The sequence below is a fragment of the Channa argus genome, chromosome 17 (genome assembly GCF_033026475.1).
Source record: "Channa argus isolate prfri chromosome 17, Channa argus male v1.0, whole genome shotgun sequence".
NCBI lineage: Eukaryota > Metazoa > Chordata > Actinopteri > Anabantiformes > Channidae > Channa > Channa argus.
In genome coordinates this window covers 556,635-685,632 of record NC_090213.1, presented here as the reverse complement: position 1 = coordinate 685,632, position 128,998 = coordinate 556,635, and the positions used below count along the sequence as shown (strand labels likewise).

The 128,998-nt window shown below is 41.1% G+C and overlaps 7 protein-coding genes across 29 annotated transcripts; 4 read left to right on the top strand and 3 right to left on the bottom strand.

Moving 5' to 3' along the window:
* Positions 1–30,865: 30,865 nt before the first annotated feature.
* sox11b (SRY-box transcription factor 11b) lies at positions 30,866–32,972 on the top strand. The gene has a single exon (XM_067481267.1). It carries the CDS (start codon positions 31,048–31,050, stop codon positions 32,182–32,184), a length of 1,137 nt encoding a protein of 378 aa, XP_067337368.1. The 5' UTR covers positions 30,866–31,047; the 3' UTR covers positions 32,185–32,972.
* A 14,880-nt stretch (positions 32,973–47,852) lies between these two features.
* Positions 47,853–50,370, top strand: id2b (inhibitor of DNA binding 2b). Of its 2 annotated transcripts, none has more exons than XR_010911194.1 (3): positions 47,853–48,337; positions 48,488–48,727; positions 49,060–50,370. XR_010911194.1 is itself a non-coding variant. In XM_067481281.1 (3 exons), exons 1-2 carry the CDS (start codon positions 48,032–48,034, stop codon positions 48,722–48,724), a joined length of 366 nt encoding a protein of 121 aa, XP_067337382.1. In that variant the 5' UTR covers positions 47,859–48,031; the 3' UTR covers positions 48,725–48,727; positions 49,060–50,370. The 2 variants fall into 2 exon arrangements, 1 of the variants encoding a protein (XP_067337382.1); XM_067481281.1 differs by having other exon boundaries at positions 47,859–48,337; positions 48,665–48,727.
* Positions 50,371–50,830: 460 nt separating this feature from the next.
* On the bottom strand, positions 50,831–71,807 carry kidins220b (kinase D-interacting substrate 220b). 10 transcript variants are annotated; one of them, XM_067481172.1, is made up of 30 exons: positions 71,591–71,806; positions 69,500–69,658; positions 68,843–68,941; positions 68,575–68,673; positions 68,014–68,112; positions 67,191–67,292; positions 66,981–67,079; positions 66,677–66,874; positions 66,360–66,458; positions 65,386–65,484; positions 65,208–65,306; positions 63,447–63,624; positions 62,971–63,135; positions 62,707–62,886; positions 62,464–62,629; positions 61,812–61,963; positions 61,435–61,724; positions 60,893–61,033; positions 60,159–60,396; positions 59,456–59,547; positions 58,895–59,039; positions 58,260–58,422; positions 57,710–57,888; positions 56,964–57,199; positions 55,943–56,065; positions 55,078–55,107; positions 54,379–54,516; positions 54,182–54,280; positions 53,469–53,699; positions 50,831–53,333 (listed from the first exon to the last, which is right to left on the bottom strand). In XM_067481172.1, exons 2-30 carry the CDS (start codon positions 69,629–69,631, stop codon positions 52,140–52,142), a joined length of 5,265 nt encoding a protein of 1,754 aa, XP_067337273.1. In that variant the 5' UTR covers positions 69,632–69,658; positions 71,591–71,806; the 3' UTR covers positions 50,831–52,139. The 10 variants fall into 10 exon arrangements, with proteins under 10 accessions (XP_067337273.1, XP_067337281.1, XP_067337272.1 ...); XM_067481180.1 differs by having other exon boundaries at positions 59,456–59,544; XM_067481171.1 differs by lacking the exon at positions 55,078–55,107 and having other exon boundaries at positions 55,892–56,065; positions 59,456–59,544; positions 71,591–71,807.
* Positions 71,808–73,161: 1,354 nt separating this feature from the next.
* mboat2b (membrane bound O-acyltransferase domain containing 2b) lies at positions 73,162–87,718 on the bottom strand. Of its 4 annotated transcripts, none has more exons than XM_067481250.1 (13): positions 87,493–87,718; positions 82,337–82,482; positions 82,076–82,153; positions 81,430–81,525; positions 81,238–81,293; positions 81,103–81,157; positions 78,267–78,450; positions 77,970–78,162; positions 77,673–77,776; positions 77,484–77,548; positions 77,172–77,304; positions 76,902–77,053; positions 73,162–76,173 (listed from the first exon to the last, which is right to left on the bottom strand). In XM_067481250.1, the coding sequence occupies exons 1-13, from the start codon at positions 87,580–87,582 to the stop codon at positions 76,002–76,004; spliced, it is 1,524 nt and encodes a 507-aa protein (XP_067337351.1). In that variant the 5' UTR covers positions 87,583–87,718; the 3' UTR covers positions 73,162–76,001. The 4 variants fall into 4 exon arrangements, 3 of the variants coding, with proteins under 3 accessions (XP_067337351.1, XP_067337350.1, XP_067337353.1); XM_067481249.1 differs by lacking the exon at positions 87,493–87,718 and adding an exon at positions 87,164–87,434; XR_010911175.1 differs by lacking the exon at positions 87,493–87,718 and adding an exon at positions 87,164–87,436 and having other exon boundaries at positions 76,035–76,173; positions 76,902–77,006.
* A 24-nt stretch (positions 87,719–87,742) lies between these two features.
* cep43 (centrosomal protein 43) lies at positions 87,743–111,065 on the top strand. Of its 10 annotated transcripts, XM_067481238.1 has the most exons (22): positions 87,743–87,963; positions 88,053–88,749; positions 91,354–91,407; positions 91,500–91,554; positions 92,663–92,751; positions 93,000–93,137; positions 93,387–93,413; positions 95,546–95,602; positions 95,692–95,762; positions 96,362–96,423; positions 96,552–96,652; positions 97,080–97,157; positions 98,399–98,452; positions 101,299–101,483; positions 103,213–103,269; positions 104,565–104,639; positions 105,779–105,856; positions 106,328–106,443; positions 106,818–106,892; positions 107,401–107,434; positions 108,980–109,067; positions 109,158–111,065. In XM_067481238.1, the coding sequence occupies exons 2-22, from the start codon at positions 88,666–88,668 to the stop codon at positions 109,236–109,238; spliced, it is 1,659 nt and encodes a 552-aa protein (XP_067337339.1). In that variant the 5' UTR covers positions 87,743–87,963; positions 88,053–88,665; the 3' UTR covers positions 109,239–111,065. The 10 variants fall into 10 exon arrangements, with proteins under 10 accessions (XP_067337339.1, XP_067337341.1, XP_067337340.1 ...); XM_067481240.1 differs by having other exon boundaries at positions 87,743–88,749; positions 96,591–96,652; XM_067481239.1 differs by having other exon boundaries at positions 87,743–88,749; positions 104,580–104,639.
* ccr6a (chemokine (C-C motif) receptor 6a) lies at positions 110,006–118,172 on the top strand. The gene is made up of 2 exons (XM_067481269.1): positions 110,006–110,145; positions 115,636–118,172. The coding sequence occupies exon 2, from the start codon at positions 115,648–115,650 to the stop codon at positions 116,779–116,781; it is 1,134 nt and encodes a 377-aa protein (XP_067337370.1). The 5' UTR covers positions 110,006–110,145; positions 115,636–115,647; the 3' UTR covers positions 116,782–118,172.
* Positions 118,173–123,725: 5,553 nt separating this feature from the next.
* LOC137102102 (kelch repeat and BTB domain-containing protein 11-like) lies at positions 123,726–125,948 on the bottom strand. The gene has a single exon (XM_067481264.1). The coding sequence runs from the start codon at positions 125,614–125,616 to the stop codon at positions 124,423–124,425; it is 1,194 nt and encodes a 397-aa protein (XP_067337365.1). The 5' UTR covers positions 125,617–125,948; the 3' UTR covers positions 123,726–124,422.
* Positions 125,949–128,998: the final 3,050 nt, after the last annotated feature.

Genomic DNA, 128,998 nt, shown 5'->3' with positions numbered 1-128,998 from the left:
CAGCCCATGCTCGGTGAATCACAGAGGAGACCACCCACAGAAAAATCAAAGTTTGTCTTTAAATTGGTTGTGGTTGCAGTGCTGCATGTTTAGGAGGAGTAAATCCAGAACCTCAGTCCATCAGGTGAAACTGCTTCACTCATCTCCACCTGCAAAGACACGATTAAAGTGTTTCCATTGGTCTGTTTCAGTGTGGATCAGAGAAAAACCTGAGGAGAAAGGCAGAAATTAAAAAAGTTTTCATTTGTAAAACTAAACAAACAGAGCTCTGTGACTCTAAACACTATTAATCTGATCGGTTTAGCCTGAGCTTGATTTATGGCCTTGAGTTAAAGAATTCAGTCTCTGGTGTGGCTGAGTCTTGATCACTTCACTATTTCCATGTTTGCTGCTGGTCAAGATCGATGGCAGACACAGAAACAAATAAACTGATTTGTCTTGGACAAATATTCTGCTTTAAACATCCAACGGCATCTGAAAACATTTGTCTCCTTTCAGCTTGTTTGTCTTCACTAATTAGAGCTTGTCGGCCGATCGCTGCTTCGTTTAATCAGCTGCTGAGGAGTGAAAGGAAGACCTCCGTCTGCACGCTGAAACCTTTTGGGAACTCAATGTCTGAGCTGGAGAGATATGGATCCACCTGCTTCAGCTAATTGACGTCTGACTGCCCATGTGTCCATGCACCTGGAGGTTTACCTGGAGACTTTAAAGCAGAATAAATGAAGCTTGAATTTCTTCTTCTGTGCTGGAACAACAAAGCAGAAGAGTCAACAAATCTGAAGTTTAGGCCACATGATTATGAGGAGATAAGTCATTTCGATGTTTTTTTTACGCTTAGCAGTGCAGCACTTAGAGCTTTGTGTCCTGCCAAAGGAGACTTCAATTTGGAGACCACAGGAGCAGGGAACAGCTGAGCCTGTTGTTACTAAAGGAGTCGGCTCAACACACGATCATTATCAACCACTTCAAGAGAGGTCCTTCCCTTCTAGACATGACTTAAGGTTCCTTGTGACCTCTGGCCTTCTTCAGTAAGATGTTTGTCTATGTGTGTGTGCATGCGTGTGTGTGTGTGAAGAGTAAAGTGGAGTTTGGGCCACACAGCGACTGTCATTCAGCTGGCTTTTATTTTGAAATGCCCCAGACAGACAAACTAAACTGCTGTCAGGTTTTAAGCCTCCACCATTTCTTCTTTCTGCTCTCAAACTTGTTTCACCTTCCCAGGCTCCCCCGGTGGCCTTGAACTCCTCCCAGCTCCTCATTGACCTTTGACCACGCGCTGCTGTGAAGCAGAAAGTGAAAACAAACAGAAATGTGATCTGGATTCAGCAGGAACTCTTTTCTGACAAAGAACCAATTTGGTTCATACACAGAAGCTGCTGCCTGCTAGTTCATACATAACTTTTACATTTTTCTTTTCTCATCCTTTCTTTTGTACCACTGAAATCACGGACACACACAATGGAAACTCTGGATGGTAGCAACAATGTGTTGTGCTTATGTTTGACTGAACAATGTGAAAAAGTAGAAGAAATAAATCAGTATGTGAAGTGCTTCATGCAAAGAGTGGAATTACATGTTACATAGGTTCAATGTAAGAAATGATGGTTTACTTTTTTGGCACTTGTGCCCTTTGTGAATAGGACAGTCCACAACAGCACAAATTATAGGCCCACGCAATGGTGTTTGCAGTCGGTCTGTCAGGACCCTATTGGACTCATCAGTGAAGAAATTTACGATGTGGACACGGACATTGGGTTGCAGAGAATATGATTTGGCAAAACACGTGTCATTTTATACTACGAGGAACGATGAGACTCCTTTGTTTTGATGCAACCATTTTAGAAACTTTTAGAAACTGGGAATTGAACCCAGGCTGCCTGGAATCCTAACCACTAGAAACTTAATGTTCTTTTTTATTAATATCATTACATGTTTCTCTGTTTGTATGTTAGTATGGAGAAACTGTTTAAGTCTAATGTTACACTAGGAAGAGTGTTAGAGAGAACAGGAACAGGACTCAGAAAACCGTGAAAGCCAACTCCATTTCATGCGTATTTCAGGCATTTGTTTTCATCATTTCCATCGCCGGAGCAGTAATTTCAAGGGACTGAACAACAGATCAGTGGGACACAAGCCAGCTGAAGAGACTGGTCTTTGTGTGTCAGTAAGTTAAACTATATAAGGTTTGATAGTTTACTGTCCAAACAGTTTTAATTTACTGGTATCTTGATAGTTTCCGACTATTTTCTGTTTTAAATAAAATTTTGATTTTTTTATGCCTCTGCTCTAATGTTTACAACAAAGTCCATTTGGACTTAAGGATGAACAGATTAGAATATGAGTATGGACACACATGTAAAGTGCATCTGTAAAAAACAAGTTCATCCGTGACCCCAGATACCAACATGTTTTACAGTTAACTGCTGCTTTCATGCTCTTGCGGATGTCTCAGCCTCCTAACACCCACAAATTACAGCAGGGCTGGGCAGGCAAACAGTCAGTGTCAGAACTAAAGACGTTATCCACATGCTCTGCTAGTCCTTATTACACCCCGGCTGTATTCTAACATGTGTGTGAGGAGATAGACAGAGAAAATGTGGATCAAATGTCGATCAGAGGGATGTGAGCAGGTCTTCAATGAAACATGTTTTCACTTGTTTTCAGTTTTTAGTATAGAAAAAAGCTGAACATCAATATGTCAGTGAGGACACATAACAGGCTTTCACAAATAAAGAATTAATGGGAGATACTGTGGAGAGTGACGACTGTAGGTGTCGTCTGACTGAAACAGTTCTTAACAATTAATGTAGGTTTTGAACTGTTTGCCATCTTGCAAAAATGGTGCTCTAGATAATTTCCTAGTTCACCATTAGTTTCCTGCCTGCCATAATACCAGGAATCAGGCATCTCTTAATGTCATAATTGGACATGTCATTTGTCTTTGTGCGCAGGTTTCACTGTAAGAAACTTAAACCAAATTCCAAAGTTCTCATCAGCTGCTGTGAGGCTTATATTTATGCAAACGTTTCACAGAATTCACAGCAGTTTGTTGACTTTGTGTTAATTGTTCAATCCATGAAGAGGCCAACAAGTTGATGTGTGTGTGTGTGTAAACTAAAACCTCCAAAAAGCTCCAAATCCAACAAGAAATAAAATCAAACAACTTTATCAAATGAGTTCCTGTTATTCGTTTCCACTGTTGCAGCAGAACTGACTTTTAAAGAATGAGGGTGGGGGGCTGCAGTTGGGCTGGTTTGAAGAAAGCCTGCTAATGAGACGGGTTTTCGTGTTTCAGGACTTTAATGGACTTCATTAGATTTGGCATTTTCCTGTCCTAAGGTCACACATTAGTAAAATAATTGATCTTGTTGGAAACAGAGACCATAGTCTGAAAATTACACGATTCAATCCTTCACCGCTCTGCAACTGAATATTAAACAGTGGTTCAGACTTTAGTAAATATAAGGTCCTGGTGTCTGTCGAACATTTGTCCTGATCAAAGCTTCTTTTTTCTTATGTTCAGATAAAAACTTTTATTAACTTTTAAAGTTTTATTAATGAACAATCCCATTTAACAGAAAATTTAAAAATAGACTAACTTTTTCAAAGTTGTGTCCTGCTGTGTCCTGATGAGTCCCACCCACCTCAGGCCCTTTCATTTCATTTCACCAGTCCATCATATCACACTCATGCTCCATCCAGAGGACCAGAGCCATTTTGTTCACTCTGAAATAGAATAAAGGATACATTATTCATGTCGTGGCCCTTGAGGAGCTCATTAAACTCCACTCCATGAACACTGAAGACAGCATCCTATTAAACGCATCTCTGTTCACTGAGACGAGTCAGCCTGACTTTGATGTGGTGAAGCTGAGAGAATCAGACTGTTCCAAGCTCAGTTTGCGGCAGAGGTTCCTCTCAAAGAAGCACTTCGAGCTGTTTGGATGGAGGACCAAACGTGACCAAGGACGATGTTCAAAAATGAGCAAACTGTGGTATGAAGTAATTCTTTAAAATACTCTGCAAAGCTATTATACAAATGATCTCTGCTAACACAATAAGCTAAAAACAAATAAAGTAATGTAGAATATAGAATTACCAATAAGTAGTTTACAATCAAACATCTGGATTTTCCATTTCTAAATGTTGCATTTAATCAACTGCTGCAGGATAAGTGTATTTTAAATATAATATGTGTAAATTATAGTTGTATTAATTAATTAATGTATATTCTATCAGTTTTTTATGTTTTTTCACCTTTGGTTTACATTTGTTGTATCTGTTCCTTTAAATGTCTTATATCTATAATTCTTTTATGTGTTTTTTGTACTCATGTTTGTGTGTAACTAAGCCAAGGTGAACATAACTCTTAACTGGCTAGTTAGCAACCCTCAATCTGCGTTGTGATAGTTTTGATCTGAGAAATGATGGACACGAGGCTCATATCAATTGCCGTGCTGCCGTTTATTATCTGGATAGAAACGACATATATACTGGTCATTCAGGAGACTCACCTCAGGAACACAGTGCAATACAAGAGGACGAGTTATGTTGGCGCATTAGCATCTAGCTTAGCGAGCGTACAGTCCCTTATTATATCTTTTATTTAGCGCTTCAACAATGTGCCATAACCACTTGTAGCATTTCTTGGTCGTATTTCCACTTAAACCACTGCAGGTATCAGACGTAAAATAAACACACTGATATTAATACCGATAATCGTATGCAGTGCTGCAGCAACCAAATCACCTGGGGCTTGACTCTCATGAACTGAAAAGTTACAGTTTGCCAGTAGCATTTACCCCCTACGAGAGGGCCCCACCTGATTTCAGTGAAACCATGAATCTATACCACTTATGATAATAATAGCAAGTGTAATCACATACTTCACAAACACTGTTACATGTGTACAGGACTTTTGTCAACTGTTTGGTTTATAAAGTTTTTTATAAATGTGTCTCCTCAATGTTACCATTGAGGAGACACAGAAAAGTTAGTAAGGAAAAAGTAAACATTGTTGGATAAATGTTTAATTATGATGTTATATGTAAAATATGTTAGCTAGAGATTTGAGGAATAGGCATTAAAAGATTAAAAGCCTTTCTACTCTTCGATAGTTTTTACTGATGTGTTTTCTTTGTCGTCACTGTTGATTCCTTTATCTGTTTGTTGCGTCATGTTTTTTCCTCCGTAATTCACAGGTGAGTTCGTAATGATTCGGTTTTCCCACGGTGCTGAGTCGAGAATCTCCTGTCACTTCAACCTCTGTTCACCGGGGGAAACAGGAAACTGTAGGAGCAGGGAGGAAACATCAGATGATGACCTGCCGGTGAACTTGCTGAACTCAGCCGCCTCAGCGGGGGATCCGCACGCGTCCCGGGGCCCCGTGGCTGCAGAGCGTTTGAAGTGCTGCTGCTGTGATGCTGAATGTCATGTGTTTGAGGCGGGAAGATGATGATAAGGAGAGAAAGCTGCTAACGAGACACACGGCTCTGTGGGTGGAAAGACTATGAGTCTGTGAAGATAAGACACGTCGGGTCATTGTGGGTCTCAGTGAGAACCAGAAACGTATTTAAAACCACATTTAACTAAGTCCATCATGGCTGGATTCTGTAACAGGTTCTTATTTTGCTGACTTGATGAGACCTGTCCCTGTCACCTCTAATCCGTGATTCGGTGACAAAACATCAGTGAATCCGGTGCTGAACACTTGTTGGTTCTGCACTGTTTCTGATGTCTGTCAGCCTGACTGCAGACGGGGGCCACGACATGTGAAACCAGCCATTTAGCAAATGTTCAAGTCAACCCAATCATGTGAACAAAAGTCTTTATCATTATCAGAACAGAAAGTGAAATGTCACTTCAGAGCAGAGGAACGACCATGTTCACGGTTTCAGCTAATTTCAGCTGCATTTGATCTTTTGGCTCATAAAAAGATTTTCTTACTCTTTGTCGACACTGAGAACATTTCAGCCATATTGTTTCAATGCATTGTACTGGCTTTAGCACCGCTGAGGGTGGGAGTCGTAGGGCAGGTATACAGCTTGACTTGTAGAAATCTTTACGCCCCAGAATAAACTCTTCATAAATAAAAGTCCACCGATTAGCTCAGACCTCAGCTTGTGTCCCTGCAGGACTCTGGCAGGACGATCTTTTCCTATGTGGTTAGAGATGCCGGTGTCGACGGGCCGTTCATCTTCAGGAGCACACATCTCACCTTGGTGGGTGGGCTTCGCTGTGGGCACCAGGCCCCGCTATATTATCCACCACCACAGCAGGAAAGGACCACTGCTGCCCTCCCATGGGGTCTCAGCTGAGGCAGAATCCATCACTTTATCCCAGCTGACCTTTCCACAGCCATTTCATGCCACCCCAACCCAGAGGAAACTCCAGTTTATTCTGAATCAGGTGAAGACAGTGAATGAAGAGGTCATCTTTGTTTATCACCGATCACTTACCACAGCTCATCAGGATGTCTGCAGGGGTTTTATGGATCAGGACCACCTTTTGGGTTCATCAGGGCCTTTAAAAATCATGAGTACTAACAAAAACCTAATTGAGACGGTGCACACTGAGCATTCTTTGTGGTCTGTTTGCACCAAACATCTGCTGGTTCCACCAAATGCTCTGAATGTTCTCTGGTTTTCTGCCAAAAATCGCCCTCTGAAGTCAAGCTGAGCAGCATTTGGTCGACTGATGGTGCTGATTTCCCACTGCTCTGCCCTGTCTTTGCGTTTGGCAGAAATCCGGCTGTAATGAACCCACCCTGACCAGGCTCAGCTGCTGAGCAGCAGACCGGCCACAGGGGCCCCTGCAATCAATGAGCCAATCAATAAACCGGCAGTAGGTGTGGTTCACATGGTTTCACATTTTAAGCAGAGTTTGATGGAGCAGCTGAACCTCCTGCTCCGACAACGTTATCGATCAAGTTCATCAGTAATTACAAACTGAGCTTTTACTGCTGAGGGAAACCTGTGTGTCCGGTTTTCACATTATCCAGAACGCAACAAAACGTGTTTAGATTTTTGTAGTTTACATAGGATTCACAAATTCACACCTATTTATTTGTTTCTCTCAGTTCAATTGAGAAACGTTGTAAACGGGCGAAATTAATCACTTTCGAGAGGTTTTTCCCAAGGTTGCTGATTTGCTCAGAAACAGCGAAGCAGCTTTGACTGAGCACAGCCATAAACGCAGATAATACGAGAAAATAAAACCAGGAAACTACGACGGTTTTCATGCAGATGATAACAAACACAACCTCAGTGAAATTCTTTAGATGACTCCATTTAAAAAGGCCAGAACTCTTTTTCTATTTACTTTTGAATTTCTGTCATTCATCTTCTCACATTTTTATTTGTTCTAGTCTCTAAATCAAGTTTTTTTAAAATGTACTGTGTATATGAAGTGTAGTGAGCTTAACTCCCATTGATTATGTGAAAATACTTTTACTTAATTCTGGTGGAGATTAATAATCCACCCACGGACACAATTTCTCCAGAAATAATACATCTTAAGATCACGTTACACACAGACAGAACGTCTCTAAACAATTGCAGGAAACGTGATCACAGAGGAAAAAACCCTAATAAATGTGTCAGACCTGTGCGTGTCTCTGAGGGGGCTCCTCAGTTTAACCATGCAAATGTTCTCCTGGACTCATCTGAAGAGGTAATGCATCACAGCGACAGGACAATCAGCCGCCGAGCCGCTCTTCATCCAACACGATTAACTGTAATTAATCAGGTTAGTGTGTGAAGTGTGCCGAGCCCCGTCGTTTGTCTTCGTTATGTAACTGCAGGAAGTGGAGAGCTGCCGTCCCGCTGCTCCATCAGCCTCCACCATCTGAAAGCAGCTGCTTCAGTATCGAGTTTAATGTCTTCCTGTTTATGTGGGACGAGCACAGAGAGAGTGGAGGAGCTTCGGCCTCAGCACATCAGTTAGATGATCTGTTGTGTCCAAACCCACACAGTCAGATGGATTGTGTATCGCAGTTCTACAGAGGCTCTGACTCCTGAATAAACAATGCAAACATGAAGATTTAGCGCTGGCTGCTCCTGTTTGCAGCGTGTCCTGCAGCTTTCGGTGGAAAACTGTGATCCAGGTGAAAGAGTGAAGTTGTGCAGCGTCTGTTTGCTTTGGAGGTTTGTTGTGTGAGTCACTCGTAGTAACAGCTGGTTTACAGATACAGTATTTGCAGGTTGTTTTCCTCATTCAGGAAAATGATATCAGTGAAACGAGCTAAGCTCCCACGGTGCACCTGTGCAGACACCATGATGAGCATGAAGAGGCCGGGGTCACACAGGAGGTCAAAGGTCAGGACATCAATCCTGCAGGCTGCTTTCCTTAAACAACAAGCAGCTGAGTTCAGATCGACGTTTCACTGAGAAAATAACAACCTGCAAATACCTGACGCTGAAAATTCACTTTTGTCTTTTTTTGTCAGTAATTTCTTTAGAGCCGTTCAATAACTTTCTCATCAGTTATTGAATCAAATCAATCAAAACTTTATTTACATAGGACTTTTCATACAAATTAATGCTTATTATGGTGAGTGAAAGTTGTTGCCAGCAAAGACAATAAAAGATAAAAACAGTCAAAACTGTCATAAAAGTGGCTCCGTCTGTCTGTACCCTTGGTAAAACACTGTACCTTATAGGATGGGTGGGTTGATGGCAGCCATCTTCCTCTGTGTGAGTGTAAGTGTGTGTTGATGGGAGAAGGAGAAGCAGCACTAGAAAGTGCTTGGGATAAAACCCATTTACCCATAAAAAAAATGTTTTGTTCATTTTGAATCTGGTGCCAGCAATATATAGCAAATGGGACAGGGGCATGTTTACCACTTATTTCAACACTGATGAGACCCCCTGCTTTCATTTTAAAGGTTATGTTTACATATCCTTTTAGCTGATTTTGCATTTGTCCTCCTTTGTCATGTATCTTTCCCGTCTTAATACTCCAAATGTTTCAGTAGGTGACAGGTCAGTTCATCACATGGATACTTTTACTAGGGAGCCATGCTGTTGTACAAACCTGCACATTGTGGTTTGACATTGTGTTACTGAAGAAAACAAGACCTTCCCTGAAAAAAGACGCAGTATGGATGGCAGCTCCAATCATCAGTAAGCAGGGTGCAATGTGAGACCTTACAGACAGGAAGTGACATGTTAGTGCTGAGATCAATGTCCTCTCAGTCTGGTCTCAGTTAAACGTGGTCTAACCTTCCTCTCGTCAGGTCTGCAGCTCAGCTCAAAATCAATCAGGTCACTGCTGGACTCTGCAGCACAACGGGTCGATGTGGAAGCTGTGGGGATCACTGATCATCTCGTCATTTTTCGGACAGTTCAGTGAGAAATGTTTCAGAGGCAGAGCTGCAGACGAGATGATTTCACCACAGCCTGAGCTGAGATAAATGCAGCTGAATCCTTCTGTGACATGGACGCTGAATTAATCTTTTGATCAATGGTTCAAATCCTGCAGGCAGCAGGAATGAATAAACAGGAACACAGCTCCGGCTCGTTAATGAAGGAAACAACAGTAGCTCCTTCAGATCGATGGGATGCTTTACATCCGATGCTGAGGAGACTGTCGATTTTAACAAGCACTAAACTGAACCGCAGATTCAGAGAGTGCGTAAAGGTCTCAGCTCCCCTGATATACTGGACAAAGAGAGAGACATTAATGTAGACTGGGCAAAGATTCACAGAAGTGTTCCAATAGATGCACATCCCTTTTCGTCCCTCAGAGCAGCATTGCGTCATTCAGGTGATGGCAGCTTCACGACGGAGCAGATGGAGCAGGTTGTTAAAACTAGCAGGTCACGCTCTGTGTTGTTAGATAAAACCATCAGTGGCTGAGAGGAAAGATGTTTGTGCTGTTCATCCAATCCATCCTTTATCACGTGAACTACCTTATTAAACCTGCTGCCGGGCATCCGTCCAGGATACAGCCGACGTTTGGTCCCAGTTGTTTCTCTGAGCGTCAATAAACTGAGCAGCAGATACAGCATCAAATTTCTGTCTTTAATGTGTGTGGTTATGTTCGGGCAGCACTTCAGTGTTAACCAGGATGATGAAGATACAAAAAAGTGCCATAAAGAGTAGTCAGTTACTTTAGTCAGTCATAAAGTGTGTAAATATGCTCAGCAGTTACTGAAAGACCCACGTTTTACCGTTACTTTGCAATTCAATGTGCACTCTGACAGTTAATATCCCCATAAACGTAGTTTGCAACAATTGGAGTGTGATGGTGATACTGGCTGTCAGCCTCCTTATGTACATCAATTCGTTCTATCCTCAGCATAGATCCACCGACAAAGCGCTGATGTGATCAGTGAAAGGCAGCATTTCGATTTATCACCACGACATGTGTTGTACTAAAACTGCTGTGGACTAAATCGTGATGGATTATTTCCCCGTGTGCAGTTTTTCATGGACCTAAAGTAGAGCTACAGTCCCTCTGTAGAGTCTGAAATCAGTCTGCAGCGGAGGCCGATCCAGTCCTGTCCAGCAGGTCCTGCTCAGTGAGTGCTGCAGTGCAGCGCTGTGTTTACTGACCTCAGCTCCTGGACTCGTTCAAGCTGCACTGGACTCTCTCTTTTTCCACATGTACACACACATCTTGGTTTTCGCAGGTGATGACCTGCTCTATTTGGGGGTTCTGCTGGTTCTGCTCCCTCTGGTTCTATCTAAATAAATCAGCCTGTGTGTCATTCACGCCTCATCAGGATCTCAATCCTCGCTCCATTTCACCAATGAGACTGGTTTTTACTCTTTAGACAGAGATTCGCAATCCTTCCTCAACTTTTTGTGTCTCAGTCTCAAAAGGTTGGACATTCACAAACGTGAAGGATTCCTAACACTGGTCCATCTGAGTTCCAACAACAAACAGAATTCACCACGTGAAGAAATGGAATTTTCTACAACGCCTGTCTGAACAAAGTGGGGATGTTCTGTAAAGTGCTGTGTTTAAGTAAAATGGTACAAATATATCTATATATTATGGATATGAAAAGAGCATCTTAAAAAAGCTGATTCTGAAACTGTCTTTCATAATATCAGTAAAACATTCAGAGCATTCACAGCATGGGCTCAGGAAGACCTCTGAAAAGCATCATTTAGCTCTTTGCATCCACAAATGATATAAACAAGATCCAGAAAAGTGATTTAAAATGGACTGATGAGAAGCGGGCGTTTCGAAAGCATGGACACTGTTAGTGCACAGAGAAAAATTCATCTCATATTAATGCACACAGCATGGGTAATGTTACACAGCTGTAAATGCTCCATTATTCAATGCCTCCAGGATTTAGTTGAATTAATTACTGTGATTGCAACATCATGACTGTGAAGAGAGACTGTTTAATGCTTATACAGCTTTTGCAGCAACATCTGCTGACATCCAGACGTCTTTGTCAGGGAAGGTCTTGTTTATGTCAGCAACACAATGTCAAACCACATTGTGCAGCTTTTACAACAGCATGGCTCAGTAGTAAAAGAGCCGAGATGAAGCTGCTGTTAAGCTTTGAACAGTAGCATGGTCATAAGCAGCACTGTAAGTAGTAACAGCGATGTTGTCAAAGTAATTTACTGAGGTTACAAACCACAGTCGAGCTGCAGACCTGCTCTGGAAATGACTGAAGAACGAGGAAGAATGCAGCAGCTACTTAAAGTGCTGACGTGCTTGTACAGAACCATGTGATCCATCACCCTGCTCCTGGAAACTCATAGAACCAGATCATCATCAGCTGACCTCCTCAGACGCCTCATAAATAATCATTACAGCCATAATAAAAGCAACATTTATTTTCTGTATGGGGGAGGGGCGGGGTCACCAGGATGGTTTATACCTGCAGAGAGGAAGCAGCCTGCAACTGATGCAATGTTTCAGTTAAGTGACGATACTATAAATCTGCTTTATTAAAAGCACATTTGCACTTTTTCTAGACATTTTTTCCTTTTATTTCATCTTTTATGACTGTGGCTCCAAACTTAAAGAAAACCTTCACACACACTGTGATTATGTATACTAATTTCTTATTTAAAATATTTTCCACACACAACGCAGCGACCGCTCTTCATAAACTTAATCAGCACCAAAAGAGTCAGTATAATGGTAAATGTTCTGCACTTATATTGCACTTTTCTAGCTATTGGTACTTAAAGCACTTTACACTGCTTCTCATTCACCCATTCCCACTCACAATCACACACACTCACATACACCGATTGGGGAGCTGCCTTGCAGCTGGCCAACACTCATTGGGAGCAACTAAGTTGGGATTCAGTGTCTTGCTCAAGGGCACTTTGACATCCGGAAGAGCCAGGGATCGACCCAACAACTGTGAGATTGGTGGACGACTGCTCTACCTTCCTGCACCACAGTCGCTCCTGTATAATCCACAGGAGAACTTCAAACAGGTTTATGTCTGAGAAAATGAAATAAAAAATCTCATTAAGCCACTGCACAGTGGCTCAGTTGGGCTCAAGACTCCATCTGTAGGTCATTTATATTTACGGTTGACTTTATTTGTCTCTGCTCGTCCTTTGTCATCACTGCTGACACTTTAAAATGTCCACGATGAAAAGCAGCTTGAGTTAGAAAACCTATTTTCCTAAAAACAACAGAACATTTGTCTTGTTTAACACAAACTGAGTCGACTAATAAATTGCATAAATCCATGGATTAAATTAGAACATTTTGGATTAATAATCAAAGATTATTAGATATTCACTATGTGGATTAATCCTCTTTTTGAAAACCACTGGTTTTGGATGTTTTTATTCTTTTTTCTTTTGCCTATACTGCATCAGATACTTAGTTTCTAATTCTATTCTCTCTGCTCCAGCCTTTTCTTCATCCCCCCATTGATCCAATCCATGCACACGTCTCTTCTCGTTTATAAATGGTCCATTTCCTCCTTGTCCTCCTTGGTTCCAGACGCCTTCCTGCACAGCGTTCTGCCAACATTCGAACCCGTCGCACTGTCAGTGGAGTTAAAACGTTATCATTCAGGCATGTTGTTCTCATGTCTCTTGTAGATAAACTTTGAATTTGAATCATGCCATAAATGTGCAAAACTAGTACATCAGTACTTGGTTCATCAGACATTCTTGCTAAGTGTTATCCAAAAAACCCAAAGAGGAAACTTTAAGTTTTAATGACACCAGCCTGACTTTGCTTGGTGGGACTGTTGAAGTCTATGAGTTCAGTGGAACATTGGAGCATTTTCAGCTCAGTCATGTTCAGCTTGAGCTGTGTGAAATCATCTTCAGTCTTGTGGGTTTTTGTCGCTCTTCTCGTCTTTCTCATGTTAATCTCTGTTGTGTCGTCAGACGGCAGCTGCTTGCTGCTTTATCACCTCTCCTCTTTGATGAATCTCTTCTGTTTACCAGCAGCCGTCGGCTCCATAATCAGGTTAAAGGGCCCAGGACCTCTGGGGGGCCCCCCGAGTCCAACCCTGCTCCTGCTGAAAGGAGGCGTCGGGAGCCAGAATACATTTTCACGGACTGAAACAGACAAGGTTTCCCCGAGAACTGCAGCTGTGCTTTTTTTTCAGTCCTTCATTGTCATATGTTACAAATTGTAAAGCCCTTTGAGGAAAATGTGTGAGTTTATAATCCCAGGCTATAAGCAAAAATAATACTGTCAAACTAATGCGTTCATTCGTATTAATAAATCACATAATAAATAACCCAACCCTCCAATTTTTATCCAGGCTCAGGACTGGCACCAAGCCAGTCCTTGGTGGCTGGGCGGGGCCCGATCTGGTGGGGTGGGATTTGAGCCTGCAGCTTTCTGTATCCCAAACTAGTTTTCTATCCACTGAGCCACCATATTACTATTAGTGCATATACTATTAAAAATATATTTGAATTTATTTTTCTTGAATTGATTTATTCAATTATTTGTTAATTAAGTAGTTTAATAAATCACAAACCATATCATTAAATAAATAATGTTTTCAAATCACTTGACAGCCCTGTAGCCCAAGACACTTTAAAAGTGATTGGACCAGCATTGCTGTGTTTTCTCTGAACTGAAGTTAAAATAGGACAGAAAACCATTTTCTGTTTTCCTGGTCTTGTTTCTTCTAAATTGCACTAGCACTATATCTGTGCAAATATTAAGTATCTTTTATGAATATTTTCCAATATTTTCTCACTGCCAACCAAAAGATATTAATCATTCCAATTTAAGCATAAATGCTAATTTGTAAACCTTTAATCTATGTGGAATTCAAGCTCTATGAATTGAATTTCTCTGCGGAACTCGCAAACTCTTAAACCTTATGACTGTACAGAGCTCGGATGACATCTGTCATGATGAGCGACTTTACTCCTGATGAACTCTGCAGCACAAAGCACCTCTCTGTCATAAATAACTCTCTGAATGTACAATTACAGTAAACCTGGGCCGAGGGTCAGTAAGCTAACACACTAGACCAGTATACAGCAGTATGTGACACATGGTATTATTTTACAATTACTTCATTAATTTTTATTGTTATAGAGAGTATAATGTTAAATAATGACGCACTCTCTGTGTGTGTGTGTGTGTGTGTGTGTGGGGGGGGGGGGGGGGGGGGGGGGGGGGGGGGGGGGGGGGGCTCACAATAGTCAAGATAATGAACACTGATCTTCTCCTGAATGGGCTCTTAATTAATTCAATGAGAATCCTTAGTGTGTCCGAATGTGTATCTCAGAGATAAAGGAACTGAATATTCGACCAAATGAACTTAATTAATGGTGTTTAATGAGCAGCACAGAGGTTCAGCACTGAGTTTACTGCAGTGACAAATCTAAACAAGTAGAAATTACCCATCCTCATTCACAGGGGGTATTTTGAATTCAAGTGTAATCTATTATTCTTCATTGTTCTTACTGTCAACAAATCTCATATCCAGCCTCATATCAGCCATATGTTTATGGCTGAATGCATTTCCTCAACTTTTCTACTCTGTAAATCTCATCTCCAATCTGGTTTCTAATGAAGACCAACACCATTAAAAACAATAGCAATACTGCATATAGTTTTGTTGTTGAACTAAACTTGAAAGCAACTGTAGTTTTACCTTCATGTTATTTTGAAGTGTAATGCTGAGCATGTGCACATAAAAGCTCATGAAAAGCAAAGTAATTTTCTATATTAGACTGATCTGATCACCTTCTGTCACAGAGGTTATTTCCATTAACTGTACCTTACTTTCCGCTGTAGTGCAGGAGGTCAAATGGCAGCAATCTCTGGCCCCACCTCTTCTATCTGTAACTTTATCTGTATCTGTATGGGCCATTACAGCTACAATGACTTATCCCCATTTGGTGGCATTCAGTGTGGGTTTTAGTTTGATAACAAGTAGAAGTTTTTGTAGATTTGTTGCGTCAGTAGACAGAGTGCCTGTAGTGGTTTGTAGCTGTTAATTGATTTAATTGCACTTGACTGGACAGATTAAGTTTCTGTTTAATTACAGCCTTGGGTTTGTTTCATTAGTTGAGTTACAAGACAGAAATCCATCAACGTCACAGCTCCAGACCCTGTTAGACCTTCTGCTCACAAACATTTATCTACCAGGCTCAACACACGCAGAGGAAACTGCCTCATGGACTTAATTTGTCCTTTTTTCATATTACGAGCAGAAACTGACTTAGAAAAACACTTATTCAAAACTGTCACAAGCAAACAGTAGATTTAACTTTGGGGGAAAAAGTTAAGCAGGGCTTGCTGTCAAATATCTGGTCAGTGATTTAGCAAAGGACTGAAGAAGAAAAGGAAATAAAGTGGATGATGATGAAGCTGGCGTCACGGCTCACAGCAGCCTGGCAGTTTTACTAATAGCTATTATTGGAAACAGTGACCTTTGACCCTGAGTAGTGGCCCTCGACACAGCAGATGGAGTCCCTCCACCTCCACCCCCACCTCCCAAGTTAAATACTTAAACCTGAATCAAAGAAATATGGAGCAGGAAGGGAGGGGCAGAGAGAACTTGCAGACACAGGAGGAGCAGGAGACCAAGGAGAGGAGGAGGAGGAGGTGTGGCTTCAACACAATGGATCGGACTGTGAGGGCAGCAGCTTTAATCAGGGGCTTCTATTCAGCCCATTTAAACCAGCACACAACCACTGAAATCCTCAGAGGTTCGTTTTATTTTATCAGAAGAGTCTAAAGGTATTGAATCTTCAACATAAACATTTTTCTAATCATGTCGTAGTTTAACTGGTCTTTCCCTGGCGAGTTTGGCTCAAGCTCACATTATGTGTGTTCGATGCAAACACTAATGGACTAACAGGACTCAACAGTCAGCTTCTAGATGGATCCATATCCAGGTTTAATCCTCTTGGCTACTCATTGATCCCATGTTTCCCTGCTGAAGACTCACACCCAGTCTGAGGTGTAGAAGGATTGTCATAAAAAAGACGTGTTAGTCCATTAACTTTAGGTTAAAATATGATTTCAAAATAAGATAAACTCAAAACAACTCTGCCTAACTTTCAACTAAGACAAAAACTGTGTGAAGTTTTAGAAAATTTGTCCTTCAGGACTTGTTTGTTTGTTTGCTTGTTTCAGTACAAATTAAGTAGCTGCAATTTTAATAAAATGAAATAGGAGCATTTAGTTCAGAATTTTGCAGGTTTTTATCTGGGTCACACAGGATAAAAACTGTATGTCTTCATCTTTTTTGGTCCGGGCTGATGAGTGACAGCAGAAATGCCAAACTGTCAAGCAGGAGACAGATGTTTGTTCCTGTTTTAAACCAATAGTCAGTAGCTCTTATTTTAACCCAAACTACAATCTTTCCCCAAACCTGACTTCATATGGCCCATGTTTACCATTGTAACCATCAATGATAACACCTTGCTGAACAAACCAAAGCTTTTTTCTTTTTTTTTTTTTACACTGGAACACTGAAATTCTCCTGAATTTATCCGGATGTATGTCAGAACATTAATGTCATATTATCTGGACTTTATCCTGCGAGGCCACAAGTACAAAGTCAGTAGTGTGGAGCACAGCGCTTTGTGAATTGTTGAGAAGATTTAAAGTTAGCGAATGGCCACAGCATTTGTTTTCTTTAGATGCACAGCTCTGATCCTGCTGTGTGCCTCGTGTTTGTACTGACCCCTCACCAAAATCAAGCAGAGTTCATTTAACCTGATATTGTCCACAGTTTATGCGTGAAGGAGGCTCAAGAGGTGGAGTCAGGCCTACTAACACAACTAACTATTATATTATGGTGTATTATGTTTTTTAAAATTACATTTTATCATATATTTTCGGCATTGCCTTTTACACACCCCTGTTTATTATCAACGTTAGGCCCATGTTGGTTGTACATATCTTTGATCAATTAAATAAATAAATCCACCGATATGTTTATCAATTGATATCTGAGTTTAGACAGTGTGTTTACACATGTAAATTTGACTATTTCATCAATTTCATTTTTTCTATTTGAAATAATTTCTTTCAGGTCTTCTTCTGAACGCAGATCTACATCCCACAATTTCCGTAGTTAAGTCGATGACGATGTGCGACGTCATCTGTGAGTTGATTTGGTATTTGCAACATTTTTTTGAGTGAAAGTAGCTAATAACCGATTTCATATTTTATAGGTGTGAAAACTTCGCTTCAGTGTGTAGTTTTCTTTTTCTAACAGATCATTATAGTTTACGATGTTGGTGATTTCGTTTTTAGTGTGGGACTTTAAACTTTAAACCACCGGGCTGTAAATGTTGAATAGTGAGTAGATGAGTGTCCATGTTCATCATGATGACATTTATTGTTCGTAAAGACCTCTGTAGTTTTTTTCTTGTGTTTTATAAAACACAAAAAAGCTTTAAGAAAATCACAAGAGCGTTTAAACAGATGAACTCAACAATGCTGGGTTAACCACAGAGCTTATTTAAGGCGTTTAACTAAAAACCCATTAAACACCCATTGACAGTAGGACACCCAGTGAGACAGAAAGAAGACGCCACTGTTCACATCTCACACCAGTTTAACCCAATAACACATTTGAAAACACTAGATGAATCTGTGAATTTAAAAAAACTGAATTCTACATGAAAATCTGAGAAATCACAACATGATGCAGTTAAGTATTGACAGGAAGCCCCCTCTGCCCTCCCACCCTCTCTGTCTCTCTCTCTCTGTGGACTCTCGCCATCTGCCACAGCTGTCGCTCGCCCCAACTGCCGCTCTAATTGACAATGAACCCAAAGGCGCGGCGATAATTACAGTTGGCCGCTTGGCAACTTCTCAGAGTTTCAATTCCTTCTTTTCAGGATTCATCAGGCCCCATCTGCCGGGGCCCGAGTATGGCATCTGCCTCCCCCTCCTCCCTCCTCCTCGAGCTTGGCCTGCTGAGTTTTTTTGGTGCTTATTAGTGAGCTGGGCTGTAACCCTCAGAGGTGAAGTGGCCTCGAGCAGAAAGACTTGCTCTGTTTGTTCAGTGAGAGAAAGTCAGAGATGAAGAAAAGGCTCCTTCTCCTTTTGTGTCTCCTCCTTCTTTTCTTTTATTCCATCCTTCATCTTTTCAGAACAGCTTTCTTTGCATGGTGCCACCAACAAAGAACTGTAGGAGATTTGATAGAATCCAGTACAGCTGCAAAAACATCTGCCAGCTGAGATGAGAGGGCTGCACACAATTCAACTTTTCCAACAGAACTTAAAATAATCACATTTACCCAGTTTTTCAGCAATTAATCAAATTGTGTTAATGTTTTGAACAGTTCCTGAATATTGTCACAGAACCTGAACCCAGGAAGAAGCCGAATTGGATCTTCAGCATCTTCCACAAAATCTAAATGTTTCCTGGCAGAAAATCTTTCCCAATCATTCTCTCCCTCTTATTATTGTATTTCAGCCTGAACTAGAAGAGACTAAGAAAAGTGTGTCGTGTGTCGTGGTGGGGGGGTTGGGGGGTTGGAAGAAGGAGGGTGTTTTGTTTCCTAAAGCCTCTTTTCTTTCCTGCTCCAGGCTGCTTTTTGTGTGGTAGAAGCTGCCTGCTGTTTGTGAGGCTGCACTCGCTGAGCTGCTGCTTCTACACTGAATCAGTTTAAAACTCAAATCAGGATTGTTTCTGATAGTTGATTTAGTTTGTATCAAGTCCTCTTGATTCACATTTCTCCTAACCAGGAGATGGAAGGAGTTTAATGAATCCCAATTTTTTGAAGCAAACACACTGATTTCATAACCTCTTGAAACATGTGATGTCATCATTTAACATGGCCTGTATTTACATGTAACTCTATATGTTTCTTTCGTTGGCAGTGAAAACAGGAAGTTGTTTTGGTTTTAAATGTTACAATATCCATGATCCTCAGCTTCTGCTGTTGCTGTCCACATGTCACATCAGACCTTCAGTCTATTTTGGCCAGCAGCCACTCAATGCAATACAACTGCAATCTAAAAAAAACCCTTAGGCTCAAACACCATTTTCTCTTTTGACTAAAGTGATAAAAGAGACATCTGTAAAACTGTTCACAGAACACCTCCAAGTACAAATCAGGTTTTACTCTTTTAATACTGGATTTTTCATCTCTGTAAAATGTTCCCACAGCCCATCATTGAGAGAGACACTGTGATTGTTCAGCTTAGCGAATCAGTACAGGAGACCATACTATTAAGAACTGCAGTACATTTTGGATCAGGTGTAGTTATAATCTGTCTGTGGTGTGGAAATGCTAAGCTAACTCAGCTTTGTGCATACGTGGTCTGAAAGGGTGAGAAAGACGGACGGAGAGTCCACATCTGCAACCACAAGCTTTATTAGTCCTTGTTGATTGTTGTAGTTGCTGTTGATGATTAAAATCCAGTTTAAGTTGTTTCGCCATTGAAGGTCTACAGCCATCCTCCACATCAGCAGAGGGCTCAACTCCACCAGCTTGAACTTGTTGTGTTACCTTATTAAATGTTTTAGGAGGTTTGAAGTTGTGTTTTTCACAGTGGAAAGAATCTCACCACTAGCAGCACATAGGTGACAGGATCCCATTAATGTTCTTATTACCGGACAATGTTTCTAGCTGCTCAATTTAGCCACTTTCATCCTTCATGCTATTACTGCTGATGGGGTTTGACAATGTAATGAGCTGTTTGTGGACGGAGCAACTGTAACAGTGTGACAGAAATTGTATATGTAACTTTTTACTGTACTTGTTACTGGGAAAAGATTATTATAGTAACACATTAATAGTAATGTATAATGGCCCAACACTGGTCCTTCTTAGTGCCGGTTCTACATCAGCTCATGTGCCACTTCCTTAATTCCAGTATCCAGCCGTTATAATACATCCATCTGTATGAACTCAGTGATAAAACAGTTTCAGTCTTGTCCCCCTGGTGTTTCAGTTACCTGCATCTAAAATCAAATAATACTAATAACAAATTTTATATTTTACAGGTGTGAAAAACCTCATTCTGGAGCTGCAGAATTTGGAATTTTCTAGACAGGAAAGCAGTTTGGACATCCTGCTTTTATGTATTTTTTGTTTACAAATCAACTAGCATTAGCCTAATTTAACAAGCACTTTACAAGCTTTAGTCCTGTCTTGGGTGCAAAATTCAGCTTTTTCTCTTAATTTATATTCAGAGTCACAGCAGTCCTGCACACTTTAAAAGAAATGTGTCGTGGCAGAATAAATCTTTGGATGCTAAAAGCTAGCTATAGCTAGCTTTCTACCTAATTCCCAAAACAACTCCATATAATGTTAGATCCACTTTTGGTAATGCTGTCTTAAATTGTGCTGCATTCACGCCAGGTTGGTAGAATGGGAAGAATGGCAATCGTTGCGTTTAAAGCAGACTCAAAGATGGCGGTTGGCTGTTATGTAGCGGTCACACTGTTGCTGCTACCTTAGTAGCCTAGAGTAGCAACTAGTTTGGCTAAGTTAGGGTATGATTGCATTAGGGAACCTCCTGATCTCTGACTTTGAATTACAACTTCCCACTCAGCTCGGGTAATAAAACATGACAAAAAACAGGAAAAGGGGTTTTTATTGTCTTTCTTTTTCAGGTCAAAGTTTTGTAGGACATTCAGAAAGTTCATCTTATTTTGTCAGAATCCTGGATTCAGTATTTTTAGAAATAATTATTTGTTGATGTTTTTTCCTTGTATCAAAGTCTGAGTTTAACCTCAATTGAACCCACACTGATCCTGATCCTGAGGAGGAGGGTGAGGACCAGCCTCTTTCGTCTCCCCATCCTCCCTCCATCACTCCCTCTTTTCCATAATGGAGAGTCCCACGGTGGGAAAGCAGAACGAGGGGGGGTCTGACAGCTTGGTCTCTGTGTCTTTAGAAAAACCAGCTGCTCTGCTCTCAGGCTGCAGCCGGACATTTAAACAAAAACCAGAATCCAGAAACAGCACAGCTGCTGAACATTTGTCCTGAAGGAGGCGCTGCAGGAAATCTCCTTACCACAGTGAACTCACCTGGAACCAAATTAGTAGAAAGCTCATTACTTTCACAGCCTGTTGTTCTTCCCTGACAACAGGCTGGACTGTTGTGGGATGGTCCGGGTTTTGTCTCTCCTGGTTTGACTCAGTTTAAGCTCTAAAACACTTTAACATCCACTTTATTACTGACTTCAAAATAAATGTCACCAAATTTATTCATTCATTTCAGTTTTCCTCATTTAATTTCTCTGGACAGAAACCACCATATTTACAATGAATGAGGTGGCCAAAACATTAGAACCACCTCTTATCATATTTTACTCCAGTATGACTCCACTACCCACTATAACCATAATAATAAACATATAGTAGAATTGTCACCTTTTTGACAGTTTCAACCTAAAAACTGAGAAACTATAACATTGTAAAAGTACAATTGGATTGTGTGTATATAATGTACAATCTGGGCTGCTCCCTTTCAGGTGTCTCCACAGCGAATCATGTGCCTCCATCTAACTCTGTCCTCTGCATCCTCTTCTCTCACACCAACTAACGTCATGTCCCCCCTCACTACATCCATAAATCTCCTCTTTGCTCTTCCTCTAGACCTCCTGCCTGGCTGCTCCAACCTCAGCATCTTCTTACTGGTATATTCACAGTTTCTCCTCTGAACATGTCCAAACCACCTCAATCTGGCCTCTCTGACTTTATCTCCTAAACATCTAACATGAGCTGTCCCTCTGATGTCCTCATTCCTGATCCTGTCCATCCTTGTCACTCCCAAAGAGAACCTCAACATCTTAAGCTCTGCTACCTCCAGCTCTGCCTCCTGTCTTTTCTTCATTGCCACTGTCTCTAAGCTGAACAACATAACTGGTCTCACCACCGTCTTGAACATCTTTCCTTTCATTCTCGCTGATACTCTTTTGTCACACAACACACCTGACACTTTTCTCCACCTGTTCCATCCTGCCTGCACTCGCCTCTTCACCTCTTTTCCACACTCACCGTTGCTCTGAACCGTTGACCCTAAGTACTTAATGTCCTGCAAGATCTTCACCTCTGCTCCCTGTAACCTCACTGTTCCACCTGGGTCCCTCTCATTCACACATATGTATTCTGTCTTACTGCGGCTAAGCTTCATTCCTCTGTTTTCCAGAGCAAACCTCCACCTCTCTAGGTTTTCCTTCCCCTGCATTCTCTCACACTCCAAGATCTTGTTAAACAAACTAGTCAGAAACTCTACTGCCACCTCTCCTAGACACTTCCATACCTCCACAGGTCTGTATGTCATCAGGACCAACTGCCTTTCCACTCTTCGTCGTCTTCAATGTCCTCCTCACTTAACTCTTACTAATCTTTGCTACTTCCTGCTCCACACCAGTCACCTCTTCTACTCTTTGTTCCCTTTCATTTTCCTCATTCATCCACTCTTCAAAGTTCTCCTTCCATCTTTCCATCACACTCCTGGCACCTGTCAATACATTTCCATCCTTATCTTTAATCACACTAACCTGCTGCACATCCTTCCCATCTCTATCTCTCTGCCTCACCAACCTCTACAAATCCACCTCTCCCTCTTTAGTGTCCAACCTAACATACAAGTCCTCATATGCTGTTTGTTTGGCCTTTGCCACCTCTACCTTCACCTTTCGCTGCATCTCCCCATACTCCTGTCTACTCTCTTCAGTCCTCTCAGCGTCCCACTTCTTCATTGCTAACTTCTTTCTCTGTGTGTCGGGAAGTTTCTCAGTGATTTAGTTTAGGGTATCAAAATATTGAATCATATTAACTGGATGTTTTGCTACTTATCTAAGCAGCTTCTTCAGTCTAAATAAAGTGGTTGGCGAACCTAGTCATATCCTCAAGAGTAGCCTTCGTTCCACCCTGGCCTGAATAGGCTCGTTAAAGTGAGAGGTTGGAACAGGGTGGAGTCATCAAGATGTAACGATTACGACCATAACTCCCTAAACCCTGAGATGGGGGTCGTTAGATGACCTCCTGGTGGATGTGTGAAGTGGTCATAATCTTCCTGGGGATGGCTGAAAGGGCAGCATGAAAAATCGGAGACAGGTTGAGACTGAGGCCTCCTCCTCTGTTGAGAGAATGCTTCTCCATGTGAACATAAATGGCTTCACGTACTCCTCTCATACTTTCTGTCTTCTCTGTCCAAATGTGTACATCCTCATACAAGTGTCCTTTGTCCTTCAGGTGTAGGTGCACTGCTGATTCTGGTCCTTAGCTGTTGATTCTCCTGTGCTGGTCCATCCTCTTGTGTAGAGGGTGTTTGGTTTCTCCATTGTAGATCTCTGAGCACTTCACTGCACTGGACCCATCATCCCCCAGAGCAACACAAAGCTGCCCAGTGGTCATTTGTCAGACTGTGTGTTGGTTCATCTTTACGTCAGTAATGCCATAAACACATCAATATATTCAGAGTGTTTCCATGGCAATGCAAATCCAGCATTAGCCCCTCTTTCTGATAATTAGTTGTCCAGTTTCTGGGTAGTTAGATATCCCTCCACAAGCTGTCGTTGTGTTTCCACAGTAAACACACAAACCACAGAGTCCCTCCACACTGCAGCCCCCACCAGACAGCCCCACCTCACCCACCCACTTCACCTGCCTCCCAGTCTGTTTACCTTGAGGAGACAGACACTGACTCAGCAGCCCCTGTGTGAACCATAAATAAAAGAGAAGACAATCACTGTCCACTTGTAAATACAACAAAATATCGACAAAATATCAAATGTTAAACTAACAACTTGGATTTGTTTCCCCTGATTTTCACATTTTGCTTAAGCTGCTCAACGTATCAGTGTCTCATTTTCCATATTTTTTCTTGATGATGCTCCAGATGTTTTCAGGCAGGCCTGGACAGCAGACAGCAAATTACTACTGAGCTGTGCTACTGTAACATTGTGTAAAATAGCAAAAAGTTTTATTAACTTACAAACTTCAGTCATTTGATGTTCGTTTTGAGACAAAATTTGGCACTGTTGACTTTTTATATTTACACCTTCTTGGTTACCATAGTTAAGGTTGGATTCTCTCACATTTGGACTAAGTCTGTGCACTGATCGTAGGACATGTTGACATTAAACCAGGAACTTCCTTTTGACAGTGACATGAGTTCAGACTGAATGTTCACGGTAAATGATCTTTGTGCTGCAGCATTTTAATTTTGTCTCACCTTAGTTTTTGTGTTTTTTTGTCCAACACTCTGTGCTACTGTATTGTAGTGTCTTGTATGTGTGAGTTTTATCTTTCACCTGCAGATCGGGTGTATTGTTCTGTTAGGGATGAGTTGGAGCTTCATGTCCCGACCTGTCCCCTCACTCCTGTCTGACCTCCTGCAGAGGTTGAGGCCCCGTTAGTTCCTCAGTAAACAGACCTGAGGCCAGTTGACCGTTAGAGCCCTCCAGGTGTTTCAGAATAGGAGGAAGCAGGAGCCCAGCTGACACCTGAGTCAGTATTTTACCTGCAGTAAAGAAGTGTTTGACTCTGTATTGATTAAGCTGCAGAAATCTTACTTTACTTTTTCTTATTTCTTTAAGTTGAGTCATGAAAAGATTAACATATGTTCACATGGTCACAGCAGAGTCAGTGAAGCTGTGACTGATTCAAAGTGTTGTTTTATATTAGTACAGTTTGTCCACCTCCTCTCTGGGTAAACTTAACCTATGAGGATCACTAGTATTTTTAAAGAAGAACTGACTTGATACCATAAGTTGATGTTCTTCAAAGCCTCCAGGTGACCCACAAGTGTAAGAGTTCACCAGTGTTTGTCAGACATGACACAGACATACGACCATTCACAGCCATGAGCAGCACCAGCTAATCTACCCGCATGCCTTTGGACACACCGCCGAGGACATGCAGACCGCACAGGCTAAGGTTTAAACTGGGGACCTCCAAGCTGTGAGGCAGCAGTGCCAACCCCTCCACCACCACATTTCCCCTCCCTAAATATGTAATAATAAAACATATGATCCAATGTTCCAGGGTGGACATGACAAACAAAGTTTAATGTTATAGTAAGTAATAACAGCTCCAAGTAGACCTGGTTCCATTAGTTCTGCAGATAAAGAACTGAATTGAATTGAATTGAATACTACTGTACACACACACACACACACACACACACACACACACACACACACACAGGATGTAATGTGCTCTAATCATAAACTTAACCCTGAAAATAAGTCTCAGCCCTCAGTCATTTGAACAGCTGCCAGAAAGTGAGGACTGTCCTCACCTTGTCTTTACTACAGTGAACACACACACACACACGCACACACACACACACACACACACACACACACACACACACACACACACGCACGCACACACACACACACACACACGCACACACACAGTGATTTTCACACATTGCTGTGAACAAATTGAAGGATAATTTCACCCATATGACAACACACTGTATTTCCTGGCTTACTTATTATTAATGGCTGTAATTTGGGTGAATTTACCCTTTAACAAGTTTTATCTCCTGTTCAGTTTTAGTCTCTTTTTTAGTTAAACTGTATTTTTTCATAAAGACAAGTAAAATTTTGCAAAGCTGAGTGTGAATCCAAATCATTAAGTCCTGAGGGGAAATTGCTCAGTGAAAGAGTAGGAAACTGTGCATATAAACTTAAAAATTAAATATACAACGAAATATAAAGCAAAACAAATTTACCAACGTACAATTTTACAGATAAATTAACAGAAGCGGCTCTGGCTCCTGTGTCTCCATTAAGTCTAACAAGCTGAATAAATAACCAGCCATTTTAATCAGAAGACTTTATCTCAGCCTGCAGTCTGGATTAGTTTGTGCTATAGACCTCTAATGCTGTCAGCTCCACTCTGTGACATGTTTCCTCTTTCCAAACTGTTTCATCGACATAACTTTTGTCCAAACTGGTCTCAGGCATGCGTTGATGGTGTACCAGGAAATGCCATTTTGGGGCATGTGGGGCAACTTTTGGTAAAAAAAAAAGTGAATAAACATGAGCATTGAACATTTTCACTTTTGGCCTCATCACAGAACAAGCAGAGACCAGCTGCAGGGAAAAGTACAAACAGAGAAGCAAAGTAAAAGATGTGATGGTAGATGTTAGTCAGAGTCTGAGACCACAGCTCTTTGCTCAGAAAATGTGGATTTGCTCCTTCCAGGTTGGGGGTGGAGGTGGTTGAGGTGGTGATCACATGTTGTTCACAGTGAGAATAAAAGGCAGTTTGGTGCAGCATTAAGTCTGTTAATCCATCACAAACTTTACTAAATCATCCACTTAGCAGCAGTTTGTTCATATAACATGATCTTCATCAGCACCTCAACTCCTCTTTGTCCTGTTTAGACTTTCAGTGTTTCTGAGCAACAGCAGAGTGAATCCCCCCAGAACCCCTGACATTGCTGTTAGAACATTCACTTTCATGTTAATAAGTGATTGAAGTTGGTATTTTGTCATTAATCTGGAGAGAGAGACTCAAACGAGCAGGAAGCTTCATGACTCAGAAGTTTGAAGTCTGAAGGAGGAGCAGCTTCTATCACAGTGTCATAAATATGAAAAGACCCAACACCCCCATGTCTCTGGCCTAATTTACATGTGAGAAAACTCTGCGGAGGCTTTGGATTTTCCACAGGGCAGATCAAACGGCTGCTGAGGAAACCTGTCTGCACGTGTTTGGACCATCACAGGTCTGGGTCTGAAGAACAGGACTGAAGAACAAGAACAAATGACAGCAGAAAAAAAGAGCCTGAAGTCATATCGACATGAAGACATGCCATCTTAGCACTTCCTGTCTTGTCCTGATCTTTCTGTCCTCTGAACAGACTCGGAGGTCCTGGTCTCCAGTCTGAACTGAGCTCTCAGCAGCAACAGCGGAATAAAAGACTCTGCTGAAGCTCCTTTTCTCTCTCTGTTTGCAGCAGGATCCAGATGCAAATGAAGCTGCAGTCAAAGGGACCACAGAAGAAGTACAACTCCTCAAAATGAAGCTGATCATGTCTCTCTGCAATGAGTTTGGTCCAGTCTGGCCATGATCCACTGTAACCTGACGTCCTCAGGGTGAATATGAAGTGTTTCATCAGCTGGTATCTCACATACATCACTGTAGATGAGCGGATTACTTCCACCCAAGCAGAGTAAAAGCAGAGTAAGAAGCTGGTGCTGCTTCAACTGACTGAACTGCTCCTTATCTCTGAATGATTGAGGGGGGCAGGGGGTCAGAAAACAAACTGTGGTTCCCGGGGTCTTCATAAAGTGGAAGCAGCTGGTGGATAGTGTTACCTCTAACCCCTCCCCAGTCCCCCTGTGGCGGCAGCTCCTGCAGCTCTGTGTTGCAGCCGGCCACAAACTGTCCCCATGCTTCAGCCAACAGGACCTACAACTTCCTCTGTAGATGATATCATCTGGAGGGGTTTTGGGTCCTGATTATGTCATCTGAGAGATATTTTAAGGTTCAAACACATGTACTGTCCAAAGCAGATCATGAGTGAAGTTTAATTCTCTGCAGCTTTTCATCCTGGTGGTGTTTTTTTGTTGAACATAATTTCTCCTTAGTTCTGCAGTGACATGGCTTTGTGTGTTCGGTGTACTATAATCGAGCTTGCATCATGCTGTCGGCAGCTTTTGTCATCAGCATAAAGCCAAAACACATGATAAAAAAGATTTGAAGGAGCGAATCTATTAACTAAAAATATAATACCGCTGTTCTGAGGGGACATCTTTTTATGTAAATACATTTATTACACAAATCAAGTTATTGATGTCTGTTTGTGGTTATTTTTTTAAGTCATTATATGATATTTGTTTTCAAATAAGAAATCTACACTTTGGCTTCAGATATAAACTCTGACCCCGGGTCTTATGCCCAGTAAACCTGTTCAGTAATTTATCAGTGTTTGTCTGAAACATCGGACTGTTACTCTGGGAACATTTTCAGTTGAGTGTATTTGCAAATTTGAAACGAAATTTCCATCCTGTTAAAAGTATTTGCTGTACAGGAACTTCATTTTTGGGAGACAGGACCAGTTCAGGAGGAGGAAGACCTGGATGGAGTTTTTGAGCCGGCTCACTACCTGAGCCTGGGTGGGTTTTAGGAAAATGGATAAAGTTCATCAGTTTACCATTTGGTACAGCTGAAAGCCAGTAAGTGAACATGTCTGCTGGGATTATTCTGACACAGGTTGTAGGACAAACCTCCTCCTTCACTTGCTGAGAAAGCACAATGTCTTGATTTTTGTAACGGTTCAACTAAAACAGATAATCCGACGAGAAGCTCGGCTTCAGACTGAACTGGAGCCACCGGTGCCGTTGTTACACTTTATTTACATGCAGCCGTTGTGTTTGAGCTGGGTTTAGGTGCTCACAGTCAACACAAATACAAATGCAAATCGGTGCACCGCCCCCCAGCCCTCCAACAATCCCTGCACCCATAGACATGTTAAATAAGGAGAGGAGCTGCTGCATGGGAAGAGCAGAAGAAAAGCTGCAGGGAATCTGCATGACTATAACCTAATACAGGTTTTTTAAATGAAGCAGATTACAGAGCAGGTTGTATAAAAATGAGACTTTAACTGTGGTTCAGCAGTTTATTTACAGTAAGCTAATGAGCATTAGGGCTGTTTCAAGACACAGGGTCACAGGCAGATAAACAACTTTAACTTTAGTTATTAACATTTGCCTGTTTGCTCAGGAAAACCTGCTCCAAGGACCAAAGTTAGCAGCACATTTCACCTGGTGTGGAACAAAAGCTAAATGTCATCACCTTATCAGGAAATGAAAGATGGTTAAAGGCGATTTTCCATAAGAGACATTAAGACGTATATCTGCTCAGAAATGACGAATATTAACAATTAATTTGGAAAATGATTGGAGTTTCAGATGAAAAATGTTGTGGTGCATTTCAAGACTCTTGTTTCCATTTATTTCCTCTCTACATTTCACTTTCCTGTTGTAATGAACCTTTTCACTAATAACAGCTCTCATGTCTATAATCCTGTGTTGGTTGAATATTTCTCGTTTTGTCGAAAAATGAGCCTCTTTCCTTTGTCAGGGTCCTTTTTCTGTCGCCTCAGAACTCGCTGCCTTTAAATTGTAAGATACAAAATGGTAAATGTATGTAATGTATGTCACTATATAAACTCTCCAAAGTCACATGAACCTGTTTGTCTGTTTCCACTGCACTCTGTGCATCCTATTTTTATCCACACAGAAACGTTTCCTCCTGAGACAAAATGTATTTACATTTCTTTTGTATTGATGTTGTACAGCAACAAAACACGAGCAGAGAATTCACATTAAAAGCGATGAAATTCAAACCTGCTGATCGGGTTTTATGATCAAAATCTGTTAATAAATATAATCAGAAACAATCAACCCCCCCCTCCCCCCTTCTTCCTGTTGGTGAAAAGCTGGAACAGGGTTTAGGTTTAGTCCACATCAGGGCATCTACCTGGAAATACACAAGTCCTTGTATGTTCCTCAGAAACCACTGGAATTCAAAAAAAAAAAAAAATGAAAGCCTCCCATTTTTATCCAGGCCCGGGACTGGCACCAAGGTTGGCCCTTGTGGACCCACCTGGTGGGGTGGGATTCAAACCCGCTGCCTTCTGCATCCCAACCCAATGCTCTACCACTGAGCCAGTTCATTTACCCTCTTTTAGAGTCGCTGGAACATCCTCGAGGGCACTCACAGACCACTCCTGCACCCGTAGAAGCATTTCAGCAGTCCTTGAAGGACCCGAAGGCCTTCACTGAAGGGGCCTCCTGGTCCTGTTCTCCGAGTGTGCACAGTCCACCTGTTTTCTAAAAGTACTGAGGAAAATATTAATTTTATTACTAATTTTCTTTTAGTCCAATGTTTTTTAGATTAACTCATTCATGGACTCCTAACCTCTGTCTGAAGTGTTTATATTTTTTTTGAGGGTCACAGTTAAAAGCTGCAAAAGAGAAAAATGATGGAAACAGACATAAATCCAAAGACCACAAACAGAAAGAAAATGGCCACAAAATCAGGAAAAAGATCCGAATCTAGACAGAAATGTACTAGTAATGATATGACAGCCTCACCTGTCTAAGTTAAATAACATTTCCATCTAATCTTTAACGTCCACACAGGCTGAATTTCCCCAGGGACCATTAACATGATAAGGCCCCCACAGACAGACAGAGTGGGGCAATTTCTGCCTAACCGTGTTTACTTTGATTCACAGTCACTGTATGTATCGATTATAGTGATTTAAAATCACTAAACACCGATAAAAGCCCGATAAATATCGATTAGTTTCACTGTAATGATTTATCAATACAAACTCAACTGCGGTAACGGACAGACGCTGGTGGGCGGACACGACAGGAGCGGAGACGAGCGGCAATTGGTGGGGAGCGCTGTGGAGGCGGGGCGGCCCCGGGAAAGAAGGGCGCTGATTGGTTGAGGGCGGGAAAGTCGCGTGCATGATATCCCGGATAATAAGCAGCCGGTTCAGGAGTTTGAACAGAGCGATGCTGTGAAGCCGAGTAGGAACCGCGACCGCAGAGTCCAAGCAAAGAATAAATAAAGAAAAGACAAGTAAGGCAGCTGGAGAGTGGCGAGCCTCAGCGGCGCGAGCTCAAGTCCGTGGCGGTGGTTTTAACGCGCTCGTTAGGACTATGGTGCAGCACACGGAGCATGGCGGGCCGGTGACTAACAGCGGATCCCGACAGGCGGCAAACGCGGCGTCGGCGTGCAGCCCCGTGCCGCTGAAACCGGACTGGTGCAAGACGGCGTCGGGGCACATTAAGCGGCCCATGAACGCCTTCATGGTGTGGTCCAAAATCGAGAGGAGGAAGATAATGGAGCAGTCCCCGGACATGCACAACGCGGAGATCTCCAAGCGGCTCGGAAAGCGCTGGAAAATGCTCAAAGACGCGGAGAAGATCCCGTTCATCCGGGAGGCGGAGCGACTCCGGCTCCAGCACATGGCCGACTATCCGGACTACAAGTACCGGCCCAAAAAGAAGCCAAAGACGGACGGCTGTGCGTTACCTGCGGCCAAGCAGGCCGCTCAGTTCCCGGAGAAACCCGGTGCAAGACCGGCGACTAAAAACTCTTCCGCAGGCAAGAAATTCCCTAAGTTAAAACCCTGCAAGCCGGCGGTGGCCCCCGTCAGAGCCAGCAGCCACATACCGCAGCACCAGCAACCGGAGCCCCGGTACCGGTATCTGTTGACCACCAGCAGCTTCAAAAAACGAGACTTTACCGACGACGAGGAGGACGAGGACGACGACGACGAAGACTCTGAGGAGGAGCGGGACTTCAAGGTGGAGGAGGACGACGAGCAGTACCGGTACAGCCTTGCCAAGGTTCCGTCCAGTCTGAGCTCCGCTGCCGCCGAACCGGAAGGAACCAGCGTGTACGAGTCGTCCGGGCGTCTCTTCTACAGCTTCAAGAACATCACCCGGCAGGGCACCGCCTCCTACTCCCCGGCATCCTCGTCTCGGTCCGGCTCCACGTCCTCCTCGTCCTGCTGCGGGGACCTGGACGATCTTCCTAACGAGGGAAGCGACTTCACGCTGAGCCTCGTGGCCGGTTTCCACGCCCCTTCCGAGCCCTGGAACTCTTCGTCCAGCTCGGCCACGGGAAACCTGAGCCTGTCCCTGGTGGACAAAGACCTGGACTCGTGCAGCAGCGAGGGAAGCCTCGGGTCCCACTTCGACTTCCCGGACTATTGCACCCCGGAGCTGAGTGAGATGATCGCCGGGGACTGGCTGGAGGCCAACTTCACGGACCTGGTCTTCACTTACTGAGGGCTCCCTTCAGCGCGTCCCCAGGCCCGAAGCCGGCTCTGGAGGAGCGGGCTCAGGGAGCCACACTGCGGTACTTCTGCAAAGGAACCACATGAAATCACCTCAACAGGGTTTTATGGGCTTAGTTTTCAGTTGCTCGAGTCTGTCCCAGGACCCGAACTATGCATTCCAGACCCCAAAGGACCCAAAAGGACATGGACACTAACGTCAGGATTTAAAGCTCTATTTTTGTTTCCAGGACTTCAGAACTCTTTTATGTGACTCTAGTTTTCTTACCGTCCTTTTATTTGAGAGTTTGGGGTTTTTTCGGCCCCCAGGTGTAAAACCCCCAAAGCAGGAAACCGGTTTTGATATGAACATAACCAAACATACCTCATGTTTTTAAGAAGCCAAACTTATTTTTGTAGCTACAGGGAAGCGCAGCGGCTTTTCACGCACTTCTTCCTCCACCACTGTCTCACTGTTGCTTTGATGCCTTGCAGTAGTTTTCTGGGAGCCACGGTACCGGATACAGGACTGTACATGTTGTGTAAAATAGTCCAAGTTTGGGACTTTGTGTATATTGGTGTGAGTGAGTCCCCGAGAGCACGAGGGAAACTGTCTTTTCTGTTACTTTTTAGAATTTGGAGGCACGTGTTTGTGTTTGACTCGTTATTTTTGTGCAATATGAAGGAAAAGAGGAAAAAATAAAACAGATCGAGTTTTTTGTACCAGATGGAAGAAACGTTATGGTTGTGTGTGTCTGAGAGAGAGAACCACTGAATAAATCAGCTGGAACTGAGACTGGCCACCTGCTGTGTGATTATTGATCTGTGACGTCACTGAGAAACGTAACATTACCATTCATTCAACAAAGCAGCTTTACAGCATTTTATTTCTAAAGACATTCAAGGTGTATTCCAAGACTATTTTCTCCTGTTTTTAATTTATGAATTATGTACGAATTCATCTTTAAAATCTTTATCGTCACTTCTCACTTCAAAACAATGGTTCTCATCATATCCAAAGATCTTATAGTCTTATGGAATCTAAAAATCCTTCCTCTGTCATTTTTAAAGTTGTTCTAGGAATCCTTATGAAGTTATTAATAAATGCAAAGGTTGTTCGTTTTTATAGTGATTGAAAGTGTTTTAGAGGATCCCTGAGAATATTGACTCAATCATTTACACTTACACTGGTCTTAAAAATGCAAATAAACCTCTAGAGTTCTTGAAGGGTCCTCGAGGATTTGTGGAACAATTCGTCCATAGTGTTCCAACTGTGACGAAAGCAGTTGTAGTTTAAAGTCAAATTGAGCCTGGTTACTTGAAACTTGAAAACACTTGAACCCAAAATGTGAAATATTTAGTCTGGTCATGCTAAACTGAGCCCATCCCAGTGATGGACTCGGGAGACGCTCTGTGTTTCTGGGGGACAATCTGCCTCTGGGTGCGGACATCTCCATAGATCCAGACAGAAAGGCCAGAGTCATCATCCCATTTTGTGTCTCTGTTTCTGTTCGTTTACTGTCCTGTAAGTATTTTGAGGCTCGGGGCCCCATGTCCCTCGGGCCCCTGGACCTGTGGTACAAGGACCTGTTCAGTAATCGGTCTAATCTAAACACTTGAGAAGCAGACGAGTTTTTATCGGCTCACAGCTTTCAGTGAAACATCTGCACCAGGTTTAGCAGTTAATGAGTCCATTCAGGTGCAGAGTCTTATCCCGAAATTAACTTAAGTCCTGAACAAACCAGAATGACAATATAAAAAATATAAAGCTCATTTTAACAGGTCAAATGTCTTCATTCATGGGATATTTAGTCTTCAAACTGCTCTATAAGCACATTTTATTGGTGGAAGATATGAATACAACTTCGGCCTGTTTCTACTTTAACTACTTTACTTTAAATTTGCTAGAATCATTTCAACTTTATTGCAAGTTTACAATCTTATTAAGATCACTGTCGTAACAAGATGTTTCACCTTTTGGCTAAAAACCTTTTTCAGTGAATTGTTTGGTGACCGTAAACACTGCTCTCAAAGACGTGATAGTGAATTCACAAAATGTGAACGTTTTCCAGCTCAACAGGTTTAATTTAGTGGGAAAAATTCATCCCGTCATCTGGTTTCCTGTGCAGCACACACAAAACTTTGTCAGTTAGAGGGTAAAACTGAATCAGAGAGGGAAGAGTCAAAAATACACAACAGAGATCTGGACAAAAATCTCAGCTTGTCGTGGGTCTTTTGACACATGGTCTTCAGTTTGATGGAGGTTTACAGAAGTCGCTACAGCTGCTCACAGTTGTGAAAAACTTTTCACAAGTGAAACGTGGGACACTCACCTGATGTGACACGTGGGTACGAGTCCGTCCAACTGTTTGCAAGGTCAAGACTGAACTGTCCAGGCCGGTCTGTCTTTAGGCCTCCACCCTTTGTTTGTTTATGTTACCCAGAATGCAAAGCTGAGGGTTGACTGGAGTCTGGAGGGGTCAGAAGATTTGGGGGGGTTGGGACCTGAGACTGTGAGCTAGGTCTGTTTTCTCAACTGCTGCTGATTATCAGGAGGCTAAATCCTGAAAGTAAACACAGAGAAGGAGGAGGAGGATCAGGCAAGTTTGGACCTGAGTCAGACTCAGTCACTGTGACGGGTCAGTCCAAGGAGACTGTTAAACCACAGTGAAGTCATCATGCTCCTACCTAACATTTCTAACACTCACATGCAGTAACAACAAATATCAAATAAAGACTTTTTTTGTTCCCCCTTCATGTGAAATGTAACATAAGATTTGAAAATACACAGATTTGGTTAAAATAGCAGGATTTTAGTTTCACCAACGGTGGTTTTCTGCACCAAATGACTGTGCTGTTCCTCTAAGTGGCATTTCTGAGAGGAAATTACATCATTTCATCACAGGATTTGGTGTGATGGATGTTGAAATGGTCAATCAGAGGCAGACAGCAAAACGAACAAAATCACCAAAAATACACTTCAACTTAGGGTTCAGTGTCTTGTCCAAGGGCACTTTGACATGTGGCCAGGAAGGAGCGGGAACCAAACCACTGACCCTGTGGTCTGTGGGTGTCTGCCTTTCCACTCATCCTGTAATTACTGTGGTTTAAAATATAATAATGTTGGACACTAGTGACTGGAGACTCAAGCAGTTTTAAAGTGTTGAAACCTGCAGAATAATTAAGCTTTTTTAATCTTTAGGTTACACTGTAAACGTGACCTCAGCTAATTGTAATATTTAGTTGAGCTGGGAATTTTTAAAAGATGGACATTAATTGAAATTAAATGATCTTTGATAAAATAGCTCCCATATAAATCTTTAAAATGTGGAGTTATGCACAACAAAGGAGCTTGTATCAGTTTAAGGTTCTTTAACACAAAGTGTGTTAACAGTAAATATCTTCTGTCTCTGTCTGTGTCTTGGTCAAACTAAAACTGGGCTCAGTTGGTCCAAACAATCAGGAAACAGAGTGAAGAGACGAGGACGGAAAAGTGTGTTTTTATTCCTGCTCACTAATACAGTAACACACATTTAAAAACACTTGACCTAAATATTCAGAGACCATATCTGTAGCTCTGTGTGTGTGTTCGTGTGTGTGTGTGTGTGTGATTGTGTGCATGTGTGTGTGATCAGCAGCACACTGAATTCACACACTAAAAAGAATCCAGTGATTTTAACTTCACTGCTATGTTGGTTTTATTCACATTTGCCTTTGGGTCAAAACGAGACATTGAAAGACGTCTCCCTGGACTTTGGGATCAGCCATGAAATGCTTATTTGTCTGCTGCCTGGTTTCCTCTCACAACAAGAACATAAAGTGAACATGGTGTCTTTTATCTTTTCTCACATTGTGAACAGGAGGCATCTTTTAACTGAATGATTTTGCAATGTTTTAATGAAAGGGCTTCACCATCTGGGGCCAGCCGCAGAACCCAGTGCTTCTGTTGGACAAATCTCTGATCAGTCCCCATGTTCACTGTGGACTAATGTCCAAACACCACAGACGAAACTGTTGTATTAAGAAACTCCAGCTTGTTTAAAACCTGTCAGTTTTTGGACTGAGAGTCACTCCGAGCAGTGATGTGGTCCCGTGTGACTGACAGCTCGATATGAGCAGGTTGTTGTGGTTCAGCTTAAAAGCTCCGACTGTGACCTCTCGTCGTCCCCCTTAAGGCCTCGATGACAGAAGAGCTCATTTTAGCATCTGCAGAAGACAAAGAGTCTGTGTTTCACTGCAGTGAGATCACAGGTCAAGAGAGTCCATCACCGGGTCTGAGTCGCTCTGTACATTTTATTTACTGCTCAAAGGTTCCTGAAGTGAAACAAGATGATTTTTAGCATCTCAGTCTTCAGCATAAAGGTCACATATGAAGACTTTCTGTGTGTCCTTTTTTCTGTTTTTGTCTCATCCTGCTAGTTTTTCGTCTCATGTTGGACCAGGCCCTGCTGTGACCATGCAGCCTGGAGCACAGAAAGAGATGATGGGACCAGTCAAACATGAAACAGTTGTCGTACAGTCCTATCTGCAGGTGTTTTGCTTTCTGAGAAGAATCAAACACACACTTCAATTCCTCCAATGTCTTTTTTATTGTCTCGTGTGGAGGAAACAACACACTGTGCCGCAGTGGTGCAGGACAAATGTCTCTGTGGACGCAGGTTTAATCCTGTTGTGCAGAGAGAGAGCGTCCTGCAGCTCCTCTGTCACCTCATCGAGACTGTGGAGGAAACACACACGCACACACATGCACACGCACACACACACACACACACACACACACTGTGGAAACATCAGACAAGGTCAGACAGGGCCAAGCGCCTGCTTCCTGTCCCTCATTCCCACCTCCCTGCACTGACCTCAGGCTGAGGGTGTGTGTGTGAGATCCAGTCCTCCCAGTTCATCAGTGTGAAGCAGAACTGAGCAGGAAGTTGAGTCACACACACACACACACACACACACACACACAGTTCCTGTCAAAGCTCTGCTTCACATCTCTGTCCTAAAACTTGTGAGCATGTTGTGGTTGTAGAGAACTTCACACAGAAGTGGGTCGAACAAATACACACAAACTGTCACAATTCCGACTTTTTTTCTTCAGTTTTCTTTAGTTTTACTTCCTGCTCCTGGCTTTTATTTTATTTGTTTGTTTCCCTCTGCTCCACTTCCCAGTTAGTTTCTTTAGCTTCTTGTTTCTCGTTAAGCCTGATTGTTTTCACCTGTGCCCCCTTGTACTTATACCCAGCTCTCCCCACTGTTCCCTGCCAGATTGTCTGTCCTTCTTCCTCCTTGAAGAGTGAACATTCCTGTGGATATTCTATGCTTTTGGACATTCTCCTTCCATGTCCTACCTGATCCTCGTGTTTGGACTCTCCCACTTATTTTTTGGTCTGAGGTTTGCTTTCCTGTTTGTTTCAGTGCTTTGGTTTTGTCTTTTGTTGTCCTCGCTTGCTTTGCCCTGGTTTTATGCTTGAGTATTTATTTGTCCCCTTCAGTTTCTCTGCGCTTTATGTCCTTAGTTACTAAGTTAGTTCCCTTGCTTCCCCAGCTCTGGTATTTGGTTTATCTTTTCCCTCCAGTGGGTTTAAGTTCATGTTCTGTTTTACTTTATTTGGTTATTACTTTGTGTTATTCCTTCCCTCCTCATGGAGTGATTTTCAGTTGTTTACCCTTTTGTTTATAAATCCCCTTATTTAACATTTCAATCCTCCTCTCGCCGTCTCCTCTTTTTGGGTCCTACTAAAATTAAATATACTTTCAAAGTGTGACACCAACTGGACGTCATTGATGACATTCAGAAAGGATTCATCCTCCTCAGACACTGTTTAAGGTATCGACTGAATTAATATAAAAAATGAAATCTTATGATGACCAGAGATGGAATGTTGGAGAGACTGTTTGAGGACCACTACGTTGGCAGCAGAAGAAGCTAATTTAACCCTGAGCCATGTGTCCTATCGGTCCTTAGAGACTCTGTTAAGTTGATTTTTGTTTGGAAAGCTTTGCCTCCTTGTGTTCATGTGATCAGAGTCTCCGAGGACTTTCATGTACTACAGAAAGACTTTTCTGAGCAGGGTACAGTAAGTTTCTGGTGTGTAAAAGGACTTAAAGGACAAACATCTGAGAGTGGATCCAGAACAAACACAACTATGTCAGAAACACAAACTAGTTCAGATTTCATGACATCACCTCTCAGGGGCTAGAAACAGATGTTAGACACATTAACTGATTTTGTAATCTTGTACATGCTGCATGTCTCACATTGTCCCTGAAAGCAGAATCATCTGCTGGCGTCACTGGTTGGACACCAACATGTAGTTGGCCAAATCTAAAGCCTCCATGTGTCTCAGTCTGGACCTGACACAGTTCAAGCTGAGCCTCAAATGGAACAGAATATCTTTAAAGCTGTGAACAGATTATTTGCGATTTTTATTAGGTGGATTACTGCTGTTGGAGCAGGATGTGTGTTGGGGGGGGGGGACACCAGCAGGACTCTAATCTGAGTTGGTTTTGTTTGTCTCTTCCTGGGTGTCACAGTGAGATCGGTCATAGGCGTCAACGTCATGCAACAGTGATGCTGCTAATGAAACCTTCATGGTTGGACGAACGAGTAGGATTTAACTCTCACACACTGACTTAGTTAAGTGAAGAGGAAGCAAAGGACGTGGGAGGAAGTGGAGTGTTCAGAAAAACACTGATCCTTCTCTCCACAGAGGATCAGATTCACTAGTTTTATAAAATGAATTGTGTCCTGGGTTCTATAGAGACCACAACATTAACCGAGTGGACCAGTTTTAGCTGTGTTATTGGCAGGCGGTGGTTTTTAATGGTCAGTTTTTGCTCTCATGCTGTTTCCTCCTGTTTATCTGCTGCTGGAAAGTGAAACTGGGTCCAAAGAAGCCATGTTCATCATGGTGGCTGGTTTTAGCTGATTCTGTTTAGCTTTTAACAAAAATGTTAACACTATTGTCTGGTTGTTATTTTTTCATAGATAACAACCAAATGTCTGAAAGTAATAGTTCTTAAATCAGGACTATGTTTTCAGTCTGTGTGTGATGATCAGATTCCTGATCTCAAACAAGCAGAACAAGCATCTGCCCTGAACTGTTAGTGTTTTTATACAGTTTGTTTTATTTGTACTTTAATAATGCGTCTCAGTACATGTACTGCCTCTGATGACTGTGTGTGTACACCTAAGGTGTTTCTCACTGACTGAGGACATGATGAAGCACTGATGATGAGGAGGACAACATCCTCTCTTCATTATGTCCTTGTGCTGCTCAGACAGCAGATAGACAGCAGAGCTGGATCCTGTTGAAAAGCTGCTGCTGCTTCAGCCTCTTTGAGGCTTGCAATACTTTAGTTTATTTCTTATTCTTCTTGTTTCTTCATGTGAAAATCATGTATTTTATCATGATTCATCACAGCTGGAAAATAGAAGTATTGATAGTTCGTACTAAGTCATTACTCCTCTGGTCACCATCAACACTTCTGTTTATGTTCACTGACACTTGGTGACAGCGACGTCCTGTGTCTGCGGCTGTTGGTCAGCGAACACAACACTGTGGACATGAAGAAGTGAAAAGACTCAAAAAAAAAATAGAGCAAAGAGCGACCACACAGTCAGAAGCTTCCAACAACCAACCAAAAGACAGCTATAAATGCTCCAAATGACCTCAGGGACACAAAGGGACATAAGGAGTCTGCATGGACTGAGGCCAGGTCCAGGACTTCATCGGCTATTCAGCTGAGGTTGGTGTATGCAGAGGTCAAAGGTGACACAGTCTGGTTTCCTTTCCAAAACTGATTAGGACTCATTTGTGCACCATTAATCCAGGAGTCCTGGTCCAGAACCTTTGTATGGAGTTAGGCATTTTGTCACAAAGGAGAACAGGAGGAATTTTGGGACAAAATACAACATTTTCAGCCTGAAAATTGGAGTCAAATCAGAGGAAATAGTCCAGTGGTGTGCAGCCTTTTTTTTTTTTTAATCTGTGTTGCTCTCTGATCAGATGTTTGGCTGCAGATCAAAGACGGCATTAAGTCTCAGCTGGACCCTCTCCAGTCTGATAAACCTGTGGATAATTGACATGATCACTGTGCATGATGGGTAATGGCACCATGAGGCTGTGCAAAGGTCACATAGGGGAAAATATTTGTTACAACAGAGAGGTCGAACTTTTAGATATTCTGAGGAGACAACGAAGCTTAATGAGTTTAAGATTCTGAAATTTGAGCCAAAACTCTGAGGAAACCACAGAGACATGAAACACACTGATGAGGTTTAGTGTGACTGTCACATCCTGAGGAAATCACTCTTTCCACAATAAACCTCCATAAAAGATGTGTGAGGATCGTTTCCTTCAGTGTCAAAGTAACGTAGGGATCATTGTCTGTACAAGCCGATCACGGGGAATTCAGCCGCTTTCACAGGACGTTTGGACTGAATGGAACCAAATGTAGACTGAACACTATTCTGCTTGTAGCTTGAACAAAGGATGTTGCTCTTAAACCAAAACAACGGTCAAACTTTAACTGGTCTAGGCAGCTGCTTTTACTGGCCCAGGAAGTGGCTTTTCAAAATATGGAAATGAATCAAATTATCAGCACAAAGAGCAACAGCAGGGAGTTGAGTGAGGAGAGGCAGGACCATAAAGGGACAGGCAGCAGACAGCAGTGTGGTGCCCCCCCAGGAAAAATCCAGGCCTCCAGCACCACCTGCACTGAAATGGCTGTACATCAATGGGGGGAAGATGCAGAGGTGGGGGCAGAGGGTGTCACAACCCACCCACCAGTGTCAGTGATAGACTACAGGACCAGGGACCCTGGTTATAATGGAAAACAAAAGTCTCCAAAAAGGACAAAACCCCTCAAGTCATTCATTCCACCACTGATTATCGTGGACCTCATTTTATGCATCTTCACATTCTCTTTGTTCTTAGTGATGGATGGTGTTTTGTGTGGGTGTGATTCTCTCTTTTGGAGCAGCTGTACCACGATTGATAAAGTTGTTTCGGACTCTTGGAAAACGTCCACAAACTGATAAAAACATCCACAAAGACAGAGCGAAAACAAATCCACACAGGTACACAAAACTTCAACACAGAGACAAAAACTGAGTAGAAAGACCCAGTGTGATGCAACCGAATCCAAAACAATTAGCTACAACGGGCTCAAAAGCTCAGTGAAGCTGATGGACACAGATGATCCAATCAACTACTAACAGAAAAAGTGATGCACATTTAATTGGGCTGAAGTTTAAAACAGCAGCTGTGTCCTAAAAAGGAAACGTCTTCAGTGCTGCTGCAGCCAAGACCACAAAAATGTTCCTGGGCTGCTAATGACGGAGCTCCACAGCTGCTTTTGAATCCTTCCTCTCATTTCAGCCTCTTATCCTCCATCTCTGTCTGCTTCCTCCCTCGGTTATTTGCATATTTTCACTGTACCTTAAACTCTCTTATCGGCAGCGGCGATGTGAAAACACACCGAGGTCAGGAGCTCGTTATCATTATTAAACATTATTTTTAGACGTTGGGCAAATCTGAAGTATCTCCTCAAACCAGCAAGACTTTTATTTTTAGCTCCTTAAAACTGCAGCAATACAGCGACGTGTTCACTTGCTGCATTCGAACAGTGATGTGCTTGTATTGTGATGCGTTTACTTCCTGTGGAACGTGCAGCGATGCCTGGTGTGATTTCACGTCTGATGTCAGCTGCTGTTGCTTATGGCAGAAGTGAACAGGAGCTGACAGCAGATAACATCACTTCCTCTGTCCTCTGTGGAACCACTGAAACCTTCCCGTCTTTCATTTGTCATCTGCCTGTTCTTTTTCTTCTGTCACAATTAACTAAATCAGTGTTGTGTGACAGTGGAAAGAGGAAGGTGAGTCCACCTGTCGTCATCAAGGATGTGGAGACACATTAAAGCAGAATCAGGAGGACATGTCCAAACCGAAGTCATGTCCCCTAATGTGATCCCTTTCAAATGTCTACCACAAAGCACAGAGCAGTGAAGACATGGATACTGAACGACTAAAATATTTGTGCTGGACTCTTTTTACACTTTGTTCTTATTATTTTACATTTTACAGTTATTTTTTAGCATTATTTAATGATTTCACTTGCACTTTCATTTTCCAATATGTTATTCATTAGTTTGTCATCACAGACCTCGATGTGGGTTAACAGGCCCTGCTCCACTTCCTACTCGGCTCAGCCGGCCTTTATCTTTGTCTCATATTAACTAAAAAACACTTTTTCGTCTGTCCTTTTTCGAGGTTCAGGTGCAAGTGATCTATATCAGGTCTCCGATCCACCATCCACCCATCACTTCTGCTGAGCTGAGTGGAAACTTGGTTCTTCTTGGTGAGCTTGTGGCTGCGGGAGTTTGTTCTGGTTTATTGACGGGGAAGAAATCACCCGGTCTGTGCTTTTTCCCCTGGAGCCTCCTCTGCTGTGTAACAAAGGTCAGAGGTCACAGAGGGGGCCCTGCTGCTCTCCTCTGCAGTCTGATTTTGTTTTTTCCCCCATCTGTATTCTGAATATCTGACTGCCTTTGAATGCAGCACAACAGGGTGAAACCAGATCCATCAGCGCTGCTTTGAAGTAAATGTCACTCCTGGCCAGAGGTGAGGGAGGGGGCACCACCATCATATTTCAGCAGGAAAAAATACGCCCACCCCCTCACTTCCTCTGAGGGGAGATGGTGGGGAGGTCGGATATATGTTCCTCAGCAAAATGAGGGAGTGGGTTTGTTCTGTTTACTAACTTAACTAACTTCAGCATTTACAGGACAAGTTACAGATTATTGTTTTTTTAAATCCTTTTTACGATGAGCAACAGTTCTGATGTTCACACTCAGAATTACTAAAAATCCCTTCCAGCAGTTTAATGGTAACAATCTGATGCTGCACAAATGTCTTTCAATTGCATATTGAGTGTCTCTGTCTGAGGAAGCTGCTGATGTTTCCGAGTCTTTAGCGCCACCTGATGGAGGCTGTGCTTCACTGCAACATCAGTGTTTCATCTCCTGCTGATGCAAGAAACCCTTTCACCCTCTAGATGGACTCACCACTCCAGGGCCGACTCACATCCTCCTCCATTCCTCTGATTCCAGGGTTCACATCGGAAATAAAATCCAAAATCCTCCACAGGTCAGTGTGCAAACCATCAAACATCCGAGTGTAGATTTACACAACCTGCAGACATCAGCTTTCTGTTTTCACAGCTCAGGATAAAAGGAACTGTATGTAAAAATGTGGATTGTGTCAATAAAGTTAGAATAAAGTTAAAATAATCTACCTGGTATCCAACAATAAGACTGAAGCTGCTGAGCTGGTGGATGTGTAACCACAGATCAGTGTGGTGGGTCTGTGCTGCTAGAAACAGGTGATAACGAGCTGCTTATAAAAGGTTCAAGATTCTAAAGACTTTATTGACGCCTTGGAATACATTGCATAAACTGAAGTGCTTCAGTAAAAAATCAGTCCTACAACAGAAAACACGTCAGCATCACAATCCACCCTCACAAGTACAAAAAGAACTCAGTTCACGGAATTTTACATTCGTTCGTCAGGCAGAAGAATGAACATTTTGAATAAAATGTTTGTTCATCAGGACCTTTGAAGAGCTTTGTTTGAAAATGAACTGAAAAAGTTTGTGCAGGAACAGCTGCAGCGTGCGAGTGAGCTTCTATACTTCATCTGAACACACACACACACACACACACACCATGGAGACTCTCTGTGACTCAGGTCCTTATGCTGAAGACATTTCATATAACAGGATCTTCGTCCCTGGGACTGATGAGTTTGTAGTTTTTGAAAATTTAAGTCGGCCTTTATTCACAGTTCTGCTCTGTGTCCAGATGGAGCCAGGTTATCCCCATCCGCTGCTGTTGTTGCCATGGCAACCATGCATCAAAGTTCAGTAAGTTTAGAATCGGAATTCTGGACCCTGAAGTTTAATGGCTGTGCTGAACATGTGTCTCCATCATGAGCCTCCAACATTAGCCTGATGGCTCTGGGAGGCAGTCGTCTCTCATTTGACTGAGTCCGCAGGTGCACTTTGCATCTTATCCCTCTGTGGGATCAGCGTCTGCCTGCATCCCTGCAGCTCGCAGCCTCGCTCTGATCCGCCAACGCGCAGCTGAAACATGCAAAACAAGGCTGCAGCCACCGCAGGACCGACATTCAAATCGGTGATGCCACAGAGGGAATTTACTGTTAGCACTCGGACATTTCCATAACAGAGGAGTGTGTTAGCACAACTGCAGCACAACAGACTTTTGTTGTTTGTCTTGCAAATGTTTGAAAATGAGCTTAAAAAGTTTGTGCAGGAACAGCTGCAGAGTGCGAGTGAGCTTCTAAACTTCGTCGGAAAACACACACACACACACACACACACACACACACACACACACACACACACACACACACACACACACACACACACACACACACACACACACACACACACACACACACACACAATCGTGATGTTTTTGAGCTGGATTCTGAATCTGAGCACATTCCACAATCTTCCTGGATTCAGTTGATTGGACAGTGATGTTCGTCCTGATCCAAACAAACTCCAGCTTGACTCTCTTGGCAGCAAGTCACATGTTAATGACTGCACACAATAATATGTGCTATTGTACAATTTTTAATTAAGTTGTGGTGCAGAGCTCTGCAGGACGGCGTCTGAGCCTAATGTGCAGATTGAAATATGCAGCACTGATCTGCCCAAAGTGTTTGTCAGCATTTTGCTCTGTGATAAGTGAAGTTGTAATTCTGGGGCAGAACCTAAACTTGTTAGTCACTGAAGCAGGTGAAAAACAGAGAGAAACCACTGATGCAGATCCAGACCGGTTTGAAGAGTTCACGCTTTCTGCTCACCAGACTCATAATGAAGCGAGGCACTAACATGGTTCAGGGTTCGATTCCCGCTGAGGCCCTCGGAGAACTCTGTGGGTTTCTGCAGAATGAGCTGTGAGAAAACAGACTGCAGAAACATTTGTTCTGTCAGTAATGAAGCTGATTGAAGCTGCAGTTAGTTTGGTTCAGTCTGTTGAATCCAGACCATCTTCATGTTGGATTATCACAGATTTACTTTAACCAGCAACAGCAGGTTCTGAATATGCTGCTGGTTCAACAAGCTGAGCTTCACATGTGTAAGTTAGCACCACAAACTTCGCTTGTGTGAGCAGCATGAACCGGCCAACAGAGACGTGTTACAGCTGGGTGACGTTTAGGCCGTCAACAGCGATGGTCAACAATCCCTGAAGGAGACAACAGCTTGCGTCCAATAGGACACGACTTCCTGTTGTGGTAGTGATGGTGATTTTCAGCCAAAGACTAACATGAATGACTGTGTTTTGTCAGTTTAGTTGAGACGTCAGATGATGTTTTAACATTGTTGTTTAGGTTGGAGAGCTGGTTGGCAAAAATCCTCGATACAATTCGAGGTCCACAACTAGTCTTTATTCATGGACGTGACCCTGACCTACAATTCTGCTGTGATACTGATTCACTGACTTTAGAATTAGAAAGACGGTTCAGAATGTGGACATCCTGCTCACAGTGGACTCCTGTCAAGGGGAAGGACGTTAAGGAGGTTCAGGCTCCTGGTCGCCCCCCACAAGAGGTTTTCCAGGCACATCTACTGAAGTGAGTCCAGAATACACTGGAGAGATTATAGACCTCATCCGGGGAAGGGAGGGGGGACTCCACTGCTGAACTTTCCATCATGACCGGACTGGAGGTAGCATATAGTAAAATAAGTCTAAAATACACAATTTTACTTTACGTCTCTGCATTGGACAAAATCGCTTGGACGTGTTCAGGAAAAGAAGACAGATCAGACTGATCCTTTCCTGAGCAGGAAAGCAGCACAGAGACAGCAGGGACAAGCCCCAAGTGCCTGATATCAGAGGGAAATCCTTTGTCCAACTGGTTCCACCCACACCGTCTGATAAGAAACACAGTTCTGCTGCATTTAGAAATAAAAAGTTCTTGAAACCTCATCACTTCCTTCAACTTAGTCACATTTGTCTTTATAAATGCATCTTTTCTGCGGACAGAGAGCACCTGGACATCTGCGCTTGGCATTCAGGTTTTCACTTTGAACCAGGTGGACGTGTTCTAGTGCAACAGGAGCAGGAGGAAGCTGCAGGGATAAAGTTCAACAGAGGAAAAGGAACAATCAGAGGATTGTCAAGAAGAGGGACCAAACTGGATCTATGTGGGTTAACACAGGAAAACAGGACCATAAGAGCAGGGTCAAGTCCATGCAGGTCTCAGCTTTCGTTGGACACAGTCCATTCAGTTTGTTTGTCTATGATTTCTCTTTTCCATGATGAACTACAGAAATTTAACAGTAGAAGAAGAGGAAGAATTTCCCCCCCATTCTCTGCACCATCACAGTGATGAGACCAGAAACCGACCAGGAGATAACAGCAAGTCTGAGCGTTTCCCGTGGAATTTGTTGCGTTATTGTGTCGTTTGATATAAAATGTACATAAACCTTAAAACTGTTCAACTCTTTATTTACTCACTGCTGTATTTTAAAAATCTGTTTTTCTTCCTTAATCAAATAAGGAACAGACACGTGTCCCAGTTGTCAGAAGGTTGTCTGATTGGACGGAGACAGGCTGATTGAGTGCCGATGAAGAGCTCTTCAGAATGACCTCCACCCTCCAGCTCGCAACTCTGTGGAGGATCCATTGTCTCATGTTAATCGTCTGAGTCCAGCTGTTGTCTCTGTGTTGTGTCCTCTCTGATCTTAAGAGCTGAGCCTGAGCTCTGCTCTGTTTTTAATCATTCACATTAAAATCAGTCATTAAATTCAGTTCTTGGACCGAGCTGATTTACATCCAGAGCAAGTGACGGTGGACGACCTTTGACCTGCACAGGGCAGTAAACACCTGAAAGGATCGTGGAAAAACAAATGTAAAAGACTGAATGGACGTACGTCTCGATTTCACTGAAAACTTGTCAAAACCCAAAACGTTTAGCTGTGTCATTTTTTTAAATTGAAAATGTAGGATGTTGGCAGATATTTCACAATAAAAGTCCTCCAGCTCCTTCACAGTAAACGTTTTCTGGCTGAGTGTTACCTGTGGTCTGATAGCAGCTGGTTTGAAACTGTTCAAAAGCTTCATGGTGAATTTGATCTCCACATGACATCAATTTACTAATATTATAAATTTGTGATTCCTGCATCAAATGTCTCAACACTTTTAGAGTTAAGTAAACTCAGAACTTCCCTTGCAGCAAATTTTAAGTCCGACTTTAATAAACTTTATAATATTTCTATATTCTATGTATATGTATATACATATATAAATATTTACTTGTTTGTGATTTTATTTAAATAATTATCTGAGTTTTAGTTTTACTTTAATTTTGATATGAAAGCACATTTTGTCATAACCTTTAATTTCATTATGCCATCGCTGGATTAAATGTCTCATCTGTGGAAACAAACATTTATTTAAACATTTATTTCTCTGACTCCTGTTTTTACTCAGCACTGCTTTCTTATTTTATTAATATTTATAGATTCATCATTTCATTTCATCATTTGTTGAACCTAAAAATTCACCAACAGCTTTTAGAGCAAAACGAAGCAGAAGTACTAGAACAAACTCGTTTCCGGCATCAGACAGGTGACAGGTGAGCTGGCGAACTCCCTGGCTGGTTATTCGGGATCCAATCGGTTCAGTGGGTGAGATGACTGACAGCTGGTGAGAGCCATTCAGCGTCCAGCACAGGCAGCAGCAGCTCTATAAGAAGCCCACACGCGCGCCGTCTCGGGACTAGGATCAGTGTTCTTCATGTGAAAATCGTCGTCCGACAGGAGACATGAGAACCGGGATCCCGGTGCTTTCTGCGGGCAGGAAGGGGAGGCGGCGGAGGATTCTGCCGGACTTCTCCCGGAACAAGAACCCGGCGGATGACCCACAGGTCCCGGTGCTGCTGCTGCGGGACATGAAGCTGTGTTACCGGCTACTACGGCAGCTGGTACCCGGTCTGCCGCCCGGACGACCCGCCACCAGGGTGGAGATCCTGCAGCACGTCATCGACTACATCTTGGACCTGCAGACCGAGCTGGACGCCTCCTACCCGTCCGCGGAGCCCGGAGGGACACAGCGCTTCCAGATGTGTCAGGTAACAGGTTATTGATGAGGTACTGAGTGATCAGCTGCAGGTTTTCTGGATGAAAGTTGTGGACTAATGTGAACTGAACTCAGGTTTTGGTGCTTTTTCTATTGCTTTCCAAGATTTTAGTTTTGGTGTCGGTTGTGTTTTTGTCCCTAGTTTCACTTTGGGGCCACAGAGAAAATATAAACCAGCTGATGCTGTGGCTCATGTCGACCAGGAGTCTGTCCCCAGATAAAAAGACATTTCAGAGCAAATTTATTCCAGACCCAGAGTGAAAATCAGTGAGGTCTGCAGGGCTTACCTTTGACCTTGTGGTTCTTCTGTCTGTCTCAGTCCACTGAGGTCCCCAGAAAAGAGTTTGACGTTGAGGACAGCTGGACACTGCTACTCTGACTGGTGAGAATGCAGACACACACGTGTCTTCTGTCCTAAGCTTTTAATAGGTCTCAGGTCTGTGTTGTCTCCTCACTAACTGAAGGCTGCAGTTTATGTCTCACTATGTGGACTTTGAAGTTGTTGAGTGGATGCACTGGACCTTTTTGATTTTCGAGTAACGTATTTTAAAAAATCCATGTTAAGATGCATATTTCTAATTGTTGCCAAGACACTAAAGGTCCAGTGTATCAGGTTGTATGAGAGGACAGAGACACACAGATCATGGAAGTAGTTCACGTTGAGTCCTGAGGTTTCACCACCTTCACCCGTCACTGAAACACTTATGTTTTCAGGTTTGCTGGAGAAGATGACAGGTCGTTTCTGCAGGATGTGGAGCTTCCTGTCTGAGTCCTCGCAGCAGAATCTGTCCAATCTGAAGGTTTTTATTCTCACCTGAGCAGACTGAGACCAGCGGCATGTTCAGATGTGGACGGACTGTCTTCAGAAGGTTTAATGTTTGTGTCAACCTGTCTTAGAACCTTAACTTTTTAACTAAAGACACAAACAGGTCCTGGACATTTTGTCTGCTGTTACCAAAATAAGACAAAATCAGCCAACAGTGTAAATGAAACTTTAGCATTTCTTCTTGTTGGGGCTTAAATATTTCACGTTACTTGCATGACCGACTTTATTTGACTCTTGACTCTCTACAAATCGGCACTTTTCTCCCACATTTGATCTTTAGGATTTTTTTAAACTTAGTTTCTACCACAGGAAGTAGAAATACTCACAGTTGTTCAAGGTAAATTTTTATTTGTTTTTGTTTTACTGAAGTTACACGTGGTGGAATCCTTTACAGTTGTATGCAAATCAGAAAATTGTCTGATGCTGCAGGGGGTGAACTTCCTTTTTGTCAACAATATTGAGTCACCCACAGTGGGACAAACGTTTGGAGAGAGCTCTAAGCCCGTTATGGAAGATTATAAATATAATGAAACAATATGAGAATGTGGAACACAAGGGGAACCTGACACTACATGGTTTAAATACTATTAAACACTACAGTTTTCTGTGTTAGCTGAGAGTAGAAGCTTTGCTTTTGCTCTTATTTTGAAAATGCTTTAGGAAATGCACTTAGTTTTTATTTTCCTCAGTATTTTTTTGTGCAGATTTAGATCATGTAACCACAGCTCATGCAGCCTCCAGCTGATTCTGAGGTCTGTCTTTTAACGTGACAGGAGGAGGTGGAAGCGAGAGCAGTAATTCAGGGTTTCCTGTTCAGGTTTAAAGTTTAAGATGGAAAATATCCGGTTGCTTTGCAGCTTTAAATACACTAAAACATTTTATAAACCTTTATATAATCACTAAATTCAACTTTATACAAGCATGAAACTTAAAGACTGATAATGTTTCAATCCCAGTTCAGCCTTAGTTTAAATGTGCTTTTGCACTGAAATTTGTGTCTAGAAAAATAAATGTGTCTGGAAGCAAATGTTAGACAAAGTTAAGACCCAACTTAACACTTTATGCATTTTTATCTGTACCCTCAGCGTAAAAGGGTAAAAATCTAAACAATATTTCTATCTGAAATGTAGTAGACATGCAGGTGCAGTAACATAATTTTGAAGTTTCTGACTCTGTACTCGACCACAGTGGATTTGAAATAAAACAATGTGCTTAATCAGTATTCAGTTTTCATAATTTATTGAAATATTGGATGAATGGTGTAGGAAATACTACCATTTTCCTAATCTTTTCTAATGTAACCAGATTAATTAAAGTAAAGAAGTCGTGAAGCAGCATCAAGGTTCAACATTTAGATTTTATTTATTGTGGTGCAAAACAGGTTCACCTGCAGGTGAGTAACCACACGATTAAAGACGTGATAGTGAAGAGCACTGAGTGTAACACATGAACACAAAGGTCTGATGCTGAGCCTATTACTGTACAACTGCTTTTCCAAATAAAACAAACTTCTACAATCAGTTAAAAAGTGTAAAAGAAGCAAAGTGGCCCCAGGAAGATAAGTTACTACCTATTTAAAGCACAAGAAAACCCTGTAATTCTGTATTTGAGTCAAATTTAAACAAGTAATAATTTTAGGAATTCTGCCGTTTTTCTTAAACATTAATTGTTTGATCTGTGAAACTGAAAAAAGTGTCCTGTATTCCCCCACACCCCAAAATATTTAGCCAATCAACACATTTCACCTTAAACAAGATGGAACCAACAAATTCAACTTGGAGAAATAAGTAAAATATAAATAAACAAATTGCTACAGCTGGTGTGTCAACACAAACGTAAAATCCCCCAGTTCTCAGCATCAGCTCTGTTTAAGAATTTGACCACGAAACTCCATGATGAGGAAACACAATCACTGATTTGTTCATTTGGCTCAACGTTTAAATAACAACTAACTTGGTCTCTACACGTAAAAAGCACAAACACTAAACTGATACTGATCTAATAACTAGTTAATACTGATTACTGACACATTCACCAAGTTTCACACTGAACTTATTTAGGCTTAAAACATTTTTCCTTTTTGAAAGTCTTTCTCCTCACTGCAGAATGTGTAAGTGTCTTTTAGTTTTTCAAATTACACCTAATGTGTATTTTAGTCATGTAATTTAAGTGTATTTTAAAACATGAAATTTAGTCAACGTTTCATCGATTTCATCTTTAAAATACTTAAAATATGTAAAGCCCACTAAGGTATTTTAGGAAAATTATTATTTTTTTGCCATTAGATTCACCTAATTTCACTGAATGATTAGCAAAATGTCTCCAAACGCGAGGTTTCCAGTGTGATGTTCACCATTTACTCACACTTCACTTTAATTTAGACCTGGTTCAACCTACCTACACATCTAATTAGCATGTTTTTTTTCCCAGTTTTAGCAATAAGTTTGGATACTGAGGTGTTGGTTCCGAAAGGCAACACAATAACAACATGCAGCAGCTTCTAGTTCGAACAAAGTGGCTACGTCCTGCTAACATTTACCTACTGACTGTGAGCATGCATCTAACAGCACAGAACCACTGACTTATGATCACATCACAGGATAAAACTACCAGTCCACCAGCAGCCGCTCTTCACTTAAATTTCAGTTCTGTAATCGACAGTAAAACTGTATTGACTGTGTCTTAAAGACCAAAATGTCTGAAATTTTGTCAAACAGCTTTGAAAAATGAATCCTATTCTCTATTGACTCATCAAACATTTTCTAAACTCATCGCTTTTTAAAACTTGTTCAATATTCTCATCAAATGTTGTCTTGAACTATAATTTTTGGAACCATGAACTCACAGGATAAGCCGAAAGGACAAAAAAAAAAAAGAGAGAGAAAATAGAAGCTTCCGGTTCAGAAGGCTGATGGCGGCTCCTGGTGGACCCTCAGTGCTCTTTTTAGCTCCACAGGACAACGTGAGGTCACAGGATGCTCTCGCGTTCCTCACCAAAGGTCACGGTGTCGGAGGACACAGTGCAGATCTCGGGCGGGTCTCCAGGTTTCAGGCCCCTTTTCAGATGAACCACTCTAACATTCTCGTTGTTTGGCCCTGGCCTGGTGGTGGTGATCCCAGGGGTCCCGGTGGTCTCAGAGCTTGGGGTGATGATGATATCACTGTTGGATGAGGTGGGGTTGGAGGAGGAGGTGGAGCCCTCTGCAGGCTGCCGGGGGCGGTTGCCCTGCTGGACATTTGTGTTGTTGTTGAGTGTCACGTTGCTCGGAGTGCGGTTCAGGTTGTAGGTCTTGGATGAGGGCCAGCTCTCCTCGGGGCTGCTGGCCAGCAGGCTGCACTGGTCCTCAGAGCAGATGGACATGCGCGCGATGGCGGGGTCCTGGAGACCACTGAGGCTGCTGGGAAGGCCGCGTTTTCTGGCCATGGTCTCCTCGTCCAGCTCGATCAGGTTGGACCTCTCGAGCTGGGACAGATCCGCTTCTTCATCTTGCAGCGAGTGGTTGGGAGAGCTCTCGTTGGAGCGAACACCAGAGTCAGATGAGTCCTTCTTGTCCAGCATGGCGTCTGACAGGTAGTCCTTCCCTTTCAGCGCCAGTGATCCACTGGGCAGTTTGGGATCAACCACCTTCTTACCGTCTTTCAGCAGGGGGGCGTTATCTGACTCCTCGGACTCCTCGTCATCACTGGTCAGCTTTTGGTAGCGCAGGCCTCCACCAGCTTTTAGCTTCAGGTCAGGGGCACCTTGAAACAGCCCGCCTCTTTCAGCCAAGGTTTTGCGGGTAAGCAGGGACTTGGAAGACCCGTGGTCACCCTTTTCATCCTCCTCTGTGATGGGGTCCAGGGCATCGCCATTAGAGGCAAAGTCTGCACTATCTACTGCTGCCTTGCTGGTGCTCTTCTTCGTAAAGGATCTGCGTCCATCCTGTTCAGACCCATCCTTACTTTTGTCCTCAGATGATGATGTCATGAACTGTCCCGGCTGTGGTTGGACGGGTTTTTCTCTGCCCACGCCACCACCGATCTCCAGCTGAGCCATCTGGGCGATGTACTCCTGGTAAGCATTGCGGTACTCTGACTGCTGCTTTTCCGTCAGCTTGGAGATGTCGTTGGAGGACTCCTGGGAGTTCAGGCTGGTCATGCTGACAGTTCGGTGAGCGCCAACCTGAGGACAGAAGAACAGTTTCTTTTAAGTCTGCAGCAGGTTTACAACAATTTTTCATTCTGAACAAAGTCACAACTGAATTAGACATGGTTTGTAAAGATGTCCTCTACAGAAACCCCCACACGTCCCACTTACCATCCACTGCATGTTTCCTTGTCGTGTCGGTTCATCCAGTCCCACTGTGCTAAGCTCCTCGAAGCTCAGGTTAAAGCTGTACATTGGTGACGCGTCCGTGTTTGCAGCGCCTGCGTGAGGAGGAGCCGCTGCTCGCCTTCCAGTGTCGATGTGACCACCAGCAACACTGCCTTGCTCACTAGCTGCTTCCTCATGCAGCACTTGAGTTTCAATTTGACGCATGTCCAGAACCTGCAGCCGGATGGAAAAAGAGACAATTAAAGTTTGAGAAGTTGACATCTAGAGTCTGCAGCTCAAAAAAGAAGTAAGTAAACTGCGTGATCCTTAGGTTCAATCAGATTTCTATTTTATATGTCATCAATATTTGTAATAAATTCTGAATTTTCATTTAGTTTTAATGACTTTCATCAGTAGTTTCATTAATTTTATGGATTTATTTTTATTTTATCTTAGTTTATTATAGTTTCAGTAATTTCAGTTGAAAAGTTGTCAAGTGCTGTGGGAATATAATCACAAACTCTCAGTTTTAAAGTTAACTGCAGTCACAAAATCTATATTGCAAAACCGACTAATCAGTTGTCACCAGTTTTGTTCGTGCTACTGCAGCAGCTGTTAAAGCAATAATTTTATTGTACCTAAGTAACCCTGCAGTGTTCCATCTTCAATGCGCAAACATTTAATATTAAAATTCGGTTTTCAGTTTCTAGACTGACCGTGGCTCTGAACAGCTGCCAGTCTCCAAAGTTCATGTTCATCTCCTTCTTCAGCTCGTCGATGTTACACTGAGACAAAACTCTGCCATTAACATTCGCCTAAAAAGTGGTCAGAAAAATATTGGTAATTTAATGCCCTTAAAAACATTAGAACTTTCCACATGTGAAGAGTTTGAAACATTCATTGAGCCACCGACCTTCCTGATGGTGGCCATGTACTGTCCTATTATGCTCTGGTCGATGCCTTCGATCTGCCGCACACGCTCACAAACACCCTCGGTCGTCATGGAGCTGAGGAGGATGGCCGGAGTGCCTGACACGATGGAAGCCGAACCCTGAACATGAACACACAAACACACACACAGGGGTCAGAATCCCAGAAAACACACACCTGTACATTAAACATGCATTTTCAGCTTATGAACAGTCAAGTGAACCAGTGTCTGTAAAGGCATTAGTCAGACATTAACACAGGATCAGAAACAGCTTCAAACTCTGCAAAACAAATGTCCAGAATGAATGACACAAACAGTACTGATGTGTTTTAATGTTACACTGCAAAACTTGTCTGTTATTATTATTTATCTAAATCTTTTCATATTTAGCTTTTGTAAAGAACTAAAAGAATACAAACACAAAATAACGCTTCATACTTAACACAGAGCAGAAAAAACAAGTTGCTACAGGGTGGAGGAGGGGTGAGGTAGGACAGCTGTGAATTGTGTGGGGAGTGAGCAACTCGGGTACTGCACGGGTGCTACTGAAGCTACAAGGTAGTTCAGGCAAGGTGCATGCTGGGAGTTGTAGTAGGCAGAGCAGTTCAGAGAAGCATGAGCTGAATGGAGGACAGCAGCAAGAGAAGGAAGAAAGGAAAGAAGGAAGAGAGAGTTCAATACCTGCTTTCTTTTCAAAGATGAAACTTTATACTGCAGACAAACCCAGAGACAAAGATGGAGACACACAGAGAGAGACGACAGGTGAGGAATGAAACACAGGTGGAGAGAAAACATTAGGAAACAGATGAGTTTTGAATAGGAGCAAGTGCAGAAATGCTCAACAGTGGTGGATTGTCGATGAACAACACGGAAACCTCAGAATTGTGATGGGAACTTTTTTCCTTTAAACTTCTCATTGTTTTTTCTTCCTCATGAATCTTTCAGCAGCTTCCCAGATCAATCTGGAAACGTTTGGAGGGGCCCAACCTCTAGGCTGGAAGCAACTGGACTATGATTTAATTATATATAAAGTAGCTGATACTTCCATAGCACTTATCTGATAATACTTTTATCGAGGTGTTTTACTTGTAATCATGTGATACTTTTACTTCAGTAAAAGTTCTGAGTACTTAATAGTAATCAGCACCTATTTTCAGTTTCAGGGAGTCAGAAAAAGAAAGCAAAATTGAAGTTTCTCTGTTTTAACATAACAAGTTTGGATGGTTCGGGCTGCAGGGTCCCAAACTACAGAGAAGAAACAAGGGTAGGAAGCACAGGAAGCGGAGTCAGCCATTGTCAAGAGAAGAGAAGAAAGAAAAAGAAAAGAAAAAATAAACCAAATACCCACATGTGCCAAAAATAAAATAATATATATTTTTAGCATGATAGATATTAACACAGAGGTTTATTTTTATACATTACAATCTTTTATTACCACAAACTACATAGCTGTGATGAAAATGACCAATGGTTTTACTTCTTAAAAATATCTCACATTAAAAAGCTGTCGCTGAATGTGGTCATCAGTCTCAGGTGTTGTACTTACAGGTGCAGCTGTGGCGCTCCTGCTGAAGGAGGTTTTAGGCAGCGGGCGTGGGTGAAGGTATGATGGGTAGTAGGAGGCCACAAAAGGACGTGGCAGCTGGTAAAGGTGATGGGGGAAATATGGCTGGGGGGGAGGGGGAAATTAAAATAATGTTCATGGAAATGATTCAACAAGCAGGAAGCAACTTAAAAAAAAAATCACTGCTGTCCCTGGGATTTTAAGTTTAACTTCAGCCCCAGCAAGAAGTGGAAATGAGTCAACATATAAAGCTCTCTGATACAGCTTCATGTCAGCACTGATCTCCGGATCTGATGGTTTAGATATATCACAAAAATACACGTGATGCAAACATTTCCACTTACTTACTACTTAACTTAGAAATGTACTTTTTTTCTACACTGTGCAGTGTAAAGCTCACATTAAACTGTAAGCACATTCCCTGGTTATAAAACGGTGGACTAAACATTTGCTTTACTTGGCAAATGCTAAACAACTCAACATGATGCATCTAGCTATTTTCTGTTCTGCACTGTCTGCTATGTTGTTGATCAGCTGCTGTTTTATGTTGCGCTGCCTGTTTGTTATGATGCTGCATCCCATCAAGATGCAGCCTCAGGGCAACAGAAACACAACTCTGATATTTTATTAAGCAAACATTAGATAATTGAGCCCAGATTCTAGAGAGATTGGAGCAAATATCCTGCTGGGACAGTTCGAAATTTAGTTGATTTTATAATGCTCGGGCAAATGACAGCAGAGATACAACACAGGAGGGCTTGACAGAACTCATTCAACAACACAAAGGAAATAAAATCCAACTGAACCTAAAGAAAAAAACACAATGATAAATGGTAAAACTGAACCAGGTGTGTGGCAGTGGTGATGACATCACAGCATTACCTGTCGCACAACCAGCCAGGTGAGAAGATGAGTCAGGGCCGATGGTTGACAAATTCGGACTTAGAATTACCCAGCACTTGTATGACATCATCAGGTATCTATGGGTGGAGCCTGCACTTACCCTGTTGTAGAAGGGGTGCTGAGGTCCTGCCATGCCACTGTAGTAGCTACTGTGAGGTTGTGGAGAGATGATGCCCCCTGCTGGATGGTTGAAGGGTCCACTGAAGGAGGCAGAAGGTGAGCATGTCGACGACACCTGACTGTAGACAGAGGTGGGCCGGGCCTGCGCCTCCTGCAGAGGGAGGGTTGGGTATGTGATCCCACCCATGTTCATCTGCTCCCGGGCCGCACGAACATCTGTGCCAGAGAGAGAAACAATCTGCATCAGAGAACTAGAGAAAATAAAGAACTGGTTGAGGTACTGAGTGCAGTACTTGCAGTAGTTTTTTTTTTTTTTTTATCAGTAGTATTTTAGTAGTAGTGTGCAGGCAGCAGTGACTTAGGAGTATATAGAGTGACCACCCATCAGCCAATGTAAGTTCAGCAGTTCTTGTCCTGACTCCCCTGGCCACATGTCAAAGTGTCCCTGAGCCAGACATTGAACCCCCTAAAAAACTGCCTAACACAGCCATCGCTGAGGTTGTACAAGCCAGTGCACCTCTAGCTTGTGCAATGTCAGTGTCCCAAGCCCAGTAAAAAATGGAGTGGGTTGGATCCAGTATTTAAAAAGAAGAAGAAGAAGAAGAAAAATAGTGTGCGGACAATATGATGTGCGGTGGTCACCTACAACGTACAGAACAAGCCGAAATAAATGGAATTAAAATCACACACACACAAAAAACTATTCTGTAGTGAAGGGAGTATTACCTGCGATGATTTCTCTGAGTTTGGGGTCCAGGTTGACGGTGCAGGGCAGGAAAGTCCGGATGTCTCTGGCCGTCAGGACTGGTGTCCTTGATGACAGAAAGACCTCAAAGCTCCGGATGTCTCCGTCAATCTCCAGCAGAGGCTCCACGTCTTTGGTGGTTGGGATGTTCTTTGACACCCTGAAGTAGGAAAAACAGGATGGGTTCAGATACTCTCCTCATGATTTCCCTGTGAGGTCCGATCATTTGTCTTCATTGTGTTAATTATGTTCAGTTTAATCAAACAGTATCAGGAAAATGACAGTTTGATTTGTTTTGCTGCAGGATATTTAAACAGACATCAGTAATGATGAAATATTACCAAATATTTGGAATATGGGGAAAATTTTAAGTCTGACATTGTTCTTTTAATTGCTTATTTTCATCCCAAAATCTTCACAGTGCAGATGAAACATTAAAAGGTTCATTTCATCAGGTTGACTGAATCCCAGCATGGAATCGCTAATGGTGTTGGTATTAAACAAACAAGCTGCCTGAGTGCGAACGCTGACCTCTCGTAGATGGTTTTGAGCGTGGCCTGGTCAGGGACACCATCGGTCTCCTCCAGGTACAAGATGAGCCAGGATGTTCTGTAGGGCCACTGCTCTGTCAGGTTGATCCAAGATGCCAGGCGGTCCCAGTTAAAGCTGATCTGATTGGCTCGCAGCAGACGACCTGCGTGTGTGCACAAACACCCTTTTTTGTATTACACCATAGGGACTTTCCATTCACTTACCCCAACTTTAAATGTAAGCAGTACTTAACAAACTCTGAACTTAACCCTGACCCAAACCTTTAACCATGTCATCACCCTAATACTAAGTTCGTGTGGGAACACGAACTAATTAAAAACTAAATTTTCTGTTCTCGTCCTCCTCTGCAGTCAGTAGCAGTGGTCTCCACTAGGCCGTTTCTTCAAACTATTTATTGTTAGGATGTTTTTACCCTAGTCACCTGCCCTAAACACTTTTGTGCTTCCTGAAAAGGGTGTACCAAAACTAAAAAACGTGTGTTTCCATCAATTCTATTCAAATCCTAACAGTACTTTACTAATGTGATAAAATGCCATCGGTCTGATTCCCTGACACTTGCCAAATCAGGACCTTAAAGTATGATGAAGACAAAAAGAAATTATTTATTGTGAGACCTGTGACTGAGACAATGTTGAGCAGCCTCCTCATGGTCTGTGGGCTGATGTCATTGAACCAGTCCTCCGTCACCATTAGCTTTGTCAGGTCGAATGACATCTGACGAGTCACAGAGCGCTGCACCTGACGCCGGCGGTACGTGTCCTGGACACACCCAACACAGGTCAAGATCATATACACAGGTCAGTCAAACAGTAAACAAAGACTGATTGATGGACTGGCTGCTCACACTCTCCTGCAAATAATAGGTGGAATTGAATAGAAACTAAAGTCAGTTAATAGAGTATTAAATATTACCTGAGTAATCTCTTGTAATTTACATTGATAACCTGTTACACTCACAGAGCCTCAAGATTAAACTTTGGCTCCTCTGTCTGATTCGTGTTTTAAAAACACAACAAATTGCTTCTATGGGAGCAGCTGGACTTAATTGGATCAGAGAGAAAGGTTGTGATTAAAAATCCCAAACTAAAGGTCATGTGACGATTATGTCTTACTGAATTAAAAAACTTCTCAGCTGCTGTAAACAGAAGCTGAGACACACATGCTCAGTGTCTTACCCTGCGGTTCAGCGTTGTCTTGCTGCCAAATTTTGTTAATTCTCCCAAACTGTGTTGAGACAATTTCCTGTCCAGCTCCTCGTGCCAACCTGCTGACAGACACAGAGAGAAAAAAACATTAACGGCGTAAACAAGTCAGCTTGTTTCATGAGCACAATATAAGACAGTGATTACCAATCATAACTTCATTTTCATGACTTATTTTTATCTTGACCTGAAGTAAACTTAAAACCACATTATTCAGAATTTGTATTGTCAGAAAACCCACGTCGTACAGTCCAGTACAGCTGCTTTATCAAAATAGCAATGCAGTAATGAACATGTCATTTATTTGATACATTTGTGACAGTGGAAGGTCAGGTCAGTTTAAGGTCACAAAGTGGTCAGTGAGGGGTACTGTAGTAACTATACCGTATACCGGTACCGGTAACTGTACCGTATACCGTCTAATTGTTAGTATTGAGTTAATAAACAGTTAACATTCAGAGGAATTTCCTGATCCCTAAATAATTTATTATTGAGGAAGTGTTTGTATTCGATGTTCAGCTGAATGAAGGGTTATGAAACTTGAACTGGACTTTTGGATTTTTATCTTTTGTGCATATTGAACAACATTTATTTCACTCTTCTTTTAGTTTTCCAAATATACTGTGAAGTACTACTACTGCCAGTCACACTTGGTTATTGCATTTTAGTTAGTTACCATCAGCATTGGCAGCGTCTCCGTTAGCTGGTGCAGTGGCACACATCTTCCTTGCGCTAGAGAGTCCTCTGCTGTTGAGGAAGACGGGCAAGTGGACGATATTCCTCATGTAGTCATGTCCGTTGATGTTGGAATCTCTGAGGACACTGTTCAGGTTCTGGTTGATGGCTTTAATTATGATGTGGGGGTCGCTGGCGAATATGGAGATGAAGGGGCCTTTGGAGAACAACACCCGCACCTGAAGGAGGAAGATTACTGAGCTCGCTTCTTTATGTGCAAACCACACAGACAGCGTTTTTAACAGAATGAATCGTGTCCTTTCAAAGCATAGTCTCTGACATCTCCACCAAATACAATTTCTGCTCTAATTATAAAAACTCATGCTAATCCACACATCTGATTTCAACTAAAGAAACAGTTTCATCATCTGTTTGAAGTCTAAAATTGAAATATAATTCAACTAAAGCTTCTTTTCTGTTTTTGTAGAAAACAGATGTTTGTTACTCAGATGTGTGCTGTACAACTGATTTGATTTCTTGCCCCTCAGTCTCGAAAACATCTGTTTGTGACAAACCTGCCTTGACATTAACTCACTTGTTCTATAGTTTCAGTTTCAGCTTGAGTCTGTGCAGAATCTGTTACCTGATGCAGTCAGTATCAGAAACAATTATAAACACAGTCAAGGCAGAAAATCACAGGAACCTAACTAAGGTTTGTGAATTTGGTCTTCTCACCGTGTCGAGCATCTGCAGAACTTTATCCTGTTCACAGGAGTCTAGTCCGTCAATGACGACCGCCAACCTTGTTTGATGCTGCGTAAAGCTGTCGATGGTCTTGGCCATCCTTGCCATCAGCTCCACCTCATGCTTCAGGACCTGCAGGGTGACACCCAGGCTGAGATTGGTTACATGTTCTTCTCCTGCTGCCTAATGAAAGCTTCTTGCTGCTGGAAACATTTAATGAAATGCAACTTCAAGTCCACAAATATTAAGTCTTGTTTTCAGTTTCAATCCCTGCACACACCAAGAAGTGATGAAACGTGCAGGTGTGAAGCAGCAACGAAGCTTATTCTGACTGACTGCAGGTATTGAACAGGTGACTCTGGACAACATCTGAACATTCAGGCCAAAAAGTCAACAAACAAACTGTCCTAATAAAACATGTGGTGTATTTAACATGCAGTTTGCCCACAAAGAAGCAGCCACCCAGTTCAGAAACAAGTCCTGAGACACTCACTGACAGAGTAAAACAAAAGAATGCTCTTTAAAAGTCCCACCTTCATGAACCCCTCACTCTTCAGTTTGTGCATCCTGTTGGCGGCACTGTGCAGCCTCTTTCTCTGCGAGTTCAGCACAGAGTCAGTCACCTGCCACCACGTCCTGCAGTTCAGCAGCAGAGCCAGACCCACCACACTGCTGATGGCAATCAGCACAGCGTTTACCGTCTGGTTCTCGCCGTCCACCTTAAATACAGCCAGCAGCGCCATGCCAGTGACTAAACAGGCCAGCACCAGGACGAAGATGATGAAAGATGGCACACAGCATGTCTTCTTCCATTTCCTCTTTCCTAAGACAATAAAGTTATGAAGAAATCTGAACGACTGTACATTACTGATCTACAGGGGAATACTCTGTTTTTGTGTGTGTGTGTTACCTTGTGTCTCCTCAGTCTTAAACACTCTGAACAGACGAGCGGCAAGGAAACCAAACTCTCTCTCGCAGGCATCAGATAGCGTGGCGATCATCTCGGCCATTGATGTCTCTCCTCCCACACTTGACAGACGGTTGTAGTCTGTGAACAGGAACCTACAAGAAGAAGCCAAAATGTCAGCGTGACATCACATCTAATGGTTAAGTCATCACAAACACCAAGAGTGACAGGAGACCAGAAGAGCGATTAGCCAGATTGGGAGAGTTTTCATCTAGTTTTTATTCCCTGAATCTATCAGGCTAATCTGATGCAGCAGACATCCACTGCATGATGTGGGGATGGGACAGAAGAGCTCCATCAGTGAGACGCTGCTCTCTATAAACTGCTCCACTGAAAGACTTAGGAGGTGCTTCCTGCCCAGACCCATAAGACTATTTATTACATCAATGAGGAGGGGAGGAATAGCTGCATTGGACTGATGTAAATAGATCTTATTTCCTAACAGCACTGGTTGATTCATTGACATTACTTGTATTTCTTTTTAATGTAATTGCTTTATTTTACTAAGTGACTGTGGTGCTGTGATTTTAACTGAGCAGCTGGAAAAGTGAATTCCCCATAGGATTAATAAAGTATCTATTATGTAGCACGTTACCTGACAGGCAGTGCTCTGGTGCTCTGCTCTGGCAGCTCAGGGGGGTTAACGAACATTAGCTTCAGAAGCAGCTCCAGATACCCGATGTGACGGGCCAGGCGGGTGCTGAGCAGCCATGCCCAGGTCCAGCTGTCCCCCTCTCGCCGCCCACCAAAGTAAACCACCACTACAAGACACATACTTTTATTATAACTCCCAGCTGCAGAGAGCAGATTCTCTCAGACATCACATGTTGTTTCTTACCGAAGAAGAGATAAAGGAGAGCCAACAGGCTGAGGGAAACGGCCATAGCCAGTTTGGGGTCGACAGTGAAGCCGAGGACAATGGCGACTGAGCCACAAAGCAGCAGAGACAGAACAACAACGAGCCAGGAAAACTGAAACAAGGGCTCAATCTGCTGACCTGCAAATGTCTTCATCTCGTCTATGGAGAAAGAAGACATATGTTAATATGTGATTATTTGGTGTGTGTTATGGGGGAGTATGTTTACAGTATGTACAACCTCACCCTCGAGTTTCTTCAGCAGGAAGGACTTGCCACTGCCCCACTGGGCATACAGACCCACACAAATGGGGGGCTGCATGGTGGGTTCACTCAGAATATCGGCCAGTGCAGAGCTGTAGAGGTCATAACCCAGCATGTCTCCATCTGATTCTGTGGGGGACAGGTGACCTGCGAGGGGGGCAAAGGATCAATGGTAAATGTAATCTACACAAAGGTAAATGGTCTTTCAACTCAGATCAGAGATTTTTTACGTTTTTTGTGAATAAACAGGAAATAAGACCAGACTGGAGTTGTCGTCCCCAGTCTGAGTTAAATGTTTCTCAGGAAATTTAGTGTTCAAAATGTTCCCACAGCCTTATTTAATTAGGTGGTGACCCCTCAGATTTAGGTTGGCTGCTTTGGCTGTCCTGCTGGACACAACTACAGTGAGTACAGTTGCAATCCTGCATGTTGTGCCTCTGAGTTCAGTGTGAACGTACGAGCTCCAAAGATCTGTGTCAGGATGCTCTTCTGGTGACTGCAGTCGATGTTGTACGGTGTCTCCCCGGCCTTATTGGGCCGGTACAGCAGGCGGCCATCTTTGGGGTTCCTGAGTAGTAGCTCAGCCAGGCGGCGACTTCGACCGCGAATAGCGATGTGAAGGGGGGTGTCTCCCTTCTGATGGGATAAAAGGTGAGGAGGTAAGTATAAATGTTACTGTAAGAGCTGAGGGGAAGTTGTGGATGTTGTTGAAAAGTCCTGGTTGTAATGTTAAATGATAAAATTTTACAACCTCAAACAGTCTTTTTTTTTCCAGATTTTTTATCTATATTAACAGAAACATCAGATCAACCCAACTCCTTGTGCAAAAACTGGTCATAGCTCATCCACTTTTGCTGTGTAACCTACTGAAGACAGTATATTTAATTTTACTGTATTCTGAGCATATTTTGGCACAAACATTTCTTCCACATTTTGATTTGCTGCTGCAGGTTGATTGTCTTTACAACATATAAGTTGCAGTAGCCTACACATGCAACACAAACACAAGATGTTATCACCTCTGCCTCATTTCTCAGGAAACACCCTCAACTCAGCAGCAACCTCACACCTAAACACCCTCTTCCAGGTCCACAATCCCTCTTTCCCTGTCACACTCTTGTTCCCTGAGTTCAGTTTTTCCCTGTCTCCAACAGCGTCTCTCCTTGTTCCAAGCTTTTATTTTGTAGCCCCTCAGCCTACTTCATGCCTTTTAGCTCTCTCTGCCTGTCATCATCCTGTCTACTTAAAACAGCTTTCCCCTCAGTTCCCTGCCATTTTGTCTTTGTTATTATGTCAAATGTTCCTGCACAGCAGGTCTCTGGATCCTTTCTCTGTTTGGACTTTCTGTTTTTACCACTTTCGAGTGAGGTATGATTATTTACTTATCCATGTCTGTCAGCCTCGGTTTAGGGCTCTGATTACCTAAGTTACCTTTGAACTACTGTGTCTTAATGATACTAGTTACTCTTCTGTGTGATTCCTGTGTGTACACAACCTTTAGGTTTTTGTCTAGTCCTGATCTGGGGTTTTTAGTATGTGTGCACCCCTTTTTGGTTGTATCCCATTTCCCAGTTATCTTCCCCCACTAATGCATTTTGGTTTATGTTCTGATTTTGTCTTTTACCCCTCTCTGCGTGTGTTTTCCTGTCCTTCCTGTAAAGTGATTTTTCACCCCAACAATTTCCCTAAAATAAAATCGCCCTTGGCATTAAACCCTTGCTGTCTCTTTACTTAGGTCCTTAAAACCTAATAAGGAATCCATGACACTGTGGTCTGTCAACAAACAGCATCTGGTTATCCCTACATCCCAAGCAAAGATCTTCTTCCTTGGTCTCACAAGCTACCAAACTCACAGCAATCTTACTCCCAGTATTAGCAAAAACGTGTTTAAGAAACTCTCCATCAACCTTTGCACTTAGTACAGATTTTTTTATAGTTCATCTCATTGAAATGGAAACTTCTCATTCCACTTTGCTTTAATGCTTTTTTTCCCTTTAGATATTTTTGGTGTGTTCTTCTCTCGTTGATTACTCTGAAGACTTTTGCTAATATAACTGTTCTATTTAAACTGTATGAAGTGACAAACACCTAATGTTAAACCATACTCTTAAAAATGTCCTTAATTTAGAAGCTCAAACTTCAACACCAGATTAATGTAATATTAGAAGCATTATTTCATTCTTGGAATCAGTGTATTAATGTTAATTTCTGTCTCCCACCTTATCAACTGCGGACACTTTGGCTCCTTTATCGAGCAGCAGCTCCACAGTCTCGATGTTCCTCATTTTTGTGGCTTTGATCAGAGGAGTCTCTCCATCCTGGGACAGGAAACAACCTCATAACATCTATACAACCACGCAACACAATATACTGATGGTCCAAGTGCCAGGGTCTCACCTTGGTGCACGTCTCAGTGTCTGGATTACACTGCAGGATGTCTCTCACCATGGTGGCATTTCCTTTCTCCACAGCCCAGTAGAGGGCTGTCTTATTGTCCTAGAAAAAAAAGCAGAGTGAGACGTCACCACTGACAAACGGCAACAAAATAAATGACCCTGTAAAACAGTCTTTGTGTAGCTCTACATCATTTATCTATCAGTAATAAAGAGAGAAGGAAACTACTTTAATTGTCTTCTGTCAAACTTATATTAATGTATTGATCAGTGGAAAAGTTTAACCCTCTCTTGGATCTGTGAACACTAATGTTTCAGTGTGTAAAATTAGTATTATACATTCCTAATATATGATTAATGGGGCAGATTTACAGTGCATCCAGAACGTATTCCCAGCACTTTCACATTTTGTTATGTTACAGCCTTGTTCCAAAATGGATCAAATTAATAATTTTCCTCCCACAGTTATCTGTGTATGTCAGAGCACAAACCAAGCCATGAAGTCCAAAGAATTTTCTGTAGACCTCTGATACAGGATTGTAATGAGACACAGATCTGGGGAAGGGTACAGAAACATTTCTGCAGCACTGAAGGTGGCGCCACGATGGCCTCCATCATCAGTAAATGGAAGAAGTTTGGAACCACCAGGACTCTTCCTAGATCTCTGGAGAGATCTGAAAATGATTGTGCACCGACAATCCCCATCCAAACTGATGGAGTTCGAGAGGTACTGCAAAGAAGAACGGGAGAAACTGCCCAACAATAGATGCGCCAAGCTTGTAGCATCACACTTAAAAAGACTTGAGGCTGTAATTAGTGCTAAAGGTAACAAAACAAAATGTGGAATAAGTTGAGTGCTGTGAATACTTATATCAGTGTGTGACTGAGGAGCAACATTGTAAAGTGCCTTGGACAATAGTCCTATATAAGCATAAGATTTACCATTGCATTCCTTAATTACTATTACAGCATTCTCACCTGTCCTCTGATGTCGATGTCAGCGTATTTATGCAGCAGAGCTCTGACAATGTCTACATGACCTCCTCTCACTGCTCCTATCAGCACTGTGTCACCGCTCTGTAACACACACAGTTACTTTAAGACATGTTGACCTGCTCCACAATATGAAACAGCAGCGCCCCCTTCAGTCTTCAACCTGTTCTGACTAAAACATTAAATTGATACATGTAAATGCTTTTTATTTAATTTCTGGCCTTGACTATTATAAGTAAAAACATTTTTTAAGTAATCTATCATGCAGCGATCTCTGTCTTCATGCTGTGAGGATGCCTCACCCGGTCTGGAATGTTGACGTAGGTCCCGGCGTCCAGCAGGTCCTGGACAATCTCTGTGTAGCCCTCCTTAGCAGCGATCATCAGCGCTGTGTTTCCGTCTTTGTCAGTCATATTGACATTTGGGTTTCTCTTCAGCAGCTCCTTCACCACCTCCGTGTACCCGCCCTTCACCGCCACAATCAGAGCAGTCATCGAGTTCTGCACAGAGCACAGCCAAACCCGCAGGTTTTAAAAACCATGAGTACTATAACTGCAGCACAGACAGTGTATTACAGAGAGTAACTAAGCTAGATAGTGATTGTACCGCTCCCTCCTGGTCGACATCAGCTCCGCTCTCTAGCAGGTGCATCACACAGTCAAAATGTCCTTTTCTGGCTGCCCAGATCAGAGGGGTGGTCCCATACTGTTTGACACACACATTTACGTAGTTATACAAACTAACTGGAAATATTCACTCTTTGATTTTAGTGTGGACATTCTGTTCCAACTTTTAGCTTGAAATGTTTTTTTTTACCTTATCAGAACAGTTGACTTTGGCTCCCTGCTCCAGCAGCAGTTTGACAATTTCAGAGTGTCCTCGACCTGCAGCCCAAATGATGGGATACACACTGTACTGCTGTGAGACATACAGAGGGACAACAGTCATTTTTCATTTATCAGAGATTTTCTCCTGTGTTAATCACTTCATATTGTAGTACAACATTTTTGATTTTCTCATTAGTAAGAAATTAATCTTTGATCATTAACCTGGACTCTAAACTCCATTAGTGCAGTAAAGGTACACTGTAAAACACATCATAAATGAGTGTTCTTTTTAATCTAAACTTACATTCAGGTTTACTGGGTTCTGAGCACAAGATGCAACTAAAGGCAAAGGCATACTGAGCATTTATAGTTTCTTAAAAAAAAAAAAAGGAGCTAAAACTGCAGTTTTTATCAGACAAACAGGAGAAAATGGTGCATTTGCTGAGGAATATCCACAATTAACCTCTAGTGAATAATTAAGACAGCAAGACAGTGAATTTGGGTTACATTCACTGCCACTGGGTTACATGGGTTATTATGACAACTCCATACCTTACCAACTAATGCGTAATTCTTTATATAACAGTCAAAATTATTCAACCACCATTTAAATAGCTCAAATTTAAGTGGTTCCTCTCCAACATAAAATGCTACTATTCTGACTACTGCATTCTTAAAATTATTAGTATTAGTAGTATTAGGCTGCAGCATAACAAAATTGCAAAAAAAAAAAAAAAAAAAAAATCTTTCAGAGAACCTTCTGAATGCACTGCATAGACACGTGTGTACGTGTGTGTGTGTGTGTGTGTTACCTGTCCTGTAGTGTTGGGATTAGCTCCTTGCTCCAGCAGTACCTTTGCAACCTCCACACGACCTTTATAACATGCCCAGGTCAGAGCGGTCCATCCTCCCTAAGATATAGCACAGTAACAGATGTCATCAAACCTGTTCCCGCAACACAATTCCAGCTGTTTTATGATTATTATCATTCATAGTTTTTTCCATTTCTAGGCATCCACAGGAGGAATAGGGGTTTGTCGAGGGTTATCATTTACAAGTTCATTGTAAATGTTTGTACCGCATCATCTAAATTTGGGCTACAGTTATTGTTCTGTTATTCTTTACCACATCGAGGTCATGTGCATAGTTTGTTCATGTTACCAGTCACTTATAAGCCTATTCAAGATCTTTATTAGATAATTTGGAATGAAAATGAAAATCTCTTTTATATTAACAATGAAAAAAGTATGAATGAGGAAAGGAAAGCTGAAAGTTTATTTTATGGGCTCAGGTGGCAAATGTGACAATTTATCAGGTGATGCCACCTAGCTGTAGCACACATGAGTTCTCTGGTTCCTGTGTGTTGTTCCCACCATGTCTCTGTGTTCGATGTAGGCACTATTCTCCAGCAGCTCCCTCACCACCTCCAAATGACCTTCTTTAGCTGCAGAGATCAGAGCCGACCAGCAGTCCTGACAACACAGAGAGAGGGAGAGATGGTTACCATGGTTACACCATGGCATCACCAACAACGAGAGGCATGCTGATTAACTCTTCCTGTTTCCTAGCAACCACAGTGTCCAAGGCAAAAAAGCTCAGAAAGGAGAGACCTGCTTTTATTATGTGTTTTGTTCTACTCACCACATCATCCAGGTTAACATTAGCCCCTCTCCTGATGAGCTCCTGGACAATCTCCAAACTGCCCTGCTCAGCTGCCAGCATCAGGGGAGTCTGACCATTCTGTGCACAAACACACAAATAGCTATATTAACATGGACATAACAAAGAACAAGGTTTGTTTTTTGTACACAAAACTTAGGTGACAGCAACAAATAGCAATAAAAAATTTGTTAAGTAAGTTTGGTACAGTGGAACATGTTCCACAAGTTGATTTGGCATGTGTTTTTATGCTGGATGCCCCCCCACACACACACATTTTTATCTGGGCTTGGGACCGGCATCAAGGTGGACCGTGTTGGCTGGGCGGAGTAACAGCTAGTAGGCCCACCTCTACCACGATGTATGAAATAACTTCAATATTAATAAACAAAATCACATATGTGCCGATTACAATCAAAGACAAACAATGGAATAAACCTTTCCAGATTAAATAAACTGACTTTGCTGTAAAGAAAATATATAAATATATTAATATTGTACCAAAAGTGATGTAAAAAAACGTTAAAAAAAGGCATAAAAACAGTTTATGAAATAAAAAATACTGAATAGAAAATAACATAAAATGCAGAACAAGAAAAAAAGTAAGACTGAAAGAAAAATGAATCAAGATGTACGTACGTCACTGCGTCCGTCCACCTCTTTGAAGCGGTCCAGGTGAGCTTTGAGAGCAGAAAGGTTCTCCTCCTCCACATAGCTGAACAGGTTCTGGATGGCCAGAGTGGTCATCTTGATGGACGTGGTGGTGTCCATTTCTGCGGTCTGTCACTATGCCCCCTACTGAAAGGGTACAGTGTTCATTTAAAGAATTGTTTATCTGTAGCACAGCAACAACCAGTTCACCTTCAGGTAATGTTAAGGGCATCATGCAGTAAAACATCAGATTTATTATACAGAATGAAAAGGCAGAATGAAGATTAGTTCTGCCAAGTGAGAACTTTAAAGAGTGAGGACATGGTTAATGAACCAGATTGTCCCGTATGGTCTAGTGGTTGGGTGGCCTGAGTTTAATTCACTGTATTAAACCTATCTAGCTCAGATTGTTGCACATTCCATCATAAATAATAAATATCATAGAGGGATCTTCTTGTTTGTTCAAATTGTATAGGCACATTTGTCAAACTGTCAGTCTTATTTATATAGTTTAGTTCAGAAGACAGGAAGACATTTAAACACAGGGTTGGTGCTCGGTGATATTTAAATCCTGCATCAGAGAGTAGAGATCCGGACTGAAGTCTGGTCTCCAGAAGCAACAGACCTCAGATCAGCACACAGACATTTCCCTCTGTCGGCCGACTGATATGACATCAATTATCTGTTCTTTAATGCAGGGGCATATTTCTGTAAACACCACCAGACAATCAGAACTCAGCCTCATCTTCAACTGAAGTTTCAGCCGCTTCAGCTTTTTAAATAAGCTCAGATAAATGTATTAATGTCACACATTAAAATTTAAAAACTGAAGTCATTCTTATTTGCTCCTGCACAACTCATTAACTTCCAGAATCTTCCAGAATCTATTTTATTAGTCAAACGTGCAAGTGTTCAAACATGTGTCTTAGTGATAGCTTCCCTTTAATAGCACACAGACACAGCAACAGGCACTCAGATAATCTCTGACAATAAATACCAAATAGTGTAATGCAGTAAAAAGGAGTGACAAGAGAAAGACTATTCAGCCTTTTGACCTTTATTCTGCACATGTTGATGTTATGCATGGTTGCAGGTTGGTTCAAGGCTTTGTGCTGTGGTGGGGTGTGTGTGACTGGAGTAAACAGCTCTGCTCTGAATCACATTCCTGCTCTGACACAGACTCAACAGCTGACAATGAGAGCTGAAATTGAGCTGGCTGATTATTATCTTGTAGTAGTTTATCTCTGGTCTTAGTTATTGATTAGCCATCAGTGAGCACATAAAAGCCTTAGTGCGTATCACTAACTCTGCATTCAGAGTTGTTCAATAACTAACAGGCAGGTTCTCAGTTTAGGTGCTTACACAGTAGACAGGAAACTTACTGTTTTATGTGTGTATTTATCCATCTGTTATTATGTTGAATTATTATTAAAAAAATACAAATGCATCTCTCCTAAATTGCAGTTACTGTGCAGTTTTATTGTAACAATTACAAACTGTCAAACAAACAGTAAATAGTGATTTATAGAAGTACTGTATATAATGATTGATAAAAATGTTGGATTAATGTTGTACATTTAATTGAATTGTTTCTTACCTATTTTGTAAGTGCAACACTGCATTTCTCCTATCTATCCATCTATCGATACATACCTATGTTTTTGCCTTTATGTCAGTATGAGGCAACGCCCTATCCGTTATTAACATGAATTAACATATGAATAGAAGAATATCGTATTTTTTTGCAGAAATACCGTTACTCTATCGGTACTGTGATCGTTGTGTACCCGTGCTCCATAACTGCAGTAACCTGAATAACCTTCATGCTGTCAGACAGGATTCACGGATTCATCGTCCGCAGTCATTCCCACAGGAAACGCTTGAAAAACGACATAAATCTAAATTGACTGAAAAACCAAACAATTTTCTGTTTTATCTCCTTTGAATGTACAGAAACGTTTAGCCGTTATTATCATTTTCCCTGATAGGATCGGCGACGTGACAAGTGTCAATCAAACATTAATCGATGCCAGGAAAGGATGCTGACGGTCAAAACGCAACGGAAACCAGCGTATTTACCTTCACGAGAGAATTGGATTCGGTTTAAGAGATCCGGGTCCTGGTCCAGTCGGGTTTCAGCAGCAGTAATTCAGCGGGTTTGTCTGTGGTTTCCCCGGCCTGTGTTGGGATGAGCTCACTCTTCTCCATCCCGAACAACAGCAGCCATCTTGATAAACAGCCGAGCAACAGACACAGACACGCAGCCAACCACAGCCCGCCGCCGCGTCAAGGCCGCCAATCACACGGCAACTTCCGTTCGCTGCTGTCAAAATAAAAGCTTAAGGTTTGCCAGTTTCCGTTTATTGAACGGAACATTTCCGGAAAAGTGATGCCGATTCAGTGTTTTCTATGAAGAAAAGCAGCATTTAGCAGGAAATACTTTTGATAAGTTGCACCGCCTTGCAAATTAAACTTATTTTGGCTAAACATTGTTGTTTAGCTAATAAACTTAACATTAAGTTCCAGTTTGTTTTTCTGTGTCTTAGCTAGTTACTATATTAGGCTATTTTATCTGTTAATACTAATTAGCTGGATGGTAAAATATTTTGTAATAGATGTTATTAAATTAAATCTATAGTATAATCCCACATCATTTCAATTTAAAAAATGTCAGATGTTAGATCTAATTGATCAATCAATCAATTGCAACTCCACCCCTTGGGTGCCAGTCACAAGGCTGTTAAAACTGGCCTCTGTCATGAATGAAATACACTTCCTGAAGAACATAAATGGTCTTACTGGTATGTATTTTTTGTGGTGGTCTTGTTTTCCTTTGCATCACTTTGAGACTTACTGTGGTGGTTTTGTGTAACTTTGTAGTGAATTTGTGTTTTTATTTGTTTGACTTTCTATAATGAAATTTGACACTTCCATTGTGGTAACGGAGCCCTGTGAACACTGTTTCACTCTCAAATTCTGAAATCGAGTTTAAACCAAATTCTGTGACTGCTTTTTTTCTTTTCCTCTGGAACATGCCTCCCTGTAAGCACCACTGTACTGTACTACGTGGTATGTGGTTACTTTAAATGTACCCTTTACCTCACACAACTGCTGGAATTGTTGTGTTCGCAACTACCAGGAACAGGTCGGAACTACCATATTTAAATATACTTAATTTACAAACAGGAGAAAATAAGTTGAACTAACAATTTGACAACTGCTTACTAAAATGCTTTACCCACAAATTATTTAAGTTACTTATTTATGTTCTGTTACTCATCACTTCTATTAAGAGTCTGCTCAGCCTGTTGGTTTATGAGGGTTTAAAGGGCAAATAAGAGCATGCGATTCATAAATTCTTCTCACTGTTTCCACCCACCAAAGATCAAACCTGTGCCCCAGCCCTGCACTATACAGCCATGTATAACTGGGGAGTCAAATTTGAATTTTTATTCCCGCAAAAAAACATTTGCCCCTTACAATGGCAGCAGAATAAGCAAATTGACCTACCACTCTCTCCCTCCCTTCTACTTTCTCCAGCTTTTCCTGGTGGATCCAACTGTTGTCACGCCAAATGGAGTAATCACTCTGTCCATTCCACTGCAGCTATAAGACGTTAACACTAAGCACAGATGAACACACTCCTGATGTCAAGTGTCAAAAAGGTTTAATCACATAATTTACAAAAAACAAACCAACATACTGTCCCTATCAACCTACCCACAGGGGGCTGGTTCAGTGTAAGAACACTAATCACCTCCATGTTTATCAGCACTCCTAAATCAGGTTTCACAGAATTTTAGGAAATAAACACAACACCAAAAATACAAATGTAGAAACAGTGAAAGGTACAGAAAATCCACCAAATGTGCTTTCCTGATTTAGTAAAATGACTAAAAACACAAAGCAGTATGTGGTGGAAAGTAAATCCTGTTGCTGTTTTCCCTCCTACACAGCAGAACTCAGCCTGAATGAAAAACACCACTGATGGATGAGCAGGTCAGCGAAGGCCGGGTGAAGACACTAACACCGTTTAACAGAACATACACAGGCCTCTAGAACGTGTTGGCACTGATGTGTCAATTATAGACAAAGGGGTTGGTGCAGAATTCTTTTTTCCACTTCTGAAACCGAAATGTCCAGATAATCATAAAATCACTTTAATAACTGATGAGCTGGAGCTGCTCTTCTTGTTAGCCGCCTGTTTTACTACTCTGAGCTGTTAGCCGAACAGAATCCAACTGGCGGTCGTCTAGAACCATTAGCTACATTTTAATACTAGTTTTTTTTTTCTATGATGAGGTGTAACTAAACCCAAAGAATCCTTTACTAACCATTAATTCACACTCCAGCTGTGCACCATTAAACAAACCACTGGCCACCAGAGCCACATGGTTTTTGGTTTTGAAATTCTCAGCTACCGAGAATGCAACTAACTATTATTTCATGAAACTTAAGATGATTTTTTTTCATTAATGAATCAATTGCTAGTCTATAAAACAGTAAAAACATGTCTTTTATAGCTTCCCACAGTCTGACATTGACTGTCAGAACCCCCAAAACAATACAATGTTTGGAATTTTTCACTATTTTGGATGAAAAATATCATTAAAAATCATTAAATGGATTAAATGATTTTTAAAAACAGTTGCACGTTTCTGTCTGCCAAAGTGCTAAATCAGCTAATATTAGTTTCACCTATGAACTCTACTACCTGCTAAGCTCTTTTAATCCTCCTCACAGAGCTCTTCTAGCTGACCTGATGCAAACGGTTTTAGCTACTACACTGACCTTTTAGCTAATTAGTTATAACTAACCAGTACCAAACTCAGCTGAACCAACTGTCTTAAGTCCTTAATTAAAGCAATAGAAGAGGGTCTGAGCAGAATTCCAGTTCAAGCTCCTTAAAATGTTCTGAAGTATTTTTTTCACTTCTTCTGTACACACCAAAATCTGACCAAATCTGATGTCTCTTTGAATTACATAAATTATATGGTACCACTTTCTGATAAGGCGCCATTTAAAATATGGTTTATCTGCTAGAATTAATGTTTAACACATCATCATAGGTACATTATGAGCCATCAGTTAAATTTTTTGAGTTGTGTGTTTTACTTGTAGTCTTTTTAATCTCTCCAACAAACATATTTGACTTATTTTCTTTAGAAAAGTAAAGTGTAAGCAGAATATTGTAGCCTATAATTAGTGAAAATCTCCAATGTCTTTCAGCTGTGTTCCGGATTAAAAACAAACTTTTGTAAAGATATTCTGAATAAATTAAAGAAATTAAAAGACAAGTTATTAACGTATGACTGCAGGAAATTATTATTTAAATCTTAATAACTATATTAATAATACATATTAAGCAGTAATTACAGCTTCTAAGCCTTTTTTAATTGGTACTTTTTCAGAAAGTGGTGCTGATACAACTTGACAAAAACTGACATATACAAATGTAAACAGGACAACCTCCCCGCCATTTTTCTTTTCATGTAACAAAACAACAAAATAAGGCGACTGAGTAGAATAATCATTGGCACTTTCCTGAAAACCCATTTGTGTGAAAACTGTTATGTTGCGGTTTAGTAGGTTATAACACAATGAGAAGCCAGTCTTTCAAATCAGAGGAATGTCGACAAGCAAAGATTATTTTCTTCTGAATCTTTTGATGATTTGTCTACTTGTTGCCTGCTCATTTAGTCATTTACTGGACTCTTATTCACACTCCAGTCAACATGCTCATTTGTCTTCTCATATATTGAACTTTAGTTGGATCATCCATTTTACTTTTGTCCTTTATTTATTATTTTTATCGCTTATTTTTATCCTGTTAGTCTAGAAAACTGAGCCAGTTTAACGCTACACCAGTGGCCATGACACTTCAGGGCACTTTATAATGTTCCATACACAGGTGCAGTATTTATAAAGATTTATGTGTATCTATATGTATATCTATAGATACACACACACACACACACACACACATATATATATAGATATATATCTATATATATATCTATATCTATATATCTATAGATATCTATATATCTATATATATAGATAGATATATATATAGATATAGATATATATATATAGATATAGATCTATATCTATATCTATATATATATATATATATATATATATATATATATATATAGATATAGATATATATCTATATATAGATATATAGATATAGATAGATAGATGTATCCTCTATTATCGCAGATTGGTGTTAACCTGCACCCTGACCTGTTCAGTTGGTTTTGAAGGCCTTATGTTATCCTGCCAGTTATTTTGTGAGAACTTTTTTTATCAAGTGCAACACAGGCCTGTTTTCATATCCATCGCCCTGTGATTCAGATAATACAGTATTTTAACTTGACCATCACATTTCTGAGCCCCAGACCATTTCATATGCTTCACCTCCTCATTTTTTTGTACAAGTGAATGAAAATGTAATGTCATAAACAATTGTTCTTCCTCCTCTGCCTCATGAGGCTTTTTCCTTCTGGCTGCAGTGGGTGGCTGTAGCTCCCAGGTGGTGCTGGACTGACTCCTGGAGGGAGTTCTTCTCTTGGTCTTTGAGGCGTAGATGTCTCGGTTTGACCGGCAATGCCACAGCCAGCAGAACGCAGCCGACATGGAGGCTGAAGTACCAGGACCTGCAGAGGAGGGAGGAGGAGAGTTCTGAGGTGGGTTTGTGTCACCCATAGATCAGGATTTGATATTTATATGATTATATGTTATATATTTAGATTATAAATAATTATTTATGATATTTGATATGATAATGACATTTGGCGATGTCTGAGCAAAAATATCAACCCAGCATTAGTTCCCTTGGTGACACAGATGTGAGGATTTATTTTTCTCTTTTTGTTTTTGCATTTAGGACGGTAACTAGCCTGAAAGTCATAATAACAACCCCATTTTGGTATATATCACCTGATTAATCCACGTAACATTGAGACATACCTAATTTTAAATAAAAGATAAAATACAAAATCAAACCTGGGTCAATCAGAGTCTACAAAATGTCAATCTGAAAATTAGAAAAATGTACTAAACCTGACACAAGTCAAATGTGGGTTTAACATAACTTGTGAATCAAATTTTATCAAATTAATTAAACTTGATAACACAAAATTAAACCTGACTGATCCCCGCAGTCAAACATCTGACGGTCAGATGTGCGTTTAATCTGACGAAAGTTAACATTAGTTAAACCTGACAAAGCAATGGCTTAGAGCAAGGTAGCTCTGACTGACATCAAGTAAAAATGGAGACTGACTTAGAATTAATTAAAAGTTAAACCTGATTGATTTAAAAAACTAACTGACCCAGTCAGTCTTGGCTACCTAACACAATGTTGGACCAGTGACTCACTGACCTGTAAAACTTCATCGATGGGCCGATGGACAACAGGACAAAAGGCACCACAGTGTAACAGATGGCGATCTGAGTGGCTGCCCACGTGATGATGTCATAGACCAGTCTGTGGGTGGGTGAGTGCAAGAAATGCGGACGAACATTATGTCTGACCTGCAAAGACAAACCATTTATACAGGAAGCTGCACCAGATGTTAATAAGGTTTATAGGCTAACAGTTAACTCTTAGCAATTGGTTGACTGTTAGCTCAAAGTTAGAGGGACAGCTCACCGCTCTGGCAGCAAGGGTGATGACGATGCCAGTGAGGAAGGTGAGGTAGTAGCCTGGATAAGCTCCATGCCACATGGCTGACAGGATGAAGGTGGCTGCTGTCGGGTGGTATGGACATCGCTCATAACACACCCTGTCAACATCGGGTCAGAGGTCACTTCAACAAACGTGTTATATCCAAGTAGCTAACAAGTTTAAGATAAGCGCAGTTTATATGAAGCAGATTAATTTATTTTATAATGTAGAAGTTAATGAGGTTAAGTTTTATATTTTCTAATTTGAGATTTGACCAACAGACTGTTGGGTTCAGACCTTTTGAGCCAGTGTGCTGTCTGAATGTTCCAGTTGTCGAGGAAAACTTTGAAACTGGTGGCAAACTGAAACAAAATAAGAAAAGGAAGAAAATGTTTCACATGAATCACCGTGTGAGCAACATATTTTCAGCATTAATGCAAAATTTAAGTGATCAAGGAGAGTCTTCATAAAAAGGGTAGTCCTGACCTCAATGTTGAGGATTCTCAGGTTGGAGATGAGGTCCCAGCGAGGAGAGCCGTCGATATCGTAGCCGTTGAAGCCGAAGCCAGCAGCGTTGTTGATGGCATCCGCTTAGGGAGATAAACATGTTACAGAAGAGTAGGACAGGTGAGTCTTATGTACTGTGCCACCTGTAGATGCATATAAATACTGTGCATTTGCATTGAAACATGTTGTAGATGTGGTCAGAGATTCTCTCAGCTCTGCTGTCAATAATCTGCAAACGACAGCCGCAAAACATGGATCCAGTTTTCAGCCACTCACCAAGCGTCCAGACAAAGTAGTACTTGGGTCTGGTGGTCAGCATGGACAGGTACAAGTAAACCACCTGACCGTAGAATGGCGTGTTGGCAATAAAGTCATCGTCGATGTTTCGCTCCACAGGGAAAACTTTACACACCGACAGAAAGACAATGAGGCAGAAGAAGGAGGTGGCCACTTTACGAACTACCTCCATCTGAAGAAACACACACATTTTATTTAGTTTCGGGGGGTTACTAATTAGAATCTATCTCAAAGATCTCATGGTCTGATCAGTAACTTGACTAAATATTGACCTACATTTGGTGATGGCTCGCTCGGCCTCAGCTTGTTGTGGGACTTCCTGTCAGCATCCTGGTCTCTATGGCGGCGGGGGTCTCCCTCTATAAAGGCGATATAGTCATTGTAGGAGCAAGTGGGTCCGGCCAGGATCCCCATGAAGTTGCAGTTGTAGCTGAAGTACTCCAGCAGACTAGGCATCCTCCTAAAGACACACACAGGAACACGAGTGGATGGGGTGGGATGGAGTCGTGAAGTATCCTTTAGTGGAAATCAAATTTGCACAACATACCGTAACCCCTGACCCTCCAAAATAAAAGAGTAAATACAAATAAGACACATTGAAAAAAATAATTAAATCTGCCATTAGTTGGTAACTTACTGTTTTAACAAATTACATAAAATACAGTGCCTTCAAAAACTATTCATAATCCATGAAGTTTTCTGCATTTTGTCAGGACACAACCACAAACATAAATTTATTTTATTGGGATTTTATGTGATAAACCAACACAAAGTGGCACATAATTGTGCAGTGAACGGAAAATGATAAGTGGTTTCAAAATTTTTAACAAATGAATAAATAAATAAAATAAAAGTGTGGCGTGCATTTGTATTCAGCCCCCCTTCGTCAATACTTTGTAAAACCACCTTTTGCTGCAAGTCTTTTGGGCTTTGTCTCTACCAGCTTTGCACATTTATAGAGTGAAACTTTTGCCCATTCTTCTTTGCAAAATAGCTCAAGCTCAGTCAGACTGGATGGAGAGCGTCTGTGAACAGCAGTTTTCAAGTCTTGCCAGAGATTCTCAATTGGATTGAGGTCTGGACTTAGACTGGGTCATTCTAACACATGAATATGCTTTGATCTCAACCATTCCATTGTAGCTCTCTGGCTGTAGGTTTAGGGTCGCTGTCCTGCTTGAAGGTGAACCTCCTCCCCAGTCTCAAGACTTTTGCAGACTAACAGGTTTTCGTATAAGATTGTCCTGTATTTGGCTCCATCCATCTTCCCATCAACTCTGACCAGCTTCCCTGTCCCTGCTGAAGAGAAGCATCCTCACAACATGATGCTGCCATCACCATGTTTCACGGTTTCAGGGTGATGTAAATGGTAAATGTTCTGCAATATTGGCACTCAAAGCGCTTTACACTGCTTCACACTCATACACCGATGGGGGAGCTGCTATGCAGCTGGTCAACACTCACTGGGAGCAACTAAGTTGGGGTTCAGTGTCTTCCTCAAGGACACTTCCACATGTGACCAGAGGAGCCGGAGATCGAAACAACAACTGTGAGATTGGTGGACAACTGCTCTACCTTCCTGCACCACAGTCGCCCTGTGTGTATGCAGTGATAGGTTTCAGACACACATAGTGTTTTGCATTTAGGAGCGCACGACTAATAGTTGTCCTTTGGACAGATTCTTCCACCTGAGCTGTGGATCTCTGCAGCTCCTCCAGTGTTACCATGGGCCTCTTGGCTGCTTCTCTGATGAATGTTTTCCTGGCTCGGCCTGTCAGTTTAGGTGGTCGGCCATGTCTTGGTAGGTTTGCAGTTGTGCCAAACTCTTTCTATTTTCAGATGATAGCCTGTGCCGTGCTCCCTGAGATGTTCAAAGCTTGGGATATTTTTTATAACCTAACTCTGCATTAAACTTCCCCACAAGTTGACTTCCCTGACTTTTCTGGTGTTTTCCTTCGACTTCATAATATTGTTTGTTCACTGATGTTCTCTAACAAATCTCTGAGGCCTTCACAGAACAGGTGTATTTATACTTAGGTTAAATGACACACAGGTGGACTCTATTTACTAATTAGGTGAATTCTGAAAACAATTGGTTCCACTCGATTTTAGTTAGTGGTATCAGAGTTTTTTTTATTTCCTTTCAACTTATCTCGTGAGTTCAGGGTCGCCACAGCTGATCATTGCCCGCATGTTGATTTGGCAGTTTTTACACCGGATGCCCTTCCGGATGCAACCCTCACCAATTTGTACCAGGCTTTGACCGGCACTGCACAGCTGGGGATGGGAATGGGCAGTTGGGGGTTCAGCGTCTTGCCCAGAGACATTTCGACATATAGCCGGGACTGGGGATCGGACCACTGACCCTGTGGTCTGTGGACGACTGCTTTTACCAACTGAGCTACAGCCTCCCCAGTTAGTGGTATCAGAGTAAAGGGGCTGAATACAAATGAAGACGCCACACTTTTCAGATATTTGTTTGTAAAAAATATTTAAAATACCATTTATCATTTTACTTTCACATCACAATTATTTGGCACTTCTTGTTGGTCTATCACATAAAATCCCAATAAAATACATTTATGTTTGTGATTGTAACGTGACAAAATGTGGAAAAGGTCAAGGGGTATGAATATTTTTGCAAGGCACTGTATGTAATAAGACTGTGTGTGTGGGTTTTATAAGTTGTATTTGTTTGCTTAAATAACTGACCATTATCTGAAAATGTGTGAAAAGATTTTCTCACCAATATGCTATATTTCTAACAAATTAAAGTTTAAACAACATTTTATCTTTTAGATAAAAACCTTTACTTAACATTATTTAATATATTTCCACACTTTCATGAAGTTTTCTGAAGGATTTCAATAAATTTACTGTATTTGTATTGATTGTTTCAAATATTTATAAAATATTTATAATTAAACGGTAAAGATGTTTTCTAATTCTAGTTGTAATTCAAAATAAAGCAAATATTATATGGTTTGCCAACTATTATATGGTTTGTCACACTTTTCTGGTATCTGTGCTGCCAGATATATTCACAGTATTTTCTCCTTCTTTTTCCAGCGTAAACACAGCTGTATATAATCACAAAAAACACAGTGAAACAAACCTTATTGCCAAAATCTTCTGTCCTGGAGTCAGATGTTCCTCTTTTCGTGCCATTCCTGTTTAAAAACAGAATTCTGAGCACAAATTATCCGTTTCACCAAAACATAAGTTATGCCTGATGTACTTGCACGCTCACCATCATGGATTTCAAATGCTATGCTGGTGATTTTTTGTGTTATCACCATCATGGGTCTAGAGAGAGAACAAGAGATGTGAGGGTTTCAAATAAGACATATAGATATATGCACATAGATCTGGATTTAAAACTGATTTAGATTTCACTTTGGCCACAGATGCACGATGAAGAAAGATGTCTTAAGAGTCTCACCCGGTGAAGTCAGCAGTGTACATGCCATAGTCGAAGACGTAGACTCGAGTGATCTGACACAGACTCAGATAGCTGAGAGCCACCACCAGACAGTATCTGAAAAATATCAGAATCAGCTTAAAAGGCCAGTACATGCACATAAAGGAGGGACTCCAGTACTTGTGTACTTACACACAATAATCGTGTCTCAGGAAGATACACATGGACAACACAGAAACAAACATAACAGTGTCGCTTAATATTTGGTGCTGAAACAGTATCTTCTGATAGGAGGAACGTACAATATAGTGCAAATGATGAAAGTTTTAAGTGCCAAATGAAAATATAAAATGTTTCAAGATCTGCAAAAAGCTGTCGTTCATTTTAACAAAATTGTTTTGTGTCAACCTCAAACCTTACAGCCTCTTTCTGGACATTAAAGGTAATGAATTAATCTTCCATCAGTATGAGCCTCTGTCTGTTCTGATTTTAATGGATTGACTGTGGTTCCTCTTTATGTTTCCAGTTGACTGATGATGCCTTCTGCTGCTGCTTCCTATGGGAGACTCCACTTCAGTCCGGCCAGCACAGGTGTGGTCTAAACTAGTCGTTTTTACTACGAGGGACACATAATGAAACAGTAGTGTTAGGACGTTTTGGAGCTTACTTGTGCATGTGCTCGACTCCAGTCAGGATCATGATGCCGTAGGTGAGTCCACTTTGAACCAGAAAGTGAAGAGCGTACCTGGAAAATACAGAACAAAGACAAACAAGTTAATCTTTGCTCTGTCAAATTTCACACTAACTACAGATGTGTGTTTCTGTTCTCTGATAATCAAACTTAAGGATCATTATCAGCAACTTTCTTTGTTTTTGCCTATAACATCCAGTAGCAGAGTCAGAAACTGACGGGCTGCATTTGTCTTACCAGCCAAAACAGAATAGAGCAAAGTAGATTCCAAGTAGAGTTGCCACCACATGTCTGATGAAGGGGCTGGTTTTACTGGGATGGAGGAAGAGACGAAACCAGAAGGCGGACAGCAGAGCACAAAGCTGACAGACCACAAAGTTTACCTGCAGCCCAAAAAGACACACCTGGGTTAGTCTATGCAGAGATCATGTGACCCATCTGTCCGGGCTCAGCAGTAGCAGTACTTCGTTGGCATTTTAGGCTGTTCCCCAGGTGAGTCTCATAATTTCTGAGTTAAGTAATGTCTCAGTGTTTGAGCTTTGTCTGTCCTCAGTGCTGCTACTGTTGAATGAGACTGTCCCTGACGTCTGCGGATAAAATTAGACCTTCAGAAGTTATTTATAGTCAGTGAGGTATGACCTGCTGTCCATTAGACAGATTACTTCACACAATAGCATCTGGGGAAAAAAATCTACTATCTACAAAGTCCAAAGAGGAAGAGCTGAGCTGGGGTTTGGCTCTTAGTAACAGCATCATCAGTTGAGTAACAACAGCTGCACAATTTGCATTTATATAGCACTTTTATCCAGCGTACTTCACAATGTACCTCTCATTCACATTCACAAACCATCATTTCTACAGAGTTTACCAAATTAAATTTAAGAAGTTTTGGAAACCAGACTCAGATTCATCACCATCTCTCACATTACTAGTTGAAAAATGTACAAAACAATAATGTACTAATATTTATATAACAATGTGTGACTGCTGTCCCTACAGGGCACGGTAGGCAAGGTGTCCCCTGGCCCATAACAAGACAATACCAAAAAACAGCAAACAGCATCTGTAAAACACTTACCCATAATGCATTAATATTATTAATCCACCAATGTATTTTAACTAATGAGCACTGCTCACATTGTCTCCCCCATTCAACCCTCATGTTAGATGGTATGTTCCAGCTTCTGATGGCCTGAACACACCCAATCAGCAGTCCAGGGTTAGTTGGAAAACTAGCAGAGCAGGGTTAAAAACCACTGGAGTTCAGTATAAATCTTCTTGCAATGGAGTATTTGTTAGTGGCTGTATGGCTCTGAGAGTTTTAGAGCAGCAGTGATAAATAACTAATTATTCTGTTTATTATCTAAGCGCTCATTGAACTGTTTGCATTTCCTGCAGTGGGAGGTCAGCAGGGAGAAAACAAGCTCCAACACTATGAAGTCTCACTGCGCTGCTTCAGTGAACAACAAGAAAAAAGAGAGCGTGGAGAAAGAGAGGATCTTCATTAAAGTCATGTCAGGTTCTGGAGGACAAACGGTGTCTTTCCTTATTTCAGGACTGTCACCATCTTTGCTGATTACCCACAATCCACCTAAACCACTGAAAATACGGTGGGAGATTGGGGTTTGTTAACGAAAGCTAATGTTTCTACGTTTCAAACTTCAAACTAGAAAACACGATGAGGTGTCCAGCTGTGTGAAACTGGGTCAGAAACTATTTATCAGACTGCTGATGTTGACTTTATCCTTCATGATGCAGCCTCAGTTCACTGGTAAGTGAAGGGTTAATCCTGTGTGTTTCTCTGTTTACACTCTCACATTGACCGAGTGTCAGAAAAGGCATATTAACCCTTCAAACGTCCATCTGTGCAGAAACATCTGGCTCTGATGGTCACTGTAGTACAGCGCGGTAACAGTTGGAGTGAATCACATGATTCAACCTGCTGTGAACACTGCAGAGAGGAACTACTATTGTACACAGAGAGTCTCCGTGTGTTACACTGTGGTGTCTGATCAACACTCATCCTTGTTGCACTTTACACAACAACCTGTGACTACCTTTGCGGTTGTCCACCAATCTCACAGTTGTTGGTTCAATCCCTGGCTCCTCCGGTCACATGTCCTTGAGCTAGACACTGAACCCCATCTTAGTTGCTTCCGGTGAGTGTTGGCTAGCAGCTCCCCCATTGGTGTGTGTGTGAGTGTGAATGGGTGAATAAGAAGCAGTGTAAAGCACTTTGAGTGCCAATAGGTAGAAAAGCGCTATATAAGTGCAGAACATTTACCATTTAACCTCAGCTCTGCCACCATCTAACTGCTTCAGACCCTGTATCATGATCAGTCTCTGTTTATGCACCTTTTCAGGAGGTATGTATGTGTGTGGGGTGGGGGTTAGTGCTGTAGTGGCAAATTAGTCCGGAAGATCCTCTCTGAGCAAAGTTTCTTAGCTCTTCCTGTGGGATCCCCATTAGATTTACAAGTTCTCCAGCTTATTTTTGGTTCAAATCTGATCCTGACGAGATGTTTGAATTCTGACTGGCTCATTTCGTCATGAAAGAGCAGCAGGATGTCTGAATCCTCATCTTGTCTGGTGAGTTCAGCCCCCCCACAAACATATCTTATTTTTGTTTTTAAACTGAGGGACTTTTCATCACCCCTGTTATGGTCTCCTAAGGCCAATCAGTTCTTGTTCGGGGGGGGAAGGACCGAGAGCCACTTCTGAACTAGACTACATGGGTCAGCCACCTGCAGGGATATGCCGGGGTTATTATGAGACATGGACAAAGCAAAGACAGGGACACAAGTATTATTATCCAGTAAAGAGATCCTTGCAGAACATTTCCAAAAGGCTGCTGGGGTACACTAAGATTCTGACCATGGACCACAAATGATCGTTCACCTCAGGAGTCACATGTTGACCAGAGCTAAGTATCCCTCATACAGTGTGTAGTATCTCTCAGACTGTCTGTAGTATTGCAGACACAGTGACACAGTATCTGCAGTGTGATGTTCAGTAGCGTAACATCTGATCGGGCTGTAAAGTGAAACAGGTGACGCTTGTTGATGTGTCGCTCATTAATAATGGACGCTGTGTAAACCGATTACACTTCGCTCCACTGAGGAGAAAAACGGCGGCTCCCCGAAGCCTCAACGCCATCATAGTTAAATAACAGTTAATTAGAAGCTGAGCTCTGACTAGTGAGGACAAAACATTAGAAATTTTGTCCAAACTAAAACCAAACTCTCACATATGGATCTAGATCCTCATCTTCTTAATACTTTTCTGCCTTTGCTTTGGGTCATAGATGCTGACATACCAATACTTCAGACTAATACTAATCTCAGAAACTACCCTTTTCCATCATCAGTAGCAGTGCAACAAATATTGCAGTTTCACCTGATCCAGGAGGATTCTGATCCTGGCTCAGTGACTGCAGGACTGGCTCCCAACCAATCCGAGTGCAGGAGCATCTACCTGTTACACTGCTGAGGATATGCCACCTGTTAAAGCTCTTATGGCCGTATAATTATTATTCATTTATCCTCACATGTTTCTACTTGATGTGTTGGCACTAACTACACACACTTCATGTGTACAGTTTTTCTTACATAGAACTAAAGCCGCAACTATTAATCAGATTTACAATCTTAGAGCACAGAGACCACAATTAGATTATACCAGGTATGTTTCAGAACGCAGATTGTTTCTTGTACACCAGGTTGTCTGTGTATAATTAGATTAAATGTTAATATATATATATATGGAACCATTGTTCTAGAAAATCACAATTTAAAAAAGTTTGATACAAGTAGACATTCAAAGTTACAAGTAAACCTACCCAATAAGTATTGTTGGAGAAAGGCCCTTTATTTCAGTACAAAAGTGCTACAAATCTGCAGCCTACATTCAGCCAACATGTACATTATTACACTGTTATTGTTATAGATGCTGAAACATTGTACTTTCTACTTTACTATATTTATCGGACAGACATTAAAGATAATTTTTGGAGCATATTTCTATTAGAAAAATGTTGTGTATTGTAGCTATAACAGGATCAGCTCAATACCATAAAAGTGGATTACATGTTAATGACATTATAAAAATGGATTAATAAAAGAAATTCAAGAGACTGTAAAATGTCTCCCACACTGTAAAATACTAGTTTTGTTGAGTCAACTAATATTTTATCATTAAACTAATATTTTATCATTAACTTAATGCAAATATCTACATTTGTTTTTACATTTTTAAGCTAAGAGTTTTTATTGTTTTTATTGAACGCATCATTAGTTGTTCCAACGTCAAGTCTGAAATAATGAGTTGATCTAAAAAAATTGTGAGTTCTCTCAACTGATTAAATTACATTTATGAATAGAAATATGCCGGTAGACTTCCCAGCATGCAATATTTGAGACCCACAGACTAGCAAAACTATTGCGACAAGCCTCGGGTGTTGGTTTTGCACTGATTTGGGTCAGTGGGGGTTCTGTGTTCATACAACTTAACCTTTTTAGTTTCACCTAGTTCAATAGTTTCCACTTGATTTTCCATCCAACTCATTTGAAATAAGAAGATAAGAAGGCCTTACTCATCCTAATGAGCTGCCAGGTTAACATATGACCCTCTGGAGGGGCCTGGACCCATAGGTTGGGAACCCTGGACTAAAAGAGCTCCAGCTAAATGCTACACAAAATTAATAATGTTAAGCAGAATGAATACTTTTAATGTGTACTTTTACTTAGGTAGGATACAAATGCAGCACGTTTACTTGTAACTAGAGTATGTCTGGTGTGCTACTTTAAATCTATATTTTTTCATAGTAGCTCCAGCTGTGAGTGCAGTAAAAGTACAGCGTTTTTCAGTGAAACGTAGCACAAAGAGCAGCACTTGATTTGCTCTTCGTAGTGATGAATATTTCATTATTGGCTTCAGTATGAAGCCAAATTCTGACCAGATTTTTTGTCCCTGTCGTCTCCCAAACATTTGGATTCCTCCAGCCTCTTCCTGGAGGAGACGGACGTGTCCAGATGGAATAAAGGAATCTACTAAACAGAAACTCACATCACGTCCAAACCTGCTGTGGGACACAATCACCCCACGGACTGTGTTTTTCCTCAACAATCCGCCTTTCTTTCGCCCATTATCACCGGACTGTCTCGGCACCGATGCGCGGCCTCCATCCATTTTGGACCAGCCCGTCGTTGCCGCGTCTCTTCCCCGCCCTGTTTGTCCGTCACACTGCCGTTTTTGTCGCGCTCTCCGTAACGTTTAACACCGCGCATCACCGAGCCAGCTGCCGGTCTCCGCCCCGAGGCTCTGGAGGGGCCGCCGCCGGACTCCGAGGCTCGGCCCCCGGCGTAATGTGGACGGGATGTCGCGGTGGGTCTTACCTGGTCCAGCGGCAGGTTGGTGATCTCGCTGACAGGCTGCAGCAGGCTGGAGCCGGTGCAGGCCGTAGATGCGCTGCCTTCAGCGGCCATGGCTCCGGGTCTGTGTCCGGCTGCGGGAGCTCAGAGGCGGCGGAGGAAGCTCCGTGATCCGCCGACAGTCCGTCTGTCTGTGGGTCCTGATGATGCTTCTTCCTCCTCTTCTTCCTGTCCCTCCTCCTCCTCACCCTGTCTGTCTCCCCCCTCCTCCCTCTGATGCCACTTTCTCCTCTTTTGCCCCCACCCCCCGTTCTCTCCATTCTCTTGTTACCCCCATCCTTTCGCCTCTCCTCCTGTTCCTCCGTTCTTTCCTCATATCATCGTGCTCTGTTTGATTCCTGGACAAAATTTAAAACGTGTCGTGGGGGGAACACTTTTTCCAGACTTTGTCCCCTGGGATCGAAACCCTGAAGACTCCAGGTTGAGGGAATTGTGGTAATTTAATAAACTGCAAATGTGTTAATTTAATTCACTAAGAGAGCGTTTACACTGAAATAACTGGATCCGTTAACCATTTTTACTAGAAAACCAGGGAGCGCTCAAATCTGGTGTGAACATGGCGCATTTTACAGTGTCAGAACCAGAGGTGGCAGAAGTAAACAGTTCTATACCCAAATCAAAGAGGCAAGTATTGGCCTGAAAGATATTCCACTACAAGTACAAGTACATCAGGTTCTTTACTCATGTTGAAGTCAACACATGCTCTAGAGTTTAGTCCAGATTTGTTTGAAATATTTGTGGTGATTAATAAAACCTGTTGACAAAGCGTTACTATAGAAACAGCAGTAGGTAAAGGCGCTTCATTCACAGTAAAACATAAGTGTTTATTAACTCATAGGGTCTGGTTTAACTAAAACTTCAGATACATGGAGTGGATGAAAAATAATAAAAGCAACTCTCTAAAGTGTGGTAGAGAATGAAATTTTAATGGAAAGGCTCGAAAATATTACAGGCACCGGAATTTGCACCTAAAATGAGCTGTTTGTTAGTGATACTTTCATCCAGCAGGTGGCGACGGTCCGCCCCTGCGCTGTGGGACTTTGCAGGAGCAGAAGAACACGTTTCCGGGTGTTTTGTTTGGCTTTGTAGTCCTGACAGCGGCGGTGGTTAGCTAGCTAGCATTATCTTCCGATAAACATGTCAGCTGCAGAGGACGACACCGAGTTGAGGGACCTGCTCATCCAGAACCTGGAGAACAGCGGAGTCCTCAACAAGCTTAAGGTTCGAAAAACTGGGATTTACTCCATTACACATCTATTCAACCGGTCCGATTGGGCTAGCGATGCTGGGCTACTAATAGCTAAACGACAAGCTGGCAGTTAAACGGCAGTCGGCACGTAAACTCTTAGCATCACATTCATGGTGACGGTAGTGACGTGTGGAGTTTTATTGCGATTTAACTTACGTTTTTCAACCGACGTTGAAAATGCTTGGTTGTTAGCGTCGCTAACTGTTAGCTACGTCCTATAGAATATTTATTGAAGTAACTTTATGTTAACGTCAAATATCATAAGCACTTTGTAATAAGGCAACTATTTAGTAGCAGTATTACTTTATCACTGTGTCACAATTAGTAGACCTCGTAATTATACAATATTCTGTAATTACAAGCTGCTATACGACAGCTAGGCTGACTAATGGTGCAGGAATTGGAACTCTCAGGAACCTTCCTGAGAATCTACGTTTTCTGCAGTATGACAGTAATTTCTTCAAACGGTTGCTTTATTTTACTGCTGTAAAGTGAGCCGTTGTTTGTTAGAACACGGTCAAGCCAGCCGCCGTTGAAGTTTTGTTGCGGCTTTCCCCCCGTATTTACGGTACGGGTACTAGAAACGACCAAAAAGGATACGTAGAGGTTCGGGGTTTACGTTTTCATTCACGTAGGTATTAGCTCTCAGTTATTATATTAATTGACGTATTTTATTGGCCTTAAAAGGACGAAAGCAGTTAATGAGTTTAACGTGAAAAAGTGTAATTTACTTGCTTGCTGCTCATTGTAATGTGGTTTTTAAAATTGTATAAAACATTACACCATAACACTAAGTTCTTCATGTTTTCATTCTGACAAAGACCTTTTCATTAAAGGTAACCTGAAACTTTCATTGATGGCTTCTGATGTTAGAGGGCAGCATTACTAAACCAAATTTGAAGCTATTTTACTATACATTTTTTGTATTGTACTGAACACTTTTTCTTGTAACTAAAAAAATTCATAGGTCTCCTGAAACTAAAACTAAATTTCTAACAATTTCTAAAATTCCCCTTAGTCAGATTTCTGACTAGACACAGTAGTAGAGGAAGTAGAGGAAGCTCACTGGCCCTAAATTTAAAATGCTATGTAGCTTTTTCACACATTAAAAGCCTAAAAGCTGTGGTAATATAAAGTTTGCTAATATCTTTGTCCTATTTGTGTCTTATTAAAAAAATACTTTCCAACTTCTATCTGTGGACATGTTGCAAAAGTGTCTGGTTCTGCTGGAGTGTGTTTACATGGACTTAAGGAACCAGGTTACAGTTGGCTCTCTGTGAAAAGCTGTTATCTTAACTGTTACTAGGCTGCGACAGTGTTTTCTGTCACTATTTAACAAATGAAAACCTTGAGAAACAAAGTTACTCACAGTTCTTAAATAAATTAAAAGGGAATTTTCTCCTAACAGCATTGTAACAGACAGGGTCCTCAAGTTTGAATGCCCATAAAAAGCTTTCCTTTAGAAGTTACCAAGAAATGTAAATACATTCTTGTTTAAACTAATGTATAGTATCACCACACCAATTCTGAACCCATTTTACTGTACAATTCAAAAAAAAACTTTAAAGCTTTATTGTGTGCTGAAGTTGTCTTAATCTTCCTGGGGATGGATGAAATGGCAGTATGAAAAATGGGAAACAGATTGTACTTGAGCCCTCCTCTTTTCTTGAGAGAAGGATTCCCCTTTTGATGATAATTCTATTCTCTTTTTATTATTGAGGTCAAAGTGGTTAGTGGAGTTGTACTGAAGTGTTTTGGCCACTTCTTTCTTTTTAGTAGGGTGCAGATAAGTATAAATAATTGTGATTTTTTTTCACTCATGTTGTGATTTTTTTTTTCTGCTTCTTGTAGTGATAGAAAAGAACACAAAGTGGTTCTTCAGTTTTCTTTTATGTGTAGATTTGTCACCTTTCTGACAGTTACTACTTAAAAACTGAGGAATTCTAACATCGTAAAAGTAGAATTGATGGCAGAGCAGCTGTTAGATTAAAAATAAGTTTTTTGGGAATCTCATCAACCCATATTTTATTCACAATAGAACATAAATAATATATCAAATGTTGAAACTGAGACATTTTACCCTTTCATGGAAAATATAAGCTCTTTTTGAATTTGAGGCAGCAACACATCTCAAAAGTTGGAACAGGGACATAAAGGACAGGGACAAATAGCCTGCAATTAATCCAAAATGCTGCAGCGAGAGTGCTGACTGGAACTAGAGCCTTTAGCTATCAAGCTCCTCTCCTGTGGAACCAGCTCCCAGTTCAGATTCAGGAAGCAGACACCCTCTCTACTTTTAAGTCTAGGCTTTTTACTGGTTTTATTCGTTCTGTTAAGACTTACATTTGTCATTTTTAAACGATGAGTTCATTCTATTAACTACGTGTAAATTTTAAATCTATTGCATTTGTCTGATTGCAAATTTTTTATTTTTCTTTTGTCAAACCAATTTGGACTAAATCACTGTATGTACTACCATATGTTAGAGTGATTTAAATTAGATTATAATGGTGAAATTACATGATAAATGATACACACAAATATATTTCGTTGCTGATTCCTGTTTGCTCCTGCAGGCAGAGATGAGGGCAGCTGTTTTTCTGGCCATGGAGGAACAGGACAAAGTAGAGGTGATCATTATTTCCAGTTTATATCCTGGTAGCTGTTGTGGTGTGTCTTTACTTTCTAATATTGTTTAACATTTTATTCTTTTTATCCTTAGAACAAAACTCCACTAATAAATGAAAACCTCAAGAAATGTCTCAACACCAAAGACGGTCAGTTATTTTCCTCCATGCGTCTCCTGTTGTGATTTTTGTTTTTCTGCTTCTTGTAGCGATCCTCTTCATGTTCTTTAATTTGCTTTTATGTGTCAGGTTTGTTAATGTGAATTTGTTTCTTGTTGCGATGAAGTCTGCAGTCACTGTAAAATTTTGTTAGCTGGATTAATGTTATCTTTATGCTCCTAAAATAAGTTCAAGCCTTTAGTATGTTATTGATCTGTGGAAATGCACAGACACTGTTCTGTGCAGGAATCAGTATCTGTAGTTCATATCTGTTACCACAAGGTGAAGCTGTATCACCATCTGGCATCTCTCTGCCTGTTACAATGCAGATAGTCTGAAGAACCACGCCAGGTTTGTTTGTCAGTAGTGGTAGTTCTACGTTAAACAATCTCTCTAACTGCAGAGCTGCTCTGTCAGCCTAGAACAGTTTATGAAACATTTTTTTCTCTGGAAACAAGAGAGAGCATTTTCTGGCTGCAGAGCTGCATTGTTGGAATTGTTGTTTGAACAACAGGAAAAGAAGGAATTTTACAAGTACTAAGAAGCCACAGTTTATTCTGTTGTGTGTTAAAGACCTGAAACTTAGCTGTTTAATCAGATCCTCACTCAGTCAAACTATTTTGATAATCACAAAACACTTCGTTTTTTTAAATGATAGTAAACTGAAAAACATTTTTTTTCATCCATGAGTGGATGAGTTTGCAAACAAAAGCACACATAGAGATTCTATTTGCACGCATAAATACAGTCTAAAGTTACAGGACGGCTTCTAGCTTTCAGTTTTACTTCAAGATTATCTTTAGGAGGAGAAGGAGGAGACCATGAAACAACAGATAAAAACACCTTCATCACCTGTGTCTCACACTCTCTCTGCTTTAGCAGCATCCACATTTTCCTCTTTGAAGAGAAAGATCACAGATTTAAAATGTTTTCACCACAGCATGACATGTTTGTGCAGCTCAGTCTCGTCCTGAACCAGGATTAGTTAATTTAGTTTATCGGTGGATTTATAGGGAGCCATATCCAAGCATTATTCGCATACAGTGAGAAGAGATGCCACGTGCCAGTTAACAGCTAACTTTGATATGCTTCACTGCAGGACACCTGGTGGCCAGTCTGATTATGGACTTCCTGCATGTCTTTAATCTGGACTTCACTCTCGCTGTGTTTCAGCCCGAGATCAACTCGGTGAGTTTGACCACATAGGGAGATTTGAAAATGCTGCTTCAGATCTGATCTGACCTCAGTCTGACTTGTGACGTCTAAGAAAGTTTGAGGTGAAAAAAAGGAAGACATTGATCTGAACTGATCTAGAGTCTCAACACACAGTGAACCAAGTGTTCTCAGCACAAACAGCATGTGGTAGACCACCACTGTCGATGCAGCTAAAGGTTTGTTGTTCTTCCACTGACGTCAGATTTGATATGTTTTTGCAGCTGAATGGTTTGGACAGCCGGGACCTAGTCTGCAGAGAACTGGGTCTGTCTGAGTCTGAGGTGAACAGGAACTCTCCTCTGCTTCTGGAACTTGTCAGGAGAGGACGACACAAAGACAGACCCACAGATAGCACTGAGGTGAGAGATGAATCCAGTTTAATTTAGCCAGCATCCGTCTGACCTGGTGGATCACAAATGGAGCTGATTTAATCCTTATTACAGTCATCAGGTGGTTGATGACTTTTCTATCTCACATTCACCTTATTTGTTATTGGATATTACCTTTTCTTTATGCTGCAGATCAAATGAAACCTTGTAAGATATTTGTGTCTGATCATTTTTCTGGTTTCTTTTCCCTGTGTTTGTGGAACTTTGTTATGTGAACAGGTAGACAGAAATGGAAATATCCCCAAGGTGAGTTCCTACTGTGTTTTTATGTAGACAGTTCTTCAGAGATCAGTTTTAGGGTCCAGGTTAGAATCTGGTGCATTTTAGATCAGCTGTTCTCAATCCAGGTCCTCAAGGCCCCTGCTTTGCATGTTTTCCATCTACCCACTGTTGATCAGTTGTTGTTAAGTCAATCAGATGTCACCGTTTCAGGATGCTGGAGTCAGGGAAATTTAATTGATATTCTTCAGTTTCTGATTAAACAAACTTGATTCAGGTAATCTACAATGAGTTATGCAAAGTTGGAAAATAAACAAAGCAGAAGTCTTCATACAATCAACACTCTAATACGTTTTTTAATATCCGCCAAAATAAGAATGGAAATGAGCAGGCTGAAGCCAATGCTGATGACATGTCCTTCTTTAATTGGCTGTAAACTAAATTTGTCATATTCTCATCTGTTATAAATAATAATAGCTAGAAATTATCAAAACAAAAGGAACAAAACTACTCACTTATTTTACATTTAACAAGGTCACTGGCATTGGTGGACTTAAGGTTAGATAACTGAGCTTTAGACTCTGTAATGGGATTGTATAAATATGTGAGACAAGTGGGGGAAAAAGCATTTGTTTCAACACCACTGTTTTGTCCTTGAGCTCCAGTGAATATTTACTGAGCAGCTTCCAGGTGGTAATATGTACATACTGAAGAAGAGAGGTGACCTCTTAGTGAATCTACCCGAACTACATAAAAGTTAAAAAGACAAATTACATTTGCTTGGATCATTTTCATTAGAATATGAATAATCTCAAATCTGCATGTGGCAAAAGTTTATGCACATAGACAATGTTCTACACCACTGTTACCCTCCCCAGGAATGGCCCAGCAAAGATTCACCCCATGAGGGAGGTCACAAGGAACCCCAGGGTAACACCTAAGAAACTAAAGGCCTCTTTTCCAGTTACTAATATCAATGTTCCTGAATCAACCAAAAAGGGAACATTGAACAGTGATGGTGAACATGTCAGAGCTGCAACAAGGAAGGTCCTACTCTCCAAAAAAGAACATTGCTGTCCATCCACAGTTTGATCAAGACCATGTGGATAAACCAGAATGCTGTTCAAAAGAATGTTCTGTGGACAGATGAGACAAAACCAGAATTTTTTTGGTTTGAATCAGAAGCGTTATGTTTGGTGACTGTTACTGGTTACTGAAACTTTTATTGACGTTCTAGGTGAAAAAAGAATCATACGAGTTACTGGCAACACATGTTTACATTATTTTGTCACTCTCAGATATTTAAGGCTGCATGATTGTCCACAATAAATGAGTTTGTTTAGTGTTTTTGTGTCCCTTGTTTAAGCTGTAAATGGCAGTTTCCTACAGGTTTGCAGAAAACCAGCTGTTTTGGCCTCACTGGTCACTTCTGGTCCTTCCAAAACCTGTACCGGTGTGTCCAAATGTCCTGTCCGTAAAGCGTGTTTGACTTTCATGCACAGATGTGTCTGTATTGTGTGTTTTAGTTTGTTTTGCTTGGTGCTATGATCTGGGGCAGTGAGCTGCAGAGAGATGGAGCACTGGTTTCCTGTTGATGTCAGTGTGCCCTCGTTTCTACTGCTGGAACTTTTACTGCTGCATTGTGTTACTACTACTGTACTATAGTTAGTACAACTACTGCCAACAGTTAACACTTTTCCCCTAGGAAAACTTGTCTATTGTTGACTATTAACAATCATTATTTCTTTATTAGACAGAACTATCAGCAGCAAGTTAAAGTAGCCAAATCCCCATATCCAGCCTTTTTAAAAAGTTTTTTGTTTTTCTAAAGCAGGAGAATGCAGGAGAACATCTTACCGTCCCTTTATCTTTGGATTTTGTGATATTTGCACTGAGACAAACATTTCCTTTGTGAATGTGTTTGTTTGAAACATTTTTTTTTTTGGTCAATTTTTTTTAAACTTTTACAGTAAACCATCTAAATTGTCACAGAGAAAACCACACACACATGCTGTGGTTTTCTGAGATGAAATCAGACTCCTGACATTTGGTAAAAATTCTCAGAATGTATTTTTATATTTTTTAAATGATTGTTTTGTTTGTTATCCTTCAGATTTTTAAAAAAATTAACAAGTTATTTTTCTCCTCATCTTTCACAGGAACCGACTCAGAAACAGATCACAAGTGCTCAGTTGAAATTTGACTCTTACGACAAGGTTAGAGTTTGCTTACCTGCTTGTGATGTCATCACTCTCTGGCTAATCACCTACTGCATTATTACATGTCTTTATTTCACCCCTTTCAGGAGCGGAGCGGCTCCATTTTAAAAGAAGATCTCAAGAGTGTCTTTATGGATCTGTTCCCCAGTTTGAACAAGTAGGAAATGTTTAATGATAAATGAAAGCATCTGTTCATCTTGAACAACTAATTATTTAGTAGCTATTAATTTAGTCAACATAAAGTAAGAAACATTGTATTGACTGATTTTCTGTGATCAAACTACAAAAACTATTGAGTGGCAATAACACATAGTACGATAAGTTGAACAGTGCACAGATGGACATAAACAGGGTGTGTCCAAAAGAGCTGTGACTGGTGTTTGCATATCAGGCAACAGAATTTCATGAGCACAAGTAATGCGTGAAGGACCAGTTGTAAATTACTGTTAACTGACGTATTCTCACATGAATTTCTAGTAGAGAAATTACTAGATGTCAATACCACCCAAGTCATGCAATCTGTTGGGTCAAAACCTATTAAAATATGTGTCCACATGTCCTACTGAATGCATACCGATTTTTATTTTGAGTACAGTTTGGTGCAAAAACTTGACATAAATTAATTAAAATCAACTGGGAGTTAAAAGAAACAAACAGAACAAAGACATTAATGATGGTTTAACATATATGGTTTAAGCTTTAGTGCTGTGGATGAATGATGAGGAGTGATTTTAACTCTCTGTTTGTGATATGCAGAAACATGTTGGAGAGGTTCATCAGTGACGAGCTCAGAGCTGCAGATAAAACCTTTGCTAAAAGTAAGATTTTTTTTTAGTCCACCATTAGTCGAACATGTTCTGTCACATATTCAGTGTTCTGTTCTCACTCACAGAACAGCTACACAAAGTTACTGATTTAATCTTGTTTACGCTGGTAATTAATGTAGATAATGTCTCGCTGCATGCTGTCTGTACTGTGTTCCCAGTGGTGGACTTTCAGCTCTTTCTGGGGATGTACAAGTGTCTCTTCACTCAGTGCAGAAACGTGGTGAGATGCTGATAGTCACTAGTATCTGATGCTATTTTTAAGCTTTAAATTTGAATCCAAAGAGAAACCCTGCTTTGTATTTCCCCAATTTGGATTAGACATTCATTGTCATTTTAAGTTCAGCTAGTAAAGCTAGTTTTAGTTTATGTAAGTCTAGCTTAGCATAAAGACTGGAAGCAGGGGAAACAAAAAAGTAGAAAGTCCCTAGGGTTTAGCATTAAACTTTGTCTCAACTTTATAGATTATGTTTAACTTTAACATTTACACTAACAATACAAGGTTAATAGAGTGCTTTTCTTTTATTGAAGTAGATTATCAGAAACCCTCTGGTTATTTAAAAGAGAACTAAAAAAATATTAATATTAATGTTTAGTAGTTGATGTTTATGAATTAAAGACAGGAAGTTTCCTGTTGTTCTGAAATTTAGGTTCTTCGGGATTCTGATGTCAGCAAATCTCAAAGTCGCTCCCCAGAAGAGAAAATCAGTTCTCCAGCCAACAGTAAGGTAGGTTTTTTTTCTCTAATTTGAATTAGCCTTGTAAAGAGTGCAGACTGTGATGACATACCAGTGCTTTATCCAACTTTCTTTCAGCTTGCCATGTCCTCATTAGCAAACACTGTGTACAGGTAGTGCTCATGGGAATTGTAGTGTCACGTTGCAATTATTTCAGATGGCTTTTAGACTACAAAATAAAAAAAATTAAAAAGGGGAGAAAGTAACTGTGTTTCCTGCCATTGCTGAAATCCACCTGAATTTGACGGGTGTTAATGTCAAGCCCTGATTATAAAACATCTTGGCAGTGTTAGCTGTTTGCTGTTTTCAAGTTTTAAGAGTTTAACTTGGTGCATGCTTAAATTCGAACTAACTGGAGCTTTTCATGCAATCAAAACAGGTTGCTCCTCCCAACCATTTCTTATGTAAACATTGGTTTTTAGTAAATATTAAAAACCTACCAACTGATAGGAGTAACTCTTGTGTAGCTGAGTGAGCCAACTGACTAAGCTAACTTTAGCTAGCTTTACACTTTAGCTAGTTTTACACAAGTGGGACAGTGTCCCAAAGACAGCGTGTAAATAGAACATAAAATTACACTGAGCACAGAACTGTGGTACTGGCTAAGATCTCAGTGCATCCTGTCATTTTATTGTATTGAAGGTATTATAAAAATTCCCATAATTCCCTGCACTCAATAACACACGTTTGTTCCGTTTGTTTGTTGATTTGTTTCACTGTAAACGTGATTATATGGAGTACTTGATAATTACTCTTAAATAAGTTCATATTTCCCTCTGATTATAATTTTAACTATTGTGAAATTGTTCTCCTTGTTTGCAGACAAAAATCTAATTAAATAACACCCAATTTCAGAAAAAACAAGTTTTCTTAGAAGTGCCTTAGCATTCCTAAGGTCTGTTGTAACATGATTGTACTAACTCATTGAGACCTTTTGAAGGATTTTACATCCAAACAGCTGCTCTAACACAGTCTTAGGTCTGAAGACACTGATCAAGTCAAGTGTCACAGCAACATCAAATCAATATTGTACATCTTGAAGTGTCGGAGTTGGTGTACTTGTGTGCGCCAGGCTATAAATCACCTGAGGTGACAAGAAAGTCAGAACAAGTGCCATTGACACTTTGAACAACAGTGTGTAGAAGTTTCTAGATGCTGTTGGTGACTTTACAGGTGTGATGCTAGCTCAGGCCTGCAGATGCTCATAGCTGCCCTGTCCCTGTCGTGTACAGATTCCCAGATATAAAGGCCACAGTCACAAAGGACAGAGTCAGAGAGCAGCTAAGGTAACAACATAAAGAGCAGAGGGAAGAGGCCACACTGTGAAACCCAGCTTTATGCTCACATTCACCATCGCTTATAACAACTACTGTCATGCTTACTAACTTTGACATTCGGATCCTTAAAACCTCTTCATTAGAAAACAATCCTGGATAAAAATCACTAAAATTAACGTTTGATGCAAACAGCTAATTGTCTTCTCATAGTTAGATCACGACACACATGAATGGAGCTGCAACAAAGTCATTGTCGATTACAATTTATTTCCCTAGGTAATTAATTAATTGTTTTGCCTATAGTGTGAGCTGAAGGTTTTTGTCTGGCCAACATTTAGAAATCCAAAGAGATTGAGTTGCTTCTGTACTAATGTGTTTTTCATTTTAGAAAAACCTGCCATTTGTTTCCATCAATAGTGTAGCTGGGTTCTTTTTTTCTTCTGTCATGTCACAGAGGGCAGAGTGCTGCTAATGCAGGTCTCATTCACAGTAAATAGCACCTGTTATTGTCTCAGATTCAATAATCTGTATGTGAGCAGCCCATTTACAGCAGTCAAATGACTCAGGTTATGACCTACATTAACTCACAGAGTCCTGATGCAGGTTTCAGTAAATGGTAATCTTTTAGCTCTGTACAAATTAAAATGACATAGGCAGAGTGGGTGGGTGGATGGCATGACGGATAAAACACATACAATTCTAAATGGGAGCCGGAGTTTTCTAGATCCTCAGTTGTCTCGGAGTAAGGACACTGAACCCAGGAACATGTTTTTCACAAAGATGAATCTGAAATCCCTCTGATAAACTGCAGCCTATTGACATGACCTCCAGTCTCTAAACTGTTCTGATAAAATGTGTTGAATTGAAGCTAAGTGCAGCTGCTCTCTTCTGCTTTAAACCTCCTAGTTTCCCCGTGAGAACACACCCACTTCACTTTCACTCTGAGATTGTGGGCAATTACATGGTATCAGACAGTAGGAGTAAAAACATGAATATGCTGCTTTCACAAACTCTGCCCTAAATGTAAAGGTGTAGGTTGACTGTAAAAGGAAAATACTTTCTTGAATTATGCATAATGCAGTGATTTGGCGACTGTTCACCCCTGCACTCCCCTTTACCTGAGTGTACACTGGCAAAAAAAGTTTGGAAACACTAAGAGATTATTTTATATTTACATAACAAAAGCCAATACACAGAACATGTCCATCTTTCATCTCCAACAACTTAATCGGTCGGCAAACAATCTAAGATTTCAAAGATTACATTTTACAAAACTACTGCTACTGCATCCCCCTCCCAGGTATTAAAATGTTTATTTCCAGTAAATAAATAATATGAGTTCATATTTAGCTCATCCTCTATAGTTAATAATGACCTGTCAGTTTCAGTGTAAATGAGAGCTACAATGGCCAAACAAAATCAGCTTTCTTTAGACTCTCGTCAGTCTAAACTTGTCTTTATAAAGGAAGGTTATTCTCTATAGGATATAGCCAAGAAATTACATAAATTTTAAAAAGGTGTACGTGATAGTCATGTTGCAACTGGATCCTATCAGGACAGAAGACTCAGTGGAAGGCCTAAGTGCACATCTATTCAAGAAGACAAGTACTTACAAGTGTCCTCTTTGAAAAATAACCTTACTGCTCCCGAATTGGCTGCATTGTTGAATAAAACAAGAAAGAAACCAGTGTGCACAGACACTGTGACTAGTACACATTGTGGAGACACTTTGAGAGGAGGTGTCAGCTGGTTTCATGGGCAGAAAAAACCCCTACCAAGGTTGGCAAATCATAAGAAAAGTTTGCCAAGATGGACAGTGGACTATTATCAGAAGGAAGTAGCTGCTGGAATACTCTTAATGGGGGCTTGGGCAGCTATGGAACTGGTGTGGGAGAAGCTGGACCAAAAAAGACCTTTGGGGAAGTTCTGCAGAAGGCCTAGAAATAAATCCCACCTCTGCAAAAACTGATCATTAGAATTCCATGGGTTTCTCAGGCAGTTATTGCTGTGAAGGGCAGTTTAACATGCAAGCTTTGTTTGACCATTATTTTGTGCTCAAATATGTTTTTTGTGTGCCATTTAAAAACATTTGATTCAATGAAAAATAAAGATAATAAAATCGCTTAGGTGTGGAGGTGTTCCCAAACTTTTCCTTGCCAGTGTAGATCAGCTTCAGAGATCTGAACAAGAGCAAAGTGATGATCTGAGACTGATGCACTAACTCTCCTATCTGCTTTAATCATTCATCCTAACAGAAACATAACGATGATGATCACACAACCTCCAAGTCAGTGCAACTCAGCAGCTTTAAGTCACAATTAATCTCCACTGAATACGGCAATAAAAACTGATCAATAAGCACTTTCTGTAGTGACTCAAATGTGCAGTTCTACAGCATCAGGAGAGACAAGTTGTTAAGACGGTCTCGTTTCTCATAAACAAGCCTTGTGTAATAAACATAAAAACTCTGCTGGACATTTCTGATTTTATATGGTTTACAACATTAGTAATAATGTTGAGTGTAGGTAACTTATACAAACCCTTATTAAAGTATTTTCTAAATGGCAGATTTTATTACAGTAAGTTCAGCATCTCTGAAACCACAGATTAAAAGTGTACATTATGTAAAATATAAACTGGATTAAAAGCTGATAGTTTTATGTCACAGATGTGTCTTACTGCTGATTGACATTGACTTGAGCTGTTGTGTAAACATCATGGAGCTGAGGCCGGTGACACAGAGCAATTTTGCCTCCACATGTTTTTTCTTCAAACGTCAATCAGTCACATAATTGGTAAACATTTGGCCCAAAGCTGAACCTGCTATTTTGTGTTGTGTTCATGGTGATCATCAGGACTCTGAGGGTGTGATGTGTCTGGGCCAAGGAGGAGTCCAGCAGAAGGTGTCCAACAACAGGATATCTTCCCACGGTCTGCAGGAGGAAGATTTAGATCTGAACGTGGAGGTGGAGGAGGACCTTGATGATGGAGATTCATTTTTTGATGATCCACTGCCCAAACCACAGAAGACCTATGGCTGGTGAGGAAACCTGAACTTTGTCTCTTGAATTATTAAAACTCATTAAATTCAGAAGTGGTTGCAGTACACAAAGTCAATATGCAACTAAAAGTGCAATGGGTTTCCTAAAAAGATACTTATATATGAATAGCAAGCAATAGCAAACATAAGTAGTGGTTACCTGTTTAACAAGAATCATAACTTTGCGGTTGCAGTTGTATATGCATGTCTATACAGACCCATGAGTCCAAGTGAACTTTTGTACCAGATGTAGTGAAATTCCTCCTGGTATTTCTGAGTTATAGCATGTACTAGTAAAGGATTGACATGAAGTTACAGTGACTTGAGATTTTGAGATCCAAAATCCAATCAGTTCACCTTAAAGCACAAGTTTGTGTTCATTTTAAAGAAATTCCCTTTAGGTGTTACTGCAAAATTACAGCTTAAACTTCTCCAGTGTTCTGACAAAGGGTCTGAGTGGTTTTGACAAAAGGTAATACAGTACCTGTAGAAAATCTCTTGGCTCATTTATTTTACCAGTGTCACAGCAAGAAAATTGCTGTATATGTATGCACAGTATACAGCCATAAGGAACCCTATATATTGTTTTAATTAAGTGGATCTAGTTAATGATGTCCTTCAGTAAAGTGTCAGCTCTTTAATGCATGCAACTGCACTATTTTGAAAAAACAACAAAATAAATGTCTGTTGGTTTAGATTTCAATCATTGGGACAATCGTTTGTTAGGGACCAACAGAGAAAGTGTTGAAAACATTAACAGATAGGCATGATGGATATTCATTATGGCTGTGGACACAGTTTGCAGGCTACAGTTTCTGTCTGGGGAAGGGTGACTTCTCACATTTAGAAATAATTAAAGTTTCTGCTCTCGTCTTTCTGAAACTGCATGTAATGTGGAGTTGTGTCTAAGTCTGCTTTGGTGGTGAGGCCCTACGCCACCAAACGTCACTCTGACCAAACAAATGCAGATTGTGTTTGCTTCTTTGGCTTTATTAAATTTCTGCAACCATCATTTTCTGTATCACTATAACTACTACTAAAAGCATCTGCCAATCTGAAAGGTTTCTCTCTTTTGGGCAGTACCAACTGTGGAAAGTCCCAAACTATACAATACAAACTGTACTCTAACAAAAAGTATTTCTAGTATCTATTCAGTGTTCTTTAAAGTTGGAAAAAGCTTCTCGTATGGTAGGAAGTTCCACCAAAGCAACAGGAGCAGTCATTACATCTTGGCTGTCCTGCACTACTAGGCCTTGCTGGCCCTGGCACTTCTCGTACCGTCAATCTGACACATTGATTTTAATTAATGCATACAAAAATAGTATATCAGCAAACTCAGTATATTCATCAATCCTACATCCATCATCTAATGATGGCACATTAAACTTCATTCTGCATTTGACCTGTAATAATCCTCAAATGATCAATACATATTCACATTTAATCAATATTACTCATGTTCTAAACATCAACACATGTCACATATATGGCTTTTCAGATCTTTGGACACATAACCCCATTATAAAAACAAAACACAGCAGGACAGCATTGCTTTATGGCAATCCAGTGTCTAGGATAAAAGATTAGCTCCTAACACAGAACTATATATTCAGAATATCTCTGCTGTCTCTTTGAGGACACAACACATTTTAGAGTTATTTTACATTCAGACACTTCAACTTCAGTCTGAGATGGTGTGTTCTGTTTTTTTCTGTCTCTGCTTCTGAAGTCGTAGTTCTCCGATTGGAGAAAAGGACTCTCCAGAAAGGACAAACAGTCAGAAAGAGTAAGTATACCCATCCTGCTCTGAAGGTATTAGATGATACAGGAGCTTCTGAAATAGTGTTCAGGTAATTTTTCACATTCCCTTTCAGGACCTTCATGAGTACTCAAAAATCTTAATGAAGACTGTGTCACTTCCAGAGCTTGTTTGGTGATGATGTTGTGTTTAGAAAATGAGTGAAAATATTAGCTCAACATAGATGTGAGATATTTCTAAATTTCTGAAGAAGGTGGTGGAAGGTAGAAGTTGAAGGTTTATAATATCAACTGCTATTTGATTCAAACAAATATTCAAATAACCTTGAACTGTTTGAAGTTGATAAGTGACATTTTGTGAGATGAGGTTTCTTTATTTCCGTTTCCTCAGCTGATTGCAAAGGATTAAATTCGTTTCAAATTTTTTGCTCAAACTATTAGGAATAAGTTACATAAGAACAATGGCTCATAACGTGGGTGTATGGCTGTAAGATGATTAAAAGAAGGAAGAGGTAAAGAATACGAACTTCTTCCAGACTTTTTTGTCCTCTTTGCAGCTTTAATAAAGTACAGGAAAATTATGCCATATTAACTCACTCTTAAAAAAGATTCTAGTAGAGTCTGAGTGAGAAAAAAATAATCCTCAAACTTGGAGCTCTTTCCTGTGGTGTAGCTGGACTTTTCTTTCTGTTGCCTTTCTTTTCTTTTCTCTTTTCCTTTTGAATGTCTCTTCTTGTTATTCTGTCCTGTCTGAGAATGCACCGATCCAAGTCTTTCCCCCCGTATCTGCTGATGGCAGTTGGAAGTACTGATCTGGAGCATGCCCTGATTTTTGAGATGCTGCTGTGAAAAATATAGAAAACAAACAGAATTCAAATTATTAGACACATATTTGACTAAAACCTATTACATATTAAATAGTTTTTTTAATTATGTATTGAAGCTAAATTTAAAACCAGTAAAAGGTTCCAAAAATGGGCAACAAAAGTGAACTTGTCTAATGCTTAAAAACCAGCATCTGAAAATAACACAACTTAAAGTCTTTATTGAGCCTCATACTTAATCTGCTGTCTAATTTCACACATTGGATCTGTGAATTCTCTGATTTGTTTGAATCTGTTTTCCTCTCAGATTGTTTCACCTTTACAGGTGTTTCCTCCTCACCCCACTTTTTTCCCAGGATGCTTGTACTGTCACGTTTCTCTTTCTTTCCCCACTTCGTCTCCAATGTTTCTGTCCTGTCTCTTTTTGTCTTGTCCCTGCCTGCCCTGCTGTCTTTACCCTTCCTCTCCTACTTGTGCGTTACACCTCCTCATTCTGCAGTTTTGTTTCCCTGAGGGAGGAGAGTCTCTCTGGGCCGGTCGTGTCCCCCATGAGGCGAGGCAAAAGTCTGAGCGAGTGAGTCTCCACTGTTCGATCTGAGGGTGAAGCAGTGTCCGTTAATAAATAGCTGGTTCAGCTGTTAACTCACTAACGGCTGCTTGGTTTGTTCATTTCAAAATGCTTTTGTTTGAGTTGTGGCCAGAATGCATCAGAGAGCTTAGATAGGGAGGTACGGTATAGATCCACATGGACAGAGCTCAGAGAATCTGCAGTCAATGTCAGAATCCATCATTTTATTGTTTTGATGTGGTACGTTATCAGGAGCTGCTCTGCTGCCAACGGGGAGTTTGATTCTCACAGACTCGGTTTGACGTTGTGGAATCAGACACAGCGCTAAGAGATGGAGGGAAATAAGTGTCTATATCAGAGTTAGTCCCTTAGGGATGACGGTAACTGAGTCAGATTACACTCTGCCGTCGGCTCAATGAAACTTTAATGATGCTTGAGTTGAAACTGGGTCTCTGAGACCAAACTGAAGAGTCAGCGAGCAGCGATGCTCCTGCTCACAGAAAGCCACACAAAACTAAACTAAACTAAACTAAACTAAGTCACAAATAAAAAGATAACTGTCACTGCATTGTTGCTCACTTGAACGTGTGCGTCCCTGTGTCCTGTAAGGACTGGCTGGAAGGTGAGATGTCGTACTGTGTAACGAGGACGGCTGTGAGAAATCAGTACATATATGGGAAGTGAGGATATTTTTACAAAGTGAGATCATTTAATAGAAAGTGAGACATTTTCAAAAAAGGAAAATCTTGAGAAAGAGAGGTGTTATTTTTTTTCATAAAGTAAGGAGGTTTTTAGAGCGTGAGATATCATATCTTCACGTGTTTTTACAATGTGAAGATATGTTTGTTTTTTTTAAATAAAATATCAAGTGAAGACTATGTCAGTGGGTTAGTGTTCTTAAAACTTAAACAAATTGATGCTGTGGACATATTTGGTTAAGACCCTAGTTTTACAGACATTAAAGAAATTGATAATGAAGATGTCAAAAGCCGGTTTTAGATTTGGGACTGGGTGCAGTGTATCAGTGAGGGTCCTAAAAAGTACAATTATATGTACAATGATTGTCCTCTTTATTCAAATTTTTTTTCTCTTCTGCTTCTTCTATTTTCTTCTTTTCCTCCTCCTCCTCCTCTTTCTGGTCTCAGTCTGTCTATCCTGGCTGGAGACTCAGAGGTCGAGCGAGATGATCCTCTTCTTGAACACAGTCGGAGCTCTGAGCTTAGGTGAGCCACAGGTCTCTTTCTCTCTGTCTGTCTCTGTCTCCTTCTTCTTTGTGTCTTTTTCTCGCTATCCAAGTCTCACTGTTTGTCTGGTTCCAGTCTTTATAAACTGGTTATTAAAGCAGTTGTTGCTGAAGATTGGGATTGGATTTCTGAAGACCAAATCAAACAGGCTACACATTGTGGAGGGACATACAGTATTAATAGAAACAGCTGTTGTTCTCAGATGCACAAAATACTGTGGAAATTTACACTTTTTAATGTATTTTATCAGTATTGTTTTTAAAACTGTGTAATGGATTCGATCAAAATTGGAAGTTCTGATCATTATAAGTAACATACATACACCTGTGTTTGAGGGAGAGGTTTTTTGTGCTATGTGTGCCACTGTACTAATAGATTACCATATAATTAAGGCATCCTGAATGGAGACTCAGTTCCTGTTTAACCCTCTACTTTGTGTTTGTGTCCCAGGAAGATGGAGGCTTCCGGGGCTAGAGAGAGTCCTGCAGGCTCTCTGTCTGAGCCCCTAAGACCAGGAGGAGAAGGAGAAGGAAGCAGCACATCAGAGCAGAGTCTCAGCAAGAACGGTTAGACAACAACAACACTGATTTTTGTTCAGTTTGATCTGAAATATCAGGGGCGCTAAACAGTTCTTAAAGCCTGAGCAGTTTGTCCTGAGTGTTAGTGTACCGGAGATCAGGGAATCATTATAATGTGTTGCTCTTCTGGAGAGCAGTAACAGAGTCAGGACATTTATCAGTGAGCTAAACAGTAGATTTTGAAAATTGTGATTCCCTGTACTAGTGAAATCATCTGATGTGAAGCTTTAAGAAAGCTTGGGGGGTTATTTGCAGCAGATCTGAGAGAAAGTTGACTGTAGTTCATGGATTTATTTGTGGAATCAGGATTGTAAAATCAAACTTGTTGAAGATTAAAATGAAGATGATTGTTCATTTTGCAGGACCATCAATCTCTAGAGAGAAGAGGTTTAGAGACCCCAACGCCCTGAATGAGAAAAGTGGATCTCCACATTTAGGTAGGATTCAAATTGCATCATACATGTTACATAACCAACTGCAAATCTTTTTTTCTTTTTTCCTAATTCCATGAGAAATAATGTGTCATGTGTATTTTACACTGTAATCACTCTCTAGACTCTAGACAGGGTCATTTTGCACAAGCAGCTTTTTGAACAGATACAAAAACACAGTCCAGTAATAAGATTTCAGTAAACTGAGAAACTGTATATTTTGGCAGTTTTGCAGTTTCAATAAACTCCTGTTCATTTCCATCTACATCAGTTATTTAGCCTTAGTTCTGATGTATCGCTATCATTGTTAATTGGCTTATCGGTAAATGTGTATGAATGACCGTAGAAAACACAGTATTTGCAGGAAGTTGTGTGTTTTCACTTTACTCTCTATGCAATATTCCACATGTTCAGCTACAATCTATCCACTTGTCTACGTTGTTGCCCCTCCAGAGAAAGAGTAAAAGTTTTGTTTGTTTCCCAAATTCAAATGCGTAAAACTTTGTTCCCACAGATGATGATATTGAATATGACGACGACTTTAACAGGTAGGACTATAATTAATGCTCTGCTATATTTACCTGTTTATATTTGTTCTCTATGAAATGCATCACGCTCAGCAGGTAGTGAACTTGTAGTTTTGATTAAAATACTGGATTTGTGACTTTAATATTGTTACTTCATTTAAAGCATAGAAGCTTGTTTGAATTTGAGGATACCAATATTGATACCAATACCGGTTCTGGAAAAATACTTTTTCCGATACCATTTTTATCCAGTTTAACAAATGGAGTTTCTTTATCTTTCATTTTATTTTCCTGAGTTGTTAAAATGATTTCCAACACTGACGTCAATACTGATTCCTAAAAATACAAATTTTATGAAATCCATTTTAAAATAAAGAATTTTACACTACAAAATAAAAATCTGGTTAGTTAAATCTTCATCACCCTGGCATGTTTACAATTAATGGCCTTTTACAACAACACAAGTTGTCTACCAATGTATTTATGAATAAAAAAAAATGTATGGAAGCCAGATTTAAAGTAAGAACCTCCATGTTACTGACTTACCTCCAGAACCACATTCACACAAAATATTAAAGTAAAAAGGAACAAAATGTAAACAATAGAAATATTTTGGACAATTGCACGTCAAGTAAATTTTTAGCATTTTTCATCCTGGCAAAGACTGTTTCTTTACAGGTTGAGTCAGTATCAGTATAAGATGAAACTTTATTATGAAATAATTTTTAATATACTATTAATTACTTTTTTTTTAAGCAGCTGTTGAGATCCCAGTGTTATCGTGACACCCAGTGTAACCAGTGTTAAACAATAACGGACAATAAAGACTATTGACACACATTTACTTTTTCAGCATCTGAAAGTTTGTAAATGTCTGAAAGTCCGAATTTATCAGGTCCGTAAATGTCTGGGAAGACTTGTATATTTATCCAAGTTCAGCTTACAAATTTGTGTCTATGCTGACTTCGCACATTTAAATACAAATAAACTGACGCACTGTTTGTTTTGTGATCCGTGAAGCTGCTCTTGTGAAAGTGTTTTTTTTGTTTGTTTGTTTTGTTTTTTTGCGAGAGGCTCTTCTTTTTCTATCCTGAGTTGCCTTCATGTTTTGTAGTGTGTGTGAGTAGAAACATGTCTGTGTACACATCCCCAGTTGTGGTAGACGGCACAGTACAAGTGCAAGCACAGTCATTATGTGAGTATGTATTCATTTAAGGACAAGCTGGTTGTGCTACTAGAAAGTAGGTAAACTGTTTCCTTCCAAATGCCTGCACGTCATAGCGGTCCACCAAGAGTCTCCTGTTCTTCCTCCACTTATGTCTCATTGCACAGTACTTGAATTGCATGAATCTGCATTTGTGACCATAATATTTTTCATTGACATCATTGATGCATTTAATGATGCAGAAATTTACATACCACCTGCTTGCCCACAAAAATGCAGTGTTTTTATGCTTTACAGAGTGACGTTGCAGAAAAACAAACAATAGTGCCGTGTTAAATAGGGAAACGAGCAGCTGCCTAACCACAGGCTGAAAGTTAAAACAGATGTCGACTTTATTTCAGTCACAGGTCGGATCTCTCCAAGACAGATCTCAGTATCGGTGAGGAGATCGAGGAGGTTTCCATCGAGGGGCCCGACAACAGCGACAAGGTGATTCGGCACATGTGGTTTTCCTGAAGGATCAGTCAGATCTCCTTGTTTTAAAATGTGTAAATTAAATCCCATGTTTCTGTTCTGCAGTTTGATGAAACCACTCAGGACCTGAGTGTCTCTCAGCTCAGTCAGAGTCACGGAGCCGATTACATTGAGGACGTGGCCTAACTTCCCATCATCCGCAAATCTCTGGGCTTTCCCATCATGCACGTCTTTATATCATCGATATTTAAGTCTGTACAGTTTACTGAGCAAATAAATTTGTATTTAAAATCTGGAAATATTTGAGGCCTTTATCTAAAAGTAGCAAATGTAACCTTCTCCGTTCAGTCTTAATCACAGATCCAGCAGCAGTAACGTCAGCACTTCCCCTCTTTTTAGCCACACTGCAAACCTAAATGGAGTGTGTATCTGCCAAAGAAAGTGTATTTGAGACCAGTTTCCCATTTTATGTTGACTAAAAAGTATCACAGCGAGAAAATACTATCAGAAAATACCAATCATCCGCTTTCTTGAAGCCATAACTAGGACTCTCAGTATCAGTGATATTCATTGATGCACATCTGTACATTCATGGTGACACTGCAAAAAGGGTTTGATTAAACAAAATTCAGCTAGTTTTACACAAAGTGACACAAAACTACCAGAGGTTTGGATTCTCTTTGCTTTCCTTCAGTCTGAAGTTTATACTCTATGTACATATTTTACTTGTCTGCACCCAGGGGGCCATTTTCACGTAATCAGGTTTAACTGCAAAGCAGTGTGATACTTTATTTAGTTCCAGTTGTCATAGGCACTTTTGCTTTGCCTTTTCTGGTCCCACCACAGCGCTTCAACATTTAGATCATTTCATGAGACAATCAGCATGAGACATGCGGAACCAAATACCTGAGAGAGAGAGAGAGACAGAGAGAGACAGAGAGAGAGAGAGAGAGAGAGACTAGGTGGATTCAAGGGGTTTAGATTCAAGTATTTCCTTTTATGAGTTGCAGTATCTGATCGATGTTGTGCAGTTTCACCACCACCACCTCACCGTCACCTGTATGAGCGACCAGAGAAACTAGACGGCAAACCTGTGAGTTCTGATTTCCTTTCAAAGTTATTTTTAAATAGTTTTTCTCTTTTTGCATTGGTTAAAAGTTCTGCAGTAAAAACTCCACTTCCTTTTTATCTCTCACTTGAAAAAATAAAACATAAAGCAAACATAGTCAGGTACTGGTATTTTTATTTTTAGGAACACATCTAAATGTCACATTAGTTGGACACAAAACAAATTCCAAAATTTTCTGCAGAGTTTGGTTGGATTTGGTTGGGTTAGATTCTTCAGTTTTGGGAAAATGTAAAATGATTGCAACATGAAACATTACTACATGATGTAATCTGTTGAATTACTCGGATACCATCATGTGATTCGAACTGCATTGAGTCAGTTTTGTGTTAGTTAATCTTTAAAATCTGCAGGATGTCAAGTATAACGATGATGTATTCACAGATCAGCTGCACATGACTCAAGACTAAGACACAATCCAGAACCACAGATTGATATCAGCATAACCAACATTAGTAAAAATGTCACTAATCTTCAGCTGTGGATACAACACCGCAGATACAACAATGAGGTCATGTTACATGAGGTTTTATACATTTAAATGAAGTTAGTTTTATTTTTCTAATTCATAATTGTTGGACAAACAAAAAACAGAAATACATCATTGCTGAACTTTAGGGCTGGAAAAACTTGGTATGCAGAGATGTTTCATAGTAATTTTTGCTAATGTAGAGTATTTTTAAATACACTGTATTTGGAGCCAATGATGCTTTGTTCGAACAATTTCTCAACATTCTCAAGCAATATTTCAGCATAAAAAGTAAAATCCAACTGTAAATTTTCACATTGAAAAATTTATTGATTATTGATTCCTGAATTTGGACCAAAAAAAAAAAAAAACCCTAAATAAAAAAGAAAGAAAGCATTGAAAGCGTTCACTGATGCACTGGGGATAATGCTCACAAAACAAGTCCATTGTCCTCTGACATTTCATAAAAGTACAAAAAGAACAAAACATTTGCAGAACAAACTAAATAAGTTATGTAAGACAAATACCAAATGCATCTGTTTAGCGAGGGGAATATCTAGAGCAGGAGGTAGAGCGGTCGTCCATCAATTCCACAGTGGTTGTTCGATCCCCGGCTCTTATGGTCACATGTTGGAAGTGTCCTTGAGCAAGACACCAAAACCCAACTGAGTTGTTCCCGGCGAGTGTTGACCAGCTGCATTGCAGCTCCCCCATCAGTGTGTGTGTGTGTGTGTGTGTGTGTGTGTGTGAGAGAGAGAGAGTGAATGAGAAGCAGTGTAAAGCGCTTTGAGTGCCAATAGGTAGAAAGTGCAGACCATTTACCACACAGAGCTCATAGTATTTTCAACATTTTAGAGAAAACAAATACACACAAAGTTATGGCTCCTATACTTCTCATAAACATCAAAAAGAATGACCAACAAGGCATTATGTTGAATTTAGACCTAATTTGTTACTCTCTTCCTTTTTCTGCTTCTGCTGCGTTATCTCGGCATCTCTCTGCTTCCGTGCAGCAGGCAGCCCCTCGTCGCCTTCGTCTCTTTGACCTGCTCAGTCACCATGCATCTCTCATACCACTGAAATTCACATGCTCAGCTGAAAATCTGTGGGCTTTATGCAAATGTTTACATTTGTAGGTTAATTAAAAGAACAATTATTATGGGACATGAACCATGTGAGCATAATGTCACATGAACCTGTGTGTTTATCTACCATAAAGTCTCCAACTTCCCTTTGAATGTAATCCTGTGCTAGTTTATCTTATTTGGTCATCTTTACCACTCAAACATTCCTAAAATACAGAACTTGATTGAGAATATTCATATTATATCTGCTATGATATCACAGTTATGATTATGACGTAAGTCAATGAGAAATGCTTTAAAAACAACTATTTGAACAAATGAAAACAAATACAGGCTGAAAAACATGTGTCAGGATGTAACTTGGCCCCCAATTTGTGTCAAAACCACACTCCTGAGTAATAATTCAGTCATATTAATTTTTCTACTTTTTCTAAATTAATTGTACTGTCCACAATCACCGCATAGACGCTAAAACCAACACTGAATCTTTTTCATGTTTTATTGCTTGTCAGCCTGTGCTACATACCTCCATATATAATGTTTATATATAGTATATCTTTTATATATATTTTTGGATTATGTATGGCTTAAAATTAAAAGATGACATCCATTGAGTATAAATGTACATGCATTCAAATAAATTAAAGAAAAATCACACTCCTCATGTTTTGTATCACAATAATCCAGTAATAGTTATCTGTCTATTCATGGATAAACTGCAAACACAAGTTTCTAACAGCTTTTTTGAAAGGAAAGTAAATTGGGCTAAAGTTTTCTGTGGTGTTTGTCAGTGAAAATAATAAATACCGTTATTTTCACTGAAAAACACCACAGAAACAAAAACCTTAACAGGTGAAACAGAGACAGAAAAGGCTGCAGAGAGACAATTCAAAGAAAACAATGGAGCTAAACCTGCTGGGCTTTGTTGCTGCCTCCTGTTTCTTTTACTTCAGGTGACCTTTACAGTTCAGGGAAGTCTGAGAGGACACACTAGTACTGCAGGGTCCAGTCTGATGTCTGCATTGTGTCCTATAAGCAGAAGTAAAGATCAGGAAGCCGATGTGTTTCAGGAACCAATTTTTTAAAATAATGTTTGCTAGTGACAGAACAGTCAGAAACAATCATTTATGTCTACACATCAACACGATAAAAGAACATTGTTCCACATTGTCCTTATTCAGAAGTACAGATTATTGTCACAATCAGTTACAAAATTTGAAACTCTTCTCTCTCTTTACCCAACTGAAATGTTAATAGTAATACTGCAAATAGGCTTAACAGTAACATTTAAATATAACAGATGAACAAAACCAAATCTGAGATCTGCACTGGTAAAATCTTTTCACATCACATCGCTGGATTACTGAACAAGTTGGTCTCTGAAAGGTCACAACCAGAGAATAAAACAACCATGACACTTGAAGTTATATGTCACGAAGATACACAAAATACCAACAATGAAACACAGGATGGTCATACACAAACACAAAATGAGACGGGGGGTCATATATAGAAGCGTGGGGGACCTGTTTTCCTACACTGAAGCATTTTTCTTTTCCAAATTCTGCTGTCTTTTTAAATAAGTGTCTAGTTCTCATCACTCTTTTTTTAAAATTATTTCTTTCATTGCTTCCTCGTCCTTCATAATCACAAAAGTTCACCCATACCCCCCTCGAACAACGTGGAGGATGTTGGGTTTCCTCGTGAGACAGTCTGTCTCTTCAGAACCCTCATGCTCTGACTGAATGATGAGGTGATCGTAGTTAAACCTCTTAGCAGAAGAAACCACACATCACACAACTGGGTCACTCAGTGTTTCAGGCTGTACTGACCTCTTTTCTGCAAACTCTGCAAACTCTGAGTCTTCAGACACCTGTTAACAAATTTGCATTCACACATTCACGTCTTTGATTAACCACAACTGGAACATTTCATTTGAGAGCTTGATACCTAAACACTGTAACATTTGTGCTGGTTTCATATAATTTGAATGTCAGTCTAATGGTTTTTATACCACGCTGAATGAAACTGGGAGCAAGTCAAAGTGAAATCAGTAATTTCTGTCCTGAATGAACTTGAAACTCGAGTTTGTCCCTGATGTTTCTGATAAGACATTGTAAAGGCCTTTACATTTTCCCTAATTGATGTATACTGTTAGAACTGTTTGACGTGAAGCAGTCTGCAGGCAGAGGAACCTGAAACTACTCCGTTAAAACAAAATTAGCAAGGTCCAGTTCGAGATCTGGGCTAGTATTGATCAAACCTCTACGAATGACTAGGAACAAGAGTCTAAAACTCCAGCTTCATTTCCAGACTCATTTATCAAGTAACTTCCATTTAATAACAATTAAGTGCAAACCACAGCATTAAAACCACATCTCTCTGACTCCTGAAGCATGAAAGAGACTTCTAAAGGCACCAAGACATCAGCAGCAGATCCTTTTGATGGGTTGTTCTCACTTGAGTCCGTGATGCACTAAGACAGCATTGAAGAACTCGTGGCAACAAAAAACACCTGCTGTGTTGCCTGTTGTCTGGGCAGTGGCACTTAAACACACTGCAAAGACAAGTGATCAGAATGTACATTCTGCAAAAGTGAACGACCACAATCAGAGTGGTGTCTCTCACGGACAGACCAATGGGCCAATTCAACATGCTTAATCAGCTGATAAGCACCTGATCAAGGCACAGATTGGTGCAGACACAACAGTGTACAGCTTAGTGTATCATTGCCCTTATAGGAACATATTGCTGGACTTTGGTGACTTTGTAGTTCTGGAGGTTTTACATGCTATGACTGGATAGTTGGTTGCTGACCCCAACCAGACACACAAACAATGTTGGCGATTTGTTCTTACTAGCTGTTTTTCTGTCCCGGTACCATACGTTATGTGATTCGTCGGTGGACAGGGATCTGTGCCACCACTCATACCAGTCTGCAGCTTCACATCCCCATTCCTCACACAGATACTATGTGTTCTAAAACTTCCAATCAAGGCCAGCATTACTTTTTTGGCAGAACCTGCTACAGTAGCTGGTCTACCCTTTTCTCTCTACATGCATCAGTGAGCCTTTGGCACCCATGACCCTATCTCACGTTTATCAGTTGTCCTACCTTGAACCATATTTGTTAGATACCAATCGCTGCATACTGCATCAAAATTGCATCAACTTAAAGACGTGACTTCTCACTTGCTGCTTATCCCACCCTTAACATTGTAACAAGATCATCAATGTTAGTCACTTCACCTGTCCGTAGATTCAGTGTAGCTGCCGATTGGGTGTCGCAGTACCACATCTACAACTTTACAAAATGTATAAAGGAAGAGTTTTACATTCATATAATCCTATAAAGCCTTAGCAGAAAGACTGGAAATGGGGAAACTGCCACCTTGGCTTTGTCCAAACATAACAATATCCACCTACAAGCGCTTGTAGAAATCACTGATATACATTTTATACTTTGTTTAATTTGTACAGAAATTGAAGCTTAAAAAACAAATATGATTTCAATGTAAAGTATGTTTTTTATTCGCAGTAGTTTAACTGCACCAACTGAAGAATCAGCTAAACATATTCTAATGTCTTTTGTTTGTTTTTCTATTTTTTGGTTAAGATTATTTTTGATTATCTTGATGTCTTTTCCTAATGTTCACACAGATGTGTATACAACCTTTGCTTCGTTAGTTTACATCCTCCTCTTTCCCCAATCATGAAAATGACTATGTATGATTTTTAGCTATAACATTTTGCTCCTCTTTATTTACTCGCTAAAACTTTACATTAGACCAAACTTCTTTTATTTTACTTAGTTGTGTGTGTTGTGCCTTTTATATTTCTAGCAGGGTTTCAGTTTTTACCCAACAGCACTCTGCATTTTAATGTGTCTTTCTGTTCTGTTAGATACAGCAGAAGATGGAAGCAGATTCAGTCTACAACCAATGGAGTCTTGAAAATGACACTGATTATGGTGAGTACGATGTGGTTGAACCTTGTTCATACGCAAGCAACCACAGCTTGGAGCAGGTCTTGGGCCCATATGTCCATTCTATCATCTGCATCCTGGGCTTCCTGGGAAACGGCCTGGTTATCGTCACCTACGCCTGCTACAAGAGGACCAAGTCAATGACGGACATCTTCCTGCTCAACGTGGCCATCGCAGACCTGCTGTTTGTGGTGGCGCTGCCTCTTATTGTCTACAACGAAATGTCATCGTGGTCTATGGGGCAGGTGGCCTGCAAGCTGCTCCGAGGCACCTACAGCGTGAACCTGTACAGCGGCATGTTGCTGCTCGCCTGCATCAGCACCGACCGCTACATCGCCATTGTCCAGGCTCGCCGCAGCTTTAGATTGCGCTCACTGTTTTACAGCCGCATCATCTGCACTATTGTTTGGGTCTCTGCCATTTTGCTGTCTGTCCCCACCTTCTACTTCTACCACTGGTATGAGCCGTCCCACACCAGGCAAATCTTTATGATCCATGAAGAGAACGTCTCCTTTACTCCCCACTACGTCTGTGAGTTGAAATTCAGTGACAATGACACAGCCTGGAGGACCAAGGTCGCTGTCCCCAGCACTCAGATGGCTGTGGGCTTTTTCCTGCCACTGCTCATCATGATCTTCTGCTACACTGCTGTCATCATCACGCTGCTGAGAGCCAAAAACTTCCAACGGCACAAGGCGGTGCGAGTGGTCCTGGCCGTGGTGGCGGTGTTCATCATCTGCCACCTGCCCTACAACATCACGCTGCTTTATGACACAGTCGAGATGTTTGACCTGCACCCGTGTGAAGTGTCAGATGCCATGCTGATGGCTAAGACAGTGACACAGACCATTGCCTACCTGCACTGCTGCCTGAACCCAGTGCTGTACGCCTTTATGGGGGTGAAGTTCAGGAACCACTTCAGAAGAATCGTCCAGGACTTGTGGTGTCTGGGAAAGAAGTACATTGCTCCGCGTCGCTTCTCCAGGGTCACCTCAGAGATCTATATGTCCACTCGCCGCTCAGTGGACGGATCCAATGAAAATGGCTCCTCTTTCACCATGTGAAGACTCTTTACCGGTAGCCTGTTAATAACTGGAGCCATCTAATGGACACAGAAAATTTTGTCCTATATACATATATCACTGGAACAAAACTTGAGGCCTCTTAGTCTCTGGGAGTCCACATGACTGAAGTAAAGGATTTTGCAAATATGTGTTACCTTAGGCTATAGTTCTTATTTAGGGGGATCATAAGAATTCAGTACCTTTCAAAATCATCACTTTGTGATGGGCTAGTCATGTTGAAAGGTTTGGAAAAATAATAATAGTGAGAAAATAATAATAATAATAATAATGCATCCCAAAAGCTGGGACACTTTATGAAGCATAAATAACAAAAGAATGCAATATTTTGCAAATCATTTGAAAAGGCATCATAGCAAATGTTGAAACTTTACCTGTGTTGTGTCACAAGATTTGAGGAGGTAAACTGTTTTTTAATTTCTAAATCAACATTTTCCTCCATTCTTGCTTGATAGAGCATTTTAGCTGCTTAACAATTGTGCTCTTTTGTCGCATTTGTCCCTTCTTAATGCTCCAGCTGTTTACAGCCGGTGACAGGTTTTCACCTGGACTCCTTTACTGCTGAGCCATGCAGATGTAAAACCTGCAGTCTGTGATTTGACGTGTTTCTGAAATAAACAAGATGTCATCTGGATCGCAGCAGATGTTTTTCATGCAGTGGCCCCTGAGGGCCCAGAGGACAGACAATACTGGTCTGTTCTCTGAATGGTTTATTGATATATTATGAACTGTAGAGGATGAACCTCCCCAACAACCTCCCCAACTGAGAAACCTTTTTTTTTTTTTTTTTTAATTATTGGATATTTACTCACATGTCTTTTCACTCATTCTGAATTCTGACACAGTCAGTTTTTCCACTGGGTGTTTATTATTATTATTATTATTTACTAATGTATTGTTATTATTTTTAATTGAAAGTTTCAAATATTTTAAAAATGTTTGAAAGTTGTCACTGTTTCAGTTTTTAAAACAGGATTTTATAAAGTATTGAAACTATTTTACAACAGAATTGTTTAAATATATTTCTGATCTGTGGTTTTCTGGTCCCTGTCTGTTGGAATAATAAGTGTGAATGTTTAAAACAGAGCCGTTTCTGTTCATCTCTCTTTAATTTAGATTCGATCAAGAACTTTAGCTGAGATTTCTCTAAAGATGTGAAGAACTTTGGATTGAATTCGCTGTACTTTCTACTTTCTAAACTCAGCCTCATCATCTACACTTGCCTCAATCTGGTTAATTTTCCGGTAATATTTTATAAATGAATACATTTCTTATGTTCCATGTTTGAATGTAATATTACTTTAAAAATCTGATTCAGATGTATCTCTATGGATTTTGTGTTAGAATAAATGTTGAATGATGAACAAAGAGTTAATTGTTCTGTAAAATGTCCTTCTGTAGCTTAACACCAGATGACACCATCCACAACACTGTTCATGTAAAGACGTTCCTGTCAAACAATCCAGCGTCCATCACTTTGTGAATGTTGGATGTTTGGGTTCTGTTTTAGCAGCAGAACCTGAGAGTTTTAGCTGCTGTTGGGCTTTGAAGGATTCATGGAGCTGCAGCATCATGAAGACAGATGACAGGTGAGCTGAGAACAGTTGAGCTTCTTTAATGTTTCAGGAAGGAAGCTGTAATCGTTACGATCAGGAACCGTGCGAAAATGGTTAGTGTGTGTTTCACTCTGTAAAAAACAAGCTCTTATATTTTGGTAACAGCCACATTTTCCAGCTCATGTAACTTTGCTAATCATTTTCATAATGAGATGTAAGAGATGAAGTTACGTGTCTGTTAGATCCGCTTGCTGTGTTGCATGTAATTCTTTTTAGGATTGATATTAACATTATATTGTTAGAATGTGTTTTTTAGGATTGATCTATTGAAGAATGTATGCTACATTTTAACGAATGGAGTGATTTTATTTGCTGATCCTCAGTTTGACAAAGTGAAAACAACGGGAACCCATGCAGATCAATCACTATGCAGCATAGACATTGAGTGAAATGATATTTACTGATTATCAGCTGGTTTTATGATGTTCAGCTGCTTTCTAGACTGTCTGGATGGATTCTGACATCTGTTTATGATCTATTTTCCATGTAACTACTCCATAATTTAAATAGCTGTAACATGTATTTCTCCTCCATCCATATTATTAACTCAAACCGTTTCTGCATTTTCTTGTATATATTTATATAACGACTAAATAGCAGCTGCTAATAGGAACTCGTGGGGAAATGAGTTGAAAAACACAGGACCACACATTAATCTGTTATTTTCACTCTTCTCAAGAGCAGCATCCTCACAACAGGAAATACACAATATAATACTTTTGAATATAATTCATGTTTCTAAAACTATTGCAGACATAACAAAATGGTGCGTCCTTCAAAAACTTTCAACTAGTTTGTGAGCTGCAGGAAGTCAGAGGGAGCTCCTGACACTGAGTGACAGACAGCATCCACGTCCACATCGGTTCATCTGGAACTTCGATAAGGAAAATACTGTCCTGATGCAGACACAATGGATCCATAATGTTAGTTACTATTTTTTACAGTACGTTTGACAAAAGCAAGAAGTTTAGGTGTTCGGTGAATAAGGACTGGGAACCGCTGACCTGTCAACAAAACACACAACCATCCCCTTAGTATTTTTATTAGATTCAGAACAAATCTAGAAAACCAGTTTAATATCAGAGATTCTGTTGTGTAGTGTGTGGTAACAGCATCCTGCTGCCGTTTGTTGCTGCAACTCAGAGAGGAAGGAAACAGGTTAACGTTTATTGGTTAATACAGAAACAGAAGCATCATCAATTCTCCAAACAGCACATGGGCTTCTGTCTCATCACTTCAACAATATTCAGCAGATAAAAGTGTCTGTTTTACAGCTTTATTAAAGTAAAGTACCATTTTCCAAAATCAGTGACAGGATGTTAGAGGAGACGTTAAACCTGAATAACTTAGAAATAAAATAGTAAAAATGAGATGCTGCAAAAACAACAATTTTTGTTTTAATAACGAGGAAAATGTACAGTAACACAAAAGTGACTGCAGTACTGTATTAGCACATTAGTAAAGCAGTCCCTCCCCTTTCAACACCATACAGTATTATTAGCTGTGTGTGTGTGTGTCTTTGTGTGTGTTAAACTCTGTCACACTGCAGATGAAATATAAATGAGACTCTGTTACAGTGAAGCTTTGGGTTACTGAAAAACAGCCAGCAGCTGCAGCCTGAGGACTCACACACACAGAATTCACATGTTTCACACATCATCTGTGCAAAGAGCTTCATTGTTCTACAACACACTGAGTGACGTTTCCTTCTCACCTCCCACATTCACTGTCCTGCTGCTGCACATTCTCACTAGAGACCAAACACAGATTAATCTACCACTAAAAACTGGCCCAAGAAATACGTTAGGAGAACCACAGAGAAGGATGTCAGATGAACAAAAGCACTGAAAAACACCAAATCTAGTCCATATTCTCTCCAGGAAGTTTTTTTATTTGGCCTTTAAGGCCAAATTTATTGCCTTGTTCTTCTACTTGTCCACCACTGCTATGTCTAGTTGGTCGGTCATTACCAGTTTTTCAGTTTGTATCTGAAAGTCCCACAGGGCCTTAGCCTGGTCATTCTCAACCTTTGGAGGTGTGTCACATTTTGACTTCCAGCCTGGACTCGGCATAGATGTTTCTGCATCAGTCATTGGTTATGGCGTTTCATGTCTGTCCTGCCTGCCAGCATCTTACACCTGACGCTTATGTGCTGGATTGTCTCAGGGACACTTTTGCACAGCCTGCACCTGGAGTCCTGCCTGGTACGGTAGACCCTGGCCTCTATTGATCTTATATGTAAAGCCTGCTTCTGTGCTGTCTTTTGCTCCAGCTTTGTCCAGCCACTGGTAGGATTTTTCATACCGTGCAGAGGTTTGTTAGTTTGTTTTTAAAGATACATGTGAGATTTGTTGATTAAAAAAAGATACATGACACTTAAGTCCAGACATGGGATGTTTTGCTAACAACGAAAATGTAAAATATCATTTTGTGTTGTGCGGACACAGTCTCTCCTGATGTTCAGCTTCCTGTTTCCTGTTCATAAAATCAAATTGGACCACAGAAATTCATTATCTCCCCCAAATCGATGAGAATGAGTTGTGAAGGCAGGAAGTGGAGTTAACCAGCAGGATGAGGTTTAATGTCCTCAGACTGACAGTCTCTTCTCACAGATCAGTCGTGTTATTTATTATTGTATCTCTTTTGACTGAGCCAGAGCTTTTGTGACTTTCCAAACCCTGAATACTAAGTGGCTTCACACTGAAGCCCTGGCCTGGGCCCAATAAACCCATTTGCTAATCAGACCAGAACCCACAGAACCCTTGCCTTCATCAATCCAGAATTCTGTCAGTGCTGCTTTAGTTCAGACTTCATAACAGCAGCATGCAGAGTGTCATTATATTCAAGTGGGAAAAAAACAAATTCTCCCTTTGAAACAACAATGTCAATTTAATAGCTGTTGATCTTCATGATCACACGAAGTTCAAGTGTCCATGTTGCAACAAACTACAGTTCATCAAGGGAATTGGTATTTCTGATAGAAGACATCCCCATCTACTTCTTTACTGACATAAAATGATGTCTCTGTGCCATGTACAGCTGCTCCTGATTAAAGATTGTATTTAAATCAGTAAATAAGCATTTTGATCTCGGAAATATGCCTTTTATTAAGTGATGGTAACAGGTCCTCAGTACTTTTTAGAGTGTACGTGTCGATAGAATGGAGAGTAGCCATCTTAACTTTACTAATGCACAAGTAGATTATCTTGTTGATAATTCTGAAGCCTCACTACCTACAATACTTGACATTGTTGACCCTCTGAAAAAGAAGGCAGTAAACCAGTAGAGGTGATCTTTATGACATAGTTAACTAAGAATCCCATTTAGCCTGGAAAAATAGTTTAAAAACGTACAAAAAAGCTCTCAGTGATGCCAGAACAGCATATTATTCATCATTAATAGAAGAAAACAAGAACAACCCCCGGTTTCTGTTCAGCACTGTAGCCAGGCTGACTAAGAGCCATAGTTCTGTTGAGCCTAGTTTTCCCTTAACTCTGAGCAGCAATGTCTTCATGACCTTCTTTATGAATAAAATTGTATTATTATAAAGAATTCACCAGATCCTCCCCCCAAATATTACAGATAGATCTTCACGTACAACAGTGTTGGAATCATCGATAAGACTGCTTTTTACCCATAGATCTCTTTGAGCTAACTCCAATTATTACATCATCTAAACCAACAACCTGTCTGCTAGACCCTATTCCAACTAAGCTGCTCAAGGAAGCTTTACCCTTAATAGATACATTCATATTAGACATTATCAATCTATCTTTAGAAACAGGCTATGTACCACAGGCCTACCAATATCCAATCTGTCCTTTAGAGATTTAGAGTCCATCATAGTATAGAAACAGCACTGGTAAAAGGTTTCTTCCATTAAAGGGGGGGTTTCTTCTGTTGTGTAAAAATCCTGTGGAGGCAAACCGAGCAGGCCGGCGTCGCCGCTTGAAATCAGGTTAGAATGAGTTTATAATGAGCACTGGGAGGTGTGTGTTTGTGTGTCCGTAGAGAAGCTGCAGAGTCAGCAGTCTGACACACAGTGTTGCAGGTTTGTGCTGCTCACTAAAGGAAGCTGTGCAGCATCTCTGTGTGTGCTTCAGTTTGTTTGTAGGTGACATTTGTCATGAATGATCTGTATTACTGAGGTCGTAGATGAAGGTGCTGTTACACTGCTCACCATAAGATTCACAGGTTTTCCTAGTGTTCCGACCCTCTGATTTATGTAAACATTATAAATCATCCTCCAGTCATTTACTCAGACAGAGCTTTAAGCTTAATTTGGATATTTGTACCTTTACTTCCATTTCTTTGTGTGCAGATATTTCATCTTCTCTGTCTGTCAGTGTTTTAAAGGAGATGAACACACACAGCCCAGAATTCCCAGCATGCACCACTCTGCTGGAAGCATCATGCAGCAACAAAGATGCAGTTGTTTAAGTCAAACACGAGAGCACTGTTTGTATTGGTGACTCAGGTCTGACACAGGACATGGTCTGGACTCATGGTTTCTGCTCTCGCAGTAGATCCGGTCACAAATGAGTGTCTGCTGTTTCACCTTGTCCTTTACTATAACTTTATTTAACCATTATCCGGACAAAAACGCAGAAAAACACTTGCTGTTTCATGTCTGAGGTAATTAAATTAATAAATATAATTTGTTTAGTGAAAAAGACACAAAAATGAGCTGGGAAAATAAGAGTTTTTTACAGTTTTAGTTCTTATGCTTTGCTCTCTGTAGAAATAGTGAAACATTTTGACAGTTGTTTTTGTGACTTTCTGAGCTCCTGTCAGCCGCATCTGTAAAGTCAGGACAGTTTAAAGTACAAAGGTAAAATTCTGACCTTACTGGATCATAATTACGGATCAGTAACGTGTTCATCACGCTGGTGACAGCGGAGCTGATTTAAAGCAACGCAGACATCTGATAATTACACTGTGAATTATTTTACGTTCTGCTGAGTCACTGCTGAATCTGATGATCCCGTTTTATTAATGTGATTCTGAAAAGTAGAGCCGTAAAAGTACGATGTGGTGAAGTTAAAGTATGAAGAAATACGATAAAGTACACGCACGTAGTTACTTCCCACCACTTGTCCGGTGTGTATTTGTACATGCAGTATTATTTTTCTTTACATTTCGAGAAAACAAACATTCAGATGTAGTTAATTACAGGCGCTGTATTCACACAGTCTCTGTTGTTACATTTTGCAGCTGCACGAATGTCATCGTACAGATATTGAGTCCATCGCCGCCACATCAAAGAGGAAGCGTTCAGCCTGTCAAAGTAAAAGCCCTGGAGACACCCAGTGACCAAACGAAGACGCTCAGCAGCAGCGATTTATTGAAATTAGGCAACATTATTATTTATGACACACACAGGCGTTTAAATGTTTGGGAGCAGAAGCAGGTCACAAACACTGGAGCCTGACTTTGGTTCACTTTTCAGCTCTTTAACTGGTTATTGCACAACATTTCATGCCAATCATGCCACGTTAAACTTCCATATGAACCATAAGCAGCTTTTAAAGGTTTGTTAATGAAGAACAATGTGAACTTTGAACCTCTGTGTCACTAATTTGTTTCTTTGTGTTAAACATGTGGCGGAACCAGGAGTGCGTTTGTTTTCACTGTTTAATGAGGAGCAGGTGGGTGGAGATTAGCTTTACACTGTTAAAGTCTGTGTTTGTCAGCGTTCTGGTATTTTAATCGTCCTGACCAACAAACACACCTGATGGTAAGGTTCAGGTCTGGTCGAAGTCCGGACTGACAAACTTTGCCTCTGTCTGTTTGTTTGTGGGTCTGGAGACAGAAGGTGTCTGTTGGTCTGCAGGAACATTAGTGGTTACAGACTTGACTGGATTTGACTGATGTGCCTCAGAACACGGACTCTGCACAGCTCAGCGGGAACCAGTCGTCCAGTCTCAGTTCGCTCATCTCATCGGTGGAAACAAGACTTAAACAGTCACGAAAAGCCACGAAAGAGGCAGGTGAACTCGTTTACAGTCTAATCCCGGGTCAGAGAGAGGACGAAGGGCATCAGGGCCCCTCTGGCCTCCACGGGGGAGGGCAGCACCTCCGGCAGGAAGCCCTCCCGCTCCTCCTGCACCTCGAACTGCAGCGTCTGGCTCCGGTTGACGCAGTAGATCCGGTCCCCGAGCACCGCGCAGCGAAACGGCAGCGGGTTCTCCAGCGGGAAGCTGGCGCCGCCGTGCCACACCTTCACCACCGTGTTGTACTTGTACACGTTCACTCCCGCGCGCTCCCGGTCCACGTCGAAGCGGTACACGAGGCTGCGGTGCGCCACCATGTCGGTGGAGCGCCGCCGGCTCTCGTTGAACGGGCACTCCTCCCACTCGTCCCGGCGGGAGTCGTAGCGCAGCAAGCGGTAGAAAAGCGAGCCTCCGGACACGAACAGCTCCCCGCCGCACGACGTCGCCTCGTGCGCCACGGCGAAGGAGCCTTTCGGCAGCGGCGCCACCTGACTCCACCTGTCCGTGCGTGGCTCGTAGCGCTCCACCGTGAACAGACACTCCCCCCCGATGGCGTACAGGTACCCGTCCATGGAAACCAGCCGGAGCTGGCAGCGGGGCTGAGTAAGCGGGCGGACCTGGCTCCAGACGCCGGTCAGCGGGTTGTAGCAGAAGACCCGGTCCGACGCTTTGGAGCGTCCGTCCCCGTGCGCCCTCACCCCCCCCGCCACGAACAGGTAGTTGTACAAGGTGCACATCCCGGAGCCTTTAGCCGGGACCTCCTCGGGCAGGCTGGTCAGCACTTCCCACCGCTGAGTGTCCTGGTGGAGGCAGAACACCCGCCGGTGAACGGTGTCCTCCGGACCCTGCAGCAGCGGGCTCTGTGGCCGGCTGTTCTCCCGGCTCCCTCCGCGGTCGTGCCCCTCGCAGGTTTCAGCCACCGCCAGCACCTTCCTCCCCTCCATCCTCCGCGCCAGGATGAGCTCCCGCTCCCCCGCGGTCAGCCGGCCGTACACCCCGGGGGTCCGCAGCACCTGCAGGTAGTGGGCGCTCATGTAGCCGTAGACCTGCTCCTTCACGCCCTCCGCGCCTTCGCTCTTGGCTTTTGTCAGAATCTCGTAGCAGTTTTCTGCGCTGATCTGTTGCGACATGTCTGCAGCTGTTGAGCCGAGGTGTGGACACAGATCTCCGGAGGTTGGTTCGGACTCCTTGCCCTCGCTGCCCTCCATTTGTTCCGGATTTACTGCGGAGCAGATCGATCTCGGTGCTGTCAGATCCAGACTTGTTTCTTTTTCTTTGTGACAGTAAACTCCCTCCTCTTCACACGAAAATTACATCAGTCTTCGGTTCGAAAACCGTCTCTTCCGGATCCTCCATCGACGAGGTGGTTGTTCACGCCAGGAATAACGTCTTCTGTCTGGGAGGTTTCGGCTGGTTTCCGAAGAAACAAAGACGCTCAGTTGCCGAGTGGACTCTCCCTCCTCCTCCTCCTCTTCCTCTCTCAGACTGGACTGTGGTTTGTATGCTTCCGCCCCTCAGCGCCCCGCTGTCCTCCCCTGGGAGAAACTCTTGAGGAACAAAGAGTGTGTGCAGAACCAGGCTGATGGTTCCGAACTGCAGCAGAACGTTTATGGTGCCGTTAACACCGCCCCGTGTTTTTATTCTAATCGCTTTTAAACGAATAACTTTTATTGAAGTGATTTTCTTCTTCCCCAACATTTCAAATCTCAAATCTCAGCTCAGAACCAGATTCTCCCCGTTGTCTTTGTCCTTGAGCTGTAGCAGCTTCCCTCAGGCTCAGCAGGAGTCTGATCCAGGTGGAATCAGGAGTCCAGTCCGCGGCGGAGGAAGTGTTTCTGTACTTAAACGTGAAAACTGCAGTTCACAGTGTCACTGACCTGTGTGTCAGATGAGATGGTTGGAGTGAGCTTGGAAGTACTTTACAGTTTAGTAAGAAGGTTAGAGAGGGTAGTATTACAGTAATGCCGAGGTACTAATGAAGAAATACGACGTCATTACCACAGTAATCAGCAGGTCACAGGAATTTAAAACACCTGAGTAATAAAGGGGAAACTAAAAACTGCAGTACTTACCTGTACCTGCACATGTATCTTTACCACTACAGATATTCCCATGAAATGAAGTAAAAACAAGTAGGTATTACACGGGAAAGGGACCAGTGCAGGATCCCTCAGTTCCAGACCAGATCTCCTTTAGAACTGATTTTTACATCAATCGCTTTGGAGACAAAGCAGTAACTAGTGTTTTATGAGCTCACAGTTTGTCCAAAAGCTTTTCCAAGCAAAGTGACTTTTAGGTTGATCTGCTGATGTGGGGATGAGGATGATGTGGACCTGTAGTTACATGAGCTGAGTTTTTATAAGGACTGTCTTTATTGTTCCTGTCCTTTCTAGAACCGTCTTTCTAAAATAACGTGGTACATCAAAGGTCCTTGGTCCTGCAGTGGAGGTCACACCCAGATCAGGAAATAGAGGATTTGATGTATCACGCACACATTTTCCCCCTGTAGCATGAAATAAAAAAGATTTGTAATGGAAGCAGAAAATAGATCCTGGACGTGTCTCTGGTTCTGAGCTTGTGTCTCGTGACTGAGAGTAGTGAAGACAGACGACACACGAATATTTTTCATGTTTTAAACCTATTTCTACTACGGTTGTTACCATAGTTACTAACACCCATATACTGCTATTACTACTTCTACTAATGACAATGAACTATTACTTACTAACATCTCCACCATTGATTACTAGTCCTAACAAATTTATATATTGATCACATTTCATGCACAAACCGCAGGAAAGATTTCTCCAACCGATTAGAAGTAAAAAGTGAAGCAGTGAAAAATGTAAAAGTGAATTGTGTATTTATGAAAATTAAAACAAATATGGACAAAAGATCAACAGAGAAAACAACAAAAAATATTAAAACCTAAACAACAAAAAAAGTAATTCTGTATTAATAATAAATTAAATCAGTTGTATGAAGAAAGTATGTGACTATGAGCAAAAAACCCAAACGAATTCAGAAGAAAAATGAAATTTTTTGTCTTTTCGGTTTGTCCCGTGAGTTCAGTGTCGCCACAGTGGATCATTTGTCCGCATGTTGATTTGGCACCGTTTTTAAGCCGGATGCCCTTCCTGACGCAACCCTCCCCAATTTCCACCGGGCTTGGAAAAAGGAAATAAAATAGTGGATTCTTTAGCAAACAGCTTCGCCTGGTGGAGAAAATCCACAATTACATCCGGTTTATGTCTTAAAACACGAGGTTTTAAATGATCAATCATCTGCACTTATATAGCGCTTTTCTACCTATTGGCACTCAAAGCACTTTACACTGCTTACTTTCTTATTCATCCATTAAAACTCACAATCAGACACACACACACTCACACACCGATGGGGGAGCTGCTATGCAGCTGGCCAACACTCGCCGGGAGCAACTAAGTTTGGGCTCAGTGTCTTGCTCAAGGACACTTCGACATGTGACCAGAGAAGCCGGGTATCAAAACATCAACTGTAAGATTGGTGGACAACCGCTCTACCTCCTGCGCCACAGTCGCCCCTTTTTCTTACTCTTTTGTGAAAACAATACAGTAAAAAGGGAATCTGGATATTTTTACTTTACACTGAAATAACTCAATAATATTTCAGTGATGACGTGTAATAAACATTATTACAGTAAAACAGTGTCTGACTGTTTTCATTTCTGATTTTAAAAATAATTCTCTCTTAGCACCAGATTTAAAGGCTGCCTGCTTCTTCCATTTTTAAGTCCTTCATATGTCAATATGAGTTTTTAAGTAGCCTTTGAGGACAAAAAACATTGTATTTTAACTTGAACATGAAAATAATTTATTTTCCTAAAGTTAATTCAGTAACCACGCAGCAAAAATGTGGATTTATTGTAAATAAATGTAAATATTTGTCTGTAGTATTGTCTTCTTCTTTTCCTTTGGGCTGTTCCCTTTAAGGGGTCTCCACAGCGAATCATGTGCCTCCATCTAACCCTGTCCTCTGCATCCTCCTCTCTCACACCAACTAACTTCATGTCCTCTCTCACTACATCCATAAATGTCCTCTTTGGACTTCCTCTAAATCTACAAAGACACAATGCAACTCCCTCTGACCTTCTCTGTACGTTTCCATCATCTTCCTCAAAGCAAATACTGCATCTGTTGGACTCTTTCTAGGCATGAAACCATACTGCTGCTCACAAATGTTCACCTCTGCCCTTAGCCGAGCTTCCACTACTCCAAAGCTCCAAAATGTAGTTTAGAAAAATAGAAATACTCCAGTGAAGTACAAGTACCGCAAAAATGTATTCAAATACAGTAGTGGAAGTAACTTACAGGGTGTTTCTCTTCTGCTATTTGCTCTTTCTGCAGCTTCCTCTTTGTCCTGCAGGAGGTGATGCAGAGCTGTGAGAAACCACATTTACTACAGTAACACAGTCCTACTGTGGTTTAAAGTGAAGCCAACTGGTGTGAGCTTAGTAAAGTGTTTCATAATACTAGACACTTTTACTCTGAGCATTTAGTTTGTCTGGACTTTTTTCTCAAAGGATACAGCAGAAGTCAGCTCCAGTTTAAG

Excerpts from the sequence above, each read along its gene's own strand:
- ccr6a (XM_067481269.1), top strand. The coding sequence starts at position 115,648 with ATGGAAGCAGATTCAGTCTACAACCAATGGAGTCTTGAAAATGACACT.
- id2b (XM_067481281.1), top strand. The coding sequence starts at position 48,032 with ATGAGAACCGGGATCCCGGTGCTTTCTGCGGGCAGGAAGGGGAGGCGG. Across the intron at positions 48,338-48,664 it reads AGCGCTTCCAGATGTGTCAG|TCCACTGAGGTCCCCAGAAA; the intron begins GTAACAGGTTAT and ends TGTCTGTCTCAG.
- cep43 (XM_067481238.1), top strand. The coding sequence starts at position 88,666 with ATGTCAGCTGCAGAGGACGACACCGAGTTGAGGGACCTGCTCATCCAG. Across the intron at positions 93,414-95,545 it reads GAAATGGAAATATCCCCAAG|GAACCGACTCAGAAACAGAT; the intron begins GTGAGTTCCTAC and ends CATCTTTCACAG. Across the intron at positions 104,640-105,778 it reads CGAGGCAAAAGTCTGAGCGA|TCTGTCTATCCTGGCTGGAG; the intron begins GTGAGTCTCCAC and ends TTCTGGTCTCAG.
- mboat2b (XM_067481249.1), bottom strand. The coding sequence starts at position 87,286 with ATGGATGGAGGCCGCGCATCGGTGCCGAGACAGTCCGGTGATAATGGG. Across the intron at positions 82,154-82,336 it reads GCTCTATTCTGTTTTGGCTG|GTACGCTCTTCACTTTCTGG; the intron begins GTAAGACAAATG and ends TGTATTTTCCAG. Across the intron at positions 78,451-81,102 it reads CAGAAGATTTTGGCAATAAG|GAGGATGCCTAGTCTGCTGG; the intron begins GTTTGTTTCACT and ends GTGTGTCTTTAG.
- LOC137102102 (XM_067481264.1), bottom strand. The coding sequence starts at position 125,616 with ATGGAGGGCAGCGAGGGCAAGGAGTCCGAACCAACCTCCGGAGATCTG.
- kidins220b (XM_067481170.1), bottom strand. The coding sequence starts at position 69,631 with ATGGACACCACCACGTCCATCAAGATGACCACTCTGGCCATCCAGAAC. Across the intron at positions 67,293-68,013 it reads ATCCCAACACTACAGGACAG|CAGTACAGTGTGTATCCCAT; the intron begins GTAACACACACA and ends TATGTCTCACAG. Across the intron at positions 59,548-60,158 it reads AGACGCTGCCAATGCTGATG|CAGGTTGGCACGAGGAGCTG; the intron begins GTAACTAACTAA and ends TGTGTCTGTCAG.
- sox11b (XM_067481267.1), top strand. The coding sequence starts at position 31,048 with ATGGTGCAGCACACGGAGCATGGCGGGCCGGTGACTAACAGCGGATCC.